The following is a 121896-nucleotide window of genomic DNA, read 5'->3' as shown; positions in this document are numbered from 1 at the left end:
ATGGGATAGAGCTTAAAAGAACATACTGAAAAAATTGTCATAATGAACTACAATAACCACTGCAGCTATAATCTCAATATATCTGTAGCCTTTTTGTGTTGAATGTATGTAAATGATGATGAACAGCAGAAAATAACTCATGCACTGTAATTCAAAAACAAGCAACGGAAAAAAAAAACAGAAATTGATTAAAAGGGAAACCATATTAATTAGCGTGTGTCTGTAGTGTGTGTGTGAGCAGGCTGTTGCTCTGGTCCTGTGGGCGAATACTGGGATCAGGCTCAGCTGGGGCAAGAGTGATCTGCACTGGTACTGCATGCCCCCACAGTCATCTGGGGTTGTTGCACTCCTACCACCCCACAGTCCACTGCTAGTCACTCAAGAGTCAAGAGGGGGGACGGGGCACTGGCTTCTGGTTTTCAGTTCATGTGACTGAATCATGTCAGCTCTACCCTTTGTCATTTGGTCCATTCCCATTTCCAGGTCTATAACCATGACACTTAAACGATGCCTATTAAACCCGGTGGACAGGTGGACCCTCCAGAACCAGGAAGGGATATCACTGTCATCGTCCTTCAGTACGATGGTTAACTTAATTACAAAGCACTTGTTTTCTTCTTCTGTCCCAACAGCAATTTCCCTGGGGGGGTCTCTGTGTATTTCCACTGCACTCTTAATGCCTTTCGACAGCTGAGATCCATGCACTCACAGCCACACTGGAGAACTCATTCAGGTGTGCAATGTTGTGTTCTCCAGCAAAAATGTATATTACTTTGATTATATTTACTCGACTGTCTTACTCTGAAATGGGGTAGTGCAGTACGTACTGTAGGTCTCTGGACTCATGGCTGCTCGGCAGTGGGTTTGAGTCCACAGTGCAGACACTGCTGTTGTAACTTGAACAATGTACTTTACCCCAGTTACTGCAACCCACCCAGCTGCTTGATTGTGTTTCCTGGGGGTCACCATGGGGTGACCCTCGTGTGCTCCGTTTGCATCACACTGTGGAAACCAAGCTAGGTAGACGGCCCATCAGTCCACAACTTATCTAGATATGTTGCACTCCTACAACCCTCTTTTAAACGTGCTAAGTGATACCAGTGGAAGACAGAGCAGCAGTGGGAGTGCTGGGAGGCTGTGATGAAGGAGGAACAAAATGATCTTTGATGCTGGCTTAACACTGCAGCTGTCTGTTCAAACCCATGGCTAGCCCAATAGGGAGTAAGCACGTTCGCTATTCAGTTATTTGCTATCCTCCGATAGAAATTGAGGGTCTTTCCCAGTGATATTAAAGCAGCAGGTTAGAGCTCACTATATAGTATCAGGCCTCAAAAGCAAACCAGCTCTTAGCTGTATCGTTAAGGACACTAGTCCTCCTGTTTCCTCCCTTTTCTCCCCCCTTCCCTCTGGTCAGCGCTATAGGAGCATAAAGGCACAAACATCTAGACTCGGAGACAGTTTCTTCCCACAAGCTGTCAGATTACTGAACTCTACCCCCACCACTGACTCACACTGATGTTTTTTTTTTCTCTAAGATGTATGTTATTTAACTTGTTGTTGTTGCTGCAGCTTTTCTGTGTTTTTGTTTTTGGTGTTCCCTTGATGTCTTTGTTTAGGAGCATACATGCAAATAAGCATTTGATTGCACTTGTGCATATGACAATAAACTCTACTCTGCTTAGTTCCTCTGATGTGGCCAGCAGCATTTCCACCTTGTTGCTACTATATGTACTGCTGGGGGACGGGACTTATAGACCTATAGACCTGTCTGTGGCAGGTCAGTAGGTGGTACTCCTACCTCTGTGACAGAATTTCCAATCCAGTGTCCCAGTACAGCACACAGTGCTGTAGGAGGTTCCATCTTTCAGCACGGAAATTAAACTGAGGAGGTGTGGAGGCATGAAAATTAGTGCTGCTGCTTCTCAGCCCTCGAGGTTCGGGTCTGATCCCATCCTGGGCTGCCATCTGTGTGGAGCTGACATGTTCTTCTCCTAATTATTCACCCTGGATAAGGGCTTCTGGCTAAGAAAAGCAAAACAAGGAAATGATGTCCTGACAGCTGGGGCCATTAAGGATCCTGTCTGTAGGGTCTGTTAACCCTGGAGTCCAGTGTCTCCTGGCTCTGTTCAACTCTGAGCTTGAACAGTCTGTGTAGCGGTGGCTGCTTCTGGGAAATGGTGAATCCCTGGTGACTGCAGCTAACGTTAAAATGTTTTTAAATGGGCACTGTTGAATGACATTTCAAAACACTTGTTAATCTTTTGAGACTGAAGAAAAAAACTCTCCGTTATTTTCATGGGCTCCTACAAGTAGGTCTTGAATAAATTTCATGATGATTTTGTTCTTTTTTTTCCAGTGCTTGCAGCAATTAGAGTATCCTGCAAATCTCAGGACTGTATCCTCAAAATTTAGATAGTTTCAGTGGAGGACAAACACCTTACTGAGCTCAACAGCCCTGTGATAAGTATAAAAAAAAAGTCATATTCGTTTGTAGCATGTCAAGATTAAGTGGCTCTTCGCCAGAAATTGCATTCTGCAAAATTGCATCTCATTCACCTAGACTTTGTTTCCCCTCTGCAGAAGGAGAGGTCAATAGCAACATGCTAACATGATTCGAGATCAAGCAGAAAGTTATTATTCACATCAATACATGCGAGTAGTCAGCAAGACACTTGTCTTTGAAGGTCAGCTCTAGGTAGGTCTTCTGTAACAGTGATACTGCTGATCCAGCTTTGACAGGTAGTGGAAGATCCTCAATAGCAAAAGACCAGGACACAGGGGATAATTAGATAAATTAAGCCTCTAATTGATTTAATTTAGTCATGAAACCCTCAAGCAGAATAATAACCAGTAGACCCTATAGATCAGTGGGTCAAACTAAATTCCTGGAGAGCTTTAATGAAGTAAATGCTCTCCTCATTACACTGATCAACAGTAAAATACCTTAAGAAAACTTCCTCTATTTATCGAAGATAGGTTAATCATGTTAATGGACTGCACACCGTAATGCAAACCAGAGGACAGTAGCTCCTCCAGGAGCCTGAAACCCCTGTTAGAGGTCTTTCCGATTGAAACTGAGGAGTTTAGTCAGATTGAGAACAGGCCAGGACTTGTAACTGCTGCGCAAAATCCACTTTAGAGTCTTGCCTGCTGTTATCAAGTATATGTTGTAAGATGCAAATATCAGTTTTTCTTCTGTAATGCAATCCCCACAATGTGCCCCAGTGGACGTACTGTATATACCGTTATACCTAGTGCCTGGGGTTCACTCAAAATGCCATATTGTCTGAAAATATTTTCATTTCTGGAAATCGGTATTCCTGTACAGAAAACCCATCCATTATTTTATGATTGCAAACCTATACTGAGATTTGTTTTGGACAGAATTAATAACGATCTTAAGAATTTATTGTAATAAGTAACCAGGAGAAAACAAACTTGCAAAATGGTTTAACTAGTCATATGAGCTGGTGGTATGTGGTTAATTATTCTACTTTCAAACCTCAGCACAGAGCCTGGTAATATACCTTCTGAGCTCTGTACTCTGTGCTTGGCACACAACTACCAACCTCCTGTGCTGCCGTAAATGTGACATAGCAATAGGGGGGGCATGCTGCATCTCCTTCCTGGTTTCCGTAGATATCAGTGCAGATACAGCAGAGGTCAGGAGCAAACTCCGATTCAGTCTCAGTTCTCCTGGCTCGTTGCAGGTGATGATCTTTAAATCCAGCTCAGGCCGGGTCTCGAAAATGTGCACACCTGTGCCAGAAATCGAGCAAGAGAGACCTGGGCAACAGTGATGGAGTTCTGTAAAGAGAAAATCCCAGATATCATGTTAAAGAGTGCCGCAAAGCCTGTGTATTTGAAAACATGCCTCTCTCTCCTGGTTGGCACAAGAAGAGAAACAATCTTCGCTGTAAATACTACCCGTGTCATTTCCCTTAATTCCTCCCTGGGACAATTTCTGTGACTGGCCTCTTGCTTTCAGGTTGGGAGGGCTGTCCGCAAGGGGATCCCCGAATTTCATGCAACGTCATGTAGACTGCTCCTTTCCGCTCTGCTAAACAAAGTGGGCAGGAGGGGGACCCACAAGGAAACAGCACATGCCAGTAGCTACTCACAAGTAGGAAGGCTTCAGGTCCCAGGGACAAATTAGATCAGTGCTCGGTGGCAAATGTTAAGGGAGCTTGGGAGTATCAATTTCATGAGTGTGGGGTGGGGGAACCCCTCAAATATGAGTAGAAGCTTCAGATCCTGCGCCGTCTGCACTGATGTCCAGCTCCATCTCAGCCACGCTCGTCCATGGGGCAGCAGAACACGCCACCCCCCCCCCCGTCCACCTCGTCCACCAATCCGCAGAGAACTTCCTGGAGGAAGGGCAGATACCGTTGCACAATAAAACATGACAGCGTTGACATACTAACTGGTGTCGCTCGTTCTTTTGTCCGGCTCCAATCCCCTCGCTCATTTCAAAATAGATCGGCCCAGCCCAACCATCCAGGAGTAGCTGAGGCTGGGAAATGAGGACTAAATGAACATTTCATTTTTCAAGAAAAGTAAAGGCCTTTTCCTTGCCTGTGAAGTCTAAGTAATTTAAAATGACAAAATAAATCAATATACAGTAGTAATGTTCTATAAGTACTAAATATATCTGATGCTGGACTAAGCATATGGGTGTATATTTACAGGATATAAATTTCTTCAGGATTTATCGTAGTACAAGGCAATGTTTGTAGATGTAACCTTTTGCACTCAGGCTAGCTAACCCACCTCCCAGCTCAGATGAGCTGTGCACAGCCCCCCCCTCTGCAGACAGGACTGTCTCTCTAGGAGCTCCTCTGCAGACAGCAGCCTCGCTGCATCAGTGATGAGGCCTCTGTGCACAAGCAGCCCAGCAGTGGGAGGCTGAGACAAGGTCAGCACAAGGACAGCTCCCTCTCGTCCAGCCTGGTTCTCTCTCTCTCTCTCCCGTGCTTGGCTGTGCTGGACCCACTGGGCTGCCCGACACCAGAACCGCAAGGTGGTCCAAATGGGGGGGTGGGGTGGGGGGTGTTTTCTTTTCCATTAAGACAGGAGAGGGGGGAATACAGACCTTCCTCAGGGCCTAATGATATAATATTGTATATTATAAAATACTATTATAATATCATACTGGGCCTTCCTCTGCATTGAGGCAGGGCAGTAGGATAAAAATATTTACAACTTTTTCCTAGCTTCCTTTTGTATTCCTAATGATTTTTTTATTTACTTCTGGCTTTTTTGGAGATGAGAGCTTTCTAACCCTTGCACTTATGAAATATCGGGGCTGTAGTTCTTGACCAAGGTCTGGGGGCTCCCCAGAAACACAGGAAATGTTTCATGCTCAGATCTTGCAGTTTGTAAGATTAATACTCTTTCACAGTTGATGCCCCCTGACATCAAGAGCTTGCTAAAGATTAGTCTGTTTTTTTTTTACTTTTAATCAGTCGCGTTATTTGTCATAATTATATAATTGTTGGTGTGTATTAGGGTATCTTTATCGCAAATGATATCATGAAATGGGAGGTACCTCAGCCAGAGAAGGTTAAGAACCTTCGTTAAACTCCTGTTTAACATAAAATAAAATGGCAGAAACCAATCTCAGCCTGGAGCCCTCAAACTGCAGAGTAAAATAATCAGTACCGAGCCTCCCTTGTAGAACGCATTAGAGTAAATCCAGGTGTGCATTCGTCAACCAGCAAATCCATTTCTGTCTGGCCTGGACAAGATCCTCAGAATGGGCTAAGATGGGCCGACTGGCCTCATCTTGTTTGTAAAACCTGTCTCATGATCTTACTTTCCTTGGCAGAACCCGTTACCTGAAGGAGAAAAGTTGGAGATGTATTCTGCATACCCCAGAGTGTTAAGGACGTGGTTGGCTGTAGGATCCTGCGTGTCAAGAGCGCTGGGGGAGATGTCCAGTGTTACTAACCCCTCGATGACCCCTTTATGTCAAGGATACCTGGCAGCTTTGCCCTTCATTGAGCCCATGAATCACAGTCCTGTGGGGGGCTGTATTTCAGCCCTCCCCTCCCTCAGTACTCATGGCCTTGGCGTCACATCACTGGCTGTTAATCTTCTCCAGAAATTGCCCCCTGTGTGACGTTAAGCCACCCCCACCCCCACTGCCCAGACCTCCCCCCCCCTCTTCCTCTGCCCCAGGGATGAATAAAAATTCTGCTGGCAAATTAAGGAGAGGAAAACAGGCTTACGGTTCCGTATTCGACACTTTTGAAGAAATGTCAGCCTTTTACGGGTTGTTTCAGAGCCCAGGGAGCTGCAGAAACGGCAGCGCTGGGGCCAGGCCCACCCTCCTTCGGGGCGAGTCGGGGATCTCGAATCCGCAGCCAGACCTCACTGACGACACGGAGAGATCTTCACCTCCTGCGTCACAGACTGAGGCATGAGGAGGCTTCAATAAATCTGCAGGACGCTGAAAGCACATTGCTGTAACCATCCGAGGGCTGCCCTTGAGCACTGTCAGGGAAATAGCATGCCCTCTTTATAGATTTCAATTACCCTGCTGACAGCGCAGGTGACTTTCTGCCCAGTTGAAGAACTGATTCTCCAGCAGCCAACAGCCTACCTTCTCCTATCTAACCCTTTAGAATTTATTTCCATAGATACGCCTCTCCATACTGGGCTTTATTTTCTAAATCATCACATGCGCTCCCCTCCTTTAACAGTACGAAGAACAAAAAAAAAAAGGGTTTATGGTAGCAGGCTCATTACACAAAGCACGTCTTAATAAAAGAGACAATTGCGCGCTTAGACAGGTTTGTACAAGCTCATCTGGGGCCGGAGGTCATTTTAACACCGCAGTCATTTTCAAGAAGGATCTACCCATTAAAAATTACATGAAAGCAAACTGAAATATGATGAGGGCTTCAATTATTTAATATCAGTGGTGAAAGGCTGAAAGCAGCTCCGCAGTGGGGAAAAGGTTTGGTTCGAGCACCGTACTAACAGCTGGGACCTGCCGGGAGAGGCTGTCTGAGCTGCTGTCTGAAATAACCCTCCCTTGGCCATCCATAATGATCGTTTTAGGACCCATTAAGAATCCACTACTCCCAGCTGTGCGGGATTCCATGCTGCAGGGGTCAGATTATTAACCATGGCTCCCTCCCATTGTTTTCCACAGCACCACACCATCCTGCTTTCCTCCTCTCATCCAGGTGCATTAACCCCTCTTCCCTGCCTTTCATCCTTCCTTCTCCCCCTATTATTGCTTCCTGGTAATCTAACCCTTTAGAATTTATTTCAGAGCCACCCCTTCCTGGGCGGAGGGGTGGCTCTGTGGCTCAGGATCTGTGCCTGTGGCTGGAAGGTTGCCGGTTCAAATCCCACGGCTGGTGGAGGAATCCTACTCTGTTGGGCCGCTGAGCAAGGCCCTTAACCCCAACTGCTCCAGGGGCACCGTATAAATGGCTGACCCTGCGCTCTGAACCCCAGCTTCTCTCCCTGTCTGAGTGTCTCATGGAGATCAAGCTGGGGTATGTGAAAAGATAATTCCTAATGCAAGAAATTGTAAAGGGTTAATAAAGTGATATTATTATTATTATTAATACTTCAAAGTCCTCCCAGGATCCAAAGGCTCCAATAAAATCCCCTTAATAGAAGGATTGTACAGCTGTTCCAGCCCCCCCAAAGCCCTGTGATTGAAGTTGATCGTTATTGTCAATTCAGTAGGGGATCTGGGTCAATGAATTTATCAAGGCCCTGTCTGGGCCACGTCCACGGCGCCACGGGATGCGCAGGCAGCTCTCCGAGACCTCTCTCCCGGACGCAGGCGATAATCTCTCCTGCAAAATTTTAACAAGGAGCAAAAGCAACACGACCTCTCTCGGAGCGGATGCTGGGCTGTCCGCACCCTCCCTGCCCCCACTAATAGCTTTCATGCCCACAGCGGAGCGATTTCGTTGGAATGGGAAGCTCTTGGAACGCCCTTCCGCTGCTGCTGGGAATTTGCAAGCATGAGGGCAGCAGGGATCGTTTCAAGGTGGGTCTTTACTAAACTCAAGAGGATCTGGCCGGTGCTGTAAAAGTTGGATCGGGGTTTGACGTTGTGACTTTGGAATGACAAGTGCTCCTGCAAGGCTACCTACAGGATGTTAATTCCCTTTACACTACTCGACACTACTTATCGCATCCCGTCATCAGCCCTCAGATTTAGGTGTGTTTTTGGCTCTGGTGGGACAGCATGCACAGGCTGAGCACAGTACCTGTTAACTCATGCACAGGCTGCAGCTAGATCAGCATCTCGAAGAAGCAGAATTACAGACATGCTAAAAATTGGTTTTTACGAATACTTTAATACAAAACCTCAAGAGAGACTCATCCAGGAAGGGGGCCATTGCCTGGTTTGTCATTTTTTAACCTGACAGCAGCTCAGCGCAATTCAGCTTTATGCCCCGATATCACATTTTGAAGTTCACATCGGCACCGGGAGTTTCCTCAGATATGCATTCCTTTACCCCTCCAGACGGCAGGCGCTCGGAAATCCAGTTAAGGCTGAAACATGCAGCTGTTTGTGACGGAAAAGGACAAGGCTGAACGGTGGGCCCGCTCGGCTCGGGGTTCAGCGCAGTGGCCTTTCAACCGTGCATCGGGCTGGGATCTCTGGAGGCTGCTGGTTCCGAGGGTGCAGTGAGGGGGGGGGGTAAATTTTAAAGAGCTGAGCCAGTTCTCCCTGCGTCCCAGCCGCACTCAGCTGTGAGACCGCTCTCTGTGGCTGTGGGGCCAGTCCAAGTCCTGCTTCATGCTCGTGAGGCCGAAGCAAAGAATCCTGGGAACACGCAACGGATCATTCTCCCCCAGTGCAGCGCTGACTTGGGGGGGAGCTGCTCGCTGTAGACTGATGACCCTTCCTCTCCTCGACCCGTGCTGATCTCAGTCGCCCCCTACAGGAGGGATGAAGGAATTCGGGCTGGGCGAGGGGTTCAGTGCGAAACTGCTGTGCCTTGTGCTGTTCAGGCTCGGTCTCCTGTCCTTGGCGCGTTCCTCTGGCTCAGCAGCGGCACCTGTCCAGTGAGAGTGGGGTCACGTCAAAGGGGGCTCAAGGCGGAAGCTCCCATCTTCCCATTTCCTCCTGGTTTCGGTCAGCGCTGCAACCAAACCGAAACGGACGAGTGGGTCTCGTCTCGTCAGCCTCTCCCTGTCAGCACCTGTTTTTCTTCTCCCAGCCGGATTCCTATCAGCAGCCTCGGCTCAGCTGAAGAAATACATAGATTCCTTCACCCTCTGCAGATCGAAATCGCCTAAGAGGAGAGGACAGAGACAGATAGCGCGCAATTAGATGAGCCTGCCCGCTGAGATTCCTCGTCGTTTCTTTCAGGCTGCGGGAGTCTGTGGGCTGGGCCGCGGCTCGTTACAGGAAACAGAACGACGGGGGTGGGGGGGGGGAGGGACCCGAGTCCGATCTTCTGAATAAAAAACCAAGACGGACAGGAATTTTTTTGTCCGCTAACACTGGGGGCAGGAGGCCCAAGCTGTCAACTACAACAGACTGCAAACTAGGACTGATTTCTGCACAAGAATCACATAAAAAGGTGCAGGCAGCTGTGCCACACCTCGTTGGGAGTAGATGAATAATCGCCCACTGCTGTGTCAAGAGCTTTCATCTCTCAGATCTCCTATGTGATGAGCAAAGGAGCTTGTGCCCCTGGTCGTCGGGGACCGGCAGGTAGAGACCATGGTTCACAAACAGACCGTTGTCGGACTTAAACGCCGAGCCGGAGGGGTATTTTTAACCAGCAGCCTGCAGATCACAGATTTCTGTAATGCATATCAATGACTCCGGCTCTGTGAGTAAGCACAGCCACCTGCCTGAAACAATGCAGCTCAGCTATGATGATCAGTGACTAATTCAGACTGCATTTCCATACTGGCTGCGACGTCGCAATCAAAAAACACAACCCTGACTCCTTTTTCAGGTGATAGCAAGTCAGATGTCTTAAAGAAAGAAAAATGCTGTGGTGGAGAATATATTTTGGGTCTTAGATATAGTTCATACATTCATAAAAAGGTATTTGTATTCACGGGAGCTTGCTGAAGGTTGTTAACTTAGGATCCACCTAAATTCAAGGCATAATAGATTAGAATCAGAATGTATATGATAAAAGCACAGTCAGGCACTATTTATACTGTGCACCATGTAGAGATAATGAAACAATACAAAAAGGTTCTTTTTGAAAATACACAATACCATGTACAGTTATGCTTTCAAAGATATTATTAAAAAAATACACTGCCCACTTTTTGCATGACCTGCGACAAGATCACAGAACTGATAGGAGAAACTGTGCTCCTACAGGGCCTGCACGCCCATGCTACTGTATGTGCTGCTTTTCAAGTGACATTCAATATGTTATTAACCAAACCATTTTCAACTTTGGGAAATGCCCCACCCATCACAATTTCAGAAAAGGTGCGTGCTCACCTGACATCATCAGCAACGCGTTTGCACTGACCCTAACACGCCTCACCCCTTCAGAAACTAATACTAACACATTGTAAGTGCCTGGTAGTGGGATAGAGACAAAGCAATGGTGAGGATCATGGGAACATCCCCCAATCCCTTCCTGTACCCTGTCCTAGTTTCTTACCATTACTAATTTATGGGGCTGACAATTTTATCCAAAGCAGCTTACATCTGCACAACAGGGAGCAATCTGCATAGGCTTTAGTGGTTCAACAGCAGTGTCTCCAGCTGGGACTGGAACCCACAAGCTTCCAGCTACCAGCCCAGAGTCCTGACCGCTGCTCCACACTGCCTTAGACAGAGCGATGCCAGGCTTGGCCCTCCTCCATCACTGTCTGCATTTGCTTTATGAATCAACCAGTCTGCCACTCTGGGACAGCTCAGAGCTCTACAGAGACGATTAAGGGCTGGAGAGTGCTTTCCTAGACACAGTGCATTCATCACACATCATTTCAATTCAGCTTCAGACAGGCTCACGAGGGTACAAATTGTTCCAGAACGCCTTATTAGTTTTCTTAACCCTGGACTGATGTATGACTTTTTTCTTCCTGCGTTATTAAGACTTTGCCGCAGTGAGAGACAGAGAGATGTCCCCCAGAGTCTTGGCCAGAGCGATCAGAATCTCAGCTGTTTTAACAAGGTTTGCTGCCTCAATCTTCTCCTGGCAAATTCCAAGCAGAAAACATCTGATCATTCTCCCGAATCGGCACAAATCCCAATACCCTGGAAGTGCGCTTCTCCATGCAATGGGTAACTAAGCTCTTCTGAGCTCATATACTGCTGCTGCCGGCTCAAGAGAGTGGTCATAAAAAGACCGCAAGAACACAAAAAAGGAAAACGTCTCGGCTGCTTCAAATACAACTGAAACACGATCAACAGTGGAAAGCCCAGGTCTTGTATTGGCAAATACGTTCTAAAGTGCAATCACTTACTGCCCCTGGTGTGTGATGTTACAAGAGTTACAAGTGTTCAGATAACAGCACCCCCTTCTGGTAGAGGGGTGCAAAAAAGTCAAACTAAAGCACAAAAACAGGCTCACCTGTCTGGGGCACTTTTGACAGCAGCTGTAACATTCTCCTGTACTCCAGAAACCTTTTGCTTCTGCAATCACCACTTGAAGAGAGAGAAAGGAGAGAGAGAGAGAGAGAGACGGCAGAACATCACCGCAGGCAGCCAATTTAATCTGGACAGACATTCTAGGAGAGTTTGTGCTTTGCACTCAACCTGCGGACTACACAAACAGGAAGCCAGCACTTTCCAGGCTGTACGCTGAGCCAAGTGGGATTCAGGAGAAGAACGCAGCGCTTCAGAAACTGCTTTGTGTTTCCAATTTATTTCTCGTCTGAATGGTGTTTGACCCCCCCCCTTGACCTCTTCTTTTCTCTGGAAACCACAACAACCCAGCAGAGGAAGACCAAACCGGAAACGGAGTGGATTTTCGTTTTTGACGGACAGTAAAATTGTCTGAAGCTACAGATGAGCAAGTGCCTTAATTAACCTGTGTGATTAATGAAAAAAAAGAATAATGCAGGAATAATGGCTACAGCTGGATTGGACTCTGTGGGGAGGCCCACAGTGAGCTCTGGAAGTGAGTGTGCCGATCTTAGCGGGGGTTTAATACAGTGTGTGTGCAGCGGAGACTCACGGCAGGTCACTGCTGTACTTCTGCAGCAGGAAGGTGGACAGCTCCTGGAGAATGGGCTGGCTGTGCAGAGTCACAAACTGCTCCCTGCAAATCTGCACAAACAATACACAGCTCTTAGCAACTCATCATGCAATAGATAACACCTCACACACCTGCACTAACAACACACACACAAGAAATAACACCTCGCACACCAGCACAATCAACACATAACACACTCCGCACTGCAGACAACACCTATTACACCTGTGCAATCAGCACACAACACTCAGCTCACACTGCACTACAAACAACACCTATTGTACTTGCATAATCAACACACAACACTCAGCACACACTGCACAGCAGACGACACCTATTGCAGCAGCACAATCAACACAACACTCAGCTCACACTACACTACAGACCTTGTCTATCACACCTGTGCAATCAACACACAACACTCAGCTCACACTGCACTACAAACAACACCTATTGTACTTGCATAATCAATACACAACACTCAGCACACACCGCACAGCAGACAACACCTATTGCAGCAGCACAATCAACACACAACACTCAGCTCACACTACACTACAGACCTCGTCTATCACACCAGTGCAATCAACGCACAACGCTCAGCACACACTACACTGCAGACAACACCTAAAGAACCTGCACAATCAACACACAACATTCAGCACACGCTGCACTTCAAACAACTGCCAACATGTCACACTAAATATCTGAAAACACTTCAAATCACTGAATCAAACTCATCCAAAGTCGCTTCAGCAATCTTCAGAATCAGAATGCTCTACTGTCAAGTTATAGCAAACCTCTCCAGGCATTTTTCTATAATTGCCTTATCCTGTTCCCTTCCTTGACAGCTCCGCCTGCACTCCAGCAAGGAGTTCTCACAAGCGGCTTGTGATAAGACAGCGAAAGCTACTGTAGGTCCACGGACCAGGTGTTAAATGGTTTCAATTCTTCTGCTAGGCTGAGCAATTTCAAGTACAAACCCGGGGACTAGGCCGCAGGGCAGAAACACATGCTCTCTCTGCCGTTTTCCCACAGAATGTGTCATAAGATTGCATCTATGCTTCTCCATGATTCGACTGTTCTTCACTAAACCCCACCTGTTTTAATCAGGTTTATATAACTCTACAGACAGGCGGCGCTCTTTCCCCTGCAGGGAAGGCTCTTGATGGAAATATGAAACTCTGTCAAGTCCGGCTTCCAAACACTTTGACATTTTCTTTTGATTACCTACAGTCAGTAGCTTATTAAATGACCTACTAGTTCAGTAGTTTTAACAGCTCAAGTACTGAAATGAATGAAAAAGCCTCAGCAGAAGTCACATTATGTCCACTGCAGCCATGGAATAGCTGGTTGAGGCTGCTTGCTCCTCTCCTGGCCCTTCAAAGGTCATTGACAAGGTCACAGCTTTTAAGAGTCCGGCAGATGATTCTGCCGAGACGGGGCCTGATATGATTCTGACCACACTGTACAGTTAAAAAGATTAAAACAAATGGATCAAGGTCTGGTTCCTCTCAGAGCTGTCTCGTACAGCCAGCGATGCAGATGAATCTCAGCAGCCAGGGCTGCCCTCGAAGGGCCTGAGCTTCTCCTCATTACCTTATTCATGATGTCCACTGTGACGGCGTGGGTCCAGAAGCAGTCGTGGACGGAGACGAAGGTCAGCCCGGCACTGGAAGAGACCACAAGCCAAAGCGCTGACGATGGGGAACGTGGGAAGGGCAGGGAGGGGTCAGCTGTCCCTCTGTCAGTGGCCGGAGCATGGAGATCCCGCTTGGCTAACTACTCAACAGGAGTCATCTCCTGATCCCGATACTCATCCCGAAATGCTCGCCAGCTCTTACTGGTCTCCCATCAAGCATTTTCCCTCCGGTTCTCAGCGAAGCAGGCCTGATGAGCCACGGATCACATTCAAACATGCTTATTTAAGAGAAAAAGACTGTGGCACTGTATTTCCACTGACATCCCACCAAATGGGGAAGCACATGAACAGGCAAACACAATGTTAGGCTATACAGTCCAATGCCCTTCATTACGAATGCTGGGCAAAAAAAATATTTGGGCTCCCCCTGTGATTCAAGGTAAAGGCAGGAAGCTGTAGATGGTGATACAAACGGCATGGGCACCCGTGGGTGATAAGTGTGGCAGCCCACCTGTAGCAGTGCAGCGCAGTCAGCATCATGTGTGTGGAGTCCAGGGAGTGGATGAAGTTGGGTGGGAAGGCATTCTTCTGCTTCACTGTGTCTGGCCTCCTGCAGAGAGACGAGCTCAGAGGTCAGAGGGGACAGAACCCAGGGGCAGCTGCAATGAGCACAAGCTACTGGTTTGCTTTTGGAACATGGGACACCACAAGCTGCACACTTAACAAACCCAGAAGCCTCTCTCGACGATAAGACCAGTTCCTGGGGCTGTGCAGTGGTTATAGTAACGAGATGGGCCTCTCGGCATCAGATAACATTCGAAAATGAAAAGTTTTGCTGATCGGCTTGACACGGATGTCGCACAAATTCTCATCCCGATTTTTTTCAGGAGAGTTATTTCTCCAAACTCCTAAGAGCATGCTGTGTCTTAACTCGTATACGTATCGCCATAGCAATTGGACAAGAGCTCTCGATTTCATTAAAAGGCAATCCTGTTAATAAGACAAAACTGAAGGAAAGCTGCAGTTGCTGGTAAGAGACAGCGAGTGATGTAAACATGCTGCTAAGGGGGATGACGAATCTGGGGATTAAATGAAACGGGAAGATGTGTAATCTGAACTGCGAGCAAACACCTGCTTGATGGTTTTAATATTTCATCCCCTTAGTTGAGAAAACATACTGTATTCTTCGCTCAATCAGAGCGTCACGGAATTAATTAAAAGACAGCCCGTCTCCAGCCAAGGAAAGTAACGTTTCAGAAACTGTGTGTTGTTCTCAATAGTCCTCAGATAGCTGGACTGTCCAGTTCTGGACAGGCGCGGCGTTTTCTCCCCAGTGAGGAGATGCAAACTCAGCACGGCGGCACACATTCTGCCCAGGATGCCTCCTCTGTTCTCCAAAGAGCACCGCTGCCCGGCAACAGCGTTCACCCCTTAGAAACGCCCGATGCCCCCCCTCCCCATCGCCGTTCAGGCTGGAAACCTGCCTGGGAAAATACAGCACATTAAACTGGTGGTCAGGGGAGCTCTGCTCCACCACTTCATTTGTTTAGATATTCTAATTGGCCTTTTGATGCGCTAATTACTGCGCTCCTAGTGGCTGCACAGGCAGGGATGCACCCAGGCGCAGAGATGCACCCCAACAAGCTTGAACTCTGGATCTGTCAACCAGCTCAAAGACAGCTAATGAAATATTGATGATCTGAGTCATAATGCTCTGGTCAAGAAAGAAAGCTGTTGTGCCCCACAGTCACATGCTTTCATCACGGAAAGCTGGCATTATTATTTATTTACTTATATCTAGATTTAAAACGCATTAATTCATCTCTGCATCAATGTGAAAGATGCCATTAGGAAGCAGGCGGCTGTCAGTCTAGCTTACAGTCTTCAGTTCCCACAGCTCTCTTGCTGTCGGTATGATTCCGGCGATGCACTCGAAATGTGTACAGTTTAAATCTGTAGAACACACGCAAATCAACTTTTCTATTCAAGTGCCACTTAGCCTTTCAAGAGTTTTTATATTACAATAAAAGGTGCACTTCACCATGAAGAAAACAAATCTGTGTGTCTTCTGAGTCTGCACCTGCAGTGTTCCCCATTGGTCAATATTAAGAGTGCAGGGCTGCAGTGTGTTCAGTAGCTCAGTGTTACAGTGCTGGGCTGCAGTGCGTTCAGTAGCTCAGTGTTACAGTTCGGGGCTGCAGTGTGCTCAGTAGCTCAGTGTTACAGTGCCAGGCTGCAGTGTGTTCAGTAGCTCAGTGTTACAGTGCCAGGCTGCAGTGTGTTCAGTAGCTCAGTGTTACAGTGCTGGGCTGCAGTGTGCTCAGTAACTCAGTGTTACAGTGCAGGGCTGCAGTGTGTTCAGTAGCTCATTGTTACAGTGCTGGGCTGCAGTGCGTTCAGTAGCTCATTGTTACAGTGCGGGGCTGCAGTGTGCTCAGTAGCTCAGTGTTACAGTGCTGGGCTGCAGTGCGTTCAGTAGCTCAGTGTTACAGTTCGGGGCTGCAGTGTGCTCAGTAGCTCAGTGTTACAGTGCCAGGCTGCAGTGTGTTCAGTAGCTCAGTGTTACAGTGCTGGGCTGCAGTGTGCTCAGTAACTCAGTGTTACAGTGCAGGGCTGCAGTGTGTTCAGTAGCTCATTGTTACAGTGCCGGGCTGCAGTGTGTTCAGTAGCTCATTGTTACAGTGCGGGGCTGCAGTGTGTTCAGTAGCTCATTGTTACAGTGCGGGGCTGCAGTGTGCTCAGTAGCTCAGTGTTACAGTTCGGGGCTGCAGTGTGCTCAGTAGCTCAGTGTTACAGTGCCAGGCTGCAGTGTGTTCAGTAGCTCAGTGTTACAGTGCTGGGCTGCAGTGTGCTCAGTAACTCAGTGTTACAGTGCAGGGCTGCAGTGTGTTCAGTAGCTCATTGTTACAGTGCCGGGCTGCAGTGTGCTCAGTAGCTCATTGTTACAGTGCGGGGCTGCAGTGTGCTCAGTAGCTCATTGTTACAGTGCGGGGCTGCAGTGTGCTCAGTAGCTCAGTGCAGTGTGTTCAGTAGCTCTATGCTAGACTGCAGGGCTGCAGTGTGTTCAGTAGCTTGCCGTTTGTGTGGTAACAATCTAACAGTGCGCCTTTGTGAATGAAGAAAGAACAGAAAGTGTAGCACACGGTTTGTAGGCAAGTGTTATACAGTGTCAGCTCATCGCGTTCCCTCCAGTATTATAAATACCAAGCACTGGTCAGGGGGTTCCAAGCCCAGCAGCCCGGCCCTGTGGAGTGAGGATTGATGACTTGCTGTAGAGGCCAGGCAGGCTGCCTCTAAGCACAGTGAGGTGTAATGACCCCATGCTGTGCGGCGCAGACCACTTCCAAATCACAGCTAATCAGCTCAGCGCTCAATCAAGCGCAGCCTCACGCCCTGCCTGTGATGTGCTTCATCGAGTCGGCCATACCAGCTCTCACGCACAAATATGGGCACGCCGAATTCATTTCCAAACAGCTTGAGCAGAAAACCAGCTTCGATCGCAACGGTTGGCCATGTTTCTTTGCAGCACGGAGCACAACTGACAACACAAATCGCCTTCAGACAGGAAAGCTTTCCAGAGGAACATTTTTTTGTTATGCTTCTACAGCTGGTGAAATCTGGGAGGATCTGAATGCAAGGTACAGCGTAAGGCATGACTGTGCCAACAGTGCTGAGGCACAGCAGAGTTCAGCAGGGGTTGGCTACTCAGGGGCCTGTGCCCGAGCAGACCGCGTTTCGTCAGAACCATGATCCGTCGGGACTTGACGCTCATGAGGCATCCGGCAGTCTCCCGCCACCACCTCTCCCTCCCCCCCCGCTGGCTGCAAGTGAACCACAGAACCACTCACGACTGACATTTCAGCACAAATGCCACGCAGGATTGTCAGCGGGCCTTCGCCTTTATAATTTGCGCTGAGTGACTGCCTACGCGCTGGCTTGCTTCGAACACTGAATGAGGCTTTGCAGGCAACGCGGCGCGCAGAGCGCGTGTCCCTGTGCCCTGATTCATTCCATTCATTCTGCGGCGTCAAGGTCTGGCCCCTTGGCTTCTTAGCTGAGGAGAAGCAGAGCGGCCAGCACTAAAAATCACATTCAACAACATTCTTCGGGAATTATCCGAGACTAACCTGCAGTCCTTACTAAAGTAGTTCAAGTAGGGAGCTGCGTCAGCATGCACAGGCTGCAAAGGAACAAGTAAAGGTTTACTTTTTATGTTTGGGCTGATGAACCTTCTTCGGGTGTGTCACACATGGAACTCCAGCATGGAATACACCTTTATTTGCCCTTACTAAATCCCTTCCTCTGGGCCTCCGCCTAAAGCAGCTCGCTGTGTTTGCTGTTTGAAATGGACCTACCCTCTCATGCAGAGTAAAGGACAATTCTGCACGCTAACTGGGGTCGAGCACTTAGTTATGGCAGTGCAGCGGAAAATGAACTAGATTGTACTATCTGGCACACGCCGTCACGGCTACAGAACAGTCGAGCCTGTCTCATGCACGGTTTTCAGAAAGCAGAAGAGACAGCAGCTGTAGACTCTCAAAAGCGCAGTGCAACCGTAAAAAAAACAGGGAGTCTAGGAACAAATATTGCTCCTGCCACCAAAGAAACTGCAAAACGTTTGCTGGCGTAGTAACAGTCAGATCCTTCTCTCGTTCGATGGATGGAATCGGAGCTAGGCTAGAGCAAGTTTCAAAGCAGACTCAGCGTGGGAGGTACGGCTGAGACGCTCCAAGATGAATGCCTTTCTTGTTAGCTCATTAGATAGAAAATGGAACGCGTGGAAACAAAAACAGCTTCTCTCGGAGATCGGGAGCGCTGGATGGTCAGGGAGTCGGGAGCTGGGGACGAAGGCGGCCTGGGCACTTACTCGCTGGAATCGTGGCTGACTTGAATGTTCAGAAACTGCATATTGCTCCGGAGCTGTGGGGGGGGGGGAAAAAAAACAAGGAAATACAGGAATCAGAAGGAAATGACAGCTTGACAGCCGATGCGAAAGGTACAAAAAAATCTGAACATGGCAGGTCTGTTAGTCAGAATACTGAATATAGAGATTTAAACTGATCTCCTAGTTATCTATTTTTGTACTGCACTGCTGGGAACAGAAAGCACGTTTAAGATACTGTAATGGAACTTGAAAATATTCCAAATTGAGCACATATTGTATTTTATCAATTGCTTCCAAATGACCATTTTTGTTTGGAAGGAGCAATGCAGGCATACGTATTAAAGTAGTTCAGGTGGGGAGCTGCATCAGCACGGGTAGACTGCAAAGGAACCAATAGATTTATATTCCGTGCTGAAAAGAGAAGAAAGAAAACACAACGTTTCGGCTGTGGAGCCTTCTTCGGGTGGGGGAAGAAGAAGGCTCCACAGCCGAAACGTTTTCTTTCTTCTCTTCTCTGTTTTCTTTCTTCTCTTTATCAGCACGGAATATAAACCTATTACTTGTTCCATAAATATGAAATAGTATCACAGGGGATGGTGGAAGCTTTATAACTCCAGGAGGGTTGAAAAAGTGTAAATACCACTACCAGCCTGCTCAAATCCAAATGCTACACGTGAACGAAACCTGTTCACCCAGCCATCAGCCTTCTCCACCTCTGACTTCACCAATCCTTCATTGGAAAACACATCATCTCTTTCCTGTGTGCAGAGATCTGTAGTCTTAACACAGAACACATGGGCAACGCGTCATTGGGCATCTATTAATCACACACGATTTTACCACATTTAAGTTAAGGCAGGAGTAAATCTTTTGAAAGAACAGGACAGTGCACCTAGTCTATTATGACATTTACTATTTGCAATGAATAATTCCTCTACCGCAATTTCCTTCAGATCTCTTTGACCGTCAAGAATATGAACGAGATGCATTCCTTTAACTAAGTCCTGCCATCAGACTGAATTCAAAGCACCTCAAATGTTTACTGGCGTAGTAACAGTCAGACTCCTCTCTCGTTAGATGGATGGAAGCTGAGCAAGGATTGAGCAAGTTTTAAAGCAGACATGTTTCAATTAGTTTAGCTGAAAATTGAACTCACAAAATTTCGCCAAGTGAAGAAGTACTGTAAAAAATGTTATGTTTCTTATAGCTGATCGGAAATGTTAGTCACAATTAATAATTTTAACACAAGAACTGTAAGAGCAAAAATGAGTTTTGGTCATTTGAAAAGTTCAAATTTCCAAACACGCTGCAGTGGGATACATGCTAACTGTTACACTATCACAGCCATGGGGACAGCAGGACGTATTTTCTGCTGTAGGTATCTTTGTATGTTTGTGGCTTAGGAACAAAACACAAGTGTCTCCACATAGAAAATGAAACATTTTCCAGTTTCCCCTTCAGAAACCATGTTCCTCAGCTTGTCCAATTTAAGTACCACTCCCAAGCACTCCTAAAACAGTTACTTTGGCAAAAAAATGATATTTCCTTCCTCCTTAGCCTTCTCTATGCTCCTCTGATAGTTTCTTCATATTTCTCATACTAGATGGTCAAAAGACAAATACAGTCGCGCATTCCCCCTCTTAAATATCAGTGGCGTGTGTTTTCCTCCCAGTGTGTCAAATGTCCTTAATTCTGTACTCTTTTCCAGCCTCCCAGGGGTTTCTGGGACTTGTAGTTTTATGGCATTTGTATGCACCTCCATATTTCCATTTCCTTTAATATTACATAGAAATGTATCCATTTTCTATTCACCTGGCCCTTAGGTTGTTTCAATACACATTTACTCAGCTAAACAATAGACAGTTTCATGTATTATCATCTGTCCATGGTTCAGTAGAAAATCAAACATCAGTTGCCTGCTATTCTGTGAATTAAAAACAATTTAAAATCATGGCAGAGTGTCGGAGAGATAAGTATCAAAGCAAACCGTCACACTGACTTAGTGAACTTCACCAAAGGGTTCAGTGGGCAGAAACCTCATTTGTTCTAATTATGAAACTCATTACCGAGAGATAGAAGAAAAACCAGCAGTCGGCTGTGCCGTGCGAGACAAAACACAAGAGTACGCAAATTTTCTGTCCCTCTCCAAAAGCACACAGTCGCAGGACTCGACACTGTTTGGTTTCAGGATTAATGACAGTGCCTGCTCAAGTCTGCCTGCGAATCAAAAGGCTAGTTCGCACACGGATTAACTTTCCATTTCTATCGGCCGACCTTCATGTATGATGATCAACACTTGTACATCACACCTTTACTTCTGACGATCGGTGCCACTGTGTGTGACACGTAATTATTGGGCTATTGTTCTGGTGTTGCCAATTCCAAAGCACTTCGAGACGACTTGGCATGAGAGATATAAAATCTATGAATTGGCTTCATTACTCTGCTCTCCTCCCCACTAATAGCTGATGTGTGGGGAGCGTTCTGGTGAACTATGGCTGCCGTCGCATCCTCCAGGTGGGGCTGCACACTGGGGCTCATGTTGCTCAGCAGAAACCTATTGGATCTGGTGGTGGAGGGGATCCCCATTACCTGTAAAGCGCTTTGAGTGGAGTGTCCAGAAAAGCGCTATATAAGTGTAAGCAATTATTATTATTAATTATAAAATGACGATCATCATCATATCCCAACAAGATTGGAACTCCATTACTGCATGTGAGAGCAGAGAGAACTCGTCCAGGTACAGAGGGATGGAAGAGATCGAGCTGGTCCACAGCTGGCAGAGGGAGAGGTGGGGACAGAGAAGAGGCATTATTTTCAATGAACGGCTGCCACTGACATTGGAGACAACAATTAGCTTGTGCCTTATTCAGGGAGTCAGTCACTTTGCCACTGCAAAATCACACCTCAGGGCGAAAGGGGATTAAAAACAATTAGTGCAGAAAATAAAATGAATAAATAAAAGCACTCACCCGGCGCTGTAAAGAGCCAAGCAGGCATGAAGATCAGGGTGGAGGAGGGAGGGGGGAGCTGGATACCGAATGAGGTTAAGAGCTAGTTAGTCATCCATCACGGTGATTTATGAGTCTATTATGTCCCATTATCAGCTGAACAACTTATTCCACAGCGATTCCCCGGGGGGGGGGGGGGGGGAATGGCCGACAGCCCCCAGAGAAAGAGGGAAACCTAGCTGCGTTTCTCAAAGTCAAGAGACACGGCACGATTCTCTCCCTCTCAGGAGTCCGGACGCTCCCACGAGCTAATGAGATGTTGCTCATGTTCTGACGTTCACTCTTGTCTGTGGGGTTTACCGCAGTCCTGTGCAGCGAGAAAAGAGCCCCAGGGCTCTGGCGAAGGTGGGGGGGATGACGGACGACTGAAAAGACAAGCCGATGGCAAGATGTTTTACGGATTTAGGCCCATCCTCACAGGAATGGCCAACTTGAACATTTCAACAGCCGCTCCTCCGCCGACACACCACATACCCACATGTGCTTTGCTCCCCAAGGGGACAGCAGAAACCTATTGGATCTGGGGAGGCCAGGCTGTAGGGAGCTACTTAACATGACGAAACAAAGCCCACCTTGTCTGGCTCCAGCTGCCTTAAGAAAAAGAAATGCAGGGCAAAGGATCATTTTTACCATCAAATCTGCTGTGGAAATGGAAGGAATAACTCTGAAATCGGGGCAGAGAGCAATGGGTTTTCTTCTTTTTACCACCCAAAAGTGCTTGTCAACTCAGTTTTAGTGCTGTGACTCCTGCCCGAGATCTAACTTGAAATCCAGCTGGGACTCGAGCCAGCGAGGTCGGAAACTCCTGAAAGGACGGGTTTGCCGATCTGTTCATGCAAACCTTCTCCTTCATGGGGGACGTTCCTGCAGCCGGTGGAGCACAAAATGACTCAAACCTGGAGATTTTCCTTGCAAAAAGGGAAAACAAAAAAAAACTACAGACGCCTTCCATCAGCATGGAGCCTCAGCTGTGATTAAGAAATGGAGATGGATTAGCATGGAGAGGGCTTATTGATTACAGTCCAAAGGCCAGGAGAAAGATCAAAAGCCAAGACCAGACACGAAAGGGCAGTACCGATCACTCCCAACCGGAAGGGCTGGGCAGGGGGAGAGAGTATGGGGTTTCGACACAGCAGTGAGTCTGGAATTTCAGTCCCAGAGCGGTGCTGCTGACATCTCCTTCTGGCTCATGGGCCACGAGGCAGGGGGCTTCATTGCAGAAGTCTGAAAAGAGTCGACACAATGAGGAGGCGTGTACCGCGACAGCGCACAGAACATGCTTGAAAGTGCTATAACTTCGGCTCGTGGACGATTCCTGGCCTCGAACCCAAGAGATGCAGAAGGGGAAACTATTTGGGCCGACTGCCGTTTACAGTGCTTTTAAACCCCTCTCACAAATTCCCCAATGGGAAAGGAGCGAAGGGAAAGACGGGGATAATGCCGGCTCTTCAAATGCAGGGATACATCCTAAGAATGCAAGACAGATCAAAAATGAGAGCAGGCCATTCAAGTCCAGATCTCCTCAGGCCTTTTCCTAAAAGAAACCGGAGAATAGGCTTAAAAAACACAGCTTGATAAGACCCCCGCAGTCTTACTGACAAGCTCTGAAAACAGCTTTTAAACGACCCGCGACCTGCACCTCTCAGGGCCGCACAACGCATTCAGCCCCCTTTTGGGATCTGACAGGTGCTTAACAACACAGCAGGGCCCGAGAGAAGGAACAGAAAGAGTGGCCTAAAACAGCACAGAGCAGAGATGCTGTCAAGCTGACAGCTTCACCCCAGAATTTAGACGGAAATTAATGTTCTTTCTTTGTGAGCCACGCGGAGGGCTTTCCCCTCTTTCCGGAAGTCTCCCCACAACCTCCGCATCCTACCCCACCTGCGTCTCCCGCCCGGCAGAATCCACCGACACAGCAAGTCGCTACCCCGGTTCCTGACGGCTGTCGGCATGTGCGCCGCGCCGGCCCCAGAGACGAGGTACAGGCTCTCCCGACTGTGGCTAATCTCCTGCGGAGCTGCACAATACTTCTGCGACCTTTTTTTTTTGAGGAGCGTCCTTGAAACTCTAGCCGTGTTTATTATCCGCGGAAAAAAAAAACACATGCGCGGAGAGCAATTAGCAAGATCGCTCCAGTAAAACGATTTAAGTCTTACGGCACATCCCGAGCTTAAAAACCTTATCCCGCAAGGATTTCCCATGCCTTTTCTTCGCAGGACAAGGACGCGCACAATGACCCCTATCTCATATACCTTTTCTGTAGGGAGCTGTATCTGCAACAGAGCTGCACTGAAGTGGCACTTGCTACCCCAGATGGAATTAAAGGCATGGATAGCAGAAGCATCAATGGCATCACTTTATCATGCATATTGATTGGCATTATAAATCTAACTGATAACTACTCAAACCAGAGTTTAATCTTAATTGGTCGAGGCTTGTTCGTTAGATGTAGAGAGTAGAGAATGACACTGTACCCGTACTGAGAACAGATAATAGACGTCGAATTTATAGAGCCCCACAAGATTGCTTCCCCGTGCGAATCAGTGAAGCTTTTGGACTTCCTGACCAGCAATAATCCGCTGAAAAAGACCAAGTCAGGATTGGTAAATAGATGATGAGCTGCAGTAAAGGATCCATGCCTGTTGAAATGAGCAGCAGCCCCTTCTGAAAACAGAGGACCTTCCCATTATTGGACTGAAATAAATGTCAGCTCGTGCTGTGTTAGTGTGGGCTCCATTTTGTGCTTGGTGTTTTTCATTCCGTGCACGCGGGCCTGCCGTCCAGGCAGGGACCTGCCTCTCCTCCAATTGCCGCCTGGGATGCGCTTGAAGACGAGTGGCCCGAAAGTGGGCGGGAGGAGCTGGCCTGCACCTCCCCGTCTTGCCCCGTGTGCGGTGAGGGGGTCGACAGCTGTGAGCCGGGGCCCAGAAAAAAGCTGGAGAGTCCGGGTTGGATGGGTACGTTATAGAAACAACTGGACCAATGCTGTGGGTTTAGGATATGATTGGTACCTCTAGGGAAACTGAATTCCAACTCCGAACGCAGGTCCCCACCAGGGCTCCTTGCACCAGTCAGAGAAACAAAGCCCCCACTCCCAAATCCTTCTGTCCTCATCCCATTTCCCAGCGCCGTTTATTCCAACTTCACTTCATCCGAACTGATGAAATAATTTCTCCCTCACGAGAGCGAGCCCTAATCAGATTAGCGCGCTGAAAATCACATTTTCTCAGCTTACTGACATGTGTCTGTGGTCTGTTGTCTCTGGTGTAATTTCCTTTTCCCTGTCAGCCGGAATAGGGAGTTTTATGATTATGGGATGCTAATTTCTTTTGCGGATGTTGTTCTTCATCTCCTTTTCCCCTCCCTGCTTCAATCCAGTGAGAAACCATTAATGGTAAAAAAGTGGGGCTCATCCAGCTCACACACTGCACCCCACTGGGGGTCAACCTGCTCACACACTGCACCCCACTGGGGCTCAACCTGCTCACACACTGCACCCCACTGGGGCTCAACCTGCTCACACACTGCACCCCACTGGGGCTCATCCTGCTCACACACTGCACCCCACTGGGGCTCAACCTGCTCACACACTGCACCCCACTGGGGCTCAACCTGCTCACACATTGGGGCTCATCCTGCTCACACACTGCACCCCACTGGGGCTCATCCTTCTAACCCACTGCACCCCACTGGGGCTCAACCTGCTCACCCACTGCACCCCACTGGGGCTCAACCTGCTCACCCACTGCACCCCACTGGGGCTCATCCTGCTCACACACTGCACCCCACTGGGGCTCATCCTACTCACACATTGGGGCTCAACCTGCTCACACACTGCACCCCACTGGGGCTCATCCTGCTCACACACTGCACCCCACTGGGGCTCATCCTGCTCACACACTGCACCCCACTGGGGCTTCTCCTGCTCACACACTGCACCCCACTGGTGCTCAACCTGCTCACATACTGCACCCCACTGGGGCTCATCCTGCTCACACACTGCACCCCACTGGGGCTCATCCTGCTCACACACTGCACCCCACTGGGGCTCATCCCAAAACCCCCAAAAAGTCCAGGGTCCCTCTGCCCCATCTCAATAAGCCACCTCTTGCTCTAGCATCCTGAACATCTTCTGCAAGAATGCGGCTGTCAGACAGCCACTCATTAAAAACAACGGTGGCTGTAGTTTTAAGACACAGGATATCTGCTTGCACGACCGTTATCCTGCAGCACCTATCATAAACAAGAACAGGAGCATTTGCGCTTTCCGCGGATCCGCTGTGCAGTGACGCCATGAGTCAGACACTTCAAGCTGCTCGTCTGCTCTCGACCCTGCTGCTGCGCTGATGACGGACTCGCAGGCAGAGATCGTGCCAGAGAGGGACGCTTCTGTGGCTCAGGACCGGACCAGAATGAAAAAGTGGAGAGTAGACAGTGGCAGCTAATTCATTTAGCCTGCTTTGTCTCCATTTCACATTCAAGAAAGCTCTTCGCCAGGGGGAGTGTCAATATTACTGAAGAGGGCTATAGGTTAATATTCAGACACCCAGCTTTTCATAGATATAAACACAGACAAACATGCTGGGTATCTATTCCTTTTTACATTCAATCCAATTCTTTAAGGTCGATCGAGCTATTTTGAAAATGCCGTTTTCTCCCCTGATCAACACATCTAACTGCTTTAGTCCCATAATTGTCATCTGGTTGTGCAAATGCAAATCAACACAGAGCACCACAATATGTCAAAGCCAAATTGAGAATAAGGAATGCACAGGGGCCTTGTTTAAGTCCTGATGGTATGCAAAAAGATTCAGAAATAATCGCAAATATGCTGTTAAGGACGGCCCTTGATTCACTTCCAGCAGGACCCGACCTTTATAGAGAAGCGCGAGGTTTCTAATTAAGGTCGTAAGAAAACCACAAAGGCTTCTTATGGAGGCGCAGGCATCGTGCTGGCCTGTCCCTGCCACGCTCCCCAGCATGCAGCAGGAGGGCAGGCCTGCTCGTGGCCACCACAAGTGGAAAAACCACGAGCAGACGGATACCAGCCTCCCCTTTCACAAGACTACCGGCTGGTTAGATGTTCCAACGCTTGTCTGCATTTTCACACACCCCGACAGGAAAGGTACAACCATGCACGGGGGATATAACTTCAAGAGGGAGCCGACAAACAGCTAGCAATAGGGGCACAAAGGTGACGGGGTCACTTCAAGCAGTGAGACCCATGAGAGCAGAGCGGACTTTTATTCTCGTTCCATTTCTGGCTGCTATGTTCACGAGCAGAGGCCGCGGCAGGGCTGGGCAGTCCTACTCACCACGGTGTTCTTGGTACGATGATACGGCTGCACTATGGGCAGGCCCAGGGGCGTCACCCACTCCACGGAGCTGCCCGACTTGGCGATGAGCCTGGCGCTCTCCGTGAGCCAGTCCTGCAGGAGGAGGAGGTGCCCAAGTTCAGGATGTGAGATACAGCTACAGTTTTATTTTTACTTCACATTACATCACATCATCAATGCACATTGCTAGTGTGCAGACTCCTAATGCCCAGCTGCTTGACACATCAGGCTCTGCAAGCTGGAGGTTCTTATATGCAAGACGCTGGCAGGTTCTGGAGAGCGCACCCTGGTCGCCTGCTTGAGCAAATCGGACATCGCCAGTTTGTGCAGTTTTCCACAACAGCTTGGAGCTCAAAAAAACCCCAAACGGATCAAAGGGCTATGCACTCTTTCCATCCGCCTGCCGCAAAGCTGTCCGATCCCTTACGGATTTTGAGCTGCCCTTTCATTACGCCCCTGTAAAGTGAGCTGATGAGATACAGCTTCAGGGCCGAATGCTGATACCAAACCGCCAGCATGCGCTGCAGCGAAGGGCTGCTGAATGAAGAATAATTGGGCCTGGAGGTCATTTATTTCGGTTCGGGTCTGGAGGCCCCGCACAGGGGCTCCCAGACCCGGCAATGCCTGGAAGGGAAAACCCGATTAGAGACCCACGGTCTCTCCTTGCTCTGCACCGTGTTAAGACAAATTCCTCGAATTTCCCCACACAGCTCGGGCCCATTCATCACTCTGACACCCCACCTGCTGCCCTCGGTTTATCTCCCTCACTGGAAGGTGAGGCAGGGTTGGGGGGAGGGTGATTTATCGTCTAACTAGCTCCATCTCCAACTCTCCCAAAACGCCCAGCGTCTCTCGGTGTGTACTGACCCACTTAAAGTAAACTTTTTTTGGGAAAAGAGGAAGGGAGACGCGGCTCGCTTTGACAGGATCGGCAGGGGGCGGCCCTGTCGGGAAGAGAGCCAGGCGATCGGCGCCAGTCAATCCAAGGAGACGCACGTCTCTCCAGTCAGAAACACTTTTCCTCCTTTTGGAAACTGCGAGCACCGAGCCGCAGAGCACAGCGTTTCTCCTGTGCCGCAACCTCCAATAAATAGTTCAACCCAATTCTGTTTTATGTGTTCTTAGGAAGCCATCTTTCAAAGGCAATTTTAGAAACGTAATATATTTATCTTGGACAATATTGGGGCCTTTTTTCCCCAGACATACCTGTGATTGTAAGTTCTTCCTTATGTACCATGAATAGAACAGATAAAAAAAAACAACAAAATGTTTGGAATAAGCAATTCTGGATTGGTGGCTATTTCAAACTGCCCTTAAAGAAACTTCAGACAGAAAAACAATCTGTCTTAGCGCCCGAAGTGGTGGAATTTGATTAACTTGATGCAAAATTTTACTGGATTCACATTACTTAGGCCCCATGCCTCAGATCCTTTGCTCCTCCTCCTTCATTAAAGTGCTGTTTCAAAGGTTGGCAGCATCAATCGGGGTCTAACCTGGATTTCCCTGGTTCCAGTGAACATCTCCTTCAGGCTGGTGAAGACCTGGTGCACCAGGTAATGAGAGGCGTCCCACACGTGCTCCTGCAAATCACAAGACAGGGTCAGCGCCCGCCCAGCAGGGGGCGCAAGAGGGAACACCTGGACTGGAAGAATCAGTGCGTCAACCCACTGATTAAGGGAGATCTTGCAGATCAATGTCATCTCTTGGACATTACATCAAGGTCCTGACTGCTTTGTCGTTAAAAATCCCACGGCTGTTCGTAGGACAATTAGGGATGCCTTTCTAACCTCTATTTGCTGTCCAAATTCCACTCCGGGCTTGCACAGAAGCGGTCTACCCAATCCTCCCCCTCATTAGAACTGATCCAGTTTCTCACTCCTTCCCCTGAACTGCTGCTGGTGCAGAATGGCTGCTGTGTGTCCCACAATATTCTGAACTGGATGAAGGCGCTATATAAATGCAATTAGTAATTAACCCGAGATGACCCTGTACAGGGCTGTGGCCCGTCGCCGCTCGGAGGGCGAGAGATCGGTGCCGTGGCCGTATTCCCCCTTGGTACCTTGGGGAAGTTTTCGATCTCCTTCAGCCTCTTCTCGATCTGCAGCCGGCCGCCGTACCGCGTCACGCCGTACACCACCGTCATCACCGTCTGCTTCACCACCTTGCGGCTGATGAAGCCGTCCAGGACCTGGGCGATCTTCAGCCCCCTCTGGGCATCCCGCGCGCGGAACTCCTCCACCTGCCAGCAGAGGGTACCGGGGGGTGGAGAGCAGAGAGAGGGCGCCTTTATTCACAAAGCGTACCCCTCCCCTGGATAAATCCGCCACATCCTTAAAAAAAAAAGTCTCATCGTCATAAAATCCAAAGCCGAGAGCTTAGGGTCATTAAATTAGGTGGCACTTGACAGCTTCACTGATTGTTCTAACAACTTGTCAGTACAGGACAATATATATAACGTGTTTCAGGCTCAAGGTGGTGGTGAATGTTTCATGAATGTGATTGAGACGCTGCTGCAATGCAGCCACGGGCTTGCAGACACGCCACTGTCTCGCGCTCCCCTGCAAGAACTCCGGACCCTCCCGTCCCCAGGCCCCCTCGCTGACCTGCTGCGCCACGCCACTGTACACGTCCTGGGGCACCTCGCACGGCATCAGGTTGACGGAGGTGGCGCCAATCACGTCGCGCCCCAGGGCGGCGTAGTGCTGCAGGCCGTTACACGAGCCATCCTGGGAGAGAGAGAGATCCAGATCTCACAACAGGTCAGAACACGGAAAGATCGCTGTCCTGAGCTGTGATAGAACCTCACAATCCGCCAGTCCAAACTGGGGGCATATACAATACCAAATAACTGGAGATCCTAAATTTCTAAGGCAAGTTACCGTTCAGCAGATCCCCTAGCTTGAGAACGCAGTGAACTGGAGACACTGGATGCTGGACTGGGCGCTCACAAACCTTTACAACTGCAAACTGCCCGTCTCACTGCCAGCAGTGACACTCACAGCTAAGAGCAGCTCAGAAGGCGAAGGAAAGACCAAGGATGGAGCATCCGTTACAACACGGGTTTATGTTCATCATCTGTAGGAGCTCAGAGCAGACTAGCCCATATGGGATCAGATTGAGAAGCACTGAGAGCAGGCTTTGGGTTTGGAACAGAGAGGTCAGTAGCAGGCAAATGGAAATCACTTAAACCTTTTAAGGCAGATTACCTTAAACTGCCACTGCCTGTTTTTTTAGTTTGTGTTTTTTTGCTCAAATATATTTACAGCTGCTTGAGCCATAACCAGTAACATACAAGTAGAGACAGATTAAGGGACACAGACGGGCACTGGATTCCTTCCAGATTACATGATGATATTTAATTTCTGCCTTCTATTAATAACTCTTTTTTTAGATACTTTGCTGCAAAGGAACAAGTAAAGGTTAATTCCCCTCTGAAGAAACAGAAGGAAGCACAGTGTTTCGGCAGTAGAGCCTCCTTCAGGCATGATGTCCTGTTTCTCTGTTATTATTTTTAGATGTGTTTCTAAATTCCTGATTCCGCTGCAGGTGTAACGTGCCCTCAGGCAGAAGGTAACAGAAGCTGAGGTGGAAATGGAGACGAAGGCGTCACACAGGTCTCACCTGATGCACTGGGAAGTGGGAGATGTACTGTGTGTGGTCCGGTGAGCGCGAGGCATTGGCGATCTCCATGCAGCATGCAAGGGCCTGCCAGGGTTCATCTGCTTCTGTCCACCACTTCTCCCCCTACAGCGACAGATCACAGAATCAGACGTCACCACGGCACCACCCTGCAGGCAGAAAACCCAGCACCCTTCCGGGTCGCTCTCCAATCGCGTCAAGCTCGAGACGGCAGAAAGGGCCATCACTCGGATCACGTCAAGCTCGAGACGGCAGAAAGGGCCAACACTCGGATCGCGTCAAGCTCGAGACGGCAGGAAGGGCCAACACTCGGATCGCGTCAAGCTCGAGACGGCAGAAAGGGCCAACACTCGGATCGCGTCAAGCTCGAGACGGCAGAAAGGGCCAACACTCGGATCGCGTCAAGCTCGAGACGGCAGAAAGGGCCATCACTCGGATCGCGTCAAGCTCGAGACGGCAGAAAGGGCCAACACTCGGATCGCGTCAAGCTCGAGACGGCAGAAAGGGCCAACACTCACAGTCAGGGGGCTGTCTGCCGAGTCCAGGATGCTGCCCATGATGCTGTTGGCGTACTGCAGCCTCCCCTCGAGGGAGCTGCGCTTCTTGAGCCCGGTGAGGTTGACCAGGTGGATCTTGAGCCAGTCCAGGCCGTGCGGCCCCAGGGGCTTGCCCTCGGCGAACAGCAGGACGGCGCGGGTGACGTCACTGCCCAGGTGGTTGAAGTACGGCGGGCAGGGGTAGGTGCGCCCGCGGAAGTCCATGTTGTGGGGGAACCAGAAGACCTCGTCGCGCACGTGGTTGGCGATGGAGAGCTTGTAGAGGGCGTCCATGCGCAGGCTGTGCATCTCCGCCGCTTTCTTCTTGCACTTGGCCGCCTCCTTCTTCAGGGACGCCTTCTCCTCCTCGGAATAGGTGGGCTCCCGCGGGTTGAAGTGGGGCGCCTCGGGCGCCTCGGACATGGGCGGGGGGATGTCCAGTTTGTCGCAGCCCTTGTCGTTGAAGATGGAGATGATGATGTCCAGGAGGGGCTGGTTGATCTTCCAGGCACAGTTGCCCAGCTGGTTGAGGGAGTCCAGCACGGCGTACAGGTCCTGCTCCGGACTCTTCTCCAGGAGCAGCTGGTGCTGGATCGCTCCTTCCACTGAGCGCATCAGCTTGGTGGGAGTCAGGATGTAGCCACCGAACCGCGGCGAGGTCCAGGGCACTGGCGGGCACAGCATGGGCATCACATAGGAGTCAAAGGTCAGCTTGGTCTCCATGGCTTCAGACACGATTTGTGTCAGAATTGGATGGGGCTTTATAAACCCAACCTAAGGCAAAGGAGAAGGAACAAACAGGACATTCAGTACACTTGTTTACTTACTTACTGGAAGACTATTCATTTAAGGATCTCATCTGGCCTTTGCATGTAAAATCTCACAGGATTTTGAACTAGAGTTTGCTGAAATTAAAATCATTTTGTCTTCTGTTGCTACTGACCACCCCTGTGGTCAGAAAGATCCAGATCCAGCTAAAAACACACAAAAAAGGTTACTTTTCTACCCTAGCATGGCAGACAAGAGGAACTGTGCATTTCACGTTACTACAGGAGCAATTTCACTTCCCATATGTCTGAAACACCAGGAAGCTCAAGCGATTATGCAAATTAATAAGATAATCAAGGATACTTCCAAGCAAGGATCCTTTTCATTAAAGCAGAGCATAACGGCACTTCTATTGAGTTCTGGTTCATTCTATTAACTTTAATCCAACCTGTAAAAGCTATGGGATCGGCACACTCTCCTGGACATGGGAGAGGACAAAGAGAGCACACCTGGAAGTCATACGAGTGTAGAAATGCAAAGATTCCTGGATTAAGGCCTCTGGTTTAAAGTGGATCTGGAATAAAGTGACATTTCTTGAGGATAATATAGTTATCAGCTTCTATACAGGGGGCTGCTGCTACCGTCATCGGCAGAAACACCTTGGCGTGGTGTGTGGGAGGCGCGAGGGGGGGTGGACCCTGAACAATAAGAGTCCTTAAATACGCAGCGCAGTGCTGGACGGGGGTGTCGCTGTCCTGTGAAAACAACGAGATTCCGAGGAGACCCCAAAAAAACAACGCAGAAGCACCTTCTAGACAGAGGAGGCCTTTGACTGTGCTCAAGGCTGTAAATCACACAGCCAATTAAGAACACAGTAAAAAAGGATTAATTCCAAAGCCATTACTCCTGACAAACTGCACCATCGATCCTTGCAAGACAGCTTTTCTATAATTCATATGCGCATAAGCTGGCATGAAGAGCTCATATGAAAAGTGCTGTAGAGGCAGCGGGAGAGAGGCACTCTAGTGCAGAAGAGACGGAGTGCTAAGTTAAAGGCACACTACTCTCATTATTACTGTGTCCAGAAGCCATCAGACGATGCGTCTGCTGGAAGAGGATAAAGAAGAAGCCCACACTGAGATCAAGGAATAAAAACAAACTACATTTTGCAAAGTGGAAGGTGCTGTAGTTTTCAGACAGAATGTGATCACAGTCAGGAGCTACCTCTCTGCTGCCTGCTACACAGGACAAAGGCCACATACATGATCTGACGCTGCAATGCTGCCATTCCCCCTAGTATTAGTGGATACTAATCTGACATGAGTCCTGTACCACCTGGAGGCAATTTACTACCATGCCTGCCTCAGGTGGTTCAAGCTACCGTGATCTGGCAGTGCTGAGGAGCTCTGTCATAGAGGTTGCTGTTTGTTTCCTGGATTCTAGACCCTCCCCCTGACTCTGTTCATTAGATTCTCCTCTTGTGCTTTGTACTCTGTCTCCTAGTCTACCAACTCTGCTCGTTTCCCTTGACTGTTTGTGGATTTCCCTTTGTGCTTCTCATCTCTGCCTGGCTTTGAACCTCACCCATTTTGGCTTTTGACCTGTTTGGACTGTGTGCCTGCATCTCCCTGCTTGCTGCGCACACTGTGCTCTCTGCTCACGGCATCCTGCTTGCTCTCACAGCACGAGCCTGACTCCAGCCCGCTCTCACGTTTATCTTCCAGACACCGAAGGCGGTTTATACTACCTGAAGCCGTAGCACGTTACACTTCGTTTGCGAAGGGGTGGGTTAGCGGGTGTTTACCTGCCGGTTGCTGCGGAAGGTGTACATGTGATACAGAACTGGGACCAGCTTCTTCTCCAGCGCGGGGTTCAGGATGTTGGCGTGCGCCTTGAGCTCCGAGATCATGAGACCCACCAGGTGCGTGCCCAGCTGCACCACCAGGATGTGCGGCCACTGCGCGCTGTCGCCCAGCAGGGAGGGGCCGGAGGCAAGCTCCGCCTCCAGCTCCGCCCACCGTTCCCGCGGCAGGACCTTGCTGGACTGGGGGAGACGCAGACAGAAAGGCCACAAATGAGAGGAGGCAAACCTTCCTATCATGTTCGGGTTTAATCACATGTCCAACACCTGTCACACTGGGAACAGCTAAACTTGCCACACCGACAAAGAAATGGACAAATTAGAGCAGCCAATCAAATCTAACCCTGCATGCCTTTGAGAGGCAGAAGGAAAGCAGAGCTCCCAGCAAATAGCCAACTTGCACACATGCAGATACCTTGCTTGTAGGTGCCTGGAGCTGGGTATAAACCCTGTTATTGTGAGGCAGCAGTGTTAAGAGAGCTACCCATGAGGGGGGCAGGGGGAGAAGGAGAATGTGGGACAAGGCAGAAAGATTCAGCCCCTGCTGCGGCAATCTGATTGGTGGAAAGCCTTGCCGCTGCGGTCCGAATGGACCCTGCGGTTCAGGGGGTCTCCATCCTGGTCCTGGGTAAGCCCTGTTCTGAACACCTTGTACCAGAATGAAGTAGCTCTGTTGACCCAGGAGTCTTGTAAGCTATTGATGGACAATGGGAGCCACTAAGCTTTTCCAAATGTTTTCAACTCTGCTTTATCTCTGGTTTTTCTCCAGCTGAGCTCTGAGCCACAGGCTAATTTACTTGAATTTTCTATCTGAGGCCTTTATTCAGACTTGCTTTCAGCTCTTAAAAAAGATGAATGCGATGTGTAATTAGCGTGAACCCTGTGCTAATTAGCGAGTTCCAGGACCGTCCTCATTCAGGCGTGCAAGCTGAAACAAACACTTCCACCAGCGCAGAAGGAAAAACACTCACTCGCACTCACAGTGCACTTATTGAACACACTGTCCCTCCCACTGTGTTGCTTCCCAGACTGACTGTGAAGAGCAAGAGCTACTGAGTCAGAAATAAGGGAGCAAATTCCTCATGGGCAGCTTGAGGAGACATTGCCCAAAGTTTTTTGCTGAAGCTGCTGGAAACGCACTTTAACTAGGTCATTTGTGAAAGCAAGACCTGAGTGCAGAAAAAGTCTAAACCAGCAGTTTAGCAGATCAGTTACAGGCACTAATTAGCACTGGTGATTAAGGGCCCAGTTGGAAAAAACTGTCCTGCAGACACAGGGCTCCCCCAGGACCAGGACACTGACGGGGGGGCTGCTGCAGTTCTTCAGTGCCTCCGCCAGCTTGCGGACGGAGACAGAGGGCGATACCTCAGTGTCCTTCGCCAGCAGCTCAGCGTATCGGTTGTAGATGGCGGCCAGCTTTTCCAGCATGAGGCTCTGGGCCTTCCTCCTGATGCAGTACTTGTTGTACACCCGGTTGCCCAGCTCCCTGGCCAGGATCAGCAGGGATTCTCCGCTGGGCTGCAGGCTGCACGCGCTCTGAGGAGGGAGGAAGCCGTTCCGTTAGCGACAAACGCCGGGTAACGAGCAACGCGTTCCTGAGGATCCAAAAACCAGCACCGGGAAGGGAGGTGGAATTCACCTGGCAGGCACCCCACAAAGAGCTGAAAAGCCAAAGAGCACGGCTACAGGATAAATGACATCCACCCCCCACCCCCCCCCCCATCTGCCCGTCTCTCACCTGCAGCATGATGTCCACGTACTCGCGGTCGTCCAGCAGGCACAGGTAAGGGTACAGGTTCATCTTCCAGCTCTTCTGCCCGCTGTTGGCCAGCAGCAGCTTGCTCTCCCGCAGGGCCTGGAGCAAGGCCTTGTGCCAGTGAGTGCGCAGAAGCCCCAGCAGCTCCCTCTGAAACAGCCAGGGAGAGACAGCCCTGAGCCCCTGGCCAACGGATCAGCTCCGACTGTATAAAACCATCCCTGGATGACTTTCGGTTGCAGGCTCTATTGCCCTTTACACCCCCCTGATGGAGTCTGCTAGCAGAATCTGTATGTAACTCTGTACCCATATAGTGGTAGGAGCTGTGAACTGCTGAATTCACATGCTAAACTCGGACCTTCACGCTTGCTTGAGCACAGATGCTTCTCAATCCCTGTACTGAACCCCCATCTTCTGTACTCAACTCTCTGATGGGGAATGTTTATATTAAACTCCTGATAAGAAAGGAATGTTTTAAGTGCTTTCTGAGTCCTGAAGTCTCTTGAGAAAGCTACCTCAAAGACAGGAGGGAGGAAGGTGTAGAGAAAAGTGTATATAAGCTGTGTAAACCCCTCTGAGCAATACAACAGTAAGCCTGAAATGCGTTGCTCCTTGTATGCATACAATAAAGCTTGGCTAGACGAACGGACACTTCAGGCTCAAATCACTTGGTTCCTTCACCCCCCAGTGCTTGTTTAAGCCACTTGCAGAAAATATCTGCGTGCAAATTTATGCATTCTCCTTTCCCTTCTTCTTATGCATTCTTTGTTGCGATATGTTCAAAACCCTGCAGCTAGACTACTTACTCACGCCAGACGCTGGCAGCCTATCACTCCTACACTTAAGTCTCTACACTGGTTGCCTAGGAAGTCACGTTTTCAATACAAGATCTTGCTGCTGACTTTCAAGGCTCTAAATCTGGCTCTATCATACATCTCTGAATGTATGCTCTGTTCAGTGAAGGCCGGTCCTCTGCTCACTGTCCCCAGGACTAAATCACGGACTGTTGATGACCGTGCCATTTCTGTCGCTGCCCCAGTGTTGTGGAATGACCATCCTAAGACTTGAGAGAGAACGTCTGTAACTCTCTTCAAATCTAAACTTAAAACATACCTTTTTACCAAGGTCTGTGTCTGATTGACTACAGTCAATTTGTAAAAAACTGTGTGCTCTTGGGTTTTTCCTCCTTTACTCTTACTGTACTTTTCTTTATTCATAATGTGCAGCATCCTTGGTGCTTCATAAATAAAAGCTATTTATTATCATTACCCATTTTTTTAAAGAGTTCGTTTGCAACTGGATTGGCAGGGGTTTTGCGTAGACCAGGCCAACAAGGGTGGTAGGCAACTCACACTCGGCAAAGCACAGAGATGGGGGGGGAGAGGGGAGAGAAAGAAGAGACCTCCTCTCTTGTTTTAAAAGTGGGCCGCGGCTGTCTCCGGCCGGCCTGCTTTCTAGGCCAGGAGAACAGCTTGCTTGGATACTACAGAAAAACGGAGCGCCGTCACTGAACGTGACAGAGGACCTGTTCAGAATCCGCAGGCTTGATTTTTTTTTTTTTAAAAGACCGGCTTCAGGCTCTTTGGGAACATTGCAGTACTTAACTTTCAAAACGCAGTCGGGAGACGCAGAGCACGTTATCTAAATGTCAATGCGGTGTCTCCCCGTGTTCCCTGGGTATGCCACTGGAAATCCTGCTTCCTACAAATTCCTGAGAATTCAGTTTGGGGTTTTACTATGCTTTAGAAAAACCGGGGCCAAAGCAGAAATTAGAGGAGCAACAGATTTTCCTCCCCTGAGTGGATTTAGTTGGTCACCATCTGCAAGATTCAGGACTATAGAGGGAGCAGATAAACACTTACCATATATATATGCGAGTATGCAAACTCATATATACAAAACAAAATCCATGATGATTGTTTCAAATGAACTGGATCTCCAGTTTAAACAGAATGTACACGTGTCATTATTAAGGTATAATTGCTGAACATTCGAAACAGGTGGTAGATTCCCAGAATACCATAATAATGGAGTGACTTTTTAAATAAAAATCTTTGCAACATCAAACAAGACTAACAAACACATTCTTCATATGCGAGATTTATCCAGCGTGGCTCAGCAGTGTGAAGTCGCAGACTGGTACCATTTTGGCCATGTGCTCGGTGATCGGCTTGCTGGCCTCCACGGAGTCCATGGTCAGGGTGTCGGCCTGCTCTGTGCTCAGCTGCCGCCTGAATCTCTCCCTCAGCTCGGCCAGGGTGAAGTCCAGTTTGGGGTACTGAGCCAGCTCCCTCTGCAATACGGTAAGGGAAGAACTTGGTTACCCCCGAAGTTTGGAAGTTAGGAAGAAGTGGTTTCTTTTCTTGACCTGGAACAGCTGCTGGGCCCTGGCTCTGCTTAAGCTGGAGGTCTGCACTGAGCACTGCTGGAAAAACTGCTGGACTTGGTTCAGGCACTGTCCACTCAGCCACAGAAGTGATGTCAGACCCCCTCTCAAAGCCTGGCAGTGCAGAACTCTACCACAGCACAGGACCAGGTCTTCTAGTGCGGCAGAATTTATTCACACGTTCAATGGGTCGACCAGCAGAGCCCAGCAAACTGCACAGCGTGGAGACTCCACAGGCAGCCCCTTCCACCCCCTCTCACATTTACACAAGCAGAACCCGAGCCATCCACAGGTCCTCCAAGAGCCCTGAACTGCCAAGCTGTTGAGTTGTATTAGTATTTGTGTCTTAACAATATGTTCAAATCTCCTTTTCTATCAGTGTATGAAGTCTTTGCATTTTGATGTAAGAAAAAAAAATCCTTACACTTATATAGCACTTTTCTGCACACCCCACTCAAAGCACTATACAGGTAATGGGGATCCTCTCCACCACCCCCAGTGTGCAGCCCCACCTGGATGATGCACCAGTGCTCTCCCCACACACCAGCTCTCAGTGGGGAGGAGAGCAGAGTGATGAAGCCAGTTCAGAGATGGGGATTATTAGGAGGCCATGATTGGTAAAGGCCAGGGGGAAATTTGGCCAGGACACCGGGGTAACACCCCTACTCTTTTCGAGAAACACCTTGGGAGAAACGCTCCGTGTACCAGTACCTATGAAATCTAGGGTTGCCGTATATGAACATTTATATAAGAAGACACCCCGTCAACGAGGGGGCTGGCTGGTGATATTTTGTACCAGTAGACATTATAACTAGAACCATTTCGAACCGGTACCAATCCCTGGAGAAAAGGAGTAAGCGAAAAAGCAAGGGTTACACCCCAACTCTTTTTGAGATATGCCCTGAGACTTTTTAATGACCACAGAGAGTCGTGACACTGGATCTAAAACTGGTTTTAGATCTCATCTGAAGGATGCGACTGGGGCATTAGGACCCACAGAGACCGCAGGGTGAGCGCCCCCTACTGGCCCCACTAACACCTCTTCCAGCTGCAACCTAAGTTTTTCCCAGGAGTCTCCCATCCAGGTACTGACCAGGGTGATATACAGTAGCAGCTGGCTAGGACAGCTATTTCTTTTGAAAAGAAAAGGAGCAACAGCTCCTTTGAACTTCGTTCATGTGTACAGACCCCACATCCCTTCCCCTGCCGCGTGTGGCGTGTCCCTCTCACACGTTTAATTACACCTGTGTGCAAACACACACCCCAGCCCCTGACGCACTTGCCCCCAGCGACTTGAGCCACCGTGATGACAGCCAGATGCCGAGACAAGAGCTTGTGGGAAAACAAGCAAACCCAGAGGTTACTGTAATTAATGCAAAAGACATCTAGTTTATTTACTTTCACACCTGGCTGGCTTAACTGCAAGGTGCTAAGTGTTAAAAATACTAGGTGGTTGGCTGACAGCCAGAAAAAAGCTCCCCCTCCCCCCTACACACACACACACCTGTCGTGCAAGAGTACTTGAGCACACATACACACGAGCATGGCAGTGGATACCTGTTAACCAGCCACTGTGTTGACTGGTCAGGATTCAATCTTTTTGCACAAAAAGGATTTGCAATTTTTATTAATAATAATAATAATAATAATAATTATTATTATTATTCCTTACATTTAATGCATTTAATTTGTAATTTGTCCAATTTTTCAATCACGTTGAAGAATTTAGTTTGTTAACGAGATTTAATAACTGGTCTGAGAAATTGGGACTGCAGTTCCCCCTTCAATCGACTCCATATAAAGAGACAGCGTAGATACATACAGTAGTTGAACCACTTTTGAATTGTCCTATCACTTTTAATTGATTGTTAGTGCTCCTGTTGCTTCTACTGCCACACGTATGGGGAACTTTTCACGTTTGCTTGTGAAAAGACTGCTGTGGCACGCCCCCAGGTGAAGAGAGCTCACAGGTCCCCGATCTCTCTCGCGCCTGCTCGTGCTGTGTGCGGGTCAGCTGAGCCTCGCGCCAGCTGGCAGAGAAGGCAGATGATCCCATTTTTCCCCGGTTTGTCATTTCTACACCTTCCTCCCACCTCCCCCCACCAAAAAAAAACAACGCGTGCCAACCAGAAAGCTAAAAATATCCCAGAAGAGGCACGTTGATGAATCAGTGTGAAAATGGCATGCAGCACGTCCAATTACAGCATCCACACCTCCACAGAATGAGAAAGCAGTCTCCTATATAAATAGCGACACTCAAGTCCACTTTTTAAAACATGAGAACATCCCTGTGAGGCAGCTAGAAGCTAATTGATCAGAAGATGTCATCCAGGCGCTTCTTGTAAGAAACCAGGGTATCAGCTTCAAGCGCACAGTTTTGCTCCAGACTCCCACAACCCCTTGTGTAAAGAACGGCCCCCTGTTCTCGGATCTCAATGCGTTTTAGTTCCACACTTCCCTTTTTTGTTTCTCTTGGGGAGGAGGGCGGGGCTGTACAGACCTCACTGAATCTTAACTGAATCATCTCTGAACTGGCTTCATCACTCTGCTCTCCTCCCCACTGAGAGCTGGTGTGTGGGGAGCGTTCTGGCGCACTATGGCTGCCGTCGTATCATCCAGGTGGGGCTGCACACTGGTGGTGGCCAGAAAAAGCGCTATATAAGTGTAAGCAATTATTATTATTATTATCATTAACAGGCACTGAATCTATGCATGACGCCTTAAGTCAAGACTGAAACTGAAGCTGATCAGACATTTTGGGTTTTCTGAGGATTTCCTCCTCCTCGCTCAGAACTAAGGGGCTGGCTCTTAAGGGTGCTACAGGGGCCGAGATGTTTGGGTACCTTGGTGTAAAAGTCTTGAACCAGGGGAGAAGAACAGATTTTCGTGTCCGTGGGCACGTGGGGCTGGAAGTCAGGCTGCACCACCTGCACGGCCTTCAGCACCATCTCGTGCTCGTCCTCCCGGAAAACGCACTTCCTGAACAAGGCCTCCAGCGAGAAACCGTCCTCCTCCAGCTGCAGCAAACACCTGGAGTGAGCCAGAGGGAGGGAGGGGGGGGGGAGAGAGAGAGACAGGGGGGCAGGAACATGAGCCACAGACCAGGCAGTTCACATACCGCTCACCTGCAGCCCATGGAGACAGAGAGAGAACACGGGTCCCAGCCCCTCCTCCCGAGCACACGCAGGATTCACGTGTGCTGCAATTAACCTGGCTTAGGTACAGGTGACACAAGCAGTCAGACTAGAGCTCCAGACAGCTCCGCTCACTCTGGGAGACGAGACGCCCTCTGCTCCAGAGTCCCCCCCCAACCCGCATTTGACCCCAAAACTCCACCCCCTGCAGGATCACTCATACCACAGGCAACGCCTTGTCTCCCCACAGTGCAAAATAAAACGGCAACAATGTCTTTTCATGGCTCCCCAGTAAGTCCTGCTCCTGTATTTCTACCATATTTTTCAGCCCATTAGCCCTCAGTCCTAGGCAGCAGAGATCCTGTGAGGCCAACACTTGTGGCTAACGTAATGCAGCACAGCCACAGCCAGCCTGGTGGTGGGGCTGAGAGTGGGCTGCCACACTAATGAAGGCAGGCTAGGTATCAGAGAGGGATCTGAAGACTGCAGGCTGTGCGCAGCAGCAAGGCTAAACATCTGAGATGAGTGCAAGGTTTAATGGGCTGCGAGAGCCCAGGGGCCTTATCAGAGCTGCGGTAATTGGCACTTCCTCCTGTAAGCGAGCTGCGAACACTCACACGCTCGCACACGCTTGGAGGACGGAGGGGCCAGGCCCTCTGCCTGCCGCAGCACAGCCTGCATGCGCGTCGCACACAGCACCACGCTGGCAGCCACAGCGCGCAACCTCCGGTTCTCAGCACACGGGCAGCACCTGGTCTCCCGTCCTGGTGGCTGTGCCACGGCAGCTCAAGCTCATAATTGAGTACAAAGGAGAGTCTGACGAGACCCGTTCATCTTCTCTCCCCGTCAGATATATCCGGCCTCATGCAAACGTTCCGCTGGTCCTCGAGAGCAGGCAGGGAATGAGGTAACGGTTCCTTCAGGAGTGTGGCACTGCGCAACCCAGAACAGCGACAGCAGACAACGCACACAGGTGGCTGCAGGAGAGCAGGGCACTCTGGCATGTTATTACCGCCCTCTAGTGGCCTAGAATCCAAATACAGGAGGGCTACAGATCAGGTGGAGGGGGGGAACCTTCTCATTAAAACCTGGAAAAACAAAAGTTCTCTCCTCCCCACCTTCCCACGACAGTGATTAAAGAACCGTCCCGTAATTACCTTCCACAGGAAATCCTGCCTTAATGGCTTAGTCCTTCAGATGCAATCACGCTCAGCAGCCAGATTAATCTAATTTGCACACGCGGCAAGCCCAGGGTGCAGTTTCTTCCTTGTCATGGAGATATCCTTCAGAACTACCAGGGGGGTCGCGATGCCGGTCAGCCTCTCTCAACGATGTGAAAAAATCGTGCTCTCTAGCAGATGGCTTCCTCCTTTGCAGCGTCTTGTTGGCTGCATGGGAGCAAGGAAGCACGCTGCCCACGTGGCGCTTGGTGCCTTCAAGTGGCTTATGCCAACACGGCGATGCCCTCTCGCCATGCAACGGACAGAGAAAGGGACCGCGAGGGCACACGGGGTGCCCCCAGGGAGAGCGAGGGACCTCACGCTGCACCACCTGATCCCCCATCTCTGAAACTGGACTCCGGCACAGGGGGCCCAACGAGAACCCCATGGCCGCCCCTCCTCTTGCAGTCACCCGGCTCAAAACACGCAGAGGAACCCAAGACCGTGGTGGGACCTGCATCGGCCAGCGAAGAAGAGTTCGGTAATCCTCAGGGCATCAGACCTCCCGTGATGCAACCCATCATAAAGCTTTGCTACTCTTTGCCTACACAGAGTCTGCCACCTACCGCCCCTTCCTGGGCTGCAGGTGATCTTGTAAAATCATACTCTAGGAGGTCTCACCCTAAAGCCGATGCACCCTTCTACTCTTCGTCCACAGAAGCCTGGAGAAAACACTCTTTAGTCTTTATTGCATGCAGCTCTGTCACCCTGCAGCTCACCACTGGCAGCCCAGCAGGTGTGAGCCTGGTCAGTACCTGGACGGGAGACTCCTGAGAAAGCTAAGGCTGCTGCTGGTAGAGGTGTTAGTGGGGCCAACAGGGGGCGCTCACCCTGCGATCTGTGTGGGTTATTATCCGTCAGTCGGTCAGCACAACACTGCAGGGAGCTGTGCTGCCACAGCCGAATGATAAAAAGGGCCTCGGCAATTAATCTAAAGGTCATCATGAATAACACATTCACTACATGCATTGGCTTCTGAACAACAACCGGACATCAGACCCACGCGTACAGGATCAAAGGGCTACACTGATGTCTGCCGTCTTTTGTGCATTTCTCATTCGGTGTGGTTTTTTTTTAGACTATATCTCACCGGGGTGTGGATTGGAAACATCACGCTCGCTTTGTTTCAAAAACGCAGGCCAGACCCCGCGACGCCCCCTTTTCGCCACAGAAACGCTGGCGCGGGTCGCCAGTGTCACTTCCTCCAGGAAAGACAAACCTGCTCCCTGCAGCCCCAGTAAAGATGTGGGGAACCCCGCCCTCCGCTGACTTGACAGAACGCCACTACTGTGTCTTGGACACGCACTGAACTTCGCGATATGAAATGAAAAAAACCGGGACAAGGTAAATGGATTGATGATATCCCTACCAAAAATAGCACACAATCCATCGAAATGTTTTGGTTCAGGTTGCACACGTCTGCTAAATATAAGCTCAATCAATATATACAGACTATCCACAGAACGACCTTGTATGCAATGAACAACAAGAGAGACTGGTCAGGCTGCCCTCCTCTCCACAGCCACCTCTGCAATCCCCTGAAGCCTGCCTGCTATTAATCAATGGCATTTCGGCAGTGGATAGTGGGACTGTTTCTCAACTGATCAAAGCATGCTCAGGGGTGGAAATGAAGCCACTTACAGGGATGAAGTCGTACAGCTGCTTAGGTGGTGTCATAGCAAAAACCTGAACTTGAACGTAAATAAAACAAAAGAGCTAATAGTGGACTTTCGGAGACACAGGCCACACACTCCCAGCCCGCTCGGTATTGATGGAACGGAAGTGGAAACAGTCACCAGCTGTAGGTTTTTGGGAATTCACATTTCTAATGATCTAACCCGGACTGTGCACAGGGACTCTATCTTGAAGAAGGCTCAGCAGCGCCTCTATTTCCTGAGGTGCTTCAAGCGATGGGGGATGCCAGCACCTGTGTTGGTGAACTTCTAAAGCTGTACCATCGAGAGCGTCCTCACCAACGGGATCACCGTGTGGTACGGCAACACCTCTTCTCAAGAGAGAGAAAGGCACTGCAGAGAATGGTCAATATGGCCCAGAAGATCATCGGCCGTGGTCTCACCGAGATTAAACAGCTCTATGAGGACCGCTGCCGTGGTCGAATTCTGGCCATCACAGAGGACAGTCACCACCCCGGGCATGAGCTCTTCACCCCACTGCCCTCAGGCAAGAGATACCAGAGCATACGGACACTCACCTCCAGATTCTTCAATAGCTTCTACCCACAAGCAGAGCAATTGGGAAACACATTTAGCCATGCCCCTCGGACCACACCTACATCATCTACCTCATTATGATTTCTTATTTATTGCACATCTCCAGTCACTGTTTACATGTCTGCATTGTTTCCATTCAAACTGTTTACTTGTTGACTTGTACATTGTCTACTGTTTGTTTGTACGTTGTCATGATGCACTGTCTGCACTTTGTGTTTTAACAATTGAGAGACTTTCTGTAAGTAAGAATTCCATTGTACCAGTACATGTACCAGTTAAATATGGCAATAAAGTTCAAGTTCACTCCGAATGAGCTCTTTTCTGGCCGCAGGACAGGGAGGAGTTTGCATCTTCTCTTGCGTATTCACACTGGTTTTAGGCATTCAGAAACTGAAGACACGATCACAGACGCGGCACGTGGCCTGCCGCAGTTCCTCATCTTTACCTTAACCCAGTTTCGCCGGATGGAGATCATTCCTCAAAAGCGTGTTCCGGAACTGGGCTAGGAAAAACTCCCAAGTTATCAATCTGACACACGGTTATCCAGAAGGACGTAAAAGGCAAGGAACACTAAGTCCCCGAGCAGCGACTGTGAAGCAGACAAATGCTTCCGACACCGGAATATTCGTATGGATGAGCGATGCTGGTACTGTGGGAGTTTGGCAGTGCAGGGTCAGCTCCTCCCCTTTGGGACAGGAGTGCGGAGCTCATCCATAAAACTACTTGCGCACTTCACTGATCCTGGATCCTAGAAAACTCCTCTTCCAGTACTGGACTGGGGTCACGGGCCGAGCAGTGGCACTGTGGCTCAGGATCTGCGCCTGTGGCTGGGAGGTTGCCGGTTCAAATCCCGCGGCCGGCAGAGGAATCCTACTCTGTTGGGCCCCTGAGCAAGGCCTTTAACCCCAACAGCTCCAGGGGTGCTGTATAAATGGCTGACCCTGCACTCTGACCCCCAGCTTCTTTCCCTGTCTGTGTGCCTGTGTGTCTGATGGAGATCAAGTTGGGGTCTGTAAAAAGACACATTCCTTAAACAATTTCTTGCATATGACTAATAAAGTGATCTTATCTTACAGAGAAGGATAGATGGGTGTCCACACTCCTGTCCTGTCTCACTGAGAGGCAGAGGCACTGTCATGTATGTTACAAGTCTGGAGCTCTGGAATATCCTGTTCCCAACCCTCTCAAGTTTGTTTTGCTTTTCTGATCTGACAAATATTAATACACACACTAAATACACAGATTCGCCAAGCCTGGTCTTGAGAGAGAGCCTTGTTTCTCTTTTTTTCTGCTCTAGCAGAAGGCTAATTGATTTCAGTTTAACAGTTTTGGGGCACGTTTGGAATTTGCTTCCGGCTCAGTTCCAAAGTTGCCAGGAATTTGCAACGGGTATCAACCCTGTACTGATTCCAGAGGTTCAGAACTGCAATCATTCAGCTGTGCTGCCTGAAATGCAACCAATTAGACCTCTGCCGAAGGTCAGAATAAGCAGGCAGAAATGATTAAAGGTGTCAAGTATCGCCAGTGATTTAGAGTTCAGCAGACACAGGGGTCCTGCAGGACCAGGGCTGAGAATCACTGATCTAAAAGATGCTTCTGTGAAAGTGACAGCAGACGCCTGGATGGAGATAGAAAACTGCTGAACTACTTAAGACTCTAGAGAGGAGCATCAGGAATTGCGCTTTTTCTTACTGAACACGTCAGCCTTCAGACAGCCATGACAAAGCCAGCTAAGAGAATCACAAATTTGACACATAAGCCTTCCTCCGTCCATTTTCTAACAGCTCAGTCCAATTCAGTGTCACGGGGGAGCTGCTATCCCAGCAAGCAATAGCGCAAGGCAGGATACATTCCAGGCGGGATGCCAGCCCATTGCAGAACAGAAACACATTCACACCAGGGTCAATTTTCCCAGTTGTCAATTAACCTACCAGCATGTCTTTACACTGTGGGAGGAAACCCACACGAACACGGGGAGAACATGCAAACTCCACACAGACAGGATCCCAGGTCCTTTATTGAGCCCAGTGCCCCAAGGTAGCGAGACACGAATGCTAACCACTGCGCCTCACGTCACCCAGGAGGAAATCTTCACACAGTCATGTGCTTCCAACGCTTAGCCCAGGCAGTGCCGGATTTCCCATTCGGCACTGCAGGCACAGTGCCTAGGGCCTACGAAGGAGTGAAACACTAGTGACTAACAAAAAACGAGCTGAAACAACACGCTTGCGATCAGCTCTCGGTTCTCCACATCAACAATCACGCGCTCTCTAGCGGCTGTTCTAGAAACCAGAAGTGTGGAAGTGATGGTCTCTCGACTCGCCCCGTCAATCACCTGGTTTAGCATGAGAACAGTTTCAACTGACGTTGACCCCTCTTCTTGCACACTTCGGAGTGAAAGTGCATAGGGCCTACGAACACCAAAATTCAGCCCTGAGCCCAGGAGTGGAGAAAACTGTATGAGTGCTCTTCAGCTGGCGCAGAATCAAAATTAGAGCAGCCATCAGTTCATAACCACAGTATTCTCTGGAGTTTCTGAGTTCAAATCCCAAGTGGGGAAGTGGCATCGTGCCCTTGAGCAGGGCATTTCCTCAGTATAACTGTAAAATTAAGCCAAATAAATAATTCCAATAATTCCAAAATTGCTAAAGTTAAGTCCCATATGAAACAGAAATGCCTTCACAATCCACTCCAGATGGGTTATTCTCTCCATTTAAACAGTGCCCAACAAAAAAAAAGTCTCATCAAATTAATTCATCTCTCCTAGGCAATGCAACAATCTCAAACTTCTACTTTTACACATGTGGAGTTTGCTTATTTACAGTTTGATTAAATTATAAGCTCTTATGGCTACTTCACATGATTAAATGCTTTATCTCTTAAAAGCCCTACTAAGCACCAATGCCCAACTGTCCAGCCAGCTGGATGGGCAATGAGCACTCTTTTTTTTTCTTAAAGCTGACCAAAGCAAAAAACTAAACAGCAATTCGTTTGGGGAAGGCGGGTTGGCATTTTGCACTGAAGTCACCTTTCAGTGGGGCTGTGCAGGACACCAATCAGCAGTGCCAATATAACACAACACCCAGACAGCGGACCACAGCGCATCACAAGAGACAAATGCAATAACCTGTTTGGACAGGGGTTCCCAATCCTAGTCCTGGTGACCCCCACTTGCTGGTTTACATTCCAGCCCACCTGCATCAGAAAATTTGAGCCCTACTTGATCTAAGACCTTGCTTCAGTGGAATATTCGCATTTGTGTTTCAACCCACAGGTTTGGGATTTTATTTCACTTACAAAAGGTTAAAGCTCCAGCATGTTTAAGAGCTGGGAACAGCAGCTCGAGTTAAACTTCTTCTTATGAAGTCAACGCGGGGTTTGATTGTGGAACAGAGGGCTCGGCTATAACAAAGACCAGCTGGTGTGTGGGGCGCCAGGACCGGGACTGGGAACCCCAGCACCACGAGAACAGATGGAGGAGCTCATGAGTGTTAAAACAGGAATGACAAGTCAACGCCAACCTTCAATTCACAGCAACTCACGCCCTGCAAATCCCAGGATCCCAAACTGGAGGCACCTCTTTACTCTTAAAGGGGTTCTTTACTTCTTTAAGGGGTGGTGGGTATGTGGAGGCAAGTCTGACTGAGTTATAGAGCAAGGAATGGATGCCGAGTCATTGTCCAGGTGGAGTTTGCATGTTCTCTCATACATTCCCAATGCTTTTCATGACGTGCTCCAGGTTACTGATGAGGTTAAGGTTTACTGGCTACTTAGAACTACCTTGTTGTGAAGTTGGGGGCAGCAGGGGGGAAAAAGGGCAGCAAAATGGTCCTGGCAGGTCACATGGCAACAGAAAAGCATCACTCCTCTAGCACCTTGGAACAGATATGGAGAGAAGAGACTGGCCTACACAGGGATTTAGGATTCACATGCTGTCTGAGCCCCCTTTCAGTTTCTAAGAACCGTTAGAAATAAGAGGAGGCCACCTGGCCCATTTAGCCTGTCTGATTTTGCAGCAGCTCATTGACTCCAGAAGCTCACCCAGCTGCTTCTTGAAGGAAGCCAGGGTCTGGGCTTCAACAACACGGCTGGGCAGCTCCTTCCAGACACCCACCGCGCCAACCAAGACATCTGGCTATCAGGTTCAGAAGGCAGCAGACATCAGCTCCGTTCCAAGGTTATTTTCACATTTTAAAAAACAATTTCGCAGCAGAGGGCGAACGAGACTTGCTCACCACGACATGAGCATGTGAGTCACTGTGCCAGAGCCACCTTGATACAGCTGGGGGATTGGGGACTTTTTTTTTTGGGTCGCCAGCGGGATGAGTCAAAATCACGATCCGGCTGCCAGATGTGAAAGGAGATCATCTGTGCAGAGCGAGAGAGAGAAAAGGCGGCGAGCAGGAGGAAGAGGAGGGGGGGCACATTGACAACAGCCCTTCCTTGGCAAAGTTGTGGCACAAAAGGAACCTCCCGCCTTCTGCGGCGTGGTTGGCGTAGCGACGGGGGCTCTGGGAAAGTCCACAGGAAGAGTGGAAGGCCAACGCCAGCTTTCTGTCCCGCCTGAGAGCTGAAAACACCTGTGGGAAGCGTCTCCTTTCCTCCCCCTGTACCCCTGGCCCACTTCAGGGGCTCTGGGCTTGGGAAAACGGCTGGCCCTTCACTACGGGGAGGAGTACAGAATGGGCACACCGAGAGCACCAAGGAGAAACTGGGAAAAAAAACCACGCTGTTCCAAGTTTGAGCACCTTTCCATGGGTACGGCGCATGTGCAGTCTGGTTGTGTCGCTGCCGTTACCCGATCAAGAGGCGGCAGACTGTCACAGCGGGGGAAAACTAATTCGTCCCAACTGTTGGAACAAATCAACATGAAATAGGTTTAATGGGAAAAGACAGGCGCTAGTTTCAGCTGGGGCACCACTGCACGGTGCCGCAGTGGTGAGCATTCCTGCCTCGCTGGGGCCCTGGGTTCGATTCCTGGGGCGCAGTCTGTGTGGAGCTTGCATGTTCTCCCCTTGTTCGCGGGGGTTTCCTGCGGGTGCTCTGGTTTCCTCCCAAAAACCAAAGACATTTTTATCCTAATTTATATCCCCCGCAGCCCTGTACTGTACAGTCAGAAAATGGGGGATAGATATTATCATGCCGAGAAGTTCACATTTTCTATCAGACCTTGTCGGGAGATTCGGTGCTTTTCATTTTTTAGAACCGTTTTTCCAGACTGCAGCAACTGTGCCGCGCCACGCAGTAAAATACAGTTTTTGTGAGGCTAATCCCCCCCCCAACCACAACTTCCAGTGGTGCACCAGTCCCGCTGTGGCAAAAATTAACAAACACAGCCGCTTGGAGGAACAACAACAACAAAAAATAAAGACTCCCCTCTGCTATTGCAGTCTGAACCTTGTCACTCAATAGCGAACTTACTCATGAGTCTGTGGAGTGGCAGCCTGCTATCTGGTGATGCAGCTTCATTCAAACCCCAGCACTGCCCCAGGACTTGAATTACAGGACAGGAGCAGGGAGCGAACAGGCCAAAAGCAACCGCAACGCCTGCTTAAATTACTCTTTCTAATAGAAATATTGCAGAAATTCCGGCAGTCAGCAAAAAGGCCATTAGAGACACAGGAACTGCAGGAGGAAGACTTGCGCTGCGTAAATAACTGAGCCCTGGGCTTGTATCTCACTGAGACTGTCCCGTTATCAGCTGCTGGCATTTTCCAGCTGTCCACTGTATCTTCCCTTTAAAGCTTTGCAGACACAGAGTTAATCTGCTGCAGCCCACTGAACCCCCCCCTTGCTTCAACCCCAGGCAGCTTCTCGAGCTCATGGTCAGAAAGCCGAGCTGAAAACGGTCGTTCTAAGGTCAGACGTCTATGTGAAAAACCTTACTTGAACAGCAAGCATAATTTTATACATTTCTCCAGGCCCCTAGTTTCTCATTTCACCTCTGACGGCCACGATCACACTGATCTCTCCGTCTTGCATTCTCAAAGTAGGGTTTCTTAACCCCCATAGCAGAAAGACAACAGAAACTAAAATAAGATAAGTAAGTTCACTTTACTGGCCATATACAATTTCTTGCATTAGGAATTTGTCTTTTTGTATACCCCAGCTTGCTCTCCATGAGACACACAGACAGGGAGAGAAGCTGGGGGTCAGAGCGCAGGGTCAGCCATTTATACGGCGCCCCTGGAGCAGCTGGGGTTAAGGGCCTTGCTCAGGGGCCCAACGGAGTAGGATTCCTCTGCCGGCTGCGGGATACGAACCGGCAACCTTCCAGCCACAGGCGCAGATCCTGAGCCACAAACTTGGTTCACACCTTCCCCCTTCTCTCAACGACAGACTTGAGACCCACCTCTCCTCACCTCTCTCGACCTCGCACCACTCGCTTGGCCACTCTGCCTGTCCCCTGCTCCCGCCTCCTCCTCTCTCCTGGCTTGTGTTTTCACACGCTATATTATCGTTGCTGACTGCCCTATCTTTCTTACAGCCCAAGAAGGCTCCACAGCCGAAACGCTATGTTTTTTTCTTCTCTTTCCAGCCTGGAATAAACCTAGTACTTGTTCCTGATAATTTTATACATGTACTCTTTTCTCCAAAGTGAAAGTGATATTTACACCTGTTCACACAGCTGGAGCCATTCGGGTGAAGTGCCTTGCTCAGGGGGTACAGCAGCAGAGGCTCACCCAGGATTCGAACCCGCAACCTTCCAGTCACCGATCCAGAACCACAACCACAGGGACACTGCTGTGTCTATTGCTGATGATGGTATCTCCAGATGGTATGCCCCAAGCCGTTCGCTGAGACACTCTGCCAGGTGTGCATGAAGTGCAGTAGAAAAAAAAAACAGTTGATTCAAGAAAGGATTCACAGCGAGCAGTAGGAGAGCAGAAATGAAACGGGGTTTATTTGCAGAAGAGTGTCTGGCAGGGGGCTGGGATGGTGTAGCGATAACCTGGGTAGGAAAAATCCAGCGATACCCCCAGGAAAGACCTGACCTGCACTGGGAGGTGGTATTGCTCTCACGAGCAAAAGGGGGACTGAAAGTCAAAGCCACACTTTGAAGCTGTCAGTCAACAGATGGGTGGAATGCTGATTAAGAAAAACAAAACGGGGTTTAGCAATAAGAGCTTCTGGCTCGGTCTCCCCGAAAGATTTGACACGCAGAGTCCCGCACCTCACTACTGCAGAACAGGAAGCAGCAAGGCTCTGTGCAGGAAACCAAACATCGCCACCTAGTGGATCAGCAGGGGAGGCTCTCCTTAACCACAGGAGGAACGGCAAGGACTGCCAACTCGCTCACTCTGGCTGCGGTGCCATTTTCACACTGTTCTCAACTGCAGCTGCTCGCTTGAATCGGAAATCTGCTCGTAGGGACGCAAGCAGCCACAGAGCAGGTCAATGAAGGTCTGAGGTGAGTTTGTGACGAACAAAAACGGCCATTTCCGGAGAGCACTGAGAAAGATGCGCAAGGTTCCGCAGTGGCCTGAATTACAACAGTTACAGAGGGTTTAATAGTCCGAGCCGAGCTCTGATCACCCGCTCTTATTACCATGAATGAGCGTTTGAGTGACCATTACCAAAACGCTCCCACATATGGCCCAGTGTCTATTGCTGATGATGGTACCTCCAGCTTTCAGCTATTCCTGAGATGTCCCATACAGAAGGTGTCTGCTCAAAATTCCCTCATGCCGGGTCACAAGAAATGACCCCAGGCCAGAGTCAGCTCTCTACATTTGTCTGAATCAAAAGCTGTCTTTCCCATCTTTCCCTGCTGTATCGTACAACAAGTCCTTCACTCCTCACTCATATTATACTGCTCTTCTTTTCACCTCCCCTAATAATAATAATAATAATAATAATAATAATAATAATAATAATAATTGCTTACACTTATATAGCGCTTTTCTGGACACTCCACTCAAAGCGCTTTACAGGTAATGGGGATCCCCTCCACCACCACCAGTGTGCAGCCCCACCTGGATGATGCGATGGCAGCCATAGTGCGCCAGAACGCTCATCACACATCAGCTCTCAGTGGGAAGGAGAACAGAGTAATGAAGCCAATTTCTAGATGGGGATTATTAGGAGGCCATGATTGGACTTTGGCCAGGACGCTGGGGTTACACCCCTACTCTTTTCGAGAAACGCCCTGGGATCAACGTTTTAGTGCCCACCAGACTAAACTGGAGACCAAACTTAGACTTGTAAGCGGACATGACTTCAAACAGTCAAGGGGCGGAGTGGTGGCACTGTGGCTCAGGATCTGCGCCTGTGGCTGGAAGGTTGCCGGTTCAAATCCTGCAGCTGGCAGAGGAATCCTACTCCGTTGGGCCCCTGAGCAAGGCCCTTAACCCAGCTGCTCCAGGGGCGCTGTATAAATGACTGACCCTGCACTCTGACCCCCAGCTTCTCTCCCTGTCTGCGTGTCTCATGGAGAGCAAGCTGGGGTATGTGAAAAGACAATTCCTAATTTGTATATGGCCAATAAAGTGATCTTATCTTATCTAAACACAGCTGGGGCCTGTCTGGTTCTTCCTTCGCAAGAAGGTCCTGGCAACGCAAAGGATCTTAGACCTCACTCGGGACCCCGTCTGAAACGCCCCCCCAGGGTGCGAGGGCTGGGCAGAGCTCACCTGGCGATCACGCGGGGGGCACAGTCGGCGCTGCGGCCCATGCACTCCAGGGCAGCGCAGTAGGAGCTGAGGTTGGGTTTCAGGCTCGCCTCTTTCAGCAGCGCAAACATCCGCCCGATCTGGTTCACAGAGCCCTGCAGCACATGGGAGACCAAAGAAGGCATGTTCTCAGTGGGACACTTTTACAGAGATCCTAACATGAGTTATGGAAATAAAAGTGTCATTGCCTGATCTACTGCATAAAAACTTAAGAAAGATAGCAGCACATCTAGCTCATGTGGTAATTAATAGCTAATCAATCCTAGGATCTCATCCAGCTTTTTCATCCTGGTCATTCCAGACTCTCATGGCCCTAGTTGTGATGATGCAGAATCTCAGACAGTGTCTTTGTTCCAGTTTTCAACTTGACTTCAAAATTATGTTTATTTAGCGCCTTTCACAACATGGTTGCCCCAAGGCACTTAAGCAAAGCTGTGTGACAATCCATGACGATACAATACTATTTCTACTTTTCTCATATGCTCACAAACGTGTGATGTGCTGTACGTGAGAAATCCAACTCTTGCAGCTGGTGAAATTTTGAAGCCCTGCAGCGCACGTTAACCACAGCGTTACCTAGCCACATGGCTTCCCCCAGCTCTTAAAATGGGGGAAAACGGAAGCGCAAATCACCTTTTTAGCCCAGACGCGCATCACGATGTTGTAGGTATTGACGGAGAGCAGCTTGCGCCGGCTAAGATGGCGGTGGTGGTTGAGAAGGCAGCGCTGGGCCCGCTCCACGTCCCCGATGAAGACGCAGGCCTCCAGGTAGGCGTGCAGGATGAGCTGGGCGTCCCCGTAGCGATTCCCCTCCCGATCCTCTAGGAGGCCCTCTGTCCTGGCTGGCTCCCACTGGTTCGTCTGGTTCTCCAGCTCCTCCACCTGGGCCAGCTCTCTCTCCTTCGAATACTGCTCCGGGACGGCGACCGCGGCCTTCACTCGGCTGGCCGCAGGGACCGGTTGTGTCACAGCGGTCTTCTTCCGTTTCGTGTCCCAGGTGGCCTTGGGGTGGGTGGGGTCAGAGGTGGGGTGGGAGGGGCCAGAGGCGGGGCTTTCCTGTTTATTGGCCCTCTCTTTGCTCCCCTTGGCTGCCGTCACTACAGGACCCGCCTTCGATGCCATCCGAAAGATCTTGATGTTTTTGCTGGCTTTCACGACGGACAGCTTCTCTTTACCCTGCTGCTGGAGGTGAAGCTGTTTCTTGGACTTATTCCATCGCTCCTTCTTTAGCTTCTCAGCCCAGCGGCTGGGGTGAGCTTTCTGGGTCGGCTGTCCGGAGTCCCCCGTCCTGATGGCCTCCCTCACAACCCCAACCTCATCCCGCGTCACGGTCTTCAGCCCCCCAGCTCCTGGGGTTCCTTGCTTGGCCTGGGGGGGCTTCACGCAAGGCACCTCCGAGCGTTTGACTGCCAGGACAACGTCGGCCTGCAGCTGCTGGATCCGGGCGTCCAGGACTGGGCGGAGGAGTGAGAAAAAGACTGCAGTGAGCGCCTGACTCCTGCCAAACCCTGGTGTGTTAATTATTCATTTTCGTGACTGGATGATGTGACGGCAGCCAGAGTGCATCAGTACGCCCCCCACACACCAGCTATCACTAAAATCACATCACTAACAGAGTGATGAAGCCAGTTCAGAGATGGGGATTATTAGGAGGCCATGATTGGTAAAGGCCAGGGGGAAATTTGGCCAGGAGGCTGGGGTTACACCCCTCCTCTTTTTTGAGAAACGCCCTGAGATTTTTAATTACCTCAGACAGTCAGGACCTCAGTTTTATGTCTCATCTGAAGAACAGAGCCTTTTTACAGTATAGTGTCCCCATCACTATACTGGGGCATTAGGACCCACACAGACTGCAGGGTGAGCGCCCCTACTGGTCCCACTAACACCTCTTCCAGCAGCAGCCTTAGCTTTCCCAGGAGTCTCCCCTCCAGGTACTGACCAGGCTCACACCTGCTGGGCTCCAGTGGGGCTGCCAGCTGGGAGCTGCAGGGTGATATGGCTGCTGGCCTAACGTGGATACTCTTGCACAAAATTGATATTTACACCAAAGGCTTGGAAGTGCCGTAGGAGAAACTAGACATTTCCACTGTGTTTGGGGGTGCTCATCCGAATACAGGAGGGCTCTGTACCATGTTTTAAGAAACACTTGGATCACCGTTCAGGGGTGCAGTACTCTTACCATCCAGCAGCTGGGCTTGTTCCCACAGTTTCTTCTTGGGGCCCTCTTTCTTGGGGATCACAGCTGAGAAATTCCTCCGAAATACAACCCAGGGGGTCTCTGGCCAGAGAGAAAGATGCAAAGAGAAATCGCACTTTCAATCCCAAAGGATCCTAAAATCACTGTATAGGTAGGAGAGGACCCACTTAATTCCCCAACTGCAGTGCAGCCCCACCTGGGCGACACACAGTAGCCATTCTGCACCAGCAGCCCCTCCATAAAGAAGATCACAGGGAGAAGAGAAAAGTGCATCAGCTGAGGGTGAACTTCAGAGACCAGATTGTTCAGGGCAATAGTGGAATTCAGACAGGACACCATCGTTAACACACCCACTCTAATAAAACAGTCCCTTGGGATCATTAATGACCTAGTAATCAGTAGTTTGTTTTACACATCCAAAGGACAGCACCTTGGAATGTCCAGTTGAGGGAAAAGTGATACAAACGTGAAAAAAACAGTCAAACCTCACTCACACCCCAGTACGTTCACACAGTACTCAAGAATGAACACTCTGAACACAAGGAAGAGAGACTCGTAAACTCTCTACGGCCCATTAGCTGTGTAGCTCCGAAACAATCCAGATATTTAGTAACAAAGCTCATCATCTTTCGATGTTTGAATGTAAGGTTGTTTATCGTCTTTTCAATGCACGTCTACAATAAGGTATTAAACATATCCGCCCTATTTTCATAAACGATTATAATGAGTAACGGACACTTCTTGAATCTGTACGACGCTAATACCGATGTATAATAAAACACGCCGTGTCGCATGCTGGTACAGTGATCAAAAGAGTCCAAATACCGCCATTCCGACACTTCATGCTTCGAAATGACTGATTTGTATTGTACGGGATCACAAGACCAATTGTGTAGTATGTTCTAGAGTTACTGTATTTAATGGTCATAGGTAAGAACGAACAGTGCAGCACTATAATAACACCCAATGCTCTGGTGAAGTGCACTATAGCTAACTTTCAAGAACCTTACCTACAGCCTTCCTGGTACCGTCATTCCGCAGGCTGAGACACGAATGACACTGGTCAGCATACAGCAGCTGTCTCAGATTTGGCTTCTCCAATAGCAGGCGACCAGTGAGAGGTTTAGAAAAAGCACACAGTCTCAGCAAAGACATATTGACATGAGAAACCCGAAACGCTCCCGCATGCCCACACTAGGCTGCCATTTTGAGCCAGACTAGACCGTGTGAGCACAGAGCAGCCAATCACAAGCCAAAGCAGAAGACTGCGGAGCAGTCGAACAATCTGTATCGCGTTACGTATTGCAACTATTTTAAAACAGTACCACACCTTTTGGTGAATGGAACTTAGAAAGAGTACTGTAACAGACATATACCAGAAATCTTAAATATTTTTTTCGCCTTTCGGATATGCCTGTGTTATAAGGCCCCCGAGACTAAAAAATGAATATGCATTTTAAAATAATTCAGTACAGAACAGTTTGCGTAATTACCCACAGCACGTTCGCTATAGGGCATATTCGAGCACCTGATGCTAATTTTTAAACGGCGGCATCTTAACAAATTAAAAATCGCGCAAATATTAAATTTGATCACGTGTATGAATAAGCGCTACTATAAATAAAAGTGAAATTATATTTTAAAAAATATAACTCCATATTGATGCGTCCAGTCGCTGACTAAACACTGGGGCTACGATACGGTTACAGAGGGATGAGGAGAGCAGGTTGGCAGGAGGAAATAACTTATTGGCACTGAGCAAAACTACATCAAACAACACCAACACAGAAAACGCTGATTTATTGACATACGATCGAGTAACTCTGTGTTGCTGTGCACCGTTCCCGCTAGATGTCAGCATCACCACGTTACACGTTTACAGTGGTTATTAACGCTCCAAAACTCCGCTAAATACAACTGGAGGTTTGCCGCTGAAGAAACGATGCATCAGCACGAAAATGTCACAGAACACCAGTGAGCAAAAAAAAAGAGACCAGGATAATAAGACCCCAGGAAATTCTGTGTCGTATGAGTCCCGAGACGTAAACTGAATTATCAAGGTGTCGATTCAAGGTTCTAGATTAGAACCTCAGAAAAAAAAGAAACGCAATTCGTGTCTTTGTAACAACAGTGTAAGGTGCTGAGGAACTGTTGCGCTCAAAAATATGATCCACCTCGCTGTGCCCCCTCGTCAGCTCCTTGTGGACTTAGTGTCCGGTGTTCCGTTGTGAGTACGGGATGAGTTTAATATTCTTCGATGTCCATTTACCGATTGTGTCTGTGGGATGAAAATAAACGCTCAAACAGTAAATTCTACTGTATATACAGTAGCATTACCTCGACCTGGTTCCAGGGTACCGTGCGAAAGACGAGAAGGATGAGGAAACCACTTTCGCCGCCTGTCGAAACGCAGAGGACAAACTTAACACTTTCTAGATTCCGAGCTGAACAGGACGATTTAGGAACAAGTAATGGGTTTATTCCATGCTGAAAAAAAGAAGAAAGAGAACACAACGTTTCGGCCGTGGAGCCCTCTTCAGGATGATTTATATGTGTTTTGTTGGCTGGAAAACAAACTGCCACATGTCGATACTCGTTGCTTTGGAAAGACTTGCAAAACATTATCGTTGAGCGTTTAAATCTGAATGTTGGATTTAGGGAGTCTGATATTATGTTAGACTTGCTACGTGTAATATTGAAAATAATATCTAGATACAATCAATTAGCAAGATTGAGTAGATAGTCATGAATGCACATATTGATGTATGGACATTTTCATTTCACAGCTTTGTGCCTGTGCTTGTGGGTTTTTGAAAAACTGCTCCCCAAGACCAAAACGGCCATGAAGGCTCAGCCCTAAAGAGAACCAGTTCACTCTTTCAGTTTAAACCCGGCACGTACTACACTCTTAAACATCCAGTCACCACTGCACAACCTCCCCGGCACGCTCGCGAAACCTCTTTTCAGATCTTTTTATGAAGAGGGGCACATGTTAATTATGATTAAGTTGTCAGCATAAGACCACGAGCGCCACACCAAATACCTGCTCATCATTTATTCATGTAAACCAGCTTTAAAGGAAAGCCCTCAATCCAAAGCGCACTGACTAGCTGTCACGACCAGCTCAGAGGAGGGCGGAAGGGCCCAGCGTGCTCAGTTGTCGGCGGAGGCTGGCCTGGTCTTCCCTGGTCGCAATTCCAGAAACAGCCAGCAAGGGGCAGTCTCTGCCTTTAGTCCTACAGCTCCTACAAGACCAGTAAAATCAGTGAGAGCTCACCGAGGAAAAATCATCAGAAGAAGCAGTCTTATATTACACACATTAAAAACTGAGATTGTACAAAGCTGGGTATACAGGTGTTTGTTGTTTCATTTTAAAACATGCTGCTTCGTCTTCTTTGCCCACTTATCATAGGGCCTTGCAAAGGAGTGAAATTGAACAAGATCTCAATGCAGGACGTAGCAGGACCTAGTGATCGTCTGGTTCTGTTATTGTATCATGCACTTAGATATGAATTCGCAAAGACGATACTAGAATGAAAATTCGCAACAGTTAATTTCAACAGTACTCCCCTATGCATTAACTGCATCACTTTTGCACCATGGTTGCAAAACTGTGCTTTTAAAACTTTCACTGTGCTGTTCATCATTCTGCCCATCCACTACCTTCTTCTATGGTATGACCAGTCATTTTCTGCAAAAGAATACAACCATTTTGTATTTGAAATGATCAATTCCAGACAGGGTTTGCAGATGCATTGAAAACAATATAAATTTAAGGCCAATTTGAAAAGCAAAGGAAACTACAAAATAATGATCCACTCTTTCTTTAGCTAAGATGACAGCTAAATAACTCCTCCACACACCAGTTATCTTTATTGGAGTGAGAATTCACCCTTTGAACTTCACACACGTTTTTTTGGACAGTGAGCGGTGTTGAGGTTGGTTTCAGGAGCTGTGCAGGCACACCTGAGATGGGGGGGGGTCTGCTTGCAGGAAGATGAAGGGGGGTTTTCCGAGAGGCAAGAGGTGAAAGGGGGAAAGGTAAGTGTGGCCGTGCCAGTTCATCTCCTCCCCTATCGTTCAGAGCCACCCTACAGACACGCACAATCGCTCTGTCCGCAAGCCAGCCGCCCCCTGCCCTCCAGCTGTTCCCACAATTCCGGTGGGAGCGTCATCCAATAGGGTTGAAATCCAAAACCCCCCCTTTTTTTTAAAATCCCGCCGTCAGCCCCACGGCAAAGACCTTCTCAGCTGGTGCAAACCTGGGGCAGCGGATTCGCAAGAGAACCATCAATTAAAATAGAGGGCGAGCAAATGATTGAACACGTGAAGGAGAAGCCCAGGCATGTGTGACAGGCTGGACCCCCTGTGCCTCAAACAGGGACTGGAGAGAGGCAAGCATGTTTCTTCACCACCGCTGCTCAATTCGTATTATGATATTGGGCGGAGCAGTGGCACTGTGGCTAAGGATCTGTGCCTGTGGCTGGGAGGTTGCAGGTTCAAATCCTGCAGCTGGCAGAGGAATCCTACTCCGTTGGGCCCCTGCTTAACCCCAGCTGCTCCAGGGGTGCTGTATAAATGGCTGACCCTGCACTTTGACCCCCAGCTTCTCTCCCTGTCTGCGTGTCTCATGGAGAGGAAGCTGGGGTATGCGAAAAGACAAATTCCTATATGAAATATAGGCCAATAAAGTGATCTTATATTAAAAGGATGATGACAGAGGGTGCAAACGGTAGTGAGAAAGTACTGAAAAAACCTTCAGGATATGTCAGCACACAGGAAATAAACTCTCTATCGCTGTTCTTAAACTCACAACTAGATGATAGCCTCGTTTAGACATCTAATTGACTGTCTGACCAACAGATGCAAGCAAAATGCCTTCTCTTCCCGGTTGAACAAGCAACCAGGCAGTTCAGGGATGCCGGCACCGCAGCCACACCAACCACTTTAGAGCACGGCGGCCATCAGCACACTGCAGTCTGTGAGAGTGCAGGCCTCTCTAGTCAATGTTAGCTTTCCAGTGGTGGGGAGCACGTTTAGGCCTAACAGGCACACGGGTCCCTTTCAGGGAAAAACACGGCTCTGTTCTCCATTGACTGATAGACAAGGAACTTGGTACCTTAAATCTGTGGTTCTTTTAAGATTGAGCAAATTCTATGAAAGCATTAATATTTATTAGAGGTTGGTTTGTTGAGCGGTACAGCAGAGGTTGTGAGGGGGTGGGGTTGCATCGAGTCAGTTTCGGGGTGCTACTTAAGACAGAGTTGGTTCCATTTTCTTCAGCAGGTATGGTAAAAGTTAAAGGTTCAAGTACCTGAATCTAGCTAGAAACTAGTGTTGTTCAGAATGAGAATTGTTTTTTTCACTGAAGCACAGTTTGAGATTTTTGTGTTCCTGAGTTGAATTTGGAAAAATCTCAGAGTGAACTGCAACGGAGAGCTATCTTATTTGTCATCTGGGCTCACTAAATGTGTAATGTGAATAACCGTCCCTCAACACCACCAGGACTCTGTCCGGCACTCCTGCCCCCTGAACAACGCAGAGCCAGTTTCTCTGGGTGCATCTTAGGCGCGGGACGGGAGACTGAAGTCCAAAGATCAGAGTGGATCTACAGTACATACTGTAGCACACTGACAGAGTACAGGTCACATGGGGGAGTAGGGGGGCAGGGATCAAAGTTTTGCATTCTCTTCAGCAGTCCTCCCCCAAGCACTTTTTGTGAGTGAAGCTGCGCTTAGAGCTCTGGACTCATACAGTAACTGGAAGGCTGTAGGCTCAAACACAGTGGTGACACTGTGGCTGATTCACTCAGACTCCTCCAGTAAAATTCCCTGCCGTGTAAATGGGTACAAACCTGAGTCACACTAGACAAAAGCTCCTGTCAGGTTTGTAATAATAAGAGCTGATGCACAGGACTCATAGACAATTCAACAGACACAAAATGAAAGTTTCGAAGGTCAGGCATGTGTAAGTAAAAAAAACTATAGGAATCCTTACTAATAGTTCAATATTAATTGAGTATTATTCTCCTATATTAACAGTATAGGAAAAGAACAATGTCCGTTGCTTTGTGTATTTTTTTATGTATATATGTATATTTATTTTTCACTTGAACTGAACTCCAGCAGACAAGCCAGCAACTCCAGAAAGTGGAGTTGATTTCTCCAGAGCAAAACACAGGAGAACGTCATCTGGCAAGCTCCTGAAGGATAGCTTCAGGAGAGCCAGCCCTTAGTCCTGGGCTTCGCGGTTAATATAACTGGCAAGGCTGAGCACTGATAAGACACCAGTGATGAAATCCAACCAGCAGTCTATCTATCGTGTGTCATATATATTCTGGCTCATTATTGTCTCTGAATCAAAATCAGTTGGCCGTTTCAATTGTAAAGTACTCAACAGATTAGATAGCTGCCTTTATGGTTGCAAGCCTGCACCACCCTTTCATAAAGATACCTTTGAGTTGGGGGGGTGTCTGTGTGTGTGAGTGTACAGTATATGGGTGTGGGGTGTCTGTGTGGGTCTGGAAAGTTCAGTGTGTGAGTGTGGGGTGTCTCTGTGTGAGTATGTTTGAATCTGGGGTGTCTGTGTGTGTGAGTATGTTTGAATCTGGGGTGTCTGTGTGTGTGAGTGTATATGGGAGTGGGGTGTCTGTGTGGGTCTGGGCAGTTCAGTGTGTGAGTGTGAGGTGTCTCTGTGTGAGTATGTTTGAATCTGGGGTGTCTGTGTGTGTGAGTGTATATGGGAGTGGGGTGTCTGTTTGGGTCTGGGCAGTTCAGTGTGTGAGTGTGGGATGTCTCTGTGAGCATGTTTGAATCTGGAATGTCTGTGTGTGTGAGTGTGGGGTGTCTATATGCACAGAGTACACAGTATATGGGTGTGAGGTGTCTGTGTGGGTTCAGGCAGTGCTTTGTGTGAGTGTGGGGTGTCTTTGTGTGAATGTGTTTGAAACTGGGGTGTCTGTGTGTGTGAGTACATACAGTATGGGTGTGGGGTATGTGTGTGAGTGTGGGGTGTCTGTGAGAGAGTCTCACAGTACGACCACTTTCAGATTCTGGCAGCTTTTAAGACGTAGAAATTGCTCATATTTGTCTCAAAGATTACTCTTGAGAAAGACAGGGGATGGAAACCCCATTTTCTCCCAGAAGTCTAGCTCTGCACCCCAAACGTAAACATTTAAAAAAACAGACACAGCAGCGGCTGTCTAGCAGGTCTTTTTCGAAACTATTCTTTGTGGTGCTGCTAAGGTTGTGTCTCCTCGGATTCTGCCATTTGGCAAAAATGTTTGGGGAGGCGCAACCACAAAAATGCTGCGGTGAAGGGAACTGTCAGATCTGTGAACTTGCTGCATCACTTCTGCATTAGCACCCACGAAATGTAGGGCAAACACAACCTGGGTGCAGCCTGCAGAAACCCACCTCTCTCTCTGTCTTCTAAAGGTGCTGAAACCTGCTGTGGTGGCATGGCATTGGCGCTAGTGTGTGCCCTGCGCGCCCATCTCTCGTGTCTGAGATGGGTCAGAGCCTCTGAGAGCAGCTCAGTGCATCAGATAGACAGCCCCTTGATCGGTGCCCAGACAACAATTCACAATTGTCACGGAGCAGGATATGCAAAAGGCCGCCTTTATCACAGGGGCATAGTTGTGGTGGCGCAGTCAGTTCCTGTATCAGCCACGCGTGTTTACACAGTTCGCTCCAGAGTATAACGCAAAGCTGCCCAGAGTACCTGCAGCTGAGGAAGCAAGCAGGAAGCAGTAAAAAGCAGAAATCAGTGACGAAGAGAGGCTTTATAATCGTGGATATAATCTTTTAATAGCCTCATATCTTAGTTTTGATTGTAGATTACACGCCACATCTGTACATATAGTGCGATGGACATCAATGGAGTTTGTACCGAAAGTTCGGGAGCAACGACAGCAGCCAAGTTCAATCAGACTCGACTGTCAGTCATGAGCAATCCCTCCTAATGTCATTTCCTCTCCTGAAACGCTATAAATACGGCCTGTGATCCCCTTCTCTCTCTCCCATATCCCCTCTCCACCCCATCTCCCCCTCTGCAGCTGCCCCTTGGTCACCCCTCACTCTGCAGGGGGGGGGGTCTCAGCCTCCTCGCCCTCTGGCCAGGAGGTCAGCCCTCATCCAAGTGGGCTCAGCCCATTGACTAGAACACTCCACACTCCTTTTCAGTTCACTCCATTCTTGGGCGTTGTGACTCCTAGTGAACCGCTCATTGAAAGGAAAGCTGTGATTTGAGTTTCGCTTGTGCTCGCAGAATAATAATAATAATAATAATAATTGCTTACACTTATATAGCGCTTTTCTGGACACTCCACTCAAAGCGCTTTACAAGTAATGGGGATCCCCTCCACACCCACCAGTGTGCAGCCCCACCTGGATGATGCGCCAGTCCGCTCCCCACACAGCAGCTCTCATGGGGAGGAGAGCAGAGGGATGAAGCCAGTTCAGAGATGGGGATTATTAGGAGGCCATGACTGGTAAAGGCCAGGGGGAAATTTGGCCAGGACACTGGGGTAACACCCCTACTCTTTTCGAGAAGTGCTCTGGGATTTTTAATGACCACAGAGAGGCAGGACCTCGGTTTTACGTCTCATCCGAAGGACGGATACGAATTAGAGGTGAACGAGGGGCTCCTCTTTGAATAGGCTTGCAGTGTCCTTCCCAAGCTGCGGACGGCCAGCAGAGACCCTCCGTGCCCCAAGGAGAGTGCGGGGGGGGGGGGGGAAGAGGGCAGGAAGGAAGAGGGTGACAGAAAGAGAGCGAGGGAGAAAGGAGAGGGGGGTGGGCGATGAAGGAAGGCAAGAGAGTCAGGGAGTTAGCGAGAGGGAAAACAATTAATAATGGGAGCTACTACAGGCGGATTGTCAGCGCTAAGAGGGAGGTCGAGTTTCAGGCCTTTTGAAGACTTTGATGGTACAAAACAGACCTCATTACAGAGATATTATCTCCATTCATGCACTTTTAAAGCCGGCCGGTTCCCTGCTGGGAAAGATTAGACTCCTTCGCCTGTGAACATCCTCTCCCTGTCGCCCCAGCGCGGAGATTTCTCAGCTCGGGAAGTGCTAGGGCACAGAGCCACTACGGGGGAGAAACGGGGGATTCTCGCAGCGCGAGGGAGATGGCGGGACTGGGAATGAAGGAGCTGGGGATGGGGGGAGTCTTAGATTCAATCTCTTCCTGTCCGGAATCCGGAATCCCAGAATCCCGGAAACGGGGTGTGATTTATCGATCTCAAGTGGTTCCTCCTAACTGTAGACGCTACATTTTTAATTTTAAATTAGAGAGCTGCCCTGATTTGTTTTTTAAAATGAAGTGCAAAACTTCAATGGAGACATTTTTGCAAAGCCAGGGAAATGGGGACTCTGGCACACACGGCCAAGCTGAATAATTTGAAAATCTCCTTTCCGTGTGATGATATTCACCTTCAGTGTCTGCCAGACAGTTTGAAGATACCACTCATGTCCTTTGCTGTTGTAATCAGGGTGAAGCTCATTGTAGTACAATGCCTAATCACATGCTTGCAGTATACCTTGGTAAAAGGTAAAATCCACATACTGAACCTGTACTCATTAGGCAAGATCCCATCCTGATTTCTGTACTGTTAAACAAACTAGAGAGCAATGACTTTGCCCCTGAATGTGGATGAAGAATGTGACCTCTCAGCACAGCTACTGTAGTTCCCTCTCGTACAGTACATGGTCTGGAGTAAAGATGGTAAAATACCCTTCTCAGGGGCACAACAGCTGTGTCTGAAGCAGGCAATCCAACCCACAACCTGCCAGTTATGAGTCTGAAAGGCTCAATACCATAATTCTGCAGAATAAAATACTATACGCTGTGAGAACCCTGAAGAAAGCAGGAGAGGTGTTACAAAAATAAAAGGATACGTTTCTGCATTACACTCTGCAGTAAAAAAGAAAAGCAACTTGAAGCAGGGCAGAAATCAGGCCGGTGCATCACTGTTTTTGATTGTAAAATGCCCAACCATATATGTATAAATGGGCACAAATGTAAGTCACTTAACAGTGTCGACTTTGCCAGTCCTGCAAGACCTGGGGCTGCTCAATGCACTGCCATGCAGACATTCAGTTCTTAATTATTTAATGGACCGGAACTCCGTTGACTAATTGGTGAGCGGGCTGTAACAGTGTCCTGAAGTGGAACATGGATAGCAGCAGAATTTTCACACACAAGGGCTGCGAACAGGCCCAGTGCATCCTAGCTGGGATAAAGCTATCTTGTACTCCATCTGACCTCAATGTAAAACATTACAGTTGACCTCAAGGGCAGATGGACTTTAAAGCATTGCCCTGATTGCATGGTTCTAATTGCAGTTTCAAAGGCACATGAAGTAGAACTTTGTGGTTTTTTTTCTTCCTTCAGGGTTCTGCGTGCAGGCAGAGGATCTAGAGCTGGCTGTGAAAGCATGAGTCTGTACCAGATGCCTCAGAAAATTTAGAAGCCACTCATCCCCATGTGAGGTTTACATTCTGGAGAGGACAACAGAGCAGTTTAATGGCTGGATCTTTTCTGGTTTTTAATGTCCAGACACCTGCGTTCAAACCTGTCTTCCCTCAGAGCTGACCTGGGCTCACTGGTTGACTGCTGAAACCATTAGCAACAGAACGGCAGATTTTCACACAGAAGGGTCAAGAACCGGCCCGATGCATCCTAGCTGTGATAAAGCTCCATCTGACCTCAGGGTTTCAATATCACAAAAAAGTATGGTAAGGAAACATGGCACCGTTGCTTTAACACATGGTTACAGTACAGGGACGGTCTTTCAGTTGAGGAGAAGCAACAAAAGAAACAGCGCCCCTGTGTGGCTGGACCACATAATGGCACTATGAAATGATGTCTCTCGCCCCTCACTGCAGTAAACGGATTTTTGGTAACATCTGAAAAAACTTCCACCCACCCTCTTTCTAACCATGTCATCCAATTCAGGGTTGCGGGGAGCTGGAGTCTATCCCAGCAAGCAACGGGCACAAGGCAGGATACACCCTGGACAGCACGCCAGTCCATCGCAGGGTGCACACACACATATACCGGGGGCCAATTTTTCTCCGAAGCCAATTAAACTACCAGTGTGGTTTTGTAGTGTGGGAAAAAGGCAGAACACCCAGAGGAAAGCCACTCAAACACGGGGAGAGCTTACAAACTCCACACAGACAGCACTCCGGGTTTGGAATTGAACCCAGGGCCCCAGCACTGCCAAGCCACAAAGCTACCCACAACCCCTCTGTGCTGCCCATGTGGAGAAGCTTGCCATTTTACTCCATGGATACATTCACTTTGAAAAAGAAAAACAAATGCTCTGGAAGAGCTACAGAAGCAGCCAGTTAAAACCTGGCAGTGCTGAGCAAATGGGACATTTCTTCAGAATCCAAGTTTGTATCCATTATTATTTTTTTGGCATCGTCCTGATTATTTAAACAGTGAGTATTGCCGTGTTTTTCCAGACTGTGAGGCTGGAAGGTGTTGGGACCAGGGCCCCAGGAAATAGCATTCAGGAAGCACCGGGACATCCAAATGAAAAAAAAAAACTTCAGAAAGACGTCGGAAGAGGAGAAGTGTGGCTGCAATGTGGCTCAATTGAGTTACAAAGCGTTTTTTTTTATTAAACTGCGGCAGACACAGGCCGCAGGGAAGCTTTGATGAGCTGCACCAGTAAAAGTTATTGGCGTTGCCAGGAGATCAACAGGAAAGGCCAGAGGGCTTTGACAGTGGTGGTGGTGGTGGGGGGTCACATTAGCCCATAGTTTGGCCCTGTTTTATAGAATGATTGAGGCAGAATGGAGCTGTTTAAAAGCCCAGAGATCCTTCCGGGATCTGGAGCTCCTTGAACCCACCCCACCAGGCTTTCTAGCATGCTGGCCGCAGAAGGACGGATTTTTTCAAAAAGTAGAAAGCACTTAAAAAGAAACACCCCTCAGACAATGTTGGATAGCAATTCCACTTCCACTGAATACTGAACTTTTCCAAGGAAGTTTTGTTCCAAGAGTGATGGTTTAGTTACTGACAAACATGCAAAAAATGCTCAGTGTGCAGTTCCTCACCTCTTTTAGATAGGGGGGTCCAGCTGACAGGGGGTGCACAGATTTGGTCCTGAAACAAAAAAAACAGATGCAAATGAAATGAAGGGAAGAGGGGGGAATCTCATCAATAACACAGTTTTTTATAGAGGTCTTCCATTTAAGTGAAACCCTTCAGATGCCTTTTAAGGAGGTGTATGTGGAAATCCAGTTTAGAAATTTGTCTGCCTTACCTCAGCAGACACAGCTGATGGGATGTTTCCTGTGGTGCATCAGAAGGAAAAGCTGCAAACTGTCAGATCAGAATATTAAAGAAAGACAGTTTTTGTTTTCTGCGTGTCGCAAAAGATTTTCAAAGAAATGTCTCATCATTTCTATGCGTGCGAAGATGGTGGACAAGGACAGGGGAGAGGACAGACAATCCGGACCATTCCTCTCACACACTGATTGGAAAAGTGTGAAATACAGGATAACGAGCCAGCACTCATCTTTTAGATGGAAAAAATTCCTGAGCCTATCTAAGGGCAGGCTCGTTTTTCCTATACTCCCTAACTCCCTCCTCATAAATTCTCCTGCCTTCTCCTGTCTGCATTTCTGATTCCCTGTTTACCAGACTGATTTATGACTGCCAGGCGCAGAGCTGGGCATCCTTCTTAAAGAAAGTGTTATCCGATAGATAGATACTTTATTATTTATCCTGTGAGGGAAATTGCAGAGCATTAATGCTTTTTAAAGGCCATTTAGATGCAGGTAAAGCAGGGATCTAAAGCCCTCTTCTCTCGGGGACACAGGGGTTCAAATCCATCCGGATATTTAAGGCAAAACAGTAGCCAGTTCCTCCCCCAGTGCTGAAAAATGACTGTGCAGCTCCAGAGCCTCCACCTGTGTGCAGAACGTCTCCACCTTCAACACACCGGACAATATAGGGTGGCCCGGGTCTCCTGCTTTGACCTAGCTACACTGAGATCTAAGGAGCCATGCGCCGGACCTGCCTGGAACAGAAACTGAGGTGTTGCATTTACGAGCTCTCGTTGGCAGCCAGCCGTGAAAAAATGAGTGCCAAAAATAGAAAAATAGCTGCTCTCCAGTGTGAGGATATCAAACAAATGATTAAAGAGAAAAAATCCAACCCCAACACAACACGATTGAAAAAAAAGGGCAAAGGAGAGGAAAAGGATGCAAGCTTATGAATGATTGAGGCCCCACCCCTCTCTTTCAACTCCTTAGACCCAAGCCCTGCCCAGGGTAAAATACAAGAGAGACCGGAGGCTGACAGGCAGAGAGAGAGAGAGAGAGAGGGAGAGGGACTTCACAGGAACCAGCAAGGACGATCCCTGGCTCTCCTTCCCTGCCGCACGAACACACAGGCACACTCACGCACGCTGGAAGCACACTCATTCACAGTTACTGGCAGGGCAGCCTCGTTCTCTCTGTTCCGCCTGGGCAATTGGAGAAAGGCACAGAGGGCAGACCTGCAAGGTGCACACCGGGGAAGAAGGAGGAGAGAGTGCCGAGGCAGTCCGAGGGGAGACAGTCCCGGTGGCAGGAGGGGAGCACTGAAGGAGAGAGCTGGGACTAAGGAGGACAGTCAAAAAGGAGGGAAGAAGAGCTTTAACGGATCCCAAAGTTTCAGCAATGGAATTACAAAGGACATAACTTCCAGGAACCGGAAAACTAGAGGCCAAACAGAAAGAGAGTGATAGAGAAACGTTAACCGGTGAATTGCCGCAGAGCAATATTAACCAAGAGGTGTGCCGGGTCGGGGGTGGGGTGGGGGGGCTTTGCTGCAGCCGAGGGTGGGAGCCCAGTTCCTCTTCCCCCTCCATGGCTCTGTAGAGCTCAGCTCAGGCGAGCTTGGCCCTGCCACCCTCGGGCGTGTGTTCAGTGGCCCCAGCCAGGCCAGCACCAGCAGCAGCAGCAGCATGCCCTGTGTGAGTGTCAGGAGCTCCCTGGGAGTGTGACCCACCATGTCCAAATGGATGACACCCGCTGCCGGTCTCTCTCCCACCCTTGCCACCTCCTCCCGGCCCCCGGCCCCCGGCGGCGCCCCCCTCCGCCTGGCCTGCTGCGTCCTGCTCCTGGTGGCCGGCGCGGCCTCGGGCAGGTGCCCCGGGGGGCTGGCGAGCGGCGGGCATGACCCCCTGCGGGCGCTGGAGGGGGCCAACTGCTCCTGGGCACTGGAGCGGCACACCCGCAGCTACAACCACCTGGAGGGCGACGTCAGGCTGCGGCGCCTGTACTCCGCCAACAAGTTCTTCCTGTGCATCGACAAGACGGGGAAGGTGGACGGTACCCGCAAGAAGAACTACCCTGACAGTGAGTACCATGCCAGCAAGGTCTGAACCTCGGCTCCTGAAAGCGTTTCCGAGGGCTGTGCTGTAGTTTCACTGGCTACGCAATTCGTGTTCTCGTTTTGAACTCCGCCGGCGCTTTGCATGTGCTTGGTGTTGCCTCTTTTGCAGGCGAGGGTGTACGACCGGCGCGGCGTGTCGTGCGTTCGAGTTAAAAACCGCGTGTGAAACTCTGAAGCTGTTTTCAAGTGAGAGAGGTGGGGTGTCAAGCGCTGCGCGTTGGTTAAGACTTGTAAAAAAAAAAAACTCGTAAAAAGGGTTAAAAAAAACAGAGTAAAGGTCAAAATTATTACAGGGATTAACCTTAAAGGTCCAAAAGGATGATGAAGTTGAAAGTCCCGGGTTTGTTGCAAGTAAGAGGGGTGCTTGAAACTTCGGTCATTTTTTACAACGGCCGCTGTTCCAGCTGGAAGCGCGGCTGCGCTTCAAGTGTTGCTGTCGGCAGCCCTGCCTCGGCGGCGTGATGGCTGGGCATGGCACACTTCATGAACTAAAAGACGGGACGGATTTCGCGAAAGCGGCTTTCCGAGTCTGTTGACAGGCGTTCCTGGCCAGGCACGAGGGCTGGTTTCATTTTTTGTCGGATAACCTAAAGTAGAACCAGGCGCGATTAGAATTTATTGCAGGGTGTCTCTGTACTGTCTATATACTATGAACTGTAAGGTTTACCTCCACTCCCCTGAAGTTTATCACAGATGATAAGTCACAGATTGACCAATAAACATGCCGGTTAGCATGCACGCACCCAACGGGTAGTAAATCGCTCTCCTCATGTCCTTTGCTGTGATTGTATTCCATCTATCGTTTGTTTGCTTTTTGTTTCCTTCACACAAAACACTAATTTATTGATAAGGACAAGGGATGCCCAAACTACAGACATCACCTTGCAGGTAAACAAACATGACAAAGCTCTTGAAGTTGCACAGGTGTTTCTTTCAGAATTCATTGTTTTATGTGTTTTATCACATAAACCCATAAATCCTGGGTCACCATGTTTCCCTACAGTTATGCTACTGTGAACATTACTGTGGCATGCCACTGTACCGACTCATAAATGCGGAGTGGCGTTCATTGAACCTCAGAGATGCCAGCAGCTATGTTTTCATCTGGAGAACTACACAGAAAGACTAAAAATGGCACTGTATGATCTTGGTCTCAGAGAAAGTAAAAGATGTTTTGAATTTGCTGTAGAGGGCTGTGAAGGGCAAGCATCTTATTGCTCTTATTGAGTGCCAAAAACTCCAATTCGGCAACAAAACTGAAAAATCTGTGCATGCTGGTGTTTAATCCTGCCACTGCTGTGCAAACAGGTTTTGGAATCCTGTGTGTCACTGCGGTTCCGTCAGAATGGCAGAGTGAGTCATGTTGGCTGTGGGTCACTTGTGCCACTCGTGCATTGGAACAGGGGTGTTCCCGATGGGAACTGATCGGAACACCGGCCTTGCGGAGGCGGGGGGTGGGGGGGGGGTGGAACGTGATCTGGAAAAGAAATCTGGGCAGGAGAGAGGGAGATTGTCAGAACTCCACCATAACAGGCAGTGATGGTGCTCAGGCAGCCTGTCCGGGCAGTGTGTGCGATGCTTTGCAGAAGGAGAGGATGGACACCTAGATCACCTTGAAAAAACCTGGGAATCGATGGTCATCCAGTGCTCGTTTCCACAGGCACGTGGCAAAAATCAAAATCACAGTCCAGCTGATTTTGTACTGGAATAACCAGCACTATCACAACTGAAGTACATGATCAAAATGAATTTGGCTTGATTTATAGGGATGGACAGTGACCAGATCAAGAAAGTGCTTCTTTAAAGCGAAGCACATCTTGGCACATTTCAAAGAGCTTTTGCTCCAGTGAAGTTTTTTTTCTTCTCCATGTTTCCTAAACTCCAGCAAACAAAGAGGCAGTTTTTAAGTGAATTGTTCCTGCTTTCAGTAGTTCAGTAGCTGTAGGGTTTAACACTTCCATTCACAAAATGAGGAGTGAATTTCACATGAGATGGGAAAGCTTAGGAAATGATCTTGTCATCAGAAACTGCCTAGACTGCAGAGAAACCGACATAGTCAATGCAACAGTTCTGTTTTCTGAAGCAATATTAACCTATTCCTTGCAGCGTGCCATTCCTGCAGATGTGGTTTACAAGTCAGGATGTGACTTAACTAGTCTTTGAAGTGCTCTGTGAGCATCTCAGACAACACTTTCACCTCGCAGTGTAGCCAGTATAAACAACCTGGTTCAAACTCCAAGGTCTTTCAATTAGATGAATCAGACAAACCGTGATGTTTCTGATGAGCAATGTAGCATGATGTATATATGAGTTCAAATGAGAGACAGTTCCAAATGCATATACAGTCCACCCGGCTCACTCACCCAGCCTCCACCTACCAGCACTGTAAGACAAAATCACTCACACACACACAGGCAGCCTCAGACTCACACACTGTCTGGGTCCAGAGAGTGTCCATTCCTGAGCCTCCCCCCCCCACTCTCTCACCCTCTCATGCTCTGTCGGCAGTCTCACCCCAGCAGTTTCGCTACGCCCAGCCTCCCCCCTGCCTGGGTCATTTTTTCCAGCCCACAGTCCCAGCCTCTCAGGTGCAAAAACAGTAGAAATTAGTCAACGGCCCTTTTCGCTAATTGACACTGGAAAAAACTGTATCAATCCCAACAGAGTCGTGTCTGGAACCTGCTGGGCGAAGGGGCTGGAGCTCTGCAGGAGGAGGGGGGTGTAGGCCTGCTTTAATGCGGATTTTCAAGAGACTTTTATAATAACAGTAATGACAATTAGTGAGTTAAACCGTTTTATAATAGATAACAATCTGCTGCGCTTTTCCGTAAGAGCTATAAATTATTCTTTATGTTTATTATTTTAATTGTTAATTAAACTTGATATGCAACCTGATATGGAACAGTCAACATGCTTCCGAAACACAGCTTAATCGTTTTTCTTCTGGTTTGTTTCTGCTGCTCTGCAAAAAAAGGTTTCTAATAAAGCCTAGTATACAATAGCTTTTAGCATATTGTCTGGGTTTCACTCATCATGCCAGAGTTGGGCGTTCTGCTTTTAACACAGTACATTAGATATCCATTATAAATAACACACACCAGTCTCCCACACTGTATAATGGCAATTCAAAATTAACTGAGGTGGTAGAGTAAAAACAAATACAAATGTGTCATTTTTTAACTCTTTTTTTTAATTTTATATCACAACCACTGTGCTTCCTATGGCTTGCCTGTCAGATGTTATTTACTGGCATTCATTTATGACAGAACTTTACTCTTTCGTCTTAACCCATATAGAGGTAGCCTCTCCCCCAGGCACACTTTTTAAAGACAGGACAGAACGATGACTTAAAGAGCAACAGCCCCCCCCCATGAAAAAAGTAAACACACACATCATTTCCTGTTCCAGGTCAGAGGTCATGTTCTGCTAATTAGACACACAGCGCACCACAGCAGCTGCTGTCATTGGAGCAGTCACAATATGATGGATTGCGCTGGCCAATTATTCAGTAAGGAAACAGCCATTAGGAGAAAAGGCAATCATAACACAATGTTTGGTGTTCCTCGCCTAGTTCCAGCTCAGTTCAGAATCTATTTTGGATGATTACTCTGGGCTAGGTTGTTTTCTTTTTTATTTTCATGCCTTGGGTCATCATGAAATATTGCTGGCAGCCTGGCCAACTTATGAGCAGTTTTACATCTTGATGAAAAAAGGACACACTGTTGAAACTAAGGGCGTGTGTGTGGCAGCAAAAATCAAAAGATTGACTGGGATCCAGGCTATGACACTGTATTCAACCTGAGGAAATAAGGTCATGAAAGCGAGTATAATCAGAGAAGCCATTTGCATTAAAATATTACTACTTTGCCATGTGCCAGGCATTTTATTTTTCTTCTCGTTTTTATTTTTCTTAAACTGTATTTATAGGAAGTTGTGTCATATTTGCTGTCTTTCCTCACCTTTTTTCTCTTAAAAATAAAGACCCCTGAGCTCCTGAGTGATTTTATGTTCTTATTTGGTTTGGAAGAGACCCAGTGGGGAAGAGAACCTTCCACCATTGCACAATTTGACGGAGAGCTGAGAAGGGAATCAGGGGGGCTGTGCAAACGCTGACGTCTGACTTTGCCTCACCAGTGTAGGACGCTGTCTGATGCCCCCTGTCTCTCGCAGCAATGTGGCATACACCGTGCAGAAGAATAACATGCAATTTGATTGAAATCTTCACATGGTCTTGTAGGTGTGTAATACAACTACGTGAAGTAAAAATAAAAATAATTATTATTATTACACTTATATAGCGCTTTTCTGGACACTCCGCTCAAAGCGCTTTACAGGTAATGGGGATCCCCTCCACACCCACCAGTGTGCAGCCCCACCTGGATGATGCGACGGCAGCCATAGTGCGCCAGAATGCTCACCACACCCCAGCTATAAGTGAGGAGGAGAGCAGAGTGATGTAGCCAATGGGAAATTTGGCCAGGACACCGGGGTTACACCCCTACTCTTTTCGAGAAACACCCTGGGATTTCTAAATGAACACAGAGAGTCAGGACCTTGGTTTTACGTCTCATCCGAAGGACGGCGCCTGTTTACAGTATAGTGTCCCCATCACTATACTGGGGCATTAGGACCCACACAGACTGCAGGGTGAGCGCCCCCTGCTGGCCCCACTAACACGTCTTCCAGCAGCAGCCTTAGTTTTTCCCAGGAGGTCTCCCCTCCAGGTACTGACCAGGCCATAGTGTTATGGTAGGAATGGCACTGCAAATATAAACAAAGTCTGTAATCATAGTCTTCACAGTTCTATAGGTTGCAACAGCTGGGCATCATGGCTGTACTGTATATAAAGATCTTTATTAGCCCCTTCAACATGGGTGAAAAGACCACAGTTCCTGTATCACTTAATGCATGTGTTCTAGCTCTTACAGAGAGGGAAGCACCACCGTCGCGCACTGCTGAAAGCAAACAGAAGGCAAAACACCCGAAACTGGCAACCCACTGAAGCCCAGCAGGTGTGAGCCTGGTCAGTACCTGGATGGGAGACCCCTGGGAAAGCTAAGGCTGCTGCTGGAAGAGGTGTGAGTGAGACCAGTAGGGGGTGCTCACCCTGCAGTCAGTGTCGGTCCTAATGCCCCAGTATAGTGACGGGGACACTATACTGTAAACAGGCGCCGTCCTGAGATGTAAAACCGAAGTCCTGACTCTCTGTGGTCATTAAAAATCCCAGGGCGTTTCTCGAAAAGAGTAGGGGTGTTACCCTGGCGTCCTGGACAAATTTCCCCCTGGCCTTTACCAGTCATGGCCTCCTAATAATCCCCATCTCTGAACTGGCTTCATCCCTCTGCTCTCCTCCCCACTGAGAGCTGGTGTGTGGGGAGCGGACTGGCGCATCATCCAGGTGGGGCTGCACACTGGTGGGTGTGGAGGGGATCCCCATGACCTGTACAGCGCTTTGAGTGGAGCGTCCAGAAAAGCGCTATAGAAGTGTAAGGAATTATTATTATTATTATTATAATGCGACTGCGATGCCGACAGAGGCTAGCAAACCAGAGCAGCCGCGTGCGTCCAGCGAGGAAATGTTAAAGGTTACGGCGAGGTGGCAGAGCGAAGGGTGATCCGGGGGGGGAGGGGGGGGGCGGCGACAGCGTCTTCACGGGTCCAAAGCCCCAGGAGACATCCCGGTCCCCCACTGGCAAAGAAAGGAGACCGTGGGGGCTCAATGGGTTTCACCAGTGAGGGCTTGCCAGGACGGGGAGGGGGGGGGAAATCCCACACATCCTGGCTCTTTAATCCTTCCGAACGAGCTCCACCAGCCTCGGCCGGAGTGGGAAAATAAGAAAATCGATCTCCTGCCAGCTGTTCCCCGCGGAAAAAAAACACACAGCATATACCCTGGGAATGAGGGCAAGTGTCCCCACTAATTAGGCTAACAGTTCTCTCATCAGATTGGCTTCTAACATCACAGCCTTGATATCATGAATGGCAGAAAGCGTAGCAATTAGCGGCTCCAGTCGGAGTCTGGCTCCAGCTCCCAGTTTTCCTCCTCTTCTTTGGCGTTTTCCCTTTTTCACTGGGTTCATCAGTAGGTTTATTGAGCTCGAAGCTGGCTCCAGCAGCCTGTCCCTTTCCTCGCGCCTGGCTGATCTGAACCGCTCTCAAAAGAAACATATCCAGCACGCCTTTTAAAAGCGCGGTAAACGATACCGACTACATTTACATCCACATTATTGTGTTAATCGCTGCAAGAAAGACTTTTGTTTTCTCCCCTTCGCCCGAGCTTTGGCAGCAAGATCAATGATCATAAATTAAGTTAGGGGACAACCCTGTCGATGCTTTTGAAATGGATACTTTTTTTTCTGATTGAATGCGTTTTTGGGTCAATATTCATTTAAGCTACATGGAGAAAAATCCATTTTTTTTTGGCTGACAGGTTCACAGGCACATACAGCTAGACAGACGGACGTTCCGAACGGACATTTTACAAGACGCATCAGCCAAGCTTTGCAGGTGGCAAGGGGTTTTTATTTTTTTTCAATAAGAGGTCATTAGCGCTGTCGTTCTTTTTCCTTTAAAAAATATCCATTAATTAAATCAGCTGGGAACCTTAGGCTTACTCATTTAGTGCACCATGTGCCTGGAATCATCCGCCAACTGAAATACTGTCATCACCACTCATTTCTGAGCCTGGAGCAGCACGGAGACCCGCAGCCGTGACCCTCCGACTTCACAGAGAGGGAGGAAAGGACAGATTGTACTCGGGATGACCGGACGAAAGGTCATACGACATCTAACTTTAAGACCAGGGCTTCCTCTTGAGTCCAGCCAGGACTATGAAGCAGGTCTCCATTAATCATTCACAGATTAAAGCCGGGGGAGAAATGGTTTAATTGGCCCAATTAAGCCAGGAATTAGTTGGGGAAGTCAGGACCTCTGGAGAGCTGAAATCCAACAGGACCTGCGATGCCTGAGGGATGAAAGCTGCAGACTTCTGGTTTTACAACTTCAGTTCCAAATTCTCTCTGGGAATAAGAATAATTATTGTAGCAGCATTTTTTTTAAGTTCTCGAGGTACCCCATCTTTCAAAGACATGCTGGACAGGTGGCCCTGCGTGTGTATGCCCTATGATAAGATCACTTTATTGGCCATATACAATTTCTTGCATTAGGAATTTGTCCTTTCGCATACCCCAGCTTGCTCTCCATGGGACACACAGACAGGGAGAGAAGCTGGGGGTCAGAGCGCAGGGTCAGCCTTTTATACGGCACCCCTGGAGCAGCTGGGGTTAAGGGCCTTGCTCAGGGGCCCAACGGAGTAGGATTCCTCTGCCAGATGCAGGATTTGAACCGGCAACCCTCCAGCCACAGGCACAGATCCTTAGCCACATTGCCACAGACATTGATAATCTGAGCAGGGGTCTTGTGTGTTACCGTATATTAAGAGCAATGCTACAATAAGCTATAAGACTCCAGGTGTTAGTGGCTTTGAGCTGCATGGCATAGGCGTGTCTTGATAATAGCGCAATTGTGTCTGAAATCGCACCGCTTATCCCAGAAGAAGCAAAAAAAACAATCACAGTGCCACACAGTAGCAGAAATCGTATGATGAAGTGAAGCCCCCCTGTCTTTGGGGGACCTCTGCCTGTGCCCCAGGGGTTCCAGGGGTGGTGAAGCCAGCTGCACCAGCCCAGCAGTCCTGCCCCCTGGGATGAACTCTCACTGACTTCTAAGCAGATCTATCGGGGGCCATTTAACATATGCATATGCATATTTTTTTGTGAAAAAGGGCCTTTTAAACACTTTGATGATGATTATAATGCCGAAATTTACAACTCCGCTGAACAGAAAAATGGGAAAGTTACAAAGGATTGGAGGGTTAACCTCAACACAGTGCAATGTGTAAATGCTTAGATAACTGCACAAGCTGTGAATACTTCTCTATTCCAGCTGTGGTAGCAGAATGAGTTTATGATCTAGGATAGAACAGAGCAGTTTGCCCCAATACCCCCAAATCTGGCCCACAGACCTAGGATGTGACTTCTCTAGAAATCGTAGCTCATTAAAAACTAAAAAAAGTCGGGAGGTCTGAAGCTCTTGTTTTGCACTGCAAAAAAAAGGGATTTGGTCAGATGCAGTGTGTGCCAACTGCCACCAAGAGCACTTCTTCAGGGAATTCCTCCAGGACAGGCATTCAAAATACCAATGAAGGCACAAAAAAGCTCCTGTTGTTCATGCAGTGAGTTTGTTATCCTTGGGCAATCGTGTTGCAAGACTCCCTAGGGAGCTAATGATATATAGGATTTCAAGCTTTCCTTCCATCCCAACTGCCGGAGCATCCCCTAAGCACAGGGGTGAAGCACAGGGAGCTTCTTGATCACATAAGCAGCCTCATAGCTTGACCAGGCTGTGCGTACCTGGTGCCTGCATCTGTCAGATCGTGTTGTCATCTAAACACATCTCGTGAGGCTCCTCAGACTGAAATAAACTGTAGAAGACGTGCCGTTTCTACCCCTTCTGTCTAATTACAACCAGACCAGGACCAGACCTTGCTTTTAGTAAGTCCAGATGATTCGAAGCAGGCCTGGAATGAGAGAGCCAAAAGGGTGGCCCAGGACGCGAGGAGGGGGGCGGGGAGAGGAGAGCCGAGCCGAGCAGGAGACAAACAGCCAACCCATTTGCTCAGGATGGCAACAGAAACCTTAGACAAATTAAGGCCCATCAGCTAGGCTGAGTCTCAACAGTTTCCTGCAGATCTTGTAGAAAATCTCTGACTGTACGTGTGCACTGAAAGAAAAATTGTCTGAATCATATTAAATATATTAAATCTGGTTGTCCACACAGGCACTCCAGACATATGCTAGGCCACATAAATTGCAAAACCAATGTATATTGTTTTAACTTTAAATATGATAAATACTATATTGTATAGTCTTTAAATGTAAAGTGGGTATCTAACTTGTGACAATCAGTGCTCAATGAGTCCAAAGACTATTTTTCCAAAAGAATAGATGACAATGGTTGGCAAAACAGGGCCTTATTGCAGTATGAAGGCGATGCACCTTTTTTGTGTTGCATCTACAATGCATGCCACTATGTCCTGCAAAGGATATTTCCCTTCAGTATGTCAGTGCTCGGGTGATATCGATCCTGGTTTGGCCTCTGAGGGTGGCAGTGGCTGTAGAAAGGTCACTAGCGTGTTCGACTGCCGGCTGTGAGACCCCCCCCCCCAACACACGCACACAGCACCTCTGCAGTGGATAATGTTGGGGTCACGGCCTCTCGGCAGTGAAGCCGGCCCTGGTTTCCCTGTCTGCCCGATTTCAATAATGGAAATCGAAGCAGCACGGGCCTATTGGGTGACCGCTGTAGAGTTCGGCTCGTCTGTGCCTTTTTCCTCCCTCCACATCTGCATTTCCATTTTTCCATTTCATTTTCATAACCCCCAGCCCTCCTTGAGCTCTGCGGTCCTGGCCGCTACCCTTCCGCACAGGGGATCTCAAGCTCAGGAATCCCAGGGAGAGAGCCGCTAACATGTGAAAGGAAGGATGACATCAGGAGATGGAAGAAGCCTTACACCTTTGATTCTTTCTGCTATATACGAAGAATATCTAGATTAATATAGAACATATAATAGGCAGTCTTAAAAGACAGATCCAACTCAAAACTCCTTTTCCAGTTCTTCAGATTATAGTTTTTTTTAGTGAGAGCTAAAAATCACAGAAAACAATATGGTGCCAAAAACACATTGAATGAATCCATTAGATTTTTGTTTGGAAGATATTCAGCTTGTTCCAGACACAAATTTGAAAACATCACTTTTACAAATTCCCCGTCTTAACGGGCAATGAGACCAAGGGAAACAGGAAATGTCAGAAACTGATGAAGACAGAAGATGAAACGTGTTATCTGGTCTGTTCACAGTGCAAAACCCAAAATATTTAGCTGCACCTTGCTGTGCCTCTGGACAGTTTCATTCCAGAGCCGAGAGAGGCAAGTCTGTCAATCTGACAGATCGACTTCCTGCACCTCCAAAATGCCTCTTTTGAGTTCTCCATGTTTGAAACGTATAGCAATTTCATTCCAAATAGCAATCAAAAGAAAAAAAAAAGCACTGAAACAGTCCACACAACCTTGCTTACAGCCTTCCTGTGTTTTTGTTTTTACTGTAAGAACTCTGGTTTCTGTTTTATCGCCAGAACTGTGTCTGGACAGGGGCATACCAGCTGCACACGCAAGTGTGCGCAATTTAGCGGCACTTGAAAATGACCTCAGATTTTTATCCCTGTCTTTTGATACTCGGCACAGGAAACGGCAGAAGCCGTGAGTCACAAAGCGCGCCGCTCGGATCTGCGCGGAACTATCTGTGAAGCCTTTGATGGCGCTCGCTCGTTAGGGATGTGATGCATGATTTGGAGGCATTTCTTTTCCCCTGATTAAAGAACCCCCTCCCCCCACCGACCACCACCAACCCTGTTTGGGCTGCGGCCTTTTTATGTATGCCACACAGGCTGAGAGAGATGACCCAGCCTGAGTTTCCCTGATGCTTTGCACCTTCCTGACCATGAGGGAGTTATACGGTACCTTATTTAAAAAAAGAAAAAGAAAATCATTATCTGGGTGAAGTTTGCTTGATGCTCATGCATGATTTTACATAAGAGAATGCTGAGTGACCCAGAAAGCACTTTGTGGGTGAAAAACACCACAGATGCATGTCAGTATTATGACTATATTTAAAGGTTACAGATTCTAGAGACTCTACTGTTTGGCTGCTGAGCAGTTTTCCACTGTGTTCACTGCAGATGCCCATTATACGAATGCTGCTGCTGCTGCCGCTGAGGTTTCCCCGAGAACAGTTTTGGCAAAGCGCGAGAGACAAGAGGTCATTTTTCGCTCCTCGCGAGATTTTGAACAACACCTGACAACACTGCAGGGTTTAAAGAATCAACCCAAACCTAATCCAAACCCTGTGTGTAAAACGGCATGGCTGCAAACAGTGTGTGAGACAAAACAGCGTTTGCTTCATTTATTTTATGACGCCCGCGCTCAGGTACAGAATGTAATCGAACTCCTCACTGCTGTGGCAGAGGGCTATAATTTCGGCGCAAAAAGACCTCTTTTTTGTTCCACTGTGTCACTGTGAAATGTATCTCAGACCTCAGTTGATTACACTCCGTTCAAACACAAAATGCAACTTAATTACCCTTCAACCTTAATCTTAGGACAGTGAAGGCCTGGCATCCTGACTTTCATCCCTACAGCTTCAGTATTCTGCTTAAATTCACACAGGGCACTGACAAGCACATGTGCCTTTATGCACAACTGTGGCCCGGAGTCTGCAATTTGCAAAAAAAGATATTGCTACTCTATAATCAGTCCAGAATAGAGCTAGCGGATACATTCCTTATCTTAACTAAATGTCCTACATGGAAAGGTTAAAGTAACCTTGTTATTCTTGAACAGAGACCTCTGGGAAGTGACTTTGGGGTCAGTAATGAATCATGAACCAGAGATCGCAAGAGAAAACTGGGTGGAAGCTCATTCAATCCTGAGACCAGGAAGCACTTCTTGCACACCGGGCTGTGGAAGTCAAGCTACTGAGCCCCCAGCCAAAGTTGATCCTCTTGCTTCTTCCCAAACACTGCCGGGTAAGATCCTTAAGGTGTAGTGCAACTCGTTGACCGGGGAGGAGAAAGTCTGACAGTTTTTATAAAAGAAAACACTGGACTGTGGCAAAAATCCCTCAACTGCTTGGATTTCTGTGCTTTCCAAAAGGGGCCGAGATGCAGAAAGAATCCACATTTTTGCTGAAGTACTGTATGGAAACTGGAAGACAGGGGAATAGAAACAGGACAAGGAAAAGCACTTTGGAAGACATCCTTCTATCCTGTCAGGGCCGGAGTATTCATTCTGAAATAGTCCCTCTGCCTGCCAGTGTGAATGCAATGTACTATGTAAGGGCTCTTTGCCTGTGTGACAGTCCACGGGCTCCCCTGCCTCATTCTTCTTCTTTCCAAAGGCCTCACCTCTTTCTGTCCTCCTCTTTCTGTCTGTCTCTGCATGGGAACTGGCCAAGCTGACCTGCCGCTTGCAGCAATAGTGGAATGGGCCACCTCTAACCTCCTGCACTGGCTGTGGGAAATCCCTTTTGATCTGCAGGCAGGGCTTGGCTAATGAAACACTTCCTCCACAGGGCCAGATTGTGCTGCCCCGAGGGGGGGCTCTGACAGCAGGACTGTGGGGAGGCGGGGGGTGGGGTTGGGGGGTAGTTAGTCTGCAGGCTAAAATAGCCAGGAACTGCTCTTTCCCATGAGCCCACTGAGAGATACGACCAGCCTGACTCTGAGAAGCATCTGTCTCAAGACATCCTAATCGTTATCAGTGCCCAGTGCCAGCTTGCTCCGTTTGCAGGTTTGTGGTATCTCTTTAGCCACAGTCTCCTCCTTTGTAAGCCCACCTGAACCGCTTTCCCCAGCTAGTGCTTCAACGATGAGCACGCACTTAGGAACAATTTCAAGGCCAGGTGAGCTGGTTGGGTTTTTATGATCACCTGGGCTTGTCCAAGGACAAACATTGCGCAAGACCCACCTCCGGTTCATTAAATACTGTGCTGAAAGGGATTGACAACTACCAGAAAAAAAACGTGCGATAACGTCCACCTACCATGTTACCACTGTAGTGCAGTGGGTGAATCTCTGGCCGTATAATTGGCAGCTTGTGGTGTTGAGATACTGCTATTATACTTTTGAGTCCAGTTGTTCTGGTCAGCCCAGCTGTGTAAATGGGGATTGGCATTGCTGGGGGAGCAACCGATGTGATGCCCCTTCCAGGGAGAAGGAGTCGCATGCCCTTTCGCCTTCTTAACATCACAGAAACCAGGATGAGCTCTGGCCCGATGGGTCTATGTGGCTCAGATACAGAAATGACCTGCCTAATTTGTTACCATCGAAAAACTATGAGGCAACAATTTGTAGAAACAGTGGAGGTGTTCTTTGACCCCAGCAGTTCGTGCCAAGTTTCACTACGAAGGGCTGCCAATGTTTCCTGCGGTCGGAGCCCGGAGCTGAAAGCCCCAGCAGACAGCCTGGGGGACAGGCCGCGATCGGAGAGAGGAGATTGACATGTTTGGCCGCAGATTAGGATCCCAAGAGGACAGATCAAAATCGCGGTGCCATTGTTTTTGTTATGATAAAGATTTTCCTTTCTGATCAAACCTGAACTTCCTGGAGCTGAATGGAAATGCATCCAAAAGATAACATGGAGACCATCTGAAACGGCCCACGGCTGTACCGCCGTACCACAGTGGTGCGTATCAGGATCTTATCATCATTGCTGATAAAATGAAAAATAAATGTTTGATTGCAGCAGAATAATCTGATAAAATGGCAAGGATTGTTTTAATTTTCTTAGGGCCGGAAACATGGTTTTCGTAACGCCTGGCTTTGTCTGAAAAGCTGTCAACACAAAATCCTGTCTGTGGGTACCAACAGGTACAGACTGGCTCTTTTCACACTTGAGAATGGCAGGCCTTACAGTGCAGAATGTCTACACAGAACATTTCTACACAATGTCTTTTCCATTTCTCCATAGGAGAAATTACTACCATTGAAAGCAAAGGAGGGAACAATGATTTTGACATTAAAGACTTTTTTTCCTCTTTTTTTTTGTTTAAAGTAGCCAGTTGATCCTGGATATCAATAAATAGGATGTGGTTATGTCGTGGGATGTCTTGCACGTTCACTTAATTAAACGTTATAATGTTTAATTAAGTGTTATTGTTCAGAGCTGTATTAAGCAGGAAACAGGCACCCAACATGAAACATACAGTACATATATACACAGACTCTCTGTTTGAAAATCTGTTTGATAATGTACCCATTTAATTAGACCTGAAACACAATTCATATGCTGGAAATGGCTCCTAAGAAGAGGACTGTACTTATTTGGGGGTTTTTATTTTACCATTGTGCTTTTGAGGTTTCACAACCGCCATCTTCCAATCAATGTTCCCTCTAAGCTGTGCTCGCGCGCAAACACAGGTTATGAAGTCAGCGCACATAGGAAATTGAACTGCGCACAAGAAATTGAATTCCAAAGAAACGCTGATGATAATAAAACACGTTAATTGAAAAATGCTATATTGACCACATGAGACTGGCTGCGAGAGGCCCAACTTGGCTGTGTGCGTTATTACTGCTACTCAACCATCGATATCTCTGCTCTCGTAGTCTCGTAGCTCCCTGCTCATGCTCGCTCCACACTCAGTCTCCATGACTGGGCTCGCTGAATCGCTGTCCCGGTCTTTTGGATCTCTATGCTTCTATGAGGATGACTTTATTACCAAAAAATAATTTTAGGTTTACAATTTTACATCCACGCAATTTAGTGCACACATGTTTTTGTCACTGGGAAAAAAAATTGCACAACTTGAAATTTGTGCGCACACCGACCATTAAATATTAGAGGGAACATTAGTTCCAATGCCCAGCATATTCTTCAGTGAGTGATGACGACAGAGAATAACAACAATACTCTCACAAAGGGTAATGTTCCGACTGCAAGAGCAATTCTGTCAGACAGGTGATTCATGTTAGTGTTTGAGATTTAGAAGGACCGGCAGGTGAATTCTCTGAAAAGCTGTTAAATTTTACTGGCTATGAAACTGTTGAAAAGGTGCTGGGGTTTTTTTTTTTTCAAAGAAGATGTTAAAACACAGAAAGCACATATGGAATCTATGAAAAAAAAAATCCTATAAATGAAGCTACAGGGACCTTCAGAACCAGACTTAGTGAGAGCTCAAGGACAATTTTCCAGACAGGTTCGGCTGTAATTTCCAGAGGTTTGACGTTATATATTCATAAAAAGAGTTAATTAACTTAGGCATCTTTCTTCACCAAGAACCTGTGAGACATTACTTGCTTATGTTTAACTGATTTGCCCGATGACAGTGGTTTATACAGCTTGGTTGTGTCTGCTATGTCTTTCCTAATGTGTTGAAAACAGTACGATATGCCTGGTGTGATTCTCTCTTATGACTCCAACTTGGAAGACTGAGGCACAGGCACCCACACACACACAAAAAAGTACCATTACCTGCAGGTTTCTAGCATTATTGCATCGTGGTGCTGTTGCATATTATCTGTGTTATGATTGGTCGTTCACGATAATCTCTGAATGTGCAAATGAGTCTCCAACTTCCCTCAGACCCTGCTTGACAAAGAAAAGAGGACTGAGCTTGCTGTCCGTCACTACCGCCCCCCAATGGTCACAGTGTGCGAGTACTCCCTGAAGGTGGACGCAGCGCAATTCAGACCCTGTCTGTTTCCAAAAACTATTCACGATGCACCTTCTGAGGGAGACTCTCTCCAAATGCCACCACAGGGCTAGAGGTCCAGTGGAAATGATGCCATATCAGACAATTTCCTTGTTATTGACAAACTGTATGTTTCATACAGTACCTCTGCCTTCACCTCATCAAAGTGCTTAACATCAGCTCCTGATGGTGCCTTGTATAGGATCCAAAATTCTGTAAACAAGCAGGAGATAAAATCCTTTTTTGCACAAATAGAACTGAACATCGTCAAGCTCCACACTGTGCTCAGCACAGCAGTGGTCGCCTGCTTCAGAAGATTGATTAGCATGACCTAATGGAATTCAGATCTACCTATAGTACTGTGTAATGGAACATACCTCTCTCAGTGCTACTGGCAAAGGCAGAGAACGCATGCATCTTGAATGATCCTTGAACAGGCAGCATACAGTATATCAACGTACAGCCATTTGATCTGACAGCAGGGTTTTCACAAAGTGTTCCCTTTCTGTGGAATGGTCCACATTTGGTTCAGTCTAACTCAGCGGGGCAGTGTCATTAATCTAGCAATTTAGCAGCTATATTACCCTGCAACTCATTGCTGGCAGCCCACTGAAGCTCAGCAGGTGTGAGCCTGGTCAGTACCTGAATGGGGAAAGCTAAGGCTGCTGCTGGAAGAGGTGTTAGTGGGACCAGTAGGGGGCGCTCACCCTGCGGTCTGTGTGGGTCCTAATGCCCCAGTATAGTGACGGGGACACTGTATATACTGTAAAAAGACACTGTCCTTCAGTTGAGGCATAAACCTGAGATCCTGATTCTCCATAATCATTAAAAATCCCAGTTTCTCAGAAAGAGTAGGGGAATTACCCCAGCGTCCTAATAATCCCCATCTCTGAACTGGCTTCATCACTCTGCTCTCCTCCCCACTGAGAGCTGGTGTGTGGGGAGCGGACTGGTGCATCATCCAGGTGGGGCTGCACACTGGTGGTGGAGGGGATCCCCATGACCTGTAAAGCTCTTTGAGTGGAGTGTCCAGAAAAGCGCTGTATATTTGCAAAGAATTATTAATTATTATTAACAGCAGGTAGCAAGGACTGAAAAAAACGTCCAACTTCATACATCTAACTATATTCCTACAGCTTTAGATCACGATGCTGGATATAACAGTATGAGAGCAGCGGTCAGGGTGAGAAAGCTCTGTTCTTTATCGTTACTCATCACTCATTCAGATCTGTGTAACATGGCCACAGCCTCCAGAGACCTGGGAAGCAGGGAAACTTCCTGAACTCCACTCTTCTGTCCTAGTTCTTGACTGACAGGTTGGCGTGGCTGCTTCTGAGAAGACGTCAAGGACCTAATTATATATAGATATAATTAATGTGTTAAATAATAGCTGGAAAACACACACAGAAGTTGAGAAAGCTAGTTTCGTAAAGAATATATGAGCATATCTCTTATAGTCATACTGTAAATGTCTTTATAAGACCAAAACACTACACAGCTCTGATACATTAGCCTGAGAGGTTAGACCACAACCACAGACAACCTGACCCAGAATCACTCCCTTCTGCTCATGACGCCCACTCTGTTCAAAAGGGATGCAGAAGCCAGAAGCCGGGCGGGCCTTCAGAGATAGTGAGCCTGAGTCCATATCACCCAGACGTGCAGCAGCTCGTTGGCCTTGCTCTTAAAGGTTCTCCTGCAGCAGTTTTTTCCTGTCTGTCAGCTTCTGGCTTTGAAAAGAGCACCGACCTCAGGAGGCCAAGAGTGGCTCAGCCCACAGTCGGCTGGGCTGCGCTGTGCTTTGTGTGGGACCGGCTCAGCGGAGACGTGTCTCATAGCTGTTTGGGTGGGATAAATAAATCATCCGTGCCTCGGAGACTTAACAGGGATGATGCAAGTCCAGAGACACAGGTTCTTTTGCTCGAGCCCCACAGCTGCGTCTGTGTAGCGTTTCCCTGGAACTGTCAGGGCGGGAGTCAGAACCTTGTAAAAGAGATTGTAAATTTTAACTGCCGCCCAGCACAAGTCATTCCTGCAAGCAGGTGAAGGCACCAGACTGTACGTGTGAAAACACTAAACTGGCGCAAAACTTTGGCTGAAATTCCGCCACTTGCCTGGAAATAAATTATCGCCTGGAATGCTTTAGTGATAAGACCGGATGCCATACAGTAACTACTGGATACAATTGCGATGGAGTTAATACACATAAAAATGCTATGTTACAAAAACTGGGACTGCATCGGCACATGATTAAAAATCATTGGTCTGTTTCTTTTGGGAGGGGGGGGGCGTGTTATTCACAATGGGCTTTCAACTCTAGGCTTGTGTCATACAAAAGAACACGATGTCTTGGTCTCGTGGCGTATTAATATCAAAACCAGAGAGCAATGCTTTCCTTCAAGTTCTCTTCATGGGCTGTAGTGTCAGCACAATCAACAGATCCATCTCTTCCTGCTCGACGTAGTAGGACCCGGAGCCAGTGAGTGTCCCAGACCTTTTGAAATTCACTGTGGAAGAGCACAGGGGAATCAAGGTGACAAAAATGGGAGACAACCGAGTGTTATCGCAAAACGGGATAGATTGCTAATTAACAGTAGTTCGTGTGCGGCAAAATTCACTACGGTAGTTTTTCCGAAAGCCCACAGCGCTCTCTTTGGGGTGCAATATTTTGTGAGAATCAGGGCCGTGAGCACTGAATGCAGCACTCGGGGCCACACACCTGCGCTGGCGGGCACGCAGGTCAGAAGGCCTGTTGCTTTCCGTCAGGAACACAGCGGGGGTGTCGTCAGCGCCGCGTGTTCCCATCAGCCCTCAGATTGCTCAGACAAAACAACCCCCAGCTCTGGCTCCCCAGCTGGCCTCTGTCACTCGAGGCCCGGCAGCCTCAGCACTCCTGGTTCCTGTCAGAGCCCTGCCCTCCTCCGAGCGGAGATGGGATAATCTAAAAGCCATGTGGCCAAGCAGAGCTGCCACCCCACCTCCTCCCCCAGCTCTCTATTCCACATTGCTGTGTGAAGCCCAGAAGCAGAAAAATGCCAGTTATTCTCCGCGGTCCTGAGTTAAGCTGAATTACCTCACTGGATAATATCACACAATGCAAAGTGTGGACAGCCAAGTAAACTTTACACATCTTCACCATTACTCTTTATTCCTGCTGGATCTGCAGCTGCCAAGCAAACTGGGAGCTTTAACTCTGAGCTAACGCAGTCTCTGAGTGGTGCTTTGCTTTAATATGGCACGTCAAGGATATTTTTGTGCTCCAGATTTTATTTTTGTAAAACCGTTTCAAAGGTGCAAACTCGCCAAAAGGCGCAGCACGGGAACAAAGCATCTTTTGTTTCGGTTAAACATTGCAGTGACATTTAACTCGAGCTTCATATGGAGACAGAAAAGGTGGTCGAAATGCAAATATTTCACGTTTTGTTGGGGATCTGCCTCATAGTTTATCAGGTTAGTCTGTCCTTGCATTCACACACTGCTAGCGTGTGCTATATATTTACGTTAGACAAAGCTGAAAGCAAAGGAAAAAGATTAAGTCACTTTGGTCAGAACAAAGTATTTTAAAGTACTTGATGTCTCCCAGCGGACTCGCTGCTGTAAGGGAATGCTTGCTGTTTCTCTGCTGCCCAGACTGGAAGTTAATGGAATATTAAATTTCCTAGAGGCTCTCATTAAAACAAGCAGGCATCATGTCACGACCCTGATGGGACTATACAGCTTCCAGTAAATCCCACTAATTCAGACAATCTGTATCAGTGCCATTAAAAACTAATCAGCATATATCAGTCACCTATCAATAAAAACATTTAGGCAGCTCTATTTTTCAGTAAATCCAACTGCTGAAAACCCTTCACATCACAGGCAATTTATCACTTTTGCCATTAAGTGCCTCATAGTTCTATCAGCTGTGTATGAAAGATTGTCAGTCACCTCGTGACAATCTCCTGACATACTGAGAACCATTCGAATTTACTTAATTTATTTAAGGCAAGGAAAAATATACCTCTCTGTACTTACTCGGTAGCTGGAGGTAATTGTTGCTGTAATTTCAAACAGATTGCTGGTGTGTTAAGAAAGCTTATACAAAAACGACTGCCAAGCCCCTGGCTTAAACCACTAGCTTGCTTTCTGGTGATCTCTCTAAAGCTACACTACAGAAGACAGCTGTCTCCTGCACACTCTCAGACAGTTGCAGTCCTGGAGCTCCTCTAAGCCTTCCAGATAAACAGCTTGTACTATCATCTTACATATCAATATTACCAATATCTTGTTCTCTTATGTATCAGTAGTACATATCATGCAATATTAGGTCTGTCTTGAAGTTTCGGTCATCATCAGATGCTCAAACGTGTGAAATCCCCGCTGCTGTTGGGGCTGCTGTTGGCTGCTGGCCAGTGGGATCCTAGCGCCTACGTCCAGCCGAGATAAATCGCTCCGGGTTCTCATGAACTCAGAGCTGGCCTCCCCGGGTGATGTCCGGTGGTGGCCTCCCTCTCAATCTTCCCGTCACCTCATTCCCTGAAATGGTGAAAGGAATCTGGCGAGACGCCTGCATATCGTCAGAGCCGTTCTCCACTCAAAGCATATGGGGATCTGAGCGAACCCCCAATTCCCTTGGGCTAATGCTGGGTGAAAAAGGTGACAATTTCCCTAGGATGCACCCCTGCAATGATCAGCCCTGCAGGATCATTCATCTCACATGTGGTACTGTTACACAATGAGCCAGGTCATTCAGATACAGTAGATACAGTTGAACCCCTGAGCTCCAACTCCCCAGGATGATGGGGTGTTCAGTTAACCTAAGTGACCTCAGACGACATTCCTTGGCACATAGCTCCAGTTTAAACCTTACTTAATGCAGTCAATTGGGGATTCCGCATTAATTGAATAACCCTAGAATAGAATAGAAGAGAAAATTAAGGAGACATTGTGCAATATAAGACAGATCTCCTCATTTGTTCTTCGAACAAGCCCTGCTCAGGCGTTGCTCCCCCAAAAACGGGTGATTTTCCCATTTTCAGGCTGTCCTGCATTCCTCCTGTCTACCTCCCCGGCCTCCGCGATCCTGCGCTCGTGGGGGGTGCTGTCCGAATCCATCTGCAATTTGTAAGCCGCCACCCCCGCCGCCAACAGGCTTATCCCCTGACAAAGGCAACAGCAGTCGGCACGACCCGACGGTTCGGTGTCTCCCCCCCCCCCCTCCCGGGCCTCTCCGTCTGGACAAGGGGTTCCACGGCTGGGAGCCCTCCAGACAGCCTGTTCAGGGGATCAGGCTGTGTCGTATTAATGTGTCTGAGCATTATGGAGAAGGGCCCTCCCTGGCGCCTGGCAGAGAGGAACAATGGGCCGCAGGTTAAAAGTGTGCTTTAAAGAGAGGGGGGAAAATGAGAGCCGGAGAGAGAAAGAGGTTCCCCTGACCCATTCAAATTCAGAGACCAACAAGGTAGACGCTACCGGTGTGAAGTTAAGCATTTCTTTATTTCCTTCTCTGCTTCCCAACCCCCCCTTGCCTTCCCCATCTCCAGACAAAAGCTCAGGGTCTGGGCAGGGCTAAAAAGCACCAGACACTCATACAGAACAGCCCAGAAAAGGCCAAGTGGGGTCTATTGTCCTCTCCTTTTTTACCGAGCCAGTGGAGCTTGTCTCAGCAGGGCTAAGATAAGACAGGCCCTGCCTGGCAGCCTGGGCTGGGATGTGGGCTCAGGGCCTGCACATGGAGAAAGGAAAGCGAGTGTTAGTGCCTCTTTTCCCACGAGGTCATCGCACTCGGGGAACACGCCGGGGCCAGTCCGCTTGCTCGAGGCTGGGCACAGAGGTGGACGCCGATTTGGCCAGCTCGATCCAGCATGTCCGCTGTCTCGTCACCTCTCCACGACTGTCAGAGATGCACTGGGCCACACAAGGCAGGAATACACTCACTGCTGAAAAGACACAAGTTGAGTAAAAGCACATGGGCCTCAGAAGGGCCACAGGAGAGAAGCAGCCACTTGGCACACCTGGCTTGTGCTCAGTGATCTAAGAGTCCCATCAGCTTTTAGGTAAACTACATGGGCTGAACTTCCTTCTAAATCCATTGTTTTTCAGTATTTCTGCAACACCTCCTTAGTGGCATGTTTTCAAAACATCTCTAAAGGCTATCGTATAGACATCCTTGTGCAAAATTTAAAAAGAGTCCCTTGCATTTATGTAAACTTTTCTTCCCAAAGCTCTTTATATATAAAAAGGAAATCTGCTCAACCCCCCTTTGAAGTGCAGCCCCCACCTAGACGATGTGTGGCAGGCAATTGGCACCAGCAGAGCCGCTGCACAGAAGAGCACTTGGAGGAGTAATAATAATAATAATAATAATAATAATAATAATAATAATAATTCCTCACACTTATAGAGCACTTTTCTGGACACTCCACTCAAAGTGTTTTACAGGTAATGGGGATCCCCTCCACCCCCACCAGTGTGTACCCCCACCTGGATGATGCACCAGTCCGCTCCCCACACACCAGCTCTCAGTGGGGAGGAGAGCAGAGTGATGAAGCCAGTTCAGAGATGGGGGTTATTAGGAGGCCATGATTGGTAAAGGCCAGGGGGAAATTTGGCTGGGACACCAGGATAACAGCCCTACAGGAATAAAAAATGACCTTAATTCAATTAAGAGGGATGTTTGGATCGCAAGTCCAAAGTCAAATTCAGCCAGGATGCCTGGATCAACTACTCTTACAAACAGCACCATGGAATCTGCATAGTCAGGACCACACATCAACCTCTCATTAATCGGCACCTCCTACAGTCTCCATACGGGGGCATTGATTTGCAAACTGTAATCAGGAGGAAAGAGCACCAACTACAGGTCCACCAACACCACACCAACGTACAGCAGCAACATAGTTCTCCTTGCAGGTCTCACATATCTATACAGACCAGGGCCAGCTTGGCTCAGCACCAGAGTTTAGGCTAATACAAGGCTGGGATTGCACTCAGAGACTGGTTCTCTGATGTTCACACAGACCCGAGTGAAAGATTGTGTCAGCGGGCTAGTGGGAAAATACTCCAGGCTTTCAATATCGCGGAGTAAAACTCAGGTTATTCAGACCTTTCATATAATCAGAGGAGACAGCAAGAGGTGGGGATGTTTGTGGCCCAAAGACCATACTTTTTTGGAGCTAGAAAGCTAAGGGACAGCATTTTTTTGGAAGAAAAAATAACCATTTCTGGTGCAAACTCGATCGTTCTCAGTTTTCCAGGCAATGTTCTCAGGCACTTAAATGACCCCACGGAGAGGCGCGCGCACACACACACTGTCAGTTTCTCCCGTGCTCGGGTACACACCAGCCTGCCCTGTTAGGGTTGCTCCGAGGGGCTCGGGCGAGATCAAAGGTGCTGGTCACAGCCATTTGGCCAAGTGGTGAAAAACTAGCATGAAAAGGTTGGATTTTGAAAGGGAAGGCAAAGGAGGGGGAAGAAAAAAAAAACAACAACCGGGCCCTCTCCATTTAGAAGCTAAGCAAACTGTGAAATAATGAAAAGGTACGTCACTCAAGAGCCCAGCAAGGGGTCTGAGGTTCCCAGGCTGCCCCCCGGTGCAGCACAGAGAGCAGGGAGGAACGAGGAGGAGGCAGCCCAGGGAATTCAAAAGCTAAAAGGTGACGAAGAAGGAAAGGAGGAGAAAAGCAAAGTCCAGGGGAAGCTTTTGCTTCATCTTTGGGTTCTGCAAATCCTTTTAGTAATCGAGAGGAAAGGGGCTTTCGGTTTTGCAAAACAGTTATAAAGGGCTCTGCTTCCCTCTGATGTGTCTGTCACTTCACAGGTGAGCTGTGCACCTTTCTGCAGTGCTGGTGGTGGGGGGGAGGGGTGGTGGAGGTGGAGGCGGAGGGGGGGGGGGGGGGTGTTTGGGTTTGTAAGAGACGACCACACAGTGACATGACCCCCCACACCCCCTCCCTTCCCCTTTACCACCCGCCCCCCCCCCCTCCACCCAGACCACCACCACCATGACACTGACAAAAGGGACCTTGTGAAAGACCCATTCTTGTCCCTCTCTGCTCTGCTTTTTTTGGGAGGTCAGTGAAGGCTTAAATGATCTGACGATGGGCTCACTTCCAAGCAGCGAGAGAGAAAGAAAAGAGAAAGAGTAAAAAAAAAAAAACACAGAAAGAAAGCAGGCATGGGTTTGTTCTTCACATTTTTGTTTGGGGGAACAAAAAAAAAATCCCATAGAAAGGAAAATGGTTTTAGTCCACACTTGACTAAACGTGTACAGACACAGGTTTCTTGTAATAGCCACCGATGGCTTAGGCCGAACCGTGTCAGAGGTTAACAGATCACGACAGGCGAAGCAAAACGTTTTCAAAGTCATTCTGCGACCTGGAAGGGAAGGTTTCAGAATGATTCTCGCTGTTAAAAGGGAGTTTTTCATGCACGCGGCACGCAGTTTTGTTTTCTCTTTCAGTGGGCCCTGTTCTGCGTGATGGCTGGGATGAGCTGTATTGTTATGAAGGAACAGGTCCCCAGGGCTGCCCCCTGTGCTGGAATGGTACGGGACTCTCTCCCTCCACAGCTCAGTCCAGTTCCCCTGCTCTCGGTCTCGGATCCCTTTCTGTTGCGCCGTTTCCTCCGGCGTGCAGAGATCACAAAGCCCGGATCTCTCCGGCGTTCTGGGACTGCATCGAAGACTCAGCTGGGATTAAAGTTCCTTAGGCTGCAGTTCCACTCAGTTCCAATCCAATGGACAGACAGTGTGGGAGAACAGGGCTGGCTAGAGGCTTCGTTCTCTTGAATTGTCTATTATAGTGGGAAGAACGCTGGACGCCCACCATTCTTGTTAATTATTAATAATGAATAATTTCTGTGCTTTTCTGGACACTCCCCTGAAAGCGCTTTACAGCCCCCACCTGGATGATGCGCCAGTCCGCTCCCCACACACCAGCTCTCAGTGGGGAGGAGAGCAGAGGGATGAAGCCAGTTCAGAGATGGGGATTATTAGGGCACTGGGGTAACACCCCTACTCTTTTCGAGCAATGCCCCGGGATTTTTACAGAGAGTCAGGACCTCGGTTTTACATCTCATCCGAGACAGTATACAGTTTACAGTATAGTGTCCCCATCACTATACTGGGGCATTAGGACCCACACGGACTGCAGGGTGAGAGCGCCCCCTACTGGTCTCACAAGCACCTCTTCCAGCAGCAGCCTTAGCTTTCCCAGGAGGTCTCCCATCCAGGTACTGGTCAGACTCTTACCTGCTGGGCTCCAGTGGGCTGTCAGTAATGAGTTGCAGGGTGAAATATCTGCTGGCTGTCGAATTCTTTAGCATTCTTAGACAGCTGCACACTGCTATGGGTTGACTTCAATTGGCCATTGCTTTGCACAATGTGATCTAGCCTGCAAGCCTGACTTCGCCTGGTGAACATTTTCCTGCAGAGGTGCACAGCACATTCTATTTGGATCGACAGATGCTTACAAAAACTACTGCAAACTCCGATCTGGCCCAGTCTCAGCTGAACTGGAAATGAGCTGCCTGCGTTTGCATTGTGTAACAGTGCTTGACAATGCCAGAGGTGCCCATCAGATCTCTAAAATCTAGAGCACCATACCTGCATGCCTCCAAGGAACAGCTGCTGGGGCTGGATTTGACTTGTTCATCCTTACGTGTAAAACAATAAAGTCCTGCTGTTATTTATTTTGCGCCTCTCATTCCAAAGAAGATGACTTCACCTGGCAAGCACGGGCAGAGCTGGTGGGAGCTGGGATTCCTCATGCCACACGTGCTGGGTGGACAGCATCTCCGCCGCAGCTGTCAGGGCTGTCACCAGCACAGGCTGTCGGCCTGAGAGACAGCGGGAGATGAAATATTACCGCTCCTCGGCTTAACCCCCCAGCCCCCCTCCCCCTCTCAGTCCATCACAAACCCCCTGCCTGTTTTCACACCGGATTGGACACAGACTACCGTCCAGCCAGGCCACTCATTTGGGGGTCAAAGAGGAAACCCTCTGCCCCCAGTCCAAACTGCTTGAGTTCAGAATGCAAAGAGAGCGTGTCTCTTCACTGGACAGGTAAAGGCACAGTCCGTAACAGAGCACAGTGGCTCATCCTGGTTACTGGGGTGTTGGTCAACAGAGAGCACATGATCTTCCCATTAATGGGACACTGGTCCATTGCTAGGAAATCCCCCCAGGCATACCGCTGGGGGGACAGGCGCAACTGGAGGTAAAGTACTTTTCTCAAGGGTACAAAAGCCGTGTCTGCAACAGGGACTCGAACCCACAACCTGTTGACGACAGGCACAGAGCCTTTCGTGCTCTTCTGTGCTGTCCAGGGAACCCCAAATAAGTCAAGGCCTGTTCAAGGTTCTCCCTTGGGTGCTTGTCTACTGTCGCTGTTTTTCATGGTGGGATTCTGTTGTTCTGCGGTTGTCAATTGCTCGGCGACGAAGGCCCCTGCGAGTGAGTTTGCAGATGCAAGTTTCGCTTCGAGCCAAGAACGAATAACAAAGAGACAATCAGGACGTCTGAGAGGGAGATCTGACCGTGTGGTTGGCAGCCCTGTGGGGGTGGTGGGGTCCACATTACAGCAGCTCATGTAACAGACAGTTTTTTCTGGAGTTTGTTTGCCTCTTCACCTCGACTCACATGTGTCTGCGGGAGATCAGATCCGCTGTACCTGTTTCTGCGTTTACGGCTGCAGCCCAGGACGAAACGCAGAGCTCGTTAACCACCTTTGCTTGTTTCGTCAACCTCCTCCCAGGGCTCACAGCTGTAGGGGGAGAGAGGAGGAGTTTCAGATCTGATCACAGTTCCCACACAGGGAAGCACGCTGGGAGCAGGCACTTGACACCAGCTATTCAGCCCCCGAGCATGGTAGTCACTGGTCTTGCCCCGGTACGTTTCTGTCTGTCGCCATGGCGATGAGCCGGGGCCCTTTGGAAAGAAGACACCGGATCAAACCTCCTGCCACATGGCTCTGGTCGGCAATCAGACTCCGGAGGTCACAATCAACCCACGGCGATGCCCCTCCTCCGTGGGCGACGTGGGTGCGGAAGTCTTTAAAGTGCCAGTCGGGCGACGCTTTGTGCCTGACAGGAAACATGCCTGGGTCCTGCTGCTGCAGAGCTGGGCACACACGCAGAGCACCCTGCCGGCACCGTGCTGTGCGCTGTCTCGCCACGCTGCCGTTCCGAGATACCCCTGGGGACGTCATCTGACCAGCAGGGTCAAGCTGTACCCCAAATGTCAGGGAACCGATAGGAAGAACGGGAGGATCCTTATGCGTAGCCGGGAATCCTGCAGAATGTGGAGCAGCACGGGGACAATATCCGAAACACGAAATCCAGGGAGCTCGGTCGATTGGAGAAGCAGTGAGTCCGGTAACCAGGGCAATCCGAGAAAGACCATCCGAAAAACGAAATCCAAAGAGCGTGGTCGAAAAGGGCAGGAGCAAAGATTAGGAGCCGGGAGCTCAGTCGAAACGGTTGAAACGCACACAAGAGAATAGTGAGCAGGGGTCGGTGCGCGAGCGAACTTTCAATAGTGCAGGGAGAGGGACGTGGTTGGATAGTTGGTCCGGGAGTGAGACTTTGTGGAATCTGGTGCCTGGGGGAATGTGATGGGTTCAGTTGAGGAATGAGATCATGAAACAGCGGGTTTGGGAGTGGAACGGCGTTGGCGAGGGAGAGTGCGGGGCGCGACGCCAAAAGGAGAAACGCGTCAGACTGGAAGGCGCGGCTCCGGTCAAAATCCCGTAAGAGTCGATCGCGCTCCGCCCCACGCGGCTGCGGCCCACTCCAACTTTGTCAGCCGAAGAAGATAAGAAAGTTAGCAAAGCTGCAGAAAAGAGGAGACGATTCTGTCCATCTAGCACGTGTGCAAGCGAGAAGCTAATTGATCTGAGTGTCTCACTCAATCAGCCTTCAACAACAGGGCTGGGGTAGCCTGAGCTTAATCCAACAGCTCACTGTGATCCCTGTCCACAGGCTTCCACATAATATCCCTATGTTGCCTTTCGAACGTTCATCAGGTTGAATTTGTACAGTATATATACAGTATTCCCCTCACTCTCACTGTGTCAGTCCTATACCTTATCATGGGCTGCTATCGTCTGTATCATGTTTATGGCCACCCATGCTTTACTATGATTTGACTGTGATGCACCACACTTTACTCTGGGTGTAACCCTACAACTTCTTACAGGATATGGATGCCAAACTGTTTCCTTCGTTGCGTGAGAGGAATGGTTTCATTTTCTTATGTAACCTGCTTTTTTTCCCCTCAGTGAAAAGATGGGTTGAGTTGAGCCTGGTTCTCCAATTGGCAACAATATAGTCCAGGTTTTTGGCTCCAGGACTCCCGGCTCTAACCTGGGCTCCCGTTCTCCTTCTCTCTTTCGCAGGTCTGATGGAAATCCGATCTGTCAGTGTGGGAGTGGTCGCGATCAAAGCTGTTAGCACTGGCATGTACTTAGCCATGACCAAGAAGGGCACGCTCTATGGATCGGTAAGTGAAACAACAGGTTAGCTGAGCACCTTTAGCCTTTTAGCATTCGACAATTTGTTATCTGAAATTATGGACATAAATTATGTATGTCAGACTGAGGCCCCATCGAGCCACTGTGTCCTGTGAGTTTCATTGTCCAGATACTTCACTGGATCTAATTATTCCATGAACTCGGCAAACCCAACACCTCCCTCTGGGCTGCAGAAAGCTGTACTTGTAACATAACCTTGTTTTAAGCAGATCTTTTACATCATCAGCTGTGAAAGACATTGGGAAGGAAACTCTTATTACTCTCAAACTGAAATAACGAGGTTCATTGAATCGCCAACCAGACGAACTGGATACTGGATACTGGCCTACAGGACAATGTTAACAGCTTTCCAAACCAAACCACCACTCTATAAGAGCGATGATTCTGAGCCAGAATTCATCGTGTTTGTAGGTGCCATTTTTGTTTTAGTTTACCTGCTGTGTTAAAAGAACTCTTTGAGCAGGATGAACCACAATCTACGTGTAGATTTGCATCCAATTAAATAGTTTAGATTGTGAAGGCTTAGAGAAAGAGCAAAATGCCACTGCAGGAAGCAAAGCATGAACCTAGCTAGCACTTTTCAAAGTGAATCAAAGGACACAGATCTGAATCCTGGAGAAACATGCAGCTCAATGTTGTGTTGTAGAAGAGCCGAGTGTCTAGAAGAGCAGAGCGAATGCCCTGGCGATGTTGCGTGCCTTCTGGCAGGTGTTGAGCTCACAGCTGTCCCTGCTCCATAATAAGGAAGAGTCCTCAGCTCAGTTATCTGGGGTGATTTACGCCTTTGAGAGAAATCTCCACTTGGCAATCAGTTCCCAAGCCAAGATAAGATGAGTAACAGACAGTGAGCAGAGTAAACAAGACAATTTGCCTGAGTGAGGATCAAGATAAACTCAGCATCAAACAATACCTTGTTACATTACCCTTTGAATCTCACCTCAGTACTCATTAATCGCACAGTCACGGTGCAGAGATCTAATCGCCATGAGGGTGTCCGATTGCTCAGTGCTCTGCTTTGCCGTGAAAGAAATGTCTCCTCTTTACTTCATAAGCCCTTCTGCTTTCATTTTAGTCTCTTTCCTCGCTCAAAGGGGAGCCACTACCCTATCGTGCCTCGTGAGTCATAACGCCGAGCAGATAATGAGCCGAGTCGGGGGGGCCTGGTTTTGTTTGCGGTGTTGACAGAGAGGAGCCTGAGTCTGGGGTTTGCCGATGACAGGACACCCTGGGGACAGGGCAGTTGACAGACACATGCCATCGCCTAGCAGATTAACATGCAATTCATTTCTTCCCCTTCGCCCTGGTTGCTTGTCTGCATTTTAGAGAATGTTTTATACCCAGCTGGTAAAGAATACACTGGATTTACTCTTCCCTTGGCCCGAAGCAAACGTTTACACTTAAAAGAAGCTGCCTTTTTGTTTTGTTTTTAAAGTAATTTACACCCATGTCATCTGTTTGTTAAGAGTATTTTTCTGGTCACTTCCTCAAACTGTGTTCCCACTTAAACACCAACACCTGCCCCCACGCACATGAGCACAGATTATTTCACAAGCAGGTTCCAGCATTAACTGAAACCGCATTATAACATAAGCAAAATTACAGAGGACAGAAGCCCTAGAATAGGCCCTAGCCTTATTTAGCCCATCCATTTGGTCATTAGAAGGACCTGAGGATCTCCACCTGTTTCTCAAAAGAAAGGTATCATCTATAACAGCACAGCTGGGCATGATCAGAACAGCAGGGTATGCAGAAAGCTTCTGAACATGGGAATACAAATAATAACAAACTTTATTTATATAGCACCTTTAAAAGCATCTTTTCTGAGCACTACACAGGAAATTCATTTATTCCTTTTTTTAATTGTATAATGTTAGTATGCCCAAAGGGGTTGGGCAGCCAGTTGACCTTGGACCCCCAGAGGTTTCTTTTTCGCCTTACTAAGGAGTTTTAAATTCCTCTCCTCCGTTGTCTTCTGGTCTTTTCTGTTCTGTATCCACATGCTTGGTCACTTGCATTGTTAAGCGCCTGGGGGCAACCTTGTTGTGCAAGGCGCTCTTATAAAAATCAATTGAATTGAATTGAAAAGTAAGAAAAAAACAACAGCTAAAACAATGAAACAATAGCAAAGATGCAAGGCTGCTGATGCTAAAATTAGCACTCGGACACAGCAGGGTTTTGGATGCAGTAGAAGATGCTAAGCGGCAGACACAGACATCCCTCAAATAATATCCTTAATAATCCTAAATAAATCTATATTTAGATTTGAAAACTTTGCGGATGGGGGGGGGCCTTGGAAAGAAAACACAGCTATATAATCAATTCGCTGATAGATACTAGAATAGATATGCAATACCGTATAAGGTCAAGGTCATATTATATAATTACATAGTTTGCTGATGATTTTTTGGACCGGGGGGTGTCACCAACAGAGAAATGTGGATTTCCGGGAGATTTTGGATCACTTGCGGGAGTCAGGGAGCAGACGCCGATTCCCGGGAGACTCCCAGGAATCTTGGGATGTCCGGGTCGGCCTGTGCCAGGGTGCAGGGGGCAGGCCTGATTCCCCCTCCCGTGTTTTTTTTGTTTGTTTCCCCTCTGGTCTCCCGGACCCCCTTCCTGCAGGTGAAGTACAACCCCAACTGCAAGTTCAAGGAGCGGATCGAGGAAAACGGATACAACACCTACGCCTCCCTGCGGTGGAAGCACAACGGGCGGCAGATGTTTGTGTCGCTGAACGGGCGCGGGAAGCCCCGCAGAGGGCACAAGGCACGGCGGAGACACCCCTCGACCCACTTCCTGCCCATGCTTCCCTCCTAGCCAGGCACCCGCCCCCGTTTCCCATACCGGATTATTATCGCCAACCTGCGCCCAGGGGTGTACACTGGTGTGTGGGAGGGGAGGGAGGCTGTGTCTTCATCTCTGGGGGGGGGAAGGAGGTGACTTTAACATTTTAAGTTATTTTTTTTTCCTTAGGTAAGCTTAAGGTCCAAAAGAAAAGCTGCTAATATTGTGTAGATACATGTTTATTATTTTTTATTGATATTAAAAATGCAAATAACAGTAATAATGCTCTTGTTTTAATAGAGTACGCCGACAGGGTGGAGGGTGCTATATCAAAGAGCATTCACCCTTTTTTATCGGGATAAATATGGTTGCTATTCTTATTGCTATTGTTATTTTGGCAGACAATGCTTTCTTTGACACGACCTTACAATGTACTGTACAGCACACTTTAACAGAGATGACAATGCAGCCAGGGCCTCAGGTGGAACACTGAACAGTTGTCTGGGCTTTGAGGAGGTGCACGTCACCGGTTGGATGGACTTAAGGATTTTGCACAAGACTTTTAAAGCCTACATGGGCAGGGCATGCATTCATAGCATTTCTGACTACTAATACGGCAGCTTTAAGAACTCAGAGTGGAAATGTGGGACAGTGGCCCAAGATACCAGGAGCAGCAGAGAAATATGGAGTCTTGCAGGGTGATGGCGGGTGTGCGGACTCGATCCAAGGACACATGAGCTCTTTCCATCCCTGTTTTCTGTGTTGAAGCACGGACTGATGGCTCGGCATTTGGGATCGACAGGGATGACTCCCATCGGAGCTTGGCGTGACCCTTCAAGCAGTTACAAATAAACCCGCTGTAAAACTCAAATCACTCTGCGCTCTCGTTGAGCACTTGGTCCCGTGAGTGATCTGCCTGGTGTGTTAAAGTGGCACGGCATGTCCTTGTAACTTCTGGCTGGTTCCAGCAGCTCAGGAAGCACTCTCTCTTCGTGCATCCAGCTGGGCTGCCTGTGCTCACAGGTTCTGGGTCACCAGCACACTGATGCACACTAATGGTGCAGCATCCAGGGATCAGTCACGACAGTAGTGCCCCAGTGTAGCTGTAGTGACAGTGCTCTGGGGTGTACTCTTTCGAGAGTTCCATAACAGGAATTGAATCCAACGCTTTAAAAAATGCATTTTTCCTTCACAACGCGTTTTATTAACCTATATCATATTTCCACATTTCTGGCAAATGCAGCTTGCGATAGATATTAATATTTCGCAGTGCATCAGAATGTACCATGCTCTTCCATTCACGACAATTTTCGCTGTCCTTGAAATGTTCCGCCCGAGGCTACAGAGCCGCAGGGAAAGAGCACAGGAAGAGCCAGGAACATCGCCTCAGCTATAAACGGGTGTTTTGCCGAGTAGATTAAATGCTCATCAAGCCATAAGTGATTTGATCATTATTGTAAACTAACAAACGTTATTAATAGCCTTTCTCCATTTCCATCCCTGGCGAAGCTGGAGAAGTGTGTCGGGTTGTTTGTTTGCCCATAGCAACGAACTCTGACAGAAACGTTGGAAGTCTTAAATGGTGCAAAAAATGTCGTTTTCTGTGCAGTGTGATAAGGGACACGCACGCCTCTGCCACAAGTGGAAAATGAATGGATCAATGGGCATGGTCACCCTTTTCAGTCACTAGATCCACCACTGGCAACCTAAATGCACCGCAGGGGAAGACGTGGCAAACGGTTAATTTCACATTTCAAGGCTGGAGTTCCGGCACAAAGCACAGTTTTTCGGGTCAAAGGCATCTAACGCTTAAATAACCTACAGAGGCCGTGCTTCAAGCTTGAAACTGCTTTGCCTTGCATCCGTGGCCTAACAGTAACCCATAATCCCGCAGTCTGACTCCAACAACAGTTGACTCGCAGGACTGCGACCAAACACAAGTGCCGAAACAATCTAACCACCTCAGCCGGACTGCACTGCTGAGTTGACCAGGCCTGTATTAACACCTGTGTTCTAGGACCTAGCTTGAGCATTGATTAGCCTACTTAGACACCCTAAACCAGTAACCAAAAGCAGACAATCCCACCACAATTGGGTTGGACAATGCTTCAATACTCTCATTCTATGATGCTGGATCGCTTCATGCTTCACCTTGCTCAATAAAGGGCACTGCAATCTCATGTAGCAATGTGTATGGGCCACCTCCGGATACCCAGCGGTGAGCTATGCCGAAAGCACCAATTAAAAGCCAAGTGGCTTTTCGAAACGGGCACGGTCTGCTTCACCTTCCACTGACCTGTCCAGGGCACTCTGCCTCAACAGCACCACCTGCTGGAGGGGGTAGGGCACGACAGTGTTTGCAATCTCCGCCCTCCAGTGTTACATCCCTGCACATCCAAGAACACAAAGCGAAACTGATTATTCACTTCATAGAATGCGGTTGGAGAATAAACAACATTTTCATCCATGAGTGTCGCTATTGAGGGCAAGTAACTGCATCCACACCTATAGAAAAAGGCGTGGATGTATTCATAACAGCAGGTGCTCTACAGCAAATACCTTGACCTGGTAACATATGTGCATTATGCAGTCCAGTACTGCTCTTACTGTGATTCATGATTACAAAACAACCCTACATGATGTTAAAGCACGCCTATTCACAACAGTATTATGTTTGACTTTTTGGGCCTCCCCTGTCTTCTAAAAGAACACTGCTGAGGGTTCTCAATGGGCCCATCTCAGGGATTTGTTCAGGAAGCACATCAAATAATGCAGGGGGCCACGGGCTTTTCAGTGAGCAGAAAGGAGAGAGGGTAATGAATGAGCTCCCTTTGGAGTCTAAAGGCTAACCTTTCAGGATGTCATAATGCAGTTTCGCTTTGATGCGACGTCTGTCCAGACCACATAGCTCTGTGTTGTTCAGGCCAAGGGCCTTGCAGACAATAGGAGATTAGCATGCCTGGGAGTTCCACAGAAACCCCACCTTCGCTCGGGCACAGCTCAGCCCGTCGGCTTCCCTGCTCCTCGTTCGCCTTGATAATGTCACTGGCGCCTTTGCTGGCATCTCTCACTGTATCTGTTGAGCGTAAAGGCACCGACGATAACCTTCCCGAGGATGAGTGGAGATGGAAAAAATGGCTCATTGATGTCCAAGGAGGGCAAGCTGTCATTTGATAAAAGTTCTTTTAAGTCTAGGGAAAATACCAGGGGGCCATCAGGGAGGGGGGGGGGGGTTATTTGGGCTAGAAGAGACGCGGTCCAAATGAACTCAAGAGGTAATTCAGTTGCAAATTCGGAGTTAGGGATAACAAGCAAAGAGAAATGAAAAAAATATATTTTCAAAAGCTGGGACAGTGACTAATGGCAAAACACTCCGATGAATGAAGGAATAAACTCCGCTCTCTGCCCGCTGCTGGAACGGTGCGCCCGAGTCGTTAACGGTTCCCTGCCTTCCTTTTCATCCGACGGTCCAGGAATGTTCCCTGCGCCCTGGCTCGCGGGCCAGACGGCGGCCGGCGCGAAACAGGGCCCTGCCACTGTCGCTGCGCCTGCCATCCCCTCGGCCTGCCTGCCAGCCGGGCAGAGCCATCCCCTGACAGCCCCTCCGGCACACGATCAAAGCGCAGCTTCCAGCGTGGGGTGGGGGCGGGAGGAAGGAATGTTCTGGAGGCAGCGAAGGAGAGGTGGGGGGGGGGCGTGCTGGCCTTTCAGCAGCTTCACCTCCAATTGCCAGTGACAGGCTGGTGGCTTGTGGGTAATGTTAGTTCCATGACAGGAGAGAGGGTGCGCTGGCTGCCGGGGACAGAAGCCCAGACCCTCTCAGATCGGCTTCGTCCCTGTCAATGCTGAAGGAACGAAGGAGCAGCCCAGGGATGTGGGACGTCTCCCTTTTCAGGCACGAGAGAACCTTCCCAAAGCTATAAGGAACTGAATCTCCCTGCAGACCCGAATACCTCCAGGGCTGTGGAAATTGAACCAGCTGCATTGGCGACACACGATTTTACAGTCTGACCTTTTCCCCTCCTCCGGCCTGGCTGCTCACGGGACCGGACTCACAGACTGGCGCCGCCTGTGGAAAAACACCCCACTCTTCCGAGCGCCTTGCGGCTGCATTACCGACAGGATGAGATGGGAATTTCCTGTCATCTGCAGCCTTGACACCTTGAAAGGGGGGTAGGGCAGCCTGCTGCAAAGGTAGCTCGGCGTGCAAAAACTGGAGCTCAGGAATTGACACAACCGCCTCAGCCCACAGCCTAGCTGTCTTGTCAATCTTGTGTTTTGCCAACACCACTAAAGGATTAAGTAATAAATGATTTGATCTTTCCATTGTGAAGCAACATTAGGAAGATTTTTGGAGACTACTGCCCACCTAGTGCACGAGGTAGCGCTTTACCGACAGTATCAAGTATCGACTTTCACAGAGTCGGAGGAGTGTCTTACTGCGTCGAGACAGCCTCACACTCCTCGGCCAGTGGGCTGCCGGGACAAAAAAGACCCCTAGGGAGGCCCATTGAGAGCTGGTGGCAGGTAGCTATGGACACAGAAGTCAGTCTGTGCACACAAAAGTGAGACCCCCTTCAGAAGCTCTTAAAAATCCTGTGTGGTCACAAGCTTAACAAGAGTCAAAAAAAAAAAAAAGGGTAAAAAGAAAATAACTTTTTCGAATACAGATCTGATGCTTGGGGAAAAAGAAAGGAGTACAATTATAGAGGCCGTATTGAACTGCCATTACAGCCTGAGACTAATTGCGGTTGCTGTATGTCTCTCCTTGGCCTGTGAGTTTGGAGTGCCTGCGTGCCCTTACTCAGTGGGGTTTTTTTTTCGGTTTTTTTTTTTGCAGACAAAATGTCCTTGAAAAGAACCGGGGGGACCACCGAAGATCAATAGCGACCTCTCGTCTCTTTCACAAACCCCCTTAATCCCCCTCGTTTGTCTGCCATTTGTTCTGGTCTATTCACAGCTCCCCCGAATTTGGGATTAGTCTATGTCTTGTTACAAAAACAGCCTGAGCTATTTGAATGAATGGGCCGGGGGCAGGGGTGGAGGGGGGAGACAGGTGGGGGTGCTGGGGGGGGGGCGAGCGTCGGCCGTGAACCCCCTATCCTTTAAGCCGTGTTGCCATGGAAAGACCTGGGGTTCTAGTGCAGAAACCTGCAGCTCTTTCTTCTGAGCCCTGAGACGAAAGATGGAGCCTCTCTCTGCAGCTGTGCAGAGTGCAGCCACGGTTCAGACACCTCGCCTTCCCCGACAAAACCACCTTTTAAGACCAACGTCTTTTTAAGCTGGCTATATCTGGCCATCGGCACAGAAGACGACATTTGATTTTTTTAAAAAAAGACGTTTTCGTGTTCCTAGCGACGCCTGCAAAGGCGATCCAAGTGCGATTGTGTCTCTCATTTGCTTTGTCTTCACTGCCCCCTGCATACGGCGCTGCTGTGAAGTAACGAACTCCGTCAGGTCCTGTTCAAAAAAAGAAACGTCATGGTGCCCCTTTTAAAACACATGCTCGCAGGAACGAGCTCGCCTCTTTTGGCTGCCAGGTCCCACAGCGCCCTCTTATGGTGGTCCAGTGCACAGCTTCAGGAACTCACAAGGATTGGACTGATGGTGGACAGATGAGATCTGACCTCAGCTGGGACTAAGACAGTCTGGGCCTCCTGGTTGACAATGACACAGAATACAGTATTGAAGTATTGTAGTATTATATTGTATGCACTATATTGTAGTATAGTACTGTAGAAAGGGTTCCTTCTTGTGTTGTCTAGGGTAGGGTACTCATTTGAGCTGGAGACAGACATACAGATTTAAGTAATAGGTTTATTCCATGCTGAAAAAAAGAAAAGAGAAAACACAACGTTTCGGCCGTGAAGCCCTCTTCAGGTACAGAGATTTAGGCACCTAATAATAATAATTATAACTAATAATTGCTTGCACTGATATAGCGCTTTTCTGGATACTCCACTCAGAGCTCTTTACAGGTAATGGGGATCCCCTCCACCCCCACCAGTGTGCAGCCCCACCTGGATGATGCGCCAGTCTGCTCCCCACACACCAGCTCTCAGTGGGGAGGAGAGCAGAGTGATGAAGCCAGTTCAGAGATGGGGATTATTAGGAGGCCATGATGGGTAAAGGCCAGGGGGAAATTTGGCCAGGACACTGGGGTAACACCCCTACTCTTTTCAAGAGACACCCTGGGAGTTTTAATGACCACGGAGAGTCAGGAGCTCGGTTTTACATTTCATCTGAAGGACGGCGCCTGTTTACAGTACAGTGTCCCTGTCACTATACTGGGGCATTAGGACCCACACAGACTGCAGGGTGAGCGCCCCCTACTGGTCCCACTAACACCTCCTCCAGCAGCAGCCTCAGCTTTCCCAGGAGGTTCCTCTCCGGGCCCTCATTGCACCAATAGGGTTACTGTCCTATTACCTTTGAGAGCCTTTTGGAATAAATGCCTGGCAGAGCCCTGGATATAAAAAAAATAAAGAGCTTCAGAAATTCCCCTGTCCTTCCAAAAAAAAAAAAACAAGAACAAAACCATTTGTTTCCGTCTTTGTCTTTGACGAGCCCCAGGCAGAGCATCAACGTCAGGGCTCTCATCACATCAGGGATTAATCTCTCCTCCATCAGAGACCACTGGAAGGACATGAGACAGCGGTTCCTCCGCGGCACGCCTGCCACGCACTCCGGGGCTGCAGGAGGCACGGCAGAGGCCCTGTCTTGAACCCGGAGTTTCATTCTCAGCGTGCCAGTCAGCATGTCGAGAGACGGACTGGGGGGGGGTGGGGGTCTACCGTACAGACCTTGTGGCCAGGCTGGAACAGGACACCGGCCACGTCTGGGCGTCTTCGCCAGCCCTCCATTTCAGTTCCGCACCGGTGCGTTGCACACTGTCAGCCCAACTGAACAGCGCCCCCTGCAGGCTCCGCACAGAGCAGACCTGCTCTCCTTAACAGATCAGAACCAGTCACAGGCTCACACCCCCTGACTGGCTCACTTTCAAGAGAGAAACCTTTCTGCTCCCGCTACTTTTCTCATGGTTAACTTTTCTAAATGAACATGAGCACCCCTATACATATATGGATTTTGGGGGTAATTTAATTAGTTCTTAGGTCTTATCATATCACCAAGCTATGGGAGATATACAGTAATTACTATTATATTGATGTGCGATTCGCTAACCCGAGGTGACTAACCAAATACACAACAATACACTGAATCAGTGCAACACAGAAATTCAAATACGGTAGAAAAATATGTAATTTACTATGTACACCTTATAACCATAACTTCATGAGATGTAGTAAGATAGTTGTCTCCCCTCGAGGTGTGACTACCTAATTCGTTTGCATTTCCATAATGCCTATCGACTGCTTGTCTTAACCGCCCGAGGCGATGTTCTTTGAAAGACTCAGAGCACATTGAAATTTAAGTAACCTTTATGTAACAATCACTTTTTAAAAATAGCTGCTCAAGACAGGAATGCGTGGTTTTTGGCGTGGGCTGTGTAATGCGCATCTCGAGATGACTTGCGAGCTGCCCAAGATGAATCCGCAGTTTCGCTGACAGTATTAACCCTGTGGCTGCCGACGAGCTTCAACCACTGTCCGCATGGGCGTGTGTGTTCGTCCCATCGCCCGTGCCCCGCGAAGGGAGACCATCTTTGAACAGTCCTGTCTCCCTTTTGTCTTCTTCCCACAACTCTGCGTTTTAAAACAAAAAGTACTGGACGTGAAGGCGACGCTCTTTGAAATCAGAACAATGACAATGACACACTCGCGAAGAATTTGATATCTTTTTTTTCCTTCCCATCCCCTGATTGCTCCGAGTCTAGACGGGCCGTGAGCTGACAGCCCCCCGGGAGGTCCGTTTCCCCTCTTCCCAGACTCCACCTGTCTCCGGCGGCCCGCCGGGGTTCAGCCCCTCGGTGTCGCCCCGAACCTCAGGAAACATTCTTGAATAACACGAAGACACGTGGAAACACATGACAGCCCCGAACTAAAACAACAATAACACGGCACATAAGCGTACACCCATTATCTCGATATTAACCATCACAAAATCTGCACTTCTGTGCCAAACGGACAAAATAATGTCAGTGGTAGTTTTTTTCTCTCTCTTAAAGTCCAGGATGGCAAGGTTGTTGTTGTTTTTTTGGGGGGGAGAGAATCTGTCCAAATGCCAAACCGGACACCCAGTTTGCCCTCCTCTCAGGAAACTCGCAAACTACCATCCCGAAAAACGAAGAGGGTTATTTTTCTCGCTGGCGCTTGGGTTGCGTCGCAGCCGGTCTGCGGCCGTAAAAGAACCAGATCAGCACTGAGGGTAAAGTTGGTTAACTCCTCCAATGCCAAAACGAACACATCCGGAGCGGTGAAATGGGCATGAATGTAGAACACTGTAGGTAGGAAAGCGCCCTCTTCAACAACACATTTCACCCGAGAAGTTCAAAGTTGTAACACAAATCACTCCTCACCAATGTCCCTATCCTTGGGCTCCATCTGACTGAAACACCTGGCTGCATGTGCAGATGCAGACGTACTAGCGGTCAAACGAATGTACAAACACTGCGATCGATTCTGCTTCCATTATTTAACAGTTTTGATATGAGTGCGATAATGTCGCCGCGCCGCATCTTGTATTTTAATACAGAGTTTGTTTCAGGTTCGTTTTACAACTACTCAAATCAACGTGCGCCGTTTAACAGGGGGTGCTTTCTCTAGAAACCGCGCTTGAAGCGTGGGCGAAATGTTACCTAGAGAGGCCGGCTTAGCAAACGATAGTGAAGCATCGACAAGAAGGAAAGTCACTGTTCAGATTTTGGCTCTAGTGAAAACGGGTGCAGGTACGGCAGCACGCACGCACACACACACACACACAAGATATTTTTCGCCTCGTCAATAGGCACACCAATTATGGCATTAGCGTCCCGCTTTGTCGGGGAGAGAGCCCTTCGAGCACCGCTGCGATGACATTGAAGACCCCGACGCGGAGAGACAGAGCATTCCTGCCGACATCTGTCCTCTCATCACGCCGGAGAGCCGCCTGCGTGCACAGACTCGGGAGCGATGAAACCGAGAGACGGGGGTGGGAAAATGAGATGAGGATCTGCGGCGCTCCCTCTCCAGAAACCCCGAGTGAGCCGACGGGCAGACGGCCCGTCCAAACTCACGCCGCGGGTTCGGAGAGGCCAGCTACTGCCGTCCACGTGTCCAAAAAAAAACCAAAACAAAAAAATCAGCTACCAACCTCCAGATTCTGGTCGACTCCCTCGTTTTGATGTACGAAAAAGGGGGGGAGCAGGTGTCGATATTGAAGCGTGGCGGCGATTCAGACAAACCAGGCCCGAAGATCTCTCACTGCGAATAACTTTCAACAGAGCTGTCAGCTTACACGGAGGTCGAAGGTCATCCAGGTTCACCGTCCCCATTAACCTACCCCCCAACTTTCCCACCGGGGGAGGCACAAGGTTTTGATTGGTACACCTTGACACAACCCGAACCCTCGTTATTTTAGTTTAGCCCGTTATCTCTAAATACTTGAGCTGCGCTGGGACCGCACCAGCATTAACACAGTCTAACTCTGAACCATTTTGCTTTTTTTTTCCTGTTTATCTCTGGGGTAGAAAAGAACAAAGTAAAAAAAAACAAAAACGAATGGAATATTGCAAAAGTTGTGAACCGGCGAGGATGTGAGAGAAAAGCAAAACTAGAATCATTTTCGAAGACAACCCATTCATAACCCTCATCTCTGTTTTATGTCACACGGCGCAAGACAGAGGAAGAAAAGGATGAAAATGAAAAGAAACGCATCTCTGTGTATTCTCAAGTGGAAATCGGAATTTGGATTTGATAAGATTTTCAATGTATTTATTTTGGGTCGGGGCGCAGAATGTCAGGCAAACAAGTATCCAACCAGATACCGCTTTATGTAAGCAATCAGATCCAAAGCAGGAATATAAATTAATAACAATAAAAATAATGATAATTATACATTAGTATACGCAGGAAGAGACGAACCTGCCTTAAACAGCGATATTGTCCACGACCTGACTTGAAAGTACAATAGCGGCGTGTGTTATTTATGCAGCTGGAGTTCTAGGAGGAGATTAATCTAAGTGAACTTCGTCTTTGAACGCAGAGCGAAAAATAGGAGAATCCCTATTTCGGTCGAACAGGATGTAAAGAGGCCTGTTCTGTGAGGAAATGTACCAGCCGAATCCTGTTCAACACCCTTGTTCTTTTTTTTCATTACTTAGCACGAAAACCCAACCTCAGCGATCTCTAGACCACAGTTGCACTATCACCTATTTTTAGACTGATGCCGATTCTTAGCATCCTGTTCAGAAAACTTTCCGAGTATCTTTTCATTAATATCGTAATTTTGTGTTCCTCCGCGGTTTGCAGATATTGGGGAGAAAACGCGCGGGCAGATAATCAAATAAGTTTTGTTTTTTTCCCCACTGCATTTTGTTCATGGCTCTGCATTCTGTTTTAAAATAATAATGCGAGACCAGGACTACAGCCCTAACCATACTGTACAGTACGTCATTTTTACCGGAGCCGAAGAGCTAGGAATCTTTTTGGAGACGTTCAATGCCTTTTTCTTGTAAGACGTTTTCACTGTCATTAGTATGGCCTTCCAGCTTCGAGTCTCAAATAAGATCGAGAAGATAGTGTCTGACTTCAACTACCTTCGCTTTAGGATCTCTGTTTCTGTTGAGATAACAGTTGGGAGTGCTATCAACTCCAGAGTTATGATTTTTTTCTTTGTGAATTCAGACTGCTCCTCTAGTGTGCTGTGTTTTTCTCTCTCGGTTGATTGCTAATGTAAAGGCTAATTAATGTAATATGGAGTTTATAGTTCACTACATTTGACGAATCAAAAAGGTAGTCCTATCCAAAAAGGCTACACACCCACAGAACATTTCCTCTTACTCTTACTTCAAAGCTGATTGTTAATAAACTTTTTTTCTTCCATAATATGGCAGATTAAATGCCTGTAGGAATGTACAAGACATATCGTACTTTGCTGGCAGTCCAGGCTGGTTTTTAACCTGAGATGACCAACTGGAAGGGCCAGTACAAAAATAAAACACTTAGCACCTAAAAAAGCAGCAAAATAGGAGGGTGTGTCATGGATGGCAGGGGAACGTGGCCTACAGGTGGAGCAGACGCAGCACCAGCGTCTTCTCAGTCAAACCACTGTGTTTCCTGCTCCCTCTTGTGGGTGCGTGTGCATATATACAGTACCTTGGGCAGTTCGAGGCAGAGCTGAAGTTCCTGATCTGAGCGCGCGACAGCACCAGCACAGACGTCCAGCATGGTCACTCTCTGCTCCCTTGTGGCTCTTGTTGCCTTTTCTGCAATTCAAGGTAGCTATGCTCGTTCGCATCTTCTTCCCCGAACGCACAGCTGCTGAGGGTTTTTAACATTTCTGGGTGTGAAAACAGAGGCGCCACTTGTTGTGCTCAAGGTTTTAGACTGAGGTCCCAATTGCATCACAATTTCAGACCTCTAATGTCAGATGCTGTAGGATGTAACCCTGCTGCTTCACAGACAGCACTCTGCCAGAGCTACAGGGCCAGCTGAGCAACAGGCCTGGGTTTTTGTGAGTTGCATTGTTGGGTCTTAGGCTTAGGATTTACTGTTGTTTGTTGTTGGACAGTTTTTAGGTGACTCACGTCTGAGCAACGCAGATATAGCATGCGCAATGCATCAGCTCCCGCAGGGACGTCTGAATGAATGTGCATGAATTCAAAAAAAATTCTGATGTGGGGGCTGAACAGAAAGCCTGCTATTGTGACTTTCAGTGACCAACGTGACAAACTGTCCATCTTTTTGAGTGTACAGGCAGCTCAGAGCTCGAAATATCACATTCTGCAATGTGTACATATATAATAAGACAAGTGTTTGCCCCACCTACTACTCCAGCATCCAGATTTTCCTCCTGTTATCTGTAATATCAGCGTTGAGAGAATATTGAGATCAGCGTTGTCATTCTGCTCTTTCCGATGGAACTATAGATTCTAAACGTGTCTTCCCAGCATAGTGGACAGTTCAGATTTCCAAATAAGGACTTCATCATATAACGTCAGACTGGGTACTTTATATAGACTCTGACTCAGCAGAAGGCACAGCGATCGCAGTTGTACAACATTGAAAGAAGCAAGAACATTCCCCAGAGTATTAGAGTTGACACCAGGCCAATATTTTTCTACCATATTTTTGGCAAAGAAATGAATTTCATTATTGAAGAAAACTGAAACTAGCTTTTGGATTACAACATGGAATTTTCCTTTATAAAATCACTTTGTAACTGGATGACAAATACAGTATATAATGTCTGTAGCAACACATATTTTCCATACCTTTCCTCGGAAGACAGAGGAGGGACAGTAATCAATTCTTAATAATTAGCTGATGTGACACTTGATTTCCAGGAATCAATATGTGAACTGTTTCTTTTCTGATTGCCTGTGTCTTCCTTTCAATTTGACACTTTTAACCTGCACATCTGCAGAATATGCTGTGCATATTCACATTTCCTAGTGTGCCGAGAGGGGACTGAGCTCAGCTCTGTATGCCTGACAGGTGTCTCTGGAGAGAAGATCATCGGAGGAGCTGTAGCCAAACTCCACAGCCGGCCCTACATGGTTTACTTAATAATATCCAGAGGTGATCAAGAGATAAGCTGTGGAGGCTTTCTGATCAGAGAAGACTTCGTCCTGACTGCAGCACACTGTAATGGAAAGTAAGCATTCATTGTAATTCCCCCTCTATGCATTTATACACCTGCTGTATATCTACCTTAGCTATATCCATCCAGGATCGTGGTGAGCCAGCATCTAACCTGGCAGTCAATGGGCACAAACCAAGATTCACACTGGACGGGATACTACATCATCACAGGGCACACACTCACCGTTCACTCACACACTCATACAGGGGGCAATGTAGAGACTCCCATTAAGCTTCACAGCACGTCTTTGGACTGTGAGAGGACACTTGAAATATATACTGTAACACATACGACCGACATTACAGGTTGTGCGAGCTGGCTTGCCAGCATGGTGACGTCACCGCCCCTTCCCTGTGAATAGCAGGGACCTCAGCCGCTGGGCTGAGGGGAGATTTCCCTTTAGCTCAAGAGGCTGGGTTCCTGTTGAGTGACACTGCAGGCTCGCGTTCAAGTCCTCAGCGGTGGGGGGCTGACCTGAGGTCACAGCAGCGGTGAGGGCGCATACCCACGTGAACCCGAAAGCGCTACAATATATATATACTGTAAATGTATAGGGTGTATATATATATACAATGCATGCAGGGGTTGAACTGGCAGGTAATGGGCCTGAAGTGGTCCACCTCCGTATCCGCTGATATTCAGTCCTGGTCCTGGAGGGGAACAGTTGCTTCTGTTTTTGATTCAACTCTGGCCTCCTAATGATTCGAGTTGAATCAGTTGTTCACTTAGCTGTGAACAGCTATTGTCTTTACGGCGTCCAGGTCTTTACTAATCGAGGACTGTGAGCACCTGTGACACCTAGTGAGCTACAGCCCTCCAGGACCAGGAGAGAATGTCTCCGTCTGGAGTCTTGTCACCTCTTGATTGATGATTGTGAGAAAGGAGAAGCTCTACCAATACAAGGAGAAACCACAGGCAGGCAAGCACAGATATTAAAACACACCTGTATTTGTTTTTAACCAAACAAACTTCTTGTCCACAGCAAACTCACTGCACTCCTTGGGGCTCACAACATCCTTCAAGATGAGGAGACTCAGCAGGTCATAGCTGTGGAGAAGTCCTTTCCCCACCCCCTTCACAACAACAGGACCTATGACATCATGCTGCTGAAGGTAAGCACTCCAGATCATAACATACACAAGTGAAATTACTACTCTAAATAAATGCAATCCCATGGTATGTTAGAATCACCACCTCCCCAAGAAATTAAAATGTTCATTTCAGCCCATAGTGATTCCTCACTTGTGCAAAAACACTCAACCTCTTGCATGAGCATATATATCAGGCCCTGCTAATGCACACAAGACCAAACCTTACCTGTTCCAGGTGTGTTAGTGCCTCCTCCGTTTTGTGTCTTACTTGAATTGTGCTATCTCTTTATAAGGGCTACTCCTAAAGCTTGGTCACACGAAAAGAAATGAATCAGTAAATACAAGTTTAAGAGATCATATAACCATTTAGTTCTTCCTAACTGCAAAGTATTTCTTTCGAATGAAGTTACTAAAATGGTATAATCAGTTACGAAAAGGCATCTACCAAATGATCACAACTGTTATTTAAGAATATTCTAATTAATTCTAATGATTAATTAGTAATGTTGGATTATTTGCCCTACATTAAGACAAAACTTTCACCCGCCTGTCAGATGGAAGTTACAAGCTCTTTTTGCGACACCTGGTTACTTTAGAAGTGAAAGGAATCTGTTGAGCAGAAGATCACTATCAATCCGCCAAGATCCTGAATTATGATGGACGTGCAGATTGAATTCTTAATCTCAGCCGTTGTCACAAAAATGTTTTTCTGTTGTTGCAATGCCTGTGCGGAACATGACAGAAATTCCCGACAGTAACACACAGCTGGTATCGGAGTGTCTGGGCCTCTGGGCTGTGTTTGCTGTCGTCATGTTCGGTTTCATCTGAAACGGCTGTTTCTCCCGTTCGCAGCTGAAGAAGAAGGCCAGACTCGGGAAGGCCGTGGGTGTGATTCCTCTGCCGTGGAAACGGGTGTCCCCCGGGACTGTGTGCTCAGTGGCGGGATGGGGGACTGTGGACAGGGAAAATTGGAAAAATGCATCTTCCCAACTCCGGGAGGTTAACGTGACCGTGCTGAGCGACAAGCAGTGCAGGAACAGTTTGGGAGAGGAGTACGATGAGACAAAGATGTGTGGAGGCATCCCTGACCATGGAGTGTGTAAGGTACAGAAACAACATGCGCTGTAAAATCATGTGTACTGATTAATTAATACAGTTTGTAGTTTGCAGACACATATAAGGCTTATAGTTCTTACTAACGTTTTCCATAGAGATCATCAATCAAATAAGAGTCTTGCAGTCTTAAAGTGTACAGTGTTAATATGCTTGTTACAGATGCAGGTTTGCCGTCCTTATGTCCTACCATCTGTGTGTATTTCAGGGGGACTCTGGGGGACCCCTGGTCTGTGAAAGGAAGGCATATGGCATCGTCTCTAGAGGAAGCCAGCCCTGTGAAGAGGCGCCCACTATCTACACCAAGATCTCTGTGTACGAGCCCTGGATCAATGAGACACTGGCGCAGAACTGAGCTTTCCTGTTGCAGCCTATAACATAAAGCCACTGTTGTAGACGTCGACACAGTCCTCTTGCCTGAGTGCCTGTTTGTAAAATGGTCCTTTAAACTCAAGCTGTATTCCAGATGTCCTGCTTGCTAACCTGTCTAGCTAAAAATATTTCCAAATGCAAAAATCTCCATTCCTAATAAAGCTTCTCACTGATTTAAACCTGGATATCCACCTTGCCTCCATCACTCAGATCCAAAAGATCATCACGTACAGCAAGTATAGACTCCCAGCAGATAGCAGAGTGATCCGGTTCGGGCTTTTATGTGTACAGAGATATCACACCTTTAGCAGGCCTCACGGAGTGAATGAAGCCTTTCCTGCCTGGCTGCTTAGTGTGTGTGTGTGCATGCTCCCTCTTGTGCCAGGTGTTGTGTCGCACCTGGAGTCTCTTGATCTCTGCAGTCTGTTTGATGTGGCAGGAGGATGAAAATACTCTCAGGAAACTGTCCTCATGCGACGCCTCGTCAATGCTCCCACATCCCAGATCTCCTTACCCCTCTTCCACTGAAGAAACACTTCATTTCCTCATTACATAATGCAGCCAGAGAACAGGCACATCCCAGACCTTTATCTGCAATAAAGAGATCATCAGAAAGAGTGTGTTCTGCTCTGTGGCTGAATAAAAATGAATGAATCGATGTTTCTTTAATTGTGTGCATGGCAGAATCTTTATCTTTAAATGTTTTATTTGTCATTTGAGTCATATATAAAATCAAACATTTTTATATATATATAATGAGATTATCTAAATATTTAATGATCATTTTAGACTACCACATTGCTCTAAAACTGTTTTTCATACTCAGATCATTCCCGGTGGATGTTTTGTAGGCGTTCCTTTCTTGCCTTTTGCGTTCTGGGTGCTGATGAAAGCCTCTCATTGTCGGAAAGTGCCCAGCACACATTGCACTTTTGTAATCTGTCGCACCATCTGATCGTGTTATTGCATCTCAACTGATCCATGCAGTCATCAAATGATCGTTGCCCTCTTAAAATGATTCAGGCCGTTATCATTTCTCCGAACTGAGTGAAAAACAAACAGGAAAAGGCTGTCCCCTCCAAAAAGCAAACCCCTGCCGGTTCTAAAGACCCTTTCTAGAGATAACCCATTTTATCAAGCAAAAAAGTACTGAAGAGAAAAACACTGCAAGGCGATTACTGGGAATTGAAGATCAGTCTTTATATAGTTAAGCAACTAATCATTAAAGCATCCTGCTGTCTGTTTTACACATCTACAAAATGCTCCTGAAGTTTAACAAAGTCCTGTTTTAAAAGTTCCGTCTTTAATCTGAGCAACATAACATGAAATGACACAAATGTGTTGCGCAGCTGGCTAGAAAAAGGTTTGGTGCCCCAACAGACGAGATTTCACAGTCTGCAGAAAAAAAAAAGGGCACTGTTCACTTATCATTGATCTATGTTCATTCAGCTATAGGGTCAGAAATAACTGGTACAAATGACACTGTTCTACTAATTTCTAAATAAAGAAAACTGAACCCCACATTTGACTCAGTTCTAATTTGGACCCTCCTGCCTATCCCAAATTCAAATACCTCCAACCACTGACAATTACTGGATATGCAAGTTTGAGTCTAATCCGTACCCTTGTCTTGGTATCGCACTGGCAGTAGATTGTGTCAAATGTTGGCCTGTTTGGATCAGTCTTATCAGTTTCATCACTTGCTGTTAAATGCATTGTGGAGACATTTTGGTTTAATCCGTGTGGCTGGTTTCCCTCAGTTTTTGAGATAAGAGCGAGTGTACTTAAAGGAACTAAATGAAAACAGCAGGTTTAAATTCTCTGCCACACCTGTCAGTCCTGTTCTGTATCCAGCTATATTTTCTGCTGTCTGAAATCCTAATATCAAACCACTATAATGGTAATAACTTCACCACCACATAAACAGTGGTAAAGAAAGCCAATGAAAAATCTTTTATTGATCCTTCACCAGAAGCATTAATACTCATAGGTACCCTGAGGGGTTACAATCTGTATATTCTGTATAGATAATCTGTATAGAACCAACAATTCACTCACTTTGTAATTAATACAGTGGTGATCAGGTGAGGAAACAGGCCTGTCATTGATCAATCTTTGATTGATCGCGTTGATTGGAATGATCACAGCTGTACACAAGCAGCCATCATGAAGCACCGTGCTGCTTATCCATCGCATTCGCCAGTGAAATGCTCCCTACACATTAGACTAAGACTAAATTGTATCCAGCAAAAACACGGAATGCTATCAGGATCATCTTCAGATAAACCGGCTTAAATCACCGCGGAAGACTGGTTACACAATTGGGTTTCCTGTGTCAAGATGGAAAAATAAAGGAAGTGGACAATGAAGATATCGTGAACATGTGCCCAGCAGGGTACGATTACACCAGCAGCCCCTGTTGAATGATGTGTGGAGCCTCTGCAAGCGGCAACGACAGCTTGAGCAGTTCATGGGCCCGGGCTTCACGCAACATGGAAGTATCTGCTGCCCAGGGCTGCTCCACATGTGCAGTGAGTCCAGTCCACCAGATGTGGGGATTGTTCAGGCCAGGAGAGGCAGTGGAAGCCCCATCTCAAGTTGCTCAAGCTCGTGATGTGTGGAGAGAGCCCATTCATTTGAGACGGAGTTCCAAATTTTCCTAATATTTTGTTAAAACAGTGATATCAAGACATGTTTTCTTCCCTCTCTTTGTACTATTTAAAAATAGACTCCAGCCATTTACTCTGTATCAGTTAACCAGCTGCAGGATCTTTGCTTGGGAGTCTGGTGAAAGATGCTGAGATGCCTTTTTTCCGGAAGGTAGGCCAATATTGATTGTTCTTTTTTTATAAAATCAATAGCTAGTGACTCCTGTCGGCCTTCTTCAGAAAGGCAATTATTCCTGGCACGGATCTTGGAAAACCAGGGGAATGGAGTGCAAGGGTGGGGAACATGCAGATCAGCACCCATACACACAGATAAACACACACATACACACACGCAAAAACACAAAAACACACGTGATCACACATACATACACACAGCGACCCCAATGAACCAAGCCAGCGTGTTTTTGGCGTGTTTTTGAACTGCCCGTACACTAAATCAGATCTCCCCCTTTTGCTTGCTCTTGTTCAGAAAAGCTATCCGCCTGTGCCTGTTTCTCAGATACTAGAAGCCAGAGTGATAGAGAGCCAACTTTGGGAATTAGGTGTTAGGAAAGGAGTATAAGCCTTCCAAACATTGTATTCTTTTCACAGTGTCTTTTGCTTTCCGACTTTTAATAGTCAAGTTGCTTTCTGACTTTTAATAGTTAAGTTCTGTGCGGGTGACTTGTTTGTCTGTGGTCAGCGGTATTTCAGAAGTTCCTGTTGCAGCAAAAGTCGGTGATCGGCTCAGAGAAGGAGACAGTGAGCCCAAAGCTTGATCACACATTCTTCAATTTTAGATCATGTTCTGCAGCATGAAAGTTGTTTCTGTGGCTGTGGTTTGGACTCTCTCCATTTATCTTGCAGGTAAATCTTTTCTTCTTTTCCTTTACTCAGCTTGTGTTAAGTCAAATGAAACCATCATGCAACGTAATAAAAAATTGTGCTTAGCTTGCACAGCTCAGCTTAGTGTGAAAAATTAGACTCATGCATTTTTGACACTTGGGGTAAAAAAATCAAAATATACCAAAAAGCAGATATAAAAGAAGAGTGAATTTGCACGTAGAATGACTAATGCTTAAAGTAGCTTAAAAACACCATCAAAAGTCATGCACATTTCACAGAAAATATATATTATATCTGTTACATAGAATAGAACATATATATATCTCCGTAGATCTACAGCGAACTAAACACAGGCACATCATCCAATTGCATTAAGTGTAAAACCCAGGTTGGAACACAGTTCCGTTTCTGGGAATGCACATATATTCAGAAATTCTGGAGGGAGGCATGCAAAAAAAAATCTCTTTGGTCAAGGCAGTGCAGGTAGATCGTCTTATGTGCGTTTTAGGAGTCACACCTGTTCAGTTACAGAATCACAGAGAGGTAATCCAGTAGATCCTGATGCTGGATTAAGGAGATCTCCTCTGGGAATTGAAAAATAAGCGACTTGATCTATTTAGAAAAGCTTCATCCTAAAAGGTGAGTTGGGGTGTTTTAAAGATCTGTGGAATAAGCCATTGGAAGCATTAGGTTTAAAAGAGGAGCTCAATATATACTCCTTAACCATAATTACAATTACACTATAGACCTGATAGATACATCGGTAATTGATGTACATTTTGTATGGCATACTCTGAAGAAGCTGTCACTGTACCTGTATTTTTGTATTAATTTAATTGTCATTCATTTCATTGTCAAGAAAAAAAAATGTACAACACTTAATGAACAAAGTTGTTTAAAAAAAAACAGGACAAAAGATACAGCATGCTAAAATGTATTTATTTTTACCCCCAACCTAAGTTTGGGATGGATGATGACAATCATGTTACTTCAGTCCCAGCTGCTCTAAATCATAATGATTCTCCATGTCATTTCTCAAAGCTGTATAGATTTCACATGCAAATCTCTACCTCACATTTCACTTCCTGCATCCCCACACCTGTACAGCTGCCCCTTGGTCACTCCTGGTCCTCCAGGGGGTCTCGGTCTCCTCGTCTTTTGGGGGGGGGGGCTGGCTTTCATCCAGGCAGCTTCAACTCAGCCTCATCGTACCTCAATACCCGACAGGCCGCCTCAGAGCCACGCCCTGTGGAGTCGTTATTAAATATATGTGCTTATTTCAAAAGGGATTTGAAATTAATTACTTGTTAAATGCAGTACTGTGCAACTTGGTTTCTTTCTTTATTCAATTTTCCTCTGAAATTTCAAGTCTGGTCTTGACAGACCTTTGATGCTGAGGTCCGAAGATCATTCCTCTTCTAGTAAAAAAAATCTGCTTTAACTTTATACTGTAGATGTCTAGAGTCAAACTCTGCCAATGAGTCAGTTCGATTCGATTTGTGAGAAGTGACAAACAAGCTATGCCAGCGTTTTGCACCGGTGGCTCATATGCTGTTCAATTTGAGCTCACATTTTTAAATTCGGAATAATAATTAAATATTGCTAAATGACAAAACGTGCTTTCTTCACTCCTGAATTCTGTATCAATCACAGCAAAGGTTGTCAGGATTTTGCATAAATGTGCTCACTACATGCTGTCTCAGATGTCTAACGTCCGCACAGCTGTGAAAATGAAGACAATTGTCCACAATTAATCATACAGATTGATTAACATAAACTCAACACCTGCACATGTACAGGAAAAAAAGAGAAATAGATATAAGCATGGTAGCATTTAGAGATTCCAGATCATTTTGATTTGCGTTCAATATAGTTCTGAAACTTGTGTGCAGATGTGCAAGGAGCATTTTGAATTCTGATCATGAAATTTGAACAAGATTTTTTTTTCCTCTCTGATAAAGTCACCAATTCATTCTGAAATGGTTAGAGCAGGAAGCTGTGCCAGCATGCAGGATGCAGAAGAAGAGGTTAATTCATCGCTGAGATGTAAGAAAGAAAGGTGGTGATATTTCAGAGCCCCAAATCAGCGTGGAATTAACCTTCCTGATCAATTCACTGTGCTCTATTTAAACCTGCAGCAAATAGAACTATCTGAGAAATTTGCAGGACCGCACCCTGTGGTTTTGGAGGGCTGAAGAAATCTTATCGTGTCATTTTCTACCTAAAAATATTTATTGTATTCTTCTGCATATTTTCTTCCTGTACTTCTTAAGTGGTAAGATTGTGTTTCGCTGTGGTTTAGCTTTTGAAAACGTCTCCTTCTTGTAGCAAGTCGTGTAGTTTAGTGTAGTGACGATACAGCCTTTACCTTTGACCTTCTGTACTGCTGACCTCACAAGCACTTGGGGGTGATTTGTCCAGACACTCACACATCACCTCATCCCAGCGGCTCCCAATTCCACTCCTGGTCACCCACACGCCTGTTGGTCTTTGTTTCAGCCCTCGTATACACAATCAAACCCTTCATTGACTTGATAAGAATCAGATGAATTTGAGCTCTTCCCAGCTCTTAAACATCGTATTTGGTGAGGGAAATAAAATCCCAAACTTGGGACTAGTTGCACAATGCAAATATGCAACTG

The 121896-nt window shown here is 48.0% G+C and overlaps 4 protein-coding genes across 5 annotated transcripts in view; 3 read left to right on the top strand and 1 right to left on the bottom strand.

Moving 5' to 3' along the window:
• Window positions 1-8310: 8310 nt before the first annotated feature.
• Window positions 8311-56632, bottom strand: polrmt (polymerase (RNA) mitochondrial (DNA directed)). 2 transcript variants are annotated; one of them, XM_088907898.1, is made up of 21 exons: window positions 56449-56632; window positions 55421-55519; window positions 53875-54695; window positions 53203-53336; window positions 40828-41014; window positions 37742-37891; window positions 35581-35748; window positions 35208-35378; window positions 33786-34025; window positions 31196-31987; window positions 30660-30782; window positions 29642-29764; window positions 29098-29277; window positions 28532-28618; window positions 27018-27131; window positions 18674-18726; window positions 14318-14416; window positions 13764-13836; window positions 12144-12235; window positions 11538-11611; window positions 8311-9275 (listed from the first exon to the last, which is right to left on the bottom strand). In XM_088907898.1, exons 1-21 carry the CDS (start codon window positions 56591-56593, stop codon window positions 9226-9228), a joined length of 3975 nt encoding a protein of 1324 aa, XP_088764024.1. In that variant the 5' UTR covers window positions 56594-56632; the 3' UTR covers window positions 8311-9225. The 2 variants fall into 2 exon arrangements, with proteins under 2 accessions (XP_088764024.1, XP_088764025.1); XM_088907899.1 differs by lacking the exon at window positions 30660-30782.
• Window positions 56633-69454: 12822 nt separating this feature from the next.
• Window positions 69455-100544, top strand: fgf22 (fibroblast growth factor 22). Its single transcript, XM_088907779.1, has 3 exons — window positions 69455-69803; window positions 97525-97628; window positions 100282-100544. Exons 1-3 carry the CDS (start codon window positions 69455-69457, stop codon window positions 100474-100476), a joined length of 648 nt encoding a protein of 215 aa, XP_088763905.1. The 3' UTR covers window positions 100477-100544.
• Window positions 100545-111712: 11168 nt separating this feature from the next.
• LOC148813776 (granzyme B-like) lies at window positions 111713-115939 on the top strand. Its single transcript, XM_088907773.1, has 5 exons — window positions 111713-111817; window positions 113037-113196; window positions 114167-114296; window positions 115128-115379; window positions 115597-115939. Exons 1-5 carry the CDS (start codon window positions 111766-111768, stop codon window positions 115741-115743), a joined length of 741 nt encoding a protein of 246 aa, XP_088763899.1. The 5' UTR covers window positions 111713-111765; the 3' UTR covers window positions 115744-115939.
• A 3217-nt stretch (window positions 115940-119156) lies between these two features.
• Window positions 119157-121896, top strand: part of LOC148813775 (granzyme B(G,H)-like) — a 5545-nt gene continuing 2805 nt past the window's right edge. Inside the window, exon 1 of the mRNA XM_088907772.1 lies at window positions 119157-119275. Within this exon, the coding sequence (XP_088763898.1) occupies window positions 119212-119275 (64 nt within the window). The 5' untranslated portion in view covers window positions 119157-119211. The remainder of the gene's footprint in view (window positions 119276-121896) is intronic.

Source organism: Atractosteus spatula, chromosome 28, assembly GCF_055471065.1.
Source record: "Atractosteus spatula isolate fAtrSpa1 chromosome 28, fAtrSpa1.hap1, whole genome shotgun sequence".
Lineage (NCBI taxonomy): Eukaryota > Metazoa > Chordata > Actinopteri > Semionotiformes > Lepisosteidae > Atractosteus > Atractosteus spatula.
The sequence above is the reverse complement of the archived record's forward strand: the minus strand, read 5'-3'. Positions and strand labels throughout refer to the sequence as shown.

Coding starts and splice junctions, on each gene's coding strand:
- polrmt (XM_088907898.1), bottom strand. CDS start 56,593: ATGTCTTTGCTGAGACTGTGTGCTTTTTCTAAACCTCTCACTGGTCGC. Junction 28,619..29,097: donor AGATCGAAAACTTCCCCAAG/GTACCAAGGGGG, acceptor TGTGATTTGCAG/GAGCACGTGTGGGACGCCTC. Junction 11,612..12,143: donor AAGTACAGCAGTGACCTGCC/GTGAGTCTCCGC, acceptor TCTCTCTTCAAG/TGGTGATTGCAGAAGCAAAA.
- LOC148813776 (XM_088907773.1), top strand. CDS start 111,766: ATGGTCACTCTCTGCTCCCTTGTGGCTCTTGTTGCCTTTTCTGCAATT. Junction 111,818..113,036: donor TGCCTTTTCTGCAATTCAAG/GTAGCTATGCTC, acceptor TATGCCTGACAG/GTGTCTCTGGAGAGAAGATC. Junction 115,380..115,596: donor CTGACCATGGAGTGTGTAAG/GTACAGAAACAA, acceptor TGTGTATTTCAG/GGGGACTCTGGGGGACCCCT.
- fgf22 (XM_088907779.1), top strand. CDS start 69,455: ATGTCCAAATGGATGACACCCGCTGCCGGTCTCTCTCCCACCCTTGCC. Junction 69,804..97,524: donor CAAGAAGAACTACCCTGACA/GTGAGTACCATG, acceptor TCTCTTTCGCAG/GTCTGATGGAAATCCGATCT. Junction 97,629..100,281: donor AGGGCACGCTCTATGGATCG/GTAAGTGAAACA, acceptor CCCTTCCTGCAG/GTGAAGTACAACCCCAACTG.